Source organism: Myotis yumanensis, unplaced genomic scaffold (assembly GCF_028538775.1).
Source record: "Myotis yumanensis isolate MYYU_CA2020_CCGP unplaced genomic scaffold, mMyoYum1.0.hap1 SCAF_3, whole genome shotgun sequence".
NCBI lineage: Eukaryota > Metazoa > Chordata > Mammalia > Chiroptera > Vespertilionidae > Myotis > Myotis yumanensis.
This window is the reverse complement of record NW_027223754.1, coordinates 59787156-59906963: the sequence shown is the minus strand read 5'-3', so window position 1 is coordinate 59906963 and position 119808 is coordinate 59787156. Positions and strand designations below refer to the sequence as shown.

Genomic DNA, 119808 nt, shown 5'->3' with positions numbered 1-119808 from the left:
CAGGCTTCAGACATTCCTAAAATCGTTCAAACAAGCAGCAGCTGACCTCCGCATGCCCCATTCCTCTCAATAAGAGGCCCCAGGCCAGGCATTAGCAGTAGCCTGCTTGATTTCACAGCTGGGCCTCTCCTAGGCACTTCCAAGCCCAACACAAGTAGCAGCCATCTCTGTAACTCGTGGCAGGTGGTCCCAGACAGGGTACAGGCAGTGGCTTACTTTGCACCTCCAGTGGGAGGGGGGCCCTGCAGGGCACAGAGCCAGTGCACCCAGTGGACAGCTTCAGACCATGCCAGATTAAAATTCTGCAATCTATGAGTGATACACTCAAGGGGAAAACTTAGTGAGCACCAAAGCCCCACTGAAGTAAGTTTTCCTCCATAAGGGTGTCTTCTGCATAGCAGCTCTCCTACTGTAGTCACAGCTGGTCCTCACAGCCAATTGGCCTTGAAGGGAATTCCACCCAGTGATGCCAACAGCAATCAAGGCTCAACTACAACAGGACAGTGCACACAACCCATACAGGGATGCACCTAGAATGCCCAGCTCAGGTTACTGGAGAGGTTGAATCACTGGGCCCTACAGGACACCTAGTACACAAGGCCACTCTACCAATTCCAGGAGACACAGCAGCTCTACCTAATGCATAGAAACAAGCACCAGGAAGCAGCCAAAGATATTTAGAGACAAAGAAATATCACAAATGAAAGAGAAGAAATCTCCAGAAAAAGAACCAACTGAAATGGAAACAAACAAACTACTAGATACAGAGTTTTAAAAAAAAATGGTTATAACAATGCTCAAGGATCTTAATGAGAGCTTCCAGGGACTTAGTGAGAATTTCAAGGATCTTAGTGAGAATTTCAAGGGACTTAATGAGAATATCAAAGACATAAAAAAGGACCAGTCAGGAATGAAGGATACACAAACAGAAATGAAGAATAATTTACAGGGAATCAACAGTAGAGTACAGTATTCCAGGAATTAAATCATCAATCTGGAATATGAGGAAGCAAAGAAAACATCCAATCAGAAGAGCAAAAAAAAAAAAGAATAAAAAAATATGAAAAGAGTGGAAGGAGCCTCTGGGACAACTTTAAGGGTACCAACATTCACATCATGGGAGTACCAGAAGGAGAGAGAGGGAGAGAGAGAGAGAGAGAGAGAGAGAGAGAGAGAGAGAAAGAGAAATATTGAAAACCTGTTTGAAGAAATAATTACAGAAAACTTCCCATACCTGGTGAAAGACATAGACTTACAAGTCCAGGAAGCACAGAGTCCCAAATAATAGGAACCCAAAGAGGCCCACACCAGGACACATCACAATTAAAATGTCAAGGGTTAAAAGATAAGGAGATAATCTTAAAATCAGCAAGAGAAAAACAGTTAAGTTACCTACAAGGGAGTGCCAATACGACTGTCAGCTAATTTCTCAACAGAAACTTTACAGGCCAGAAGGGAGTGGCAAGAAATATTTAAAGTGATGAATAGCAAGGACCTACAAGCAAGATTAATCTACCCAGCAAAACTATCATTTAGAAAGAGTTTCAAAGACAAGAAAAAGCTAAAGGAGTTCATTACCACCAAACCAGTATTAAATGAAATGTTGAAGGGTATTCTTGAAAAATGAAGAAGAAGGAGGAGGAAGAGTAAGAGGAGGAGGAGGAGAAGATGAAGAAGAAGGAGAAATATGAACAATAAAATGGCAATATATACATATCAACAAGTGAATCTAAAAATCAAAATAAACGAACAAGGAATCTAATGAACAAAATAAACTCATGAATAAAATAGAACCAGAGGCATGGAAACATGGAACAGACAGAAAAATCTCAGAGGGAAGGGCAGGAAGAGATTAACCAAAGAACATATGCATATATGCATTATTTATGGACATAGACAATAGGGTGGCGAAGGCCTGGGACAGGGCTAGAACCAAGTGGAAGAAGGTAATGGGGTGGGGGAAAGGAGGACATCTGTAATACTCTCAACAATAAAGATGTAAATATAAATAAATAAATAAATAAATAAAGTGTCAGCATGAATTAGAAGTTATAACATCCCATCAAATCCTACTTTAAAAATTTGTATTGCATGATATACATAAGGGCGTGAGCTAGTGTGGTGGTATAAGACTACAAAGGTTTGTTGCAGGAGAAAATGGCGGAGGCTTAGACGGACGTGTTGGTGCTTTGTCCCGGACCAGATAGGGGAGAGCAGCTGAAACGGGTAACAATCAGCCCGATCAAGCTGGGGAGGTTCAGCTGAGAGACAGTCTGCAGCCAGGAAAGACAGAAAACTCCTAAAAAATGCGGATGGTTAGAGATTGAGGCTGAAACCTCCCTCTGGGCGCCAGCGCAGCGGCGAGACCGCGCCATCTCAGGCAGCGTTTACCTGCATCCAGAGATCGGCTACTAACCCGGAGGCAACGATTCGCAAACAGCGCGACTGCAAGAGCCAAGGGGAGACCTGCACCCCTCCACGGAAAGATTCAAGCAACAGCGGCCTCCTGATCACCACACGCTCTGCCTGGGGAACAGTTGCTACGTCTGAAGCCTCCCTCCACCAGCCAGAAGAGCCACCACAACTGTGAACAGCACCCATCAGAGGCCCTGCTATCAACAGAGGAGCCGCTGCTACCACAACCGCCCAAGGAGCAACCACAGACCGAGGAGCCACTGCCACCCAGGGAGCAGCCACTGCCACCCAGGGTCCAGCCACTGAACGATTCAACAACTAGTAATGTCAGTGAGATCAAACATGGGTAGACAAAGAAACCCCCAAAGGAAAGAAAAGAAGGACTCGCCAGAAAAGCAGCTAAGTGAGACAGAGATATGCAACATGACGGAAAAAGAATTCAGAATAAGGTTCCTAGAGTACATGCACCGGATGTTCAAGAAGCAAGAAGAAACAGATGAAAAACTCAACTACGTATGCAAGAAGCTAGAAGAAACAGATGAAAAAATCAACAACTTAAGTAAGTCCCAAGAAGAAATGAAGAGCGACATAGCTGCAATAAAAAACACCATTGAAAGTATCAACAGTAGACTGGGAGAAGCGGAGGACCGAATCAGTGAATTAGAAGACAAGGAAGCAAAACACACTCAAACTGTACTGCAAATGGAGAAAAAAAATAAAAGACAGGAGGAGAGCCTAAGGGAACTTTGGGACAACATGAAACGAAGCAACATACGAATAATAGGGGTGCCAGAACAACAGAAAGATGAACATGGATTAGAAAACCTATTCGAAGAAATAATATCAGAAAACTTCCCTGAGGTGGGGAAGAAAAAAGTCACACAAGCCCAGAGAGTCCCAAACAAGGTGAACCCGAAAAGACCCACACCAAGACACATCATAATTACCATGGCAAATGTTCAGGATAAAGAGAGAATCTTACAGGCTGCAAGAGAGAGGCGGAAAGTAACATACAAGAGATCTCCCATTAGATTATCAAATGATTTCTCAACAGAAACACATCAGGCCAGAAAAGAATGGACGGAAATCTACAAAGTGATGCAAAGCAAAGGACTGAATCCAAGAATACTCTATCCAGCAAGGCTATCATTCAAAATTGAAGGGGAAATAAGAAGCTTCACAGACAAAAAAGGGCTAAGGGAGTTTATCACCACCAAGCCAGCCATGCAAGAAATGCTCAAGGGACTGGTGTAAAAGAAGAAATATCAAGCTCAGAAAGAAAACAGCCACACACACACAAAAAAAAGAAATGGCTACAAACAAGTACCTTTCAATAATAACTTTAAATGTAAATGGACTAAATGCTCCAAATAAAAGACATCGAGTGGCTGAATGGATAAAAAAACATGACCCATACATCTGCTGTCTACAAGAGACCCACCTCATTGGAAAGGACTCACACAGACTGAAAGTGAAGGGATGGAAAAATATCTTTCACGCAAATGGAAAGGAAAAGAAAGCTGGGGTAGCAATACTTATATCTGACAAAATACATCTCAAAGTGAAGGCCATAACCAGAGATAAGGAAGGCCACTTCATAATACTAAAGGGATCAATACAACAAGAAGATATAACCCTGGTAAACATATATGCACCCAATGCAGGAGCACCCACATACATAAGAAAACTTCTGGAAGATATCAGGGGAGATATCGACAATAACACAATCATAGTAGGGGACTTTAATACACCACTGACATCACTGGATAAATCCGCTAGACAAACAATCAGCAAAGAAACAGCAATCCTAAATGACTCACTAGATCAGATGGACTTAATTGACATCTTCAGAACACTACACCCCACAGCTGCGGAATATACATTCCTCTCAGGTGCTCATGGGACATATTCAAAAATAGACCACATATTGGGTCACAAGCAAAGTCTCCACAAATTCAAGAAGATTGAGATCATAAAAAGCATCTTCTCAGACCACGATGGCATAATGTTAGAAATAAACTAAATAAAAACAACCCAAAATACTCAAACACTTGGAAGCTGAATAGCATGTTATTAAATATTGATTGGGTTACCGATGACATCAAAGAAGAAATTAAAAACATCCTGGACACTAATGACAATGAAAACACAACAATCCAAAACCTCTGGGACACAGTCCCAGGAAAGCAGTCCTGAGAGGGAAGTTTATAGCTCTACAGGCCTATCTCAAAAAACAAGAAAAAATGGTAGTTAATCATCTAACTCTACAACTCAAAGAATTAGAAAGAGAGCAACAAGAAAACCCCAGAGTGAGCAGAAGGAAGGAGATAATAAAGATTAGAGCAGAAATCAATGACATAGAGACCAAAAAAACAATACAGAAAATCAATGAAACCAAGAGCTGGTTCTTTGAAAGGATAAACAAGATTGACAAACCCCTCGCCAGGCTCACCAAGAAGCAAAGAGAAAGGTCCCAAATAAACCAAATCAGAAATGATAGAGGCGAAATAACAACAGACCCCACAGAAATACAAATGATTGTTAAACAATACTACGGGCAACTCTACTCCAACAAACTAGACAACCTGGAGGAAATGGACAAATTCCTAGAAAAATACAACATTCCAAAACTCAATCAGGAAGAATCTAAAAACCTCAATAGGCCAATAACTATGGAAGAAATTGAAGCAGTCATCAGAAAGCTTCCAGCAAACAAAAGCCCAGGGCCAGACGGCTTCACAGGGGAGTTCTACCAAACATTCAAGGAAGAACTAAAACCTACCCTCCTCAGACTACTACAAAAAATTCAAGAGGAAGGAACACTTCCAAGCTCATTCTATGAAGCCAGCATCACCCTAATACCAAAACCAGGTAAAGACATCACAATGAAAGAGAATTACAGGCCAATATCCCTCATGAACATAGATGCCAAAATCCTCAACAAAATCTTAGCAAATCGGATCCAGCAGTACATCAGAAGGATCATACACCATGACCAAGTAGGATTTATCCCAGAGATGCAAGGATGGTACAACATCCGTAAATCAATAAATGTGATACATCACATAAACAAATTGAAAGAAAAAAACCACATGGTCATATCAATTGATGCAGAAAAAGCATTCGACAAAATCCAACACCCATTTTTGATAAAAACTCTCAGAAAGGTGGGAATAGAAGGATCATACCTCAACATAATAAAAGCCATATATGACAAGCCCACAGCCAACATCATACTCAATGGTCAAAAACTAACACCATTTCCCCTAAGAACAGGAACAAGACAGGGATGCCCACTCTCACCACTCCTGTTCAACATAGTACTGGAAGTATTAGCCATTGCAATTAGGCAAGAAGAAGAAATAAAAGGCATCCAAATTGGAAAAGAGGAAGTAAAACTGTCCTTATTTGCAGATGACATGATATTATACATACAAAACCCTAGAGACTCCATCAAAAAGCTATTAGACTTAATACATGAATTTGGCAATGTAGCAGGATACAAAATTAACCCCAAGAAATCTGAGGCATTTCTATACACCAATAGTGAACTTTCAGAAAGAGAGATTAGAAAAACAATCCCATTTACCATCGCACCAAAAAAATTAAGGTACCTAGGAATAAACGTAACTAAAGAGGTTAAAGACCTCTACTCAGAAAACTACAGGACGTTGAAAAAAGAGATAGAGGAAGACATAAACAGATGGAAGAACATACCATGTTCTTGGATTGGTAGAATCAACATCATTAAAATGTCCATACTACCCAAAGCAATCTAGAAATTCAACGCACTTCCCATTAAAATACCAATGGCCTTCTTCAAAGATCTAGAACGAACTCTCCAAAAATTCATCTGGAATAAAAAAAGACCCCGAATAGCTGCAGCGATCCTGAGAAAGAACAAAGTAGGTGGGATCTCAATGCCAGATATCAAACTGTATTACAAAGCCACTGTTCTGAAAACTGCCTGGTACTGGCACAAGAACAGACATATAGACCAGTGGAATAGAATAGAGAGTCCAGAAATTAGCCCGAACCAATATGCTCAATTAATTTTTGACAAAGGAGGCATGAACATACAATGGAGCCAAGATAGTCTCTTCAATAAATGGTGTTGGGAAAATTGGACAGATATATGCAAGAAAATGAAACTAGACCACCAACTTACACCATACACAAGAATAAACTCAAAATGTATAAAGGACTTAAATGTACGACAGGAAACCATAAAAATTCTAGAAGAATACAAAGGCAACAAAATCTCAGACTTATGCCAAAACAACTTCTTCACTGATACAGCTCCTAGGGCAGTTGAAACTAAAGAGAAACTGAACAAATGGGACTACATCAAAATAAAAAGCTTCTGCACAGCAAAAGAAACCATCAACAAAACAACAAGAAAACCCACCTCTTGGGAAAACATATTTGCCAACGTCATATCTGATAAGGGCTTAATCTCCAAAATTTATAGGGAACTCATACAACTTAACAAAAAGAAGATAAACAATCCAATCAAAAAATGGGCAAAGGATCTAAATAGACACCTTTCAAAAGAGGACATTCAGAAAGCCAAGAGGCATATGAAAACATGCTCAAAGTCACTAATTATCCGAGAGATGCAAATCAAAACAACAATGAGGTACCATCTCACACCTGTCAGAATGGCCATCATCAACAAATCAACAAACGACAAGTGCTGGAGAGGATGTGGAGAAAAAGGAACACTTGTGCACTGCTGGTGGGAATGCAGACTGGTGCAGCCACTATGGAAGGCAGTATGGAGGTTCCTCAAAAAATTGGAAATGGAACTCCCATTTGACCCTGTGATCCCACTACTAGGAATATATCCCAAGAAACCAGAAACACCTATCAGAAAGGATATATGTAACCAGATGTTCATAGCATCACAATTCACCATAGCTAAGATCTGGAAACAGCCTAAGTGCCCATCAGTAGATGAATGGATTAGAAAGCTGTGGTACATCTACACGATGGAATACTATGCTGCTGTTAAAAAGAAGGAACTCCTACCATTTGCAACATCATGGATGGAACTGGAGAGCATTATGCTAAGTGAAACAAGCCTGTCAATGAAGGAAAAATACCACATGATCTCACTCATTCATGGATAATAAAGACCATTACAAACTTTTGAACAATAATAGATACAGAGGCAGAGCTGCCTCAAACTGATTGTCAAACTGCAGTGGGAAGGCCAGAGAGAGTTGGGAGGCAGGAGGGAGGGGAGTAAGAGATCAACCGAAGGACTTGTATGCATGCATATAAGCATAACTAATGGACATAAGACAGTGGGGGGTAAGGGAGGGTAGGGGTTTGTCAAGGGCGGGGGGGAAAAAAGGACACTTATGTAATACCCTTTGTAATACTTTAAGCGAAAAATAAAAAAAAATAAAAAAATAAAAAAAAAATAAAAAAAAAAGAAACCAGTCAGAGAAAAAAAAAAAAAGGTTTGTTGCAATTTCTAAGCTTGTGTCCTTCCTTCTCTCTCTCTCTCTCTCTCTCTCTCTCTCTCTCTCTCTTCCATTCTGTGAACCCCAACATTTACTTTTCTTCCCTGCTTAAAATTATTTAGATAAAGATATATTTCCTAAAGCTCAAAGCACAAATCTTTCTGGTCTTATATTTGCTGCTCCCTCATCCAGACAACCTCTCCATTCCCAAATTTCTTTGTTATCTCTATGGGGCTTCATAGGCTTTTTCTCCCTGATTATTCTTGTTCTCTATGGCCCCACAACTTGAATTTCCCGCACCCTTCATTAATTGAATACTTAACCCATTGTTCAAGACCCAACTCAAAAAGCATCTCTTTGAGTGAAGATATTTCTTATGTCCTCAGTCAGAGTTAGTGGTCCTCTCTTCTTTGCCCTTTTTAAATAAATTCCACAATTAAAGCTCTTCTCACATTCTTTATAATTAATTATTGGGTGATTTGCCTGTGTTCTTCACCACAAAGAAAGCAACTTGAGTGAAGGGATTATTTATTTTGTCTCATAGTTCCTCTAGCACAGCGGTTCTCAACTTGTAGGTCGCGACCCCTTTGGGGGTCGAATGACCCTTTCACAGGGGTCACCTAAGACCATCGGAAAACACATATATAATTACATATTGTTTTTGTGATTAATCACTATGCTTTAATTATGTTCAATTTGTAACAATGAAATTGGGAGTCACCACAACATGAGGAACTGTATTAAAGGGTCGAGACATTAGGAAGGTTGAAAACCACTGCTCTAGCAGCACAGTAGCTCACACTTTAATAGGTCCTTAATATTGACTGAATGAATGGAATTGAATAAATAGCAAATTAGAATTTAAAAAACTAAATATTAAAAGGGGGTTCTAAGGCCCAGAGGTGATATATCATATTATTTAATTAGCTGATTTCAGGAAAACATATAAATATATACACCAGTTCATTATAAAATAGGGTTTCCCCTATTGTTCCTCCTTCCCTGTGACCTTCCCTATCCCCAGGCAGCCTGGACACTGCATCCTCACTGCTTCAGGGAAAGGATGACACAGCAGAAAACAGATAACAAAGAGTCCATTCTTAGCTTTCAGGTTTCAAAAGCTAAGGACAAGGACCTGGCAAAGGCAAAAGATTTAGAATATACACTCTGAGTAAGTTTCTCTTACTTTAGCTACTAAAGAAAGTTTGCCCAACTTGGGAGATGGTGATAAAAAAAAAAGAGGGAATGAATAAAGGATAACTACTAGAAAACCAGATATGAGATAAAACACAAGTTATAAAATTCTGTACATTTGAATGAGGATATTAGTGTAGAGAAATTAAACACTTCCCCCACCATATACTCTTTTATCATTGAGTGTAATTTCACATTTATGTTCTTCAGAATTATGTGGACTTACACTGATATTATTGACGATTTTCTCTTGAACTTAATGAAAATCCCTACAACTGAAAGTAGTATTAATGGTGCAATAAAACTATTTCCAATGGGCTGTAGAACACTTTAAGATGAAACAATATTAAGTTGGTCACGGATGAATTATTCCAAGTTTTTCTTGCTGATTTTAAAATGCATCATTTAAGCTACTAAATGAAATCATAACGGTCACCATTTATTAAGTACTTACTTTGCACCAGGGATCATCATAACAATCATATGAGACAGGTACTACTATTATCCTCATTTTACAGATGAGAAAACTGAGACATACGAACATTAGGAGCCTTTTTTAGGGTCACACTTTGGAGGTGGGAAAGTTGTGTTGTTGTTTTTTGCTTTCAGGGATGATGCTATCCCCCTTAAGGACAGCGGAGATGGGAAAGTTTTGATTCAAAAAAGGGCCACTGCATATATAGTGTACACAAATAGGTACTATACTAAAAAGAATAGTTAAGAAGAAACTAGCTGAACTAGAGTAATAGTTACTAAGATAATAGAGATTTGATAAAACTTAACAATGATACCTTTAAAACATCTTTAGGCATTAAGAATTACTTTATTTGCTTATTAAGTAATGTATATTGAATATTTGCTGTGTTCCAGGCACTGTAAACAGACTTGCCATCCTCATAGAGCTTGTCCAGTGAGGGATGCAGACAAGTGAAAGCAACTACAATATTGTGTGGTATACAGAACTGGAAAGTGCATAACAGCAATCTAAAATATGTGACACTGAACCAGGACCATGTGACAGATGGGGGGAAAAAAAAAAACGTTAGTGGAGACTGAAAAAATAGCAAGAAAACGATTTTCCAGTAGGAGACTGGGAAAATGGTGAGGAAATCGCTATAGAAACTGAAAAAATAGTGACCCATGTTATGTTAGGGTGAAAGTATCACCTACAGAAACTTGAAAGATAGTCTACTGGGTAAAAAGGGCCACTCTACCCACTTACTTGCTGGACTTTTGGATTTGAGTGAGTGAGATTTCCAAGCAGAAAACTGAGAATCACTTTATTTACTTACTAAGTGACTAGAGGCCCGATGCAGGAAATTCCTGAAAGGGGCTCAGCCCTTGCGGCCCTGGCTGCCTTGTGGCCCCAGCTGCCTTGCTGCCCCCCCGCCCCCCCCCCCCCACCCACTGGTTTTTCAGGAAGGTCAGTCCACCCCAGTCTAATTAGCATATTGGCTCTGTATTATATAGGATATATATTGAATACCTGCTATGTCTCAGGTATTGCCATCTTCCGGGAGTTTTTCCAGCAGAAAGTTGCTGAAATATTAGGACCTTCAAGAAAGAAATGGATTTAGAAAAGAACTGGTCAATTTGTAAGCAGAACTTAGAGAAATTATAGAGGGGCATTTGTCAACCTGGAATGTAAATTATGTCTTTTTACAGCTTCTCAAGCAAATAAAGGAATCCAAAATTAAGACATGGCCTAAGGATAAAGGTCAAATCAAGTTATGGCTATAAAACAATTTTTTAAGACTTCTAAGGAATTAAATTGGTGGTTTCTCAGCTGAACAAAATTGGTTTACTGGAAGCTTAAAGATGTAGTCCCACAGAAACCTGATCCCAAAGTAGTAGTCAGTTTTTTTGTTTTGTTTTTTGTTTGTTTTAAAAGAAGCCTATCTTGAAAACATCTGTGGGTTGGCTTCTAGATCATGGATTGAATTTTAATCTAATTTATAGAAATCCCCAAAGTTCTTAAGGGAATAGTACTAACAAAAGTACTGCCAGCCTAGACCAACAGGGGCCATGACTATTCAGATTGGAAAGAGGTTTCTGGCCCCTAACTTTAGCCAGACAGGAACAGGCTGAGAAAGTTGCTCAAAGGACATACAGGAAGATGAATTGGAATTGGATATTTGGCATCTTAAGTATCTGTAGGATATAAAAGAAGAGAAATCAGAGGAGTTTACACATCTGGACTAGAGATAAAAATTTGAGTGTCATTAGCACGTGGGAAAATACAAAATGACAAATGCAAACTTTCAGCCATGGTTGAAATATAGGTAAAATCTGGTGACCTTCCACTTCACAGTGTTATTCAGTGAGAACCCTTAATAGAAGCAGAAAATTGTTGACATGAGTGCTTTTGAGGATGCAAAGCCCTGAACTACTTTTACATTGTCATACCAGTCAGGTTCCTGGGGGGAGGGAAGTAGAACAGAAATAAATTAAAATTAAGTCGTTAATGAAAGGAGTATTTTTTAATAGTTTCCTGATTTGTAGAGAGAGAGACATGTCGATGTGAGACTGAAACATAGATCGGCTGCCTCCTGCATGTCCCCCACCAGGGATCAAGCCTGAAACCTTTTGGTGCACAGGACGAAGCCCAACCAACTGAGCCACACCAGCTAGGTAGGGCAGAATTGATGGGACAACAGAATATCAAGGCATTGAGAGACTTGCAACAGTGGGAAATCATTATTACACCTAGGACTAAAAAGTCAAGAGTAAGAAGCAGTGTTAATGGAACCCAGGGGAGGCACTGTCCTACAGAACCTGTGGTTGGGGAGGGATACAGCAATTGCCAGAGATCTGGCACTGAGCAGGCAGGGAGCAGAGAAGAAATTCCTGGGCCTTGCTGTCCTTCTGTGTTACACCTCCTGCTGGTATACCTCCCATTGGATAAGCCAGAGTAGCACAGGTGATACAGTCCTCAGAGGACAATGTCTCAGGGCATAAGGCAAGAGAGACAAGGGCAGAAAACATATGTAGATGAGCAAATGGAAAATAACTAGCACAGGTGTTGGCATAAAGAAGATTTAATAATATTTATAAACCACATATCATAAATGCACAAAGAATATATAGCGTGTATATAGATGGGGTGAAGGCCATGTTCAATATATGTATAAAGTTTCTGTATTTTACCAATCACTGGACAACTGGCTAAGGATTTCACTTTTAATTATAAAAGGATTATCTTTGCCATCATCAAAATCTCCTTTGAAATGTAACATTACCTCAGGTTGCTAGATACTACAGAGTTTGTTTTCCATATTTATTATGATATGTATTTATATACTACATCAGTAATGCATGAAATTATATCTGTTAGGATGTTTGCGGCAAGATTTGACTCCACACATCTACCTTGTAATATGTACCCAGCATTGTGATGACTAAGAAACTAACTATAAACCTAGTAACTTTGTTCTGTCACTCCACTGGTATGTAATTGGCATGAAATAGATTGTCAGGATTCATTAACACATTTATTTTGGCATTCTCCTTATTTTAACAAGACAATCTTTGTGATTCCAACAACTTCATGTCTAAACACAATGTCCAGTATTTTTCTTTCATGATAAGGATGATAATTACAGTCTTAGGAGCTAATGACATCAACCATAGAGTGCCAGCAATGAGAAAGAAAGAGTGCCTAGGAAACCCTGAGGAACATAAATATGTAAGGGAAATATAGACTATAGTGTAGCTTGCAGAAAGACTGAGAAGGATGAACCTGAGACATAGGAAGATTGTGGTATCATGGAAATCTAGTGAAAAAAGAAGCGGTCCATATTTTAAAATACACAGTGAACTAGTGAGAGCCATAGGAGCAGAAGCTAGAGTGTTGTGGGTTGTAGAATGAATGAGACATAGAGAAATAAAAATACTAAGTATGGGCAATGTTTCAGAGAGGCTTGACTTTGAAGAAAAGAAAGATAGGCTAGTACAGTGGTCGGCAAACTCATTAGTCAACAGAGCCAAATATCAACAGTACAACGATTGAAATTTCTTTTGAGAGCCAAATTTTTTAAACTTAAACTATATAGGTAGGTACATTGTTATTAACTTAATTAGGATACTCCTAAGGCTTAGGAAGAGCCACACTCAAGGGGCCAAAGAGCCGCATGTGGCTCGAGAGCCGCAGTTTGCCGACCATGGGCTAGTAGATGAAGACGAGAGGAAGGTAGAAGGAGGGACTTTTTTTTCAGTTTGGTTTAATTTAGTTGTTTTTAAACTGAAAGCATTGATCATGGTTAAACACTATTGGAAAGAAACCTGTAGAGTGAGAGAAGTTGAATCTAAAAAAAAAAAGAGATATTCAATTAATGGAGCATGCCCTGACTGGTTTGGCTCAGTGGATAGAGCGTCGGCCTGCGGACTGAAGGGTCCCAGGTTCGATTCCGGTCAAGGGCACGTACCTTGGTTGCGGGTACATCCCCAGTGGGGAGTGTGCAAGAGGCAGCTGATCGATGTTTCTCTCTCATCGATGTTTCTAACTCTCTGTCTCTCTCCCTTCCTCTCTGTAAAAAATCAATAAAAGATATTTTTAAAAAAAATTAATGGAGCATGGTGTCTATTACAAAGTAAGTGCTCAATAAGTATTTATGAAGTAAATGAGTGGTTCCCTGAGAAGACAGAAGGTCAGTTAATCCAGAAACCAGGTAGAAGAATCATCTGTAGTCAGGAAGCAGGATATCTCTTCCATCAAAAAGGCAAAAAGGAGGAAATAAGTGTGGATGAAGGTCACTTGGTAGATATGGTGTCAAGAACTTGAGAGAGTCCCATCAGATGACTTCTGTTTTCTCTGTGAAATGGAAGATGAGATCATCTGGGGAAAAGGAAAAAGGGATAGTAGTTTGGTAGGACTGAGAAGAATAAAAAAGGTTTATGAAATAGTCTCTTGTTCTGAAAAAAACGCTTCAGAGAAAATCCCCTTTAAGCAGCTGCCAGCCTCTGCAATATGTGTGCTGGCCGGTGAAAGGAGTGATCTGTATACTTCCAGGACTGGGCCTCATACTGAATCAGATGAACTCATCATCACTTGGCACTCTTTCCTGTACCTTCCTCACTTGAAACTCTAGGCCATGATCTTCAATACTTGCTCTCTCCTTTGTTTTCTCAGCATTGTCCCGCCAGATTAGTCCCTTCCCACAGAACTTGAGTTATCTTCGGGCAGAGAAGCCAGGGCCGTGGAGTCTGTCCTTACGCCCCTGCTCCAGCCTCCCAAGGGCGGAAGTCCCTCCACTTTCTCAGATGACTGATAATGAACAGGCCTTCTCCATTTGAGATGAGATCCTGCTGAAAATCTAGGAATATTACTTGTTTATGGCCTCCACAAGGAAACCCCATCAGGATATAACACAGAAAACCTAACACCTCTCTGAGAGAGAAAATAGTCATAAGATGGGTGGTTTTGTTACACTATCAGGGGAACTGTTAAACATGTATAAAGATAAATATTACCACACATCACAAAAATTGAACAGAATGATAAACTACATGTTGATTTTAGTCATTATCTAACCAATGAACAGTATGTAAAGTATTTTTAAATTAAATTTATTGGGGTGACATTGGTTAATAAAATTATTTAAGTTACAAGTATATAATTTTATGGTACATCATCTGTATATTGCATTGTCAAATCTCCTTCTGTCACCATATATTTGACCTTCTTTACCCTTTACTACCTTGTCCCCACCCCTCCTTCCCTTTGGGAACCACCATTATGTTGTCTGTGTCCATGAGTTTTTGTTTCCTTGTCTTGTTTGTTCATTTGTTGCTTTCAGTTTTATATCCCACATATGAATGAAATTATATTGTTCTTGACTTTTTCTGTCTGATTTTGCTTAGCATGAGATTTTCAAGATTCATCCATGTTGTCCCAAATGGCAGTATTTCATCTTTTCTTATGGTTGATTAGTATTCCATTGTATATATGTACCACATCTTCGTTAACCAAGAGAAATAAATAAAAGGCATCCAAATTGGGAAGGAAGAAATAAAATTATCACTTTTGGCAGATGACATGATTCTTTATATAGAATACCCTAAAGACTGCACCAAAAACTATTAGAAACAATCAACAAATATAGTAAAGTTTCAGGATACAAAAATCAATGTACAAAAATCCACTGCACCTTATATACTAACAATGAAATTTCAGAAAAAGAAATGATAACAATTCCTCTTGAAATTGCAACAAAAAAGAATAAAATACCTAGGAATAATCAAAGGGTGTAAAGGACCTATACACAGAAAACTACAAAACATTATTAAAAGAAGCTGAAGAAGACACAAAGAAATATATAAAGTATTTTTTATAAACTCTAGGGAATTTTAAATTACTTCTCATCAAAATTCAGAGGATGCACACGAACTTATGAATAATATATATACCTTCATAGAAAACTTTGCCAAAGTAATTGATTACATAGCAGTGAGACTACTTAAGAGAAAATACTGAAAAGGGTAGCCTAGAAAATTTATTTTAAGCAAAGGGGTGAGTGGGGGATGGAAGAAACAAAAAATGGTGACTGAGGAGTTAAAAATACTTCAAGAAGCAGTGGGACAGCCTCTGATAATTACCAAAGTTTCTCATCACTTTGCTCTAATATGTATGGAATAAGTTATTTAGACCAGACAATATTTTTATAATTATGGCTATAACTATAGAGAAGAATTATTCATCTGTTTTGTATTATTAAATTCAATATGTACCTTTGATTTCAACCAAACTCCTATTTCAGTTAAGCATTGTGATATTTGTTTTAAAGTAATTCTCCCTGCCAAGACCGGTTTGGCTCAGTGGATAGAGCGTCGGCCTGCGGACCGGGGGGTCCCGGGTTCGATTCCGGTCAGGGGCATGTGCCTTGGTTGTGGGCACATCCCCAGTGGGAAGTGTGCAGGAGGCAGCTGGTCAATGTTTCTCTCTCATCGATGTTTCTAGCTCTCTGTCCCTCTCCCTTCCTCTCTGTAGAAAATCAATAAAATATATTTAAATAAATAAAGTAATTCTCCCTTGTTCAGTAATCGATTGCTTTCATTAAAATAAAAGGCAGTGAGAGGAAGATCTTTGAAAGAGGCAATTTTGCCTGGCTAATGTGGCTCGTGGTTGAGCATTGACCTATGAACCAGGAGGTCACAGTTCAATTCCTGATCAGGGCATATGCCTGGGTTGTGGGCTTGATCCCCAGTGTTTGCGTACAGGAGGCAACCAATCAATAATTCTCTTTCATCATTAATGTTTCTATATCTCTCTCCCTCTCTCTTCCTCTCTGAAATCAATAAAATATTTTTTAAAAGAAAGAATTGTAGCTGGATGTCATGCAAAATTATAGGAAAAAGAAGAATGGATATCAGAATAAAATCCCCAAAACCAAGATGAAAAACACTTCAGAAAGACATACCAACAAATCTAATATTTCAAAATAAGCTAACAGAAATTGAGAAGAGTATAGAAGCCATGAAATAATAACATAAATCAACTTAAAAAACAAACTAAAAAAATAGCAAAACCAGAGTCTGTGGTCATAAATCGAGGAAACAGCCAAGACATTTGCTGAGTGTCTCTCTGCCTCCTCTTCCTTCTGTCCCTTCAAACATCAGCTTGAGCCTATTATTCTCCCGGCTAACTTCACCTCGTCTAACCTTTAGCATTGTGGACATGCAGTGGTAGATTAAGCACATGATGGCTTTCATTGAACAAGAAGCCAATGAGAATGCAGAAGAAATAGAAGCAAAGGCAATGTGAAATGTTAGAAAGGTTATCTTGTGATAACAGAAAGACTGAACATTATAGAAAATTATGAAAAGAAATGTAGTTTATATAGCAGAAGGAAATTCAGATGTCCATCTTTTTTAAATTTATCTTTATTATTGAAAGTATTACGGGTGTTCCCCTTGTTTCCCCCATTGACCCCCTCCAGCCCCCTCCCAACCGCTCCCCAGGCCTTCACTGCACTATTGTCTGTGTCCATGGGTTATGCATGTATGCATATAAGTTCTTTGGTTAATATCTTCCTGCCACCCCCACCCCTTCCTTCCGAGATCCGTGTCTTGCATGCTCCCATGTCTCTGGATCTATTTTTTCCAGATGTCTATCTTGATTAACCAAGCAAGTTCGTAAGTCCTGTGAGAGAGAACTCGTGGACATGGACAACAGTGAGCCAGAAATGACCTTATCACATACCTAAGCAAATGAGACACTCAGCAAAGTGATTGAAGATACAACCAGGCACTGAATGCTGGAAGCATCGGTCCTCCAGGATTCGTACTAGTTGCTATTGCCCCTAATGACTAACTATTCTTGCAGGAATCAGGACCTCCTGGAAAAAGCCAAAGTGCAAAACTGATCCCTATAATCAAAATTAGCACCAAAAAGATGCTGATGTCTAAATTTGTCAGGAGGCCCACCTGTCTGAGTCAATAGCTGGCATGCTGAAATCCATAATGGAGAGCACAAAGGTACAAATGCTACAGTTTTTTTATTTTTTAATAAAACATGGTAAATTACCAGGATTAAAAAATTTTATTATGGAAATTTTCACACACAAAAATACAGTGGCATAATGAACCCAAATATACACACCACCCAACTCCAACAATTATTCATAAGTGGTTAATCTTTCACCTACACCCCCATCCACCAGCAAGCTCCCCAGCTGATTTGTACTCACCTTGTAGTTTGAACAACACTACCTCAAAATCTTCTCTCTCAAGCGCATAATCAGTTTCATTCATTCAATAATCTTGACTCTTGGTGTACACTTGGGACAAAGTAGGCACCAAGTATATGATTGATGAATAGTTAAATGTCTATACCAGAAAGCAAGGGTTTTTCCAAACAGTCCCCCTCCCCCAGTGGGCGGCATTTTTAGCAAGTGAAAAACTCTCTTTCCTCATTCCTCAAACTAAGTAAACTGTGTGTATGGTGGGAAGGGGTGGGCATGTGTTGGAAGGAGACAGTGAACAGAGTCTCCTTCTCTGAGATTCCCATTGGCCCTGCATTCCTTTGCAAACTCCTATGGGCTAGAAGGCTCATTTCTGTCTGAATTCCTCAAACCTGTTGCCTGAATCATCCTGGCTTAGAATCTGAAATCTCCCTGCATCCTGCAGTTGTGTTCTTGATAATAAGTCTTTGAATAGCACGTCTGAAATATTCCTTTGCCCTTCCCCTTAGTACAGAAACGTGAAACATAGTAAGGCATGTAAGTACTTTTCTTTAACAAATGTTCTTCATATGCTGAAATAATAACTAGCCAAAGATTAATAGCTACTTTCTCCTATAGCACTTGTAATTCAGAAGTGCATACATCAAGATCAAGTTAATCAAGCTATGCAATCCATCATCCTTAGTATGTCTGTGTGCTATAAAATGGTGGTTAAATCAACTGCTAGAATATCCCCCCTATCAAATATAGGCCTAGTAAAGTCAACACACCCTTTGAAGAATGACACGTGAAATAGTAAAATTCCATTTAAATGATGGCGCACATAAGTTTTTTATTCAAACTTTAAAACTTTTACTTATTTTTTAATGTGTTTTTATTGATTTTAGAGATGAAGGGAGAGGGAGAGAGAAACACTGACTGCTGCCCTCCCATACGCACCCTGGGAATCAAACCCACAACCTGGGTTTGTGCCCTGACCAGGAATCTAACCGGTGACCTTTCCATGCATAAGATGACACTCAGCAAACTGAGCCACACCAGCCAAGGCCAAACTTAAGCTTTTAATACTTAAATTCTAAAATACTTGATCAGTGAATTCGATCAGTGTAGTAGAATATATGGGCTAAATTTATACTAGCATCATTCATTCCATGAAAATTAATAAAATATGAACAGTAATATCAATAGCACAAAAGCAGGTATACTGTTTCTTTAGGCAACATATAAGAAGCTTATAGCAAGTTACCTCCAGAATTTTTAGTTAAGTTTAATTATTCCTGTGCTGAAAAGAGTTAACATAATAGTCCTGATTGCTTACACTTAAAAGGCCTGCTTGTATAGAAGGTTGGCCCCTGGCTGGCATATGGGAACTTGGATCCAGGTGGGTTCCCACCATTTACCGATATGCTTGGCTCTTTGTGTCTAAACTGTTTGTACACACAATATAATTTATGCGGACTCTCACATTCCTTTTAGGAGACTGAAATTCGGGTATGTTCCATGCAAAGGGTGCCTATATGATCAACACCCAATAAAAACCCTGGGTGTTGAGTCTCTGATGAGCCTCCCTGGTTGGCAGCATTTTCCACAATTTGTCACAACTTGTTGCTTGAGGAATTAAGCACATCCTGTGACTCCACTGGAAGAGGAATCAGAAGCTTGCATCTGGATTACTCCAGATTTTACCCCAGATGCCTTTTCTCTTTGCTGTTTCTGCTTTGCATCCTTTCATGGTAATAAATCATAGCCATGAGTATGACTACATGCTGAGAGTCTGGGAGTTATTCTAATGAATTACCAAAACTAAGGGTGGTCTTGAGCACTCCCAGCACAATCCCCAAATCTATTTTGAAAACGATCACTTAATTGGAGGGTTACAAATTTGCGCCCTGTAAGAAATGTTTTATAAATGCATTGCTAATGAAGATTTGGGGATTCCCTAAGCATTATAAGTTAAAAAAGAAATATAACAATTTATTGTAATTATAACTTATGATTTTGGTTACAGTGTTGTAACATAGCAATAGAACTCTTAAACCAGCACACAACTACCCTGCTGCAGACATTTTCAAGTCTCCTTTGCAGTGGTGGCCACATGAATAGGTTCTGGCTAATGGGATGTGAGCAGAATGAAGTGTGTAACACCCAGATCATAGGTTTATATGGAAAAATATGCCCTTGCCATTCCCTTTCTCTCTTCTGCTGACTGATATGTAGACTTCGTGATAGAAACTGGAGCAGCCATGTCCTTCACCAGACGGAATCCATAAAAAATCCAGAGCTCTCGATGACTTCCAAAGGAGAGCCACCACATCAACTCTCTTACTTCGCCCGCCTCACTAGGAAGATACACCCACTTTCATGCATCCGTGATCCCACATGTATTATTTTGCCCTGTTTGTCAGCTGGTTCAACTGTAAACTGAAGCCGTAATAACATTATCCAAGTCCATGTCATCTTTCTCACCAATCCTAAAACATGGACCAGATTTTGTGGTCTGACATATATGCAACAGAACTTTTCCTTTCAGACCTCGAAGTGCCCTCACCTCCCCCAGTTTTATTGAGCTATAACTGACATATAACATTGTATTAGTTCAAGGCACAGCATAATGATTTGATATATGTATACATAGTGAAATGGTTGTCACAATAAGTTAACACCCATCACCTTGCACTGTCATAAATTTTCTTGTGATGAGAACTTGTAAGATTTACTCTCTTAGCAATTTTCAAATATATAATACAATATTGTTCATTATAGTCACCATGCTGTACATAGACTCCTAAAATTTTAATAATCTCAAAACTTAAAATACAGAGCATATCTAGCATCCAGATCTTGCTTTCTGACACCATTGTCCAATAAAAAGAACCAGGGCTCCTGGGAGAAATGGCTGACTCTAGAACCAGGACAGAAAATATGCAAATGAGCTTGGAATATCTTGTAGTGTCAAGTGACGGAAAGTAGGGAAGTCCTCAATAAAAAAGGGGGGGGGGGCAATGTTAAGGGGCACAGGAGCCAAATAAAAGAGCTCCCAAAGGTCAAAATTGGAATGATTTGAGCAACAAGAGGATTCAATTATAATCCCGAGTATAAAATAAATATCCATGAGTTCATACTGATGTAATTAATAATTGTGGAAGAGAAATACCTCACATATGAATTACAATTAAAATATGTAGCTACTGCCCTGGCTGGTGTGGCTCCATTGGTTGAGCATCATTCCATGCACCAAGAGGTCGCAGGTTCGATTCTTGGTCAGGGCATATGCCCAAGTTGTGCGCTCGATCCCCAGTAGGGGGCATGCAGGAAGCAGCAGATCAATGGTTGTCTCTTATCAATGTTTCTCTCTCTCTCTCTCCCTTCCTCACTTCTTAAGTATGGACTGCAGATAGACACTTCCTTCCAAAGAGTAAAGTATGGGAAAAGGGAGGGAAAATGAACTCTATAGTGGAGAAATCTAACAAACACCATCTCAGCAAGGTAATCTAGGTCAACATCAAGTCATAAATCATATTGCTAGAATACACCCTTGATATGTGAAGAAAATGGAACTTTATGTCTGTGACTTCCTCCCAAATATCTACCACTCCAGTCCAAAAAAAAAACATCAAATCCTAATTGAGGCTCATCCTACAATATACCTGACTAGTACACCCAAAACTGTCAGGTCAGCAAAAGCAAGGAAAGTCTTAGGAATGGTCTGTCACATGACTACTAAATGTAACATGACGTCCTGGGTGGGATCCTGAAACAGAGAAGGATATTAGGGAATAACTAAAGAAACCTAATGCATTACTACTGGCTTATAACAAATGTACCTTGTAAGATGTAAGATGTTAAAACGGGAAACAGTGTGAGGTATGAAGGAACTCTATAGTATCTTCTCATTTTTTTCTATACATCTAAAACTTCTAAAAAATAGTTTATTTTTTAAAATCTAAATCACAAAATAATCTTTACAAATTATTATAAAAGGTCGTTCTGCTTAAGCACTTTAAAAAAACAAGCCACCAGTATGTTGGAAGTTTCAGTCCCTTTATTTTTTTTTTCTTTATTAAGGTATTACATATGTGTCCTTATCCCATTGCCCCCCCCCCCCGCCCCCTCCCCCCCCCCCCCCCACACACACACTCATGCCCTCACTCCCTTGATGTCTGTGTCCATTGGTTAGGCTTATATGCATACATACAAGTCCTTTGGTTGATCTCTCCCCCTTACCCCCACCCTCCCCTACATTCCCTCTGAGGTTTGATGGTCCCTTTAAATAAATATTACTGTTTTGCCTTCTTTCCACATAAATCTGATTCTTATGTTAACCTGTCTTGGTAGCAGAATATATTAAAATACTTGTGTTATGTTTAATATGCTCAGGGGCAATCTATTCCTTTTGTAAACAAAAAGCTCATTAATACATTTTCCAAGTTGAAAATTAGCTGTTTTCCAAAAGTTTACATTTAAATCAAGTGTTTGAAACTTGAAACACATTTTCCCACAGAAATGTTATTACAAACAGTGGTTAATTCCCAGGCCTGCCCGGTGACGCTCATTAAATTCATTATAAGCAAAAAGACATTTGCAATGAAAATAGTATAAAATTATATTATGAAAAAAAGCTTGTCTTTTAAATTCAAAAGATAAATTTAAAAGTACAGCTTAAATGTATTCAGATTAATTCCATCACCGGAAGTGTTTGAGCCAGGAGCTCACTTTGGGCCTCTGCATATAACCTTAAGTACTGTAAATGTGGAAAGGGAGGAGACTGGAAGGCACTGACTGGGATGGGTGGTAGATGGAGACCCTATGCACAGTCTGGGAAGGCAAGTATGTTGTTTTCACTCAGACTGGGTGGGCGGTGGGAGGGTTTCTCCTGTGATTTCTGGGTATACAATGAAACTGGTGCTCAACAGGATGGAAAAAGAAATAGAAAGGGGACATGGCTCCTCAGTCTTAGAATCAGTAATGTGCTACTACCCAGAGGGTGGGTAACAGGATACGTCTGGTGGCAGTTGGTAAGCCCGAATGAGCAGCTAGCTACCTCGTCAAGCTGGTGGGACCTCAGTCCCCAGGTGGGCAGCAGCAGACCTTGGACTTGAGCCTCGCACAGCAGTGTGCTACCTAGCAGAGGACAAAGAAAGAACGTAGGCTTACATAGGAGACCTGTGGGCCAGCTGACGGGAAGTGAAAAGGACATCCATTTCCAACGTGGGGGATCAGAAGAGGAAACAGGTAAGAGGTAGAAATGAAGTTTCTCAGAGGGGTGCCAACCAAAATGTTAGCCCCAGCTGAAGCCACCATTTCTAAAGCACAGCAAGGCCTACGCTTGATGTGTTTCAGGTATGTCTATCCCAGTTTGAGGAGGCACTTTATAAATCATTTTGTTTTATAAACACCACACATTTGTTAAAAGAAATAAGAAAACATTGTATCACTAAAAAAACTGTAAGGGCTTTTCAAAAGCAACTTAAAAACAAGTATCTTTTTTTAAAAAAAAATGTATTTCCAAGTATTTTTTTAAAACCATAGCACAGCCCTGGCCGGTGTGGCTCAGTTGGTTGGGCACCATCTCGTGCACCAAAAAGTTGCCTACTCGATTCCTAGTCAGGGCACATGCCCAGGTTGTGAACTTGATTCCTGGTAGGGGGCGTGCAGGAGGAAGCTGATCAATGTTCTGCTCTGCTCTCCTCTCTCTCTCTCTCTCAAAATCGATTTTAAACAAATCTTAAAACCATATTTTTTAAAATACATCATGGACTTAAAACAAGAAAAAATGTTTTAACAGTTCTTCCTTTCCTTCTCTAGATACCATCTCCACCAGTGCTTCTAACCCGATAGCCTTCCTTCCAGCCTCTCTAATTTTCCATTCAGTGTTCAAATGTATGGATGCATTTTTTAAAATATATTTTTATTTATTTCAGAGAAGAAGGGAGAGGGGGAGATAGATACATCAATGATGAGAGAGAATCATTGATCGGCTGCCTCCTGCACGCCCCACACTGGGGATCAAGCCCACAACCCAGGCAAGTGCCCTGACAGGGAATCGAACCATGACCTCATGGGTCATAGGTCGATGCTCAACCACTGATACATACCAGCTGGGCTGTATGGATGCATTTTTACAAAATTTTATATGCCACAGTAATATGTACAATATTGATAATATCCCAGAGGCAAATCTTAGCAGCTATATGACATTCCATAACATAGATATGCCAAATTTATTTAACCATTTCCTTACTGACAAGTATTCTTGGCTGCTTCCTTTATTTTACTTTTTGCACTGGAAATGCTACAATAAAAATCTTCATACATATATTTTGTGTCATCCAAAAAGCTCACCAGCTTACAATAAAAGTTTGTTTCTTGCTCACACTACTGTCCGCTGCAAGTCAGGGTGTTCTTGCAGTTTGCCTCCAGTGGTGCTTCAGGGATCCACCTTCTTTTTGCTGTTTTACAGGCCTTCGTACCAGCAGCCAGGATGGAAGAGGGCTTGGAGGATGACAAGGAAGGATTGGTGAGGAAGGCTGGATGTGCCTCCAGACACTTCTGCCCCAAATCCATTGGCTACAACCCAATCATGTGATTCCAAACTAACTGCAAGGGAGGCTGGGAAATGCAGTCTTCCTATAGGCCCAGATGTAATAGATGAGCATTTAGACAATTTTGCCAAATATCTTTATATTGGTGGATTTATTGCAAATGATATATTCCTGGACTGTGAAATTTCTATGTGAAGTATGTGTGTGTGTGCGTGTGTGTGTAATCACTTTGCAAAAAGACCACAAGTCCTAGTTCTGCCAGCAGAGTTGAAATACTCAGCACCATTCTTCTAAATCTACCCTTTATAGGCACTAAAAACCTGGAATTCAGTTGGCTAAATTTGTGTCAGCAGGGCCCTGGCTTAACTTCCACATAATGAGAGGCCCGCATTGACAGATAGCAGAATAGCATGTGATACAGTGACTTCCAGGTGATGAGCTGCATTGTGCTGATTGCTGGCAGTGGCCTTCCCTGAAATTCCTGCACTACCGGACTTGCTAAAGCCAGCCATCTCTCCTGTCTTGTTTCCTCAGTCTTTCTGACAGTTTAGTGAACGTCTAATTTCTTGTTAAATTATCTTCCTACTTGAAATATTTAAAGCACTAACTTATATATCAACCTAGTGTTTGTCTTTTGTCTTTGTATATGGCCCATATTTTTCTACAAATAAATGTTTAATTTTTATTTTCAAATACATTTGCTTCACATTATAGCTATGGCGTTTCTATCTTCCCAAGCCTCAGTTAACATAAATATTCTCTAAGACTTCTAATTTTTATCTTTTCTATTTAATTCATTAATCTGGAATTTATTTTTGCAAATATTGTAACTGCTGGTATCATTTATTAAATAATCATATTTTCCCACTTAGCTGAAATATCATCCTTGTCCAAATGTCTTGATCTATTTGTAGGCCACCTAGTCTATTCCAGTGATCTATTTGCCCATTCCTAAGCAATGCCATATGTGTTGATTGCTGTGGCTTCATATAAAATACTTTAACAATTGGTTTATCAATTTAACAAAGATCATGTAAAATGTTAACTTTCCTAACAGGTTAACTCAGTTGTAAACAGAACTCAGAATAAAACTTAACTATCTCTGGGCATGTATTTGAACTTTCTATAAAAATTAGTAACAGAAATAATTGAATGCTTGGCTAATCTAAGGAAACAATGGTCAATCCTAACCTGATAGCAAATGTTTGAGAGCAAACTCACTCTTCTCACTGATTGCTTTTACAGTAACTGAACATTGTGTTATTGAATTTATAAAGTAACTGGAGACCCAGCGCACGAAATCACGCAAGACCCAGACCCGGCGTGCTGTGGGACCCAGAGTCAAGTCCCTCCTGGTGACCAGTCTTTGGTCGTTGCAGTGTTATGATCACTGGGTTTTTATTATGTAGATGTCATACTTCTCAATGTATTCATTCAGTTGTTTATTTTTTATTGATATGTAATTCACATACCACTGAGTTCGCCCTTTAAAGTGTTCAATTTGTTGTCGTCACAACTAGCTAGTTAATATTAATAATAGGAAAAGGACAGGAGGCCAGACATTATAAGCATGGTCATCTGGGCAGCTCCACCTTCCCCAGGGAATCACAGGTCCATTCCCTGCAGATCACTGGGGGAAGGGACCGAAGAAAGGGGGACATGGGCACATGTGCAGTGAAGTCAGGGTGATGTAGGGATGAAGCTTGCCTGTCAGTCTAGCCCAGTGGTCGGCAAACTCATTAGTCAACAGAGCCAAATATCAACAGTACAACAATTGAAATTTTTTTTGAGAGCCTAATTTTTTAAACTTAAACTATATAGGTAGGTACATTGTTATTAACTTAATTAGGATACTCCTAAGGCTTAGGAAGAGCCACACTCAAGGGGACAAAGAGCCGCATGTGGCTTGCAAGCTGCAGTTTGCCGATCACGGGTCTAGCCTGAAAAAAAAAAAAAGATAATTTGGCTAGGAGGACGGAGCCATTGCAAGCACACAAAATCTTGGAAGGATAAAATCCTGAGAGTTCCCTCTCTCTTGTGCTCCTTATTCCCTGTCTCTTGCTCCATGACCTGCACTCGCCTGTGCACACGCCTATTTCCTCTCCGTAACCACAGGGCTCAGGGCAGTGCAGACCCCACACACAATGGAGTGCAGCTGGGAACACGAGCTAAGCTAGCCAGATGCTGGACTGGACTGGGTTTTCATATGGAGTAGAAACTCTGGGCAGTGGTCTTAACCCTGGCCCTGCTGAAGATATGACTGGGCCTTTTCCATGGTGGATGGGACCTTGGAGGAGAACCCCCTGAATTTTACATCATCAATAAAGTTTTCCATGAAACCCCATCCTCCTGAGGGGGCCTCAGGAAATTATTTTCCCCATGGCACCCCAAGAACTCCACTTCTGCTGATAACAAATTCAGTGGCTTTTAGTACATTCACATCTATAAGTGCAGTGATCACCTCTTACCTAATTCCTGTTTGTCTAATTTTTTTATTATTAAAAAAATGGAAAAACAAAAGTACAATTTTCTTTCAATAAAAAAGTCATCTGATCCTCATGCAGTTATATTGCAGAATGTGAAGTCCATGATTTTAGAACGATGGTAGCAATTTACCAACCAAGTAATCAGTTTTCACACAGTTTCAATAATTGCAGCAATTTCCTTGAACTGTCTGTAGAAATTCTGGAAAGGAGAAAAATAATGTTAATTTTGCTTTCAGAGGTAATAATATCTGACCACCAGAGGCTATATAACATTAAGATTATATTTGAATGTGATATTCTGAACTATTATTGAAGGTTACTCTGAGGAAAAAAAGAGGCATAATTTGGTACTATAAGAAAAATATTACAGAGTTGGATAACTAGCACATAACTAAACTTTTCAAAAAGTATACAAGAAAGTTCTTTTGAGATCACACCAGAAAGGTTTATTAACTAGCCAGCACTGTCTTAGACACTGAAGATTAAAATAACAAAAAATGACAGGTAGGTTCCCAGGCCTCAAATCACTTTACATCTAGTGAAAGACTGCATTTCAGGGTGATAGGGGCTGTTTTGTTTCAGATATGGATTCAATTGCAATATGAGAGACCCAACATTGACAATGGCTTAAATGGTAGAAGCTTATTTTTCTTTCATTTAAAAATTGAGCTAGTCTGATAGTTCTCCTGTAGAAGTCATCTTCTTTTTTCAAATTCAAATAAGAAAGGGATCAAACATATTCTCTCTTCCTTCTCTTCAACCTGCCAGGAAGTAGGGAGGCAAATTTAAAATTTAACCTCAGCAAAAATGATTTACACATTTGCCTTTTCCTTCTTTTTTAGTTTTAACTCTCTACTGGTACTTAAGAGTAAATTTTGTTTTAATTTACATGTAAATTGATTATGGAATGAGAAGGATGTGACTATTTCTTTCAAAATATATACCGACTAGAGGCCCGGTGCACGAAATTTGTGCCCTCTTGCAGTCCGAGACCCCTCAGGGGAGATCGGGCCTAAGCTGGCAGTTGGACATCCCTCTCGCAGTCTGGGGTTTTTGCAGTCCGGGACCCCTCACTCCTTACAGCCCGCATGCAGTGGAAGCGAGAGAGGCTCCTGCCACTGCTGCTGCACTTGTCAGGCGTGCACCTGGCTTCTGGCTGGGCAGCACTCCCCCTGTGGGAGCACACTGACCACCACGTGGTCAGTGTGCGTCATAGTGACCTGTCATTCCACCGTTGGGTTGATTTGCATATTAGGGTTTTATATAGGAAAACTTCAGTTGGCTGGGCCTAGTCTATGCACCGATAGACTGCCTGTTCAATTCCCAGTCAGGGTACATGCCTGGGTTGTGGGCCTGGATCCTGGTAGGAAGGTTTGTGCAGGAGGCAGCAGATTGATGTTTCACACTCATGTCAATGTTTCTCTCTCTCTTTCATTCCCTTTCCCTTCTCTCTGTAAAAGTCAAGGTCAAAATTTCAGCTACAAAAAAAGATATAAATTGAAAGCTCAAAGAATGTTGCCAAGGTTTCAGTCCTGTAATTTGACTAACGGGCTCTGTTTTCCTCATTAGATGTTAAGCCATGTAAAAACTAACTTTAAAAGAGTTGCCCCATTTGTGTGTGTTTTTCCTATGAGAAAAAAAAAAATTCTGCAGGTGGAATCAGAGCACATAAAGGCTACACAGAAAAATAAGAATTAGACCAAGATTCTGAATTATAAAAAAAAATGAAATCTATATTCTCTTTTGAAATTGAAGGGGTTCTTATATTCAGTTGAAGGCTACTCACAATATACTATATTTATTTCCTTTTTAATGAAGTCCTAATTCCTTTAAGATATTAATTAGCATTATTAATGCTGAATCTGTGACCATTCTTTTTCGTTCTAAAGCAGATATCAGTTTTAAAAGAAAGAAATCAAAAGAAGGAAAAAACCTTAAAATGTAATTTGTAAAATAGAGCTACCATATGATCCAGCAACCCCACTTCTGTTCCAAAGGAAATAAAATCACTATCTCAAAGACATATCTGCACTCCTATGTTCATTGCAGCTTTATTCACCATAACCAAGGTATATATAGAAGCAACCTAAGTGTGTGATGACAGATGAAGGGATAAAGAAAATGTGATATATAAAAATATATACAATATAAATATATTTATACATATGATACATACATATATATACATTCATTCACAACAGGATACTATTCACCCTTAGAAAGAAGGAAATCCTGCTATTCTGACAACATGAATGAACCTACAAGCCAGAAGACACAGAAAGACAAATATCGCCTGCTTTCATTTATATATGCAATCTAAAAAAGTGGAACTCATAGTAAGAGAGAGTAGACTGGCTACCAGGACTGGGGAGTGGGGAAAATGTGGAAATGTTTGTCAAATTACAAACTTTCAGTTATAAGATGAGTAAGTTTTGGAGACATAATGTACATCATGGTGACTACAGTTAATAATAATGTGTTATATGCTTGAAATTTGCCAGGAGAGCAGATCTTAAGTGTTCTCATCATACAGACACACATTAAGTGAGGTGACATAGTTTAATTAGCTTGATTGTGGTAATCATTTCACAATGTGCGTATAACCAAAACATCGCCTTGTACACCTTAGATACATACAATTTTTATTTGTCAATTATACCTTAATAAATCTGAGGGGAAAAAGTAAAAGAAAAACTCAAAAGTGGCTTATGAGAGGTTTTTCTTAGGAGTACTAACTGCTGTGAAGATTCTTATCTGTTCACTCAGCTTGAAATAAAAGAAACAAAAACAAAACCATAAGGCCAGTTAAAGTATTTAATGACAACACATTTCCCTGTATGTACATTTAAAAAAAATGTAATTTCTCATCTACCCTTTTTTTTCTTCCTTCCTTACAGAAAACAGGTAGAATGCTAATATGACTAACAGGACTCCAAATATAAACAATTCAGATACTCAAATCTCTAGCTAACAGAACTAATCATCAAGTATTAGTGTTCTGATCTGCTTTTTATAAACACTATTAGTCAGAAGATTCAAGGTTAACTCTATTAAAAATAAGACTCATTTAGCTCATCATTCTCAAATATTAGACTTAAAAAGAATAAAACAGTTAAAAGCAAAGTAAATATCCTGCCAGAGAAAATGAAAACTTTCTAAATATATTACAGAAGACTACTATGAAAGTGATCAAATGTTACAGTATACAAATTCAGCATACTATATTGAAAACAACTTATCAAATTCCCAGAGAAAACAAATTCAGATATTGTATACTAATAAATAGAAAGCACATCAAAACAATTGTAACTAAAAACAATTAATATCCCCCCTTAAGAAAGATTTTATACATAATGTTAAGCAGCAATGACAGAACAATGAGCTACAATTGACTGAATTAAATCACAAACCTGAAACTGTGGAATTGTCATTTCAAAAGACTTGGTCTTTACTTGGCCTGAATGATCTGCCACTTTTAGCATCACTGCAACATAAGGATACTTAAGGGATCTGCAACTGTCTGAGCTCACAGCCATACCCAGTTTCCACTGAAAATCTACAAGCTGTAATGAAACAGTACAAAACAATACATTGGTAATAATATTGCTCTGAATTCAGATATTTATTTAATTTTACTGCTCTCACATTCAACTTTTGTCAATCATAGTTAAAGAAAATACCTTTATCCAAATATTGCTGCAGGAACAACCACCAAATGAAAATGGAGAGGCAGTAAGGGATATAGACAGAGTTAGAAAACAATACTGTGCCCTAGTCGGTTTGGCTCAGTGGATAGAGCCTCTGCCTGCGGACTAAAGGGTCCCAGGTTCAATTCCTGCCAAGGGCATATGTCTGGATTGCGGGCTAGATTCCCCCAACCCCCGAGAAGTGGGCATGCAGGAGGCAGCCAATCAGTGATTCTCTCTCATCACTGATGTGTTTTTCTCTCTCCCTCTCTGAAATAAAAATAAAAAATTAAAAATACTATCATAATTACAAAAGGAAAAACAAAAAAATCTCCACCAGGTGTGTATTGAAAGTAGAAGGAAGATGTGGCAGTACTAGTTTTCCTTTAATTTTGCTTCTGCATTTAAGGGGCCTCCAAATGCTCTGGTGTCTCTTACCTCTTTTCTATTATGTATGCCTTCCCCCATTCCATAACCTAAAAGTCCTAAAATGGAGAATGAGTTATATACCCTTTTTCTATTTGACTGAGGCGCACATGGGAACCATTCCAGTTTCTTTCCTCAACATGGTCCTCGACCTGAAACCTTGCATTAGCATAAATACTGGGTGATAGGTGGTTTTAGATTTCATCACCATTGTTGATGGACACCTGCCAGGTGATGTGCTATGCAATTTAAATGTTTAAATGCCTTACTGAATCATCATAACATTACAGGCTATTATTTCCATTTTGCAGATGACACACAACTGAATTTTAGACAGCCTGGATAATGTGCACAAGGTCACATATTTCTAGAATCAGAACTTGGACCAAAGTCTGTTTGACTCCAAAGATTACATGCTTATTGACTACTGGCTGCCTCAGTACTTTTAAGCTAATTCCTGTCAATGATTGTTCAGTGTTGCTATGGCATAAAACAAGGCTAGATAAATGCAGCTCTTAATAATGACTCTAAAATATATGACCCTGGCTCAACCAGTGTGGCTCAGTGGTTCAGCATTGACCTATGAACCAGGAGGTCATGGTTCAATTCCCGGTCAGGGCACATGCCCGGGTTTCTGGCTCAATAATGATTCTCTCTCATCATTAATGTTTCTCTCTCTCTCCATCTCCTTTCCTCTCTGAAATCAATAAAAATATGTTAAAAAATAAAAATTAAAAGTAAATAAATAAAATATAAGGCCATGAGTGGATGAATTAGCAGGCACTCACAAAAAAAATACTTGTCTACTGACAGATACCTTTTGCTGCCAAATTAATGCTTACTGTGTAAAAGCTTTGCTTGTTAATAAATTTCTTTTTAAAAGGTGGGATTGGTATGAGGACCAAAATTTCCTTAACTGGTTTTGGACCAATCAGCTATAGCATTAAGGTCAGGTTGGTGCTCATAAAAGGTTAATGTATTTAATAAGTAAAAAGATTGTATAGGTACATTTTAAATAAAAGCATTCCACACAAAAATAGAAAAAGGATAGTAAATATATAACAAAAGAATTACCAATGAATAAACATATAAAAGGGAAACAGGGAAATGCAATTTTAAACCACAATGAAATACCACTCACTACACACCTACCAAAATGGTAAAATTTTAAGTCTGACAATTCTAAGTATTAGGAAAAAAGGTGTATCATACGCTGTTGATGGGATTCTAAATTGGGTCAATCTTTTGAAAAAATGGCTTTACCTAGGAAAGCTGAAATTATGCACGCCCTGTGATCCAGAGATTCAACTACGAATACAACCTAGAAAACTTGTGCATGTGTACACAGGATTATCAGAATGTTTTATTCATTGTAGCCCTAAATTATAAATAACTCAAATGTACATCAGTATTAGAATGGACAATGAAATGCAGCGATGAAAATTAATGAACTTCAGCTACACTTAACACCAAAAATGCTGAAACGAGTAATATTATGTGATGAATTCACTTAACTTGAGAAACAGGAAATATAATAGTTTAGGAATGCAAAACTAGATGGCAAAACTATGGAAGCGACAATATGATTATCACAAAAAGGCAGGAAGGAAGGAAGAGGTTTGATTGCCAAGGGGCATGTGGTTAGACTTCCAGGACTGGTAATGCTCCATTTCTTGAGTTTTGATTGTAGTTACACAGATACTCAAATTCAAATTACTCTTTTTTTTATAACTTTATGAGATGAAGGTTAACTAAATTTACTGTGGTGATCATTTCACAATATCTGTATGTGGAGTCATTACGTGGTGTACCTTAAACTTATATACAGTGCTCTATGTCAATTATATCTCAACAAAACTGGAAAAATTAAAATAATTCATTAACCTGTCTATATGTTTTGTATATATGTTATTTTGCACATATAGCAGAGTGGGATATAAGTCAGTGAGTTCCTGGTTGAAAAGAGAAAGTTATTGTAGGCCTGGGTGATCAAGAGAAAACGCTGTAGAAGGGATAACTTTAAACTCAGTTTGAAGAATGAAAAGAACTGAAATTGAGAGGAAAATGTGCCTTATTTATATATTCCATAAATACACGCCTACCAAAGAATAAGTGCCTAATAAATATTAAGCTGAACCAACCAGAGATAAAAAGAAAAATAAATCTGGTTAAGGAAGAACATATTTACCTGTCTTAAACTAGAAGGCTTTTATAAGGAAGTTTGGAAAATAAAGCCAAGAAAGGTGATCAAAAGGCCACTAATTCTTTACAAATTATATGAGTTTTCAGAGGTTTCCAAAATACTCTCACTCTATCTTATTATGGAAAACAATCTATCATATAAGTCATTTAAACTTTTCCTGTAGGCAATAGGGACTCACAGAAAATGATATAAATAGTGTATTGATTAAAAAATATTCATCTGGTGGCAGCAAAATACAATAATACAAGTATAAAGTTTTAAATGCCTGAACAAAGGTGGTGACAAGTAGGATTAAGCTGAACCTCTAAAGAATGAATCACTAGGTACTGATGATTATCTACACAGTTATGGGAGATATCAAAGAAAAACAACTATATAAATGTGAGCCCAGATGACCGGGAGAATTCTGATATCATGTATCAACCAGGACTTTATATATTTTAGGTACGAAGGTATTACCAAGAGGTGAGAAGGAACGTCTAAATAAACATGTTCAATAAGTGGCTAAAAATCCAAGAACACAATTCAAGGGGGTTCTTGATTAGAGACAGATATTTTTATCAGTTCAATGGTGATGTCCAAAAATACAACTGGATCCATTTTAAACTTATTCATCCTATACAACTCCTTGGTGTAAGAAGTTCCACTTTTTATTGTCCACAGTAAAATAGTAGAGTAAAACACTGCTTATGTGACTCTCAAAGCCTGAAATAAAACTCTGAATCATCTCAAGCAGAAAAGCAATTAAGGAACACAATGGTGGAATCCACTGACCATTACAATGGTGAAACTGGCAGGTGAGAAAATGAGGAGAGCTGCAATTCAGACACTTATTGTGCCAAGTTAGTATTCATGGGTTAAAGAAAGCTGGGGTTAGGTTTATGGGATGAGAATCTCCCAAATTCTAAACTGAACACTTAAATGAAAATTAAACGCAAACCTCCTAAAAAGTGTATTTAGCCTTAAATAAAAATTAAGTGCATGGGATATTTAAAAAAAAAAATCAAAACAGAGCACACTTATCACTATGGAGAATATTAAGAATGAAGTAATGTAGCCTTAAAATTCTTATAGAATGAAGAAAATAATTTACAAAGAAAAAAGTTAGTAGGGGAAAAAAACATCTTGAAATAAAATGAATACACAGAAGAAAAATAATCAGAAAGCAAATGTAGAGTAAAAGGTAAAATTGATGAAGATAAAATTGCTAAAGACCATTTCAGTTTAAATTTCATTTTTATGGGAACAGCAGCTGTGTCTGAAGCCTCCCCCCACCAGCCAGAGGAGCCACCACAACTGTGAACAGCAACCACCAGAGGAGCTGCTACCAACTGAGGAGCAGCTGCTACCACAACTGCCCAAGGAGCAACCGCAGCCCGAGGAGCCACTGCCACCCAAGGAGCAGCCACTGAAAGACTCAACATCTAGATATGGCAGTACGATCAAACATGGGTAGACAAAGAAACCCCCAAAGGAAAGAAAAGGAGGACTCACCAGAAAAGCAGCTAAGTGATACAGAGGCATGCAACACGACAGAAAAAGAATTCAGATTAAGGGTCCTACAGTGCATAAACCAGATGGAGGAAAAAATCAACAACTTATGCAAGAAGCAAGAAGAAACAGATGAAAAATCAATAAATTATGTAAGAACCAAGAAGAAATGAAGAGTGATATAGCTGCAATAAAAAACACCATTAAAAGTGTCAACAGTAGACTAGGAGAAGTGGAGGACCAAATTAGCGAATTAGAAGACAGGGAAACAAAACACACCCAAACTGAACAGCAATTGGAGAAAAAAATTAAAAGACAGGAGGAGAGCCTAAGGGAGCTATGGGACAACATGAAACAAAACAACATACGAATAATAGGGGTGCCACAACAACAGAATGAGGAACAAAGGTTAGAAAACCTATTTGAAGAAATAATATCAGAAAACTTCCCAGAGGTGGGGAAGAAAAAAAATCACACAAGCACAAAAAGTCCCAAACAAGGTGAACCCGAAAAGACCCACACCAAGACACATCATAATTACCATGGCAAATGTTCAGGACAAAGAGAGAATCTTAAAGGCTGCAAGAGAGAGACGGAAAGTTACATTCAAGGGATCTCCCATTAGATTATCAAATGATTTCTCAACAGAAACACATCAGGCCAGAAAAGAATGGACAGAAATTTACAAAGTGATGCAAAGCAAAGGACTGAATCCAAGAATACTCTATCCAGCAAGGCTATCATTCAAAATTGAAGGGGAAATAAGAAGCTTCACAGACAAAAAAAGGCTAAGGGAGTTTATCACCACCAAGCCAGCAATGCAAGAAATGCTAAAGGGACTGGTGTAAAAAGAAGAAATAAAAAGCTCAGAAAGAAAACAGCCACACAAAAAAAGAAATGGCTACAAACAAGTAACTTTCAATAATAACTTTAAACATAAACGGACTAAATGCTCCAACCAAAAGACATCGAGTGGCTGAATGGATTAAAAAACATGAACCATACATTTGCTGTCTACAAGAGACCCACCTCAGAAGAAGGGACTCACACAGACTGAAAGTGAAGGGATGAAAAAATATCTTTCAGGCAAATGGAAATGAAAAAAAAGCTGGGATAGCAATACTTATATCGGACAAAATAGACCTCAAAGTGAAGCCCATAACAAGAGATAAGGAAGGCCACTTCATAATGCTAAAGGGATCAATACAATTTCATTTTTATTTTTCAAAACATAACCCAGGAGAAAATTAGAAAAATAATCATTCACAACTCCATCCTGAAAACTATTTTCTTATTCCTGAGCCCCCATTTCAAGTCTTTATCTGTAATTTTTATAGCTAGAGTCACAAAATAGACATTTTTATGTTCTCTTCCTTTTAAATTGATGTTTTCAAATGGAAAGAATGTTAAGTGTTCTGCACACATTAGTCTCTCTCAAAAGTGCTAAGAGGAAATGACTGATTAAACAACTCATCCAAGGACACAAAACTAGCAGAGCTGGTATTCTAAACCAAATTTGCCTGATTCCATACTCCACACATTTTTTATTATACCTAGCTGCAACATGATTACTATTTGGAACTAAACTAAGTTCTAGTAGGTCAAGAAAGTAGATTGGGACAAGAATGTTTAGCATCTTCTACATGGTAGACCTGAGCTGTCCAACAGTAGCCATTAGCCAAATGTGGCTATTTAAATAAATTAAAAATAGAATAAAAAATTCAGTTCCTCAGTTGCACTAGCTATATATCAAGTGCTCAACTGTCACATGAGGCTAGTGCTACCACAACAGACAGTGCCAATATAGAACATTTCCATCATTGCAAAAAGTTCTATTGGACAGTATTGTGTTAGACTTGTATTAACATATATGTGGAAGCTGATTAAGGCATGAGTGATTAGCAATTTCTACTTGAGAATTCAAATTGGCTCTAGCTCAAGTAAACATCTGCTAAGTCACCAGCTTCCCTTATCTTGTTTAATGGCACCTTTCTCCATACTTTGCTTTATTTTCCTAATAGCACTTATCATCACCTGGAATTATCATGTTTATTTATTTATCAATTGTCTCCCAAAGGAAATACAACCTTCAAGAGAGCAGGAGCATTATCAACCTAGTTTGGTACTGAATCTACTGAATAATACCTGGTACAAAGTGAATGTTCTAATAAATATTTATTGAGTTAATATGTTTAGAACCTCTGTTAGTCTCCAAAGATAGCTTCTAAAGATTGGTATATGTACATGATGCTCCTCACATCAAGAAATGGAGCTTAGCCGGCTGGTGTGGCTCGGTGGTTGAGCCATCGACCCATGAACCAAGAGGTTATCAGTTCAATTATGGATCAGGCTCTATTCCCATTAGGGGGCATGCAGGAGACAGCCCATCAATGATTCTCTCTCATCATTGATCTTCCTATTTCTCTCTCCCTCTCCCTTCCTCTCTGAAATCAATAAAAACATGTTTGTTTGTTTTCTTAAAAAAAAAAAAAAAAAAGAGCTTATTTTCCCTCTGCAAGAACCCGAACTGTCCCAGCAGAATATGGCAACAGAGACTTTCTGGAATCCTCAAGCATGGGCCTTAGGAGAATTGGAAGTGTCTGTCTCCTTCTTCATGGAACGCTGGCTCTTGGGACTCTGCCTTTTGGAACCCAGCCACCATGATGTGGACAGCCATGTGAAGGAGAACCAAGTCACTCCCATTACCAGCTCTAGCTGAGCTCTCAGCCAAGGTCATCGCTGAGCCATGTGAGTGAGTCCTCTTGAGTCCAATTAGGCTCCTAGATGACTAAAGCTGTAGCTGAAACGATAGGGAGTAGAAACTACAACTCAGCTAAACCCAGTTAACCCACAGAGTCCTAAGAAATAATAGTTGTTTCAATTAACTAAGTTTGTGCAGCAATAGATAACTAAAATAGAGCAACTGGCAGAAAATAACTTTATCAATAAGCTTATTATGATCTATGATTTACCAAAAATGTATTCTCATAACTATATAATCTGAACTACATTAGTTTATAGAAATTTTAGCAAATACAAATAACCAAAAAATATAAGATGTAACCAGTTACCTCTTAGATGTTAATACACCCAGTAAAAATAATACAAAAAAAATAAAATCTTTCCCATTAAACACATTCACTACTAGTGCCCCAGCAACGCCAAACATATCATCTTTCCTTAAAAATGTTTTTTATCCTCATTTCATTTCTACTGATGGCCCCTACTTTCCTAGTGACTCACATTTGAACTGTAGTCAACTTTGATTTTTCTCTCCCCCTTACTCAAAACATGTATGAATTGCTAGGTACTCAAGATTTCATTTCAGTCAATGCCACTGACGTTTATTCCCGTCTTCCCAATCTCACTGTTACAAACCTACTTAAAGCCCATTTTTAAAATCTTGCCTTGAATTTCACTGAAGCCTCCGAATTAGTTTCTTCTCTATAGTCTTTCTCGGCTCCAATCCAGAGTACAGACTCCAAACACTGCTTATAGATTAACAAATTCTAATACAACTGGTCCAAACCTGTAAAGTCAGCTGCCCCAAGAGCTAGTTACCAACCATTTACCTAGCACTAAAGTCATGTCATGGAAATCCTGAAGAGCTTTCCCACTTGTACTCACACTGCATCCCTTCTTTAAATTAACTTTCAACCTTTACAGCTTTCCTCATGCTGTTCATGCCTCTTGGCATTCAGCTCTCAAACATCTTAAAATTCAAAACTCCTCTCATATGCTACCCATTCTGTGAAGTCTTTCCTGGTTTACTCAGCCTTCCTATGAATGTTCTGTGTCACTTCTTATACCCTACCACTTAGAACATGTTGCTGTGTATACCAGTCATCTGTGGGTGTGTTTCTCTCCCCCATTCACTGTACTATAAATGCCTTGAGGGCAGCTGGTACATCCAACACAATACATAGAACAAAAACAGTCACACATTTATGAAGCACCATATACACTGTACAAAATTCAAGTCATTATTTCTTATATATCGGAAGAGGGAAAATGGCTCTAGATATTGTGTCAATACAACATATTTCTTTTCATTTATACCATAAAACTGGCAAGAAAATAAATAAAATGTGGCAGCGATAGGAACAATCATTCATCTACAAAGAGTTCTAATTAGACATCTATGTAAGAGTCATGAATTACTTCAAAAATGATTCTTAATATCAGAATATGAAGTAACAGATACTCTTAGACCTCTAGTGCTGGGCAGTATAGCACCACGGTTTGCTAAAATTAATAAGCACAGATTCTGAAGTCAGACAGACAGGAGTTTTAATCTCAGACTTTGTAGACATGACTAAATTAAGGATCCTGAGGTGAAGTGTTTCCTGGATTAGCCATGTGGGCCCAATGTAATCACAAAGTCCTTATAACCAGGAGGCAGGAGAGTCAGAGAAGGTAACATAATGGTGATGGCAGCAGAAAGAGAAGCGACAACAGAAGCAGACGTTAGAATGACGAGCTTTGAAGATGGAGGCCGAACTCACAAGCAAAGGACTATGAGCAGCCTCCAGCTGGAAAGGCAAGAAAACAGCTCTCCCCAAGAGCCTCCAGAGGTCCATAGCCCTGCCAAAACCTTGTTAGCCCTACGACACTAATTTTAGATTCCTGACCTCCAGAACGTTAAGATAATAAATTTGTGTTGTTTTAAAAAACAGTACTCCCCTCCCAATAAAAAGGTTCAATTTTTAAAACCTTATAATCTAGTATGATTCCGTTTCAAGATATCTTACTCAAATAAAGATGATTCAGTGTAAGTGAATGAATAAAATGAGTTAAGAATCCAAGTACACTAATCCAGTAACTCTGAGCAAAGCCAGATAAGAGTGTTGATTACTGTCTCTCTGAGTTCTCCCTACCACCCAGGAATCCTCAAAAACAACAAACAGCAAGACCAATTGGAGACAAATGACACAGAGCAGTCAATGGTCATCTCTCAGCCCCTTGTATTCTCATTCTTTCTCATTTCATCTTTTATAGTATTTTGTATGGACCTGGGTGACTCCCGACCTAAAACAATATCGTTTTATTTCTCTTCTTCTGGGAAGTGTGTTATAAGTTATTTGTCTAAAAACAGTTTATTAGCTAAAATAGGACAAGAACTCTTGTAACAAAGAAACAGGATTAAGATATACCTAAGAATTCAAATTCTTATTCTTAGTATAAATATATAGGGTGTCCCCCAAAAAATGCATACACACACTTTGAATAATTATAAAGGCAGTGTTTATTAAAATACATTTCATTTTCAAAATTGAGCTATCAACCCTAGCCAGTATGGCTCAATAGATAGAGAAGCAGCCTGCAGACTAAAGGGTCCCCAGTTAGATTCTGGTCAAGGGCACGTACCTCAGCTACAGGCTCCAGCCCTGGCTCTGGTTAGGGGGTGTGTATGGGGGGGGGGGGGGGGGGTTAGGGGGGAAAGGGCAACCAATCCATGTATCTCTTTCACATCAATATTTCTCTCTCTGTGTCTCTCCCTCTCCCTTCCACTCTTTCTAAAAAATCAATGGAAAAATATCCCCGGGTGAGGATTAACAAAAGAACAAAACAAAAAAAATTGGAGCTATCAGCTCTTAAACTGTGTTTACATTTTGGGGGGACACCCTGTACACACATTGGAAGATTAAAGAGGTATACTCTCCATTCTTAAAATAACTGGTTTTTAAGACTAAGAAAATGTTTGCGGTTCTATCATTGTAAATTTTAGTAATTTATTCCCTCAATCATCGTCCTGAAATATTGTGGACCTAGCCCCGCGTGCTCAGTGGTTGAGCATGGACCCATGCACCAAGATGCTGCGGGTTGGATTACAGGTCAGGGCACATGCAGGTGTTGCGGCTCAATCCCCAGTAGAGGGAGTGCGGGAGGCAGCCGATGGAGAGCTCTGAGCTGGATGTTTCAAACTTATTGATGTTCCTCTCTCTCTTCCCCTCTCCCTTCCTCTCCCTACAAGGCAATAAAAACATTAAAAAGTACTGTGTAACTGATTTCGAATAAATGGAACCTAATCAAGAAGAATACTTGGTCTGAACTCTTTCGGCCGGGCTGGGTGGGGAGGTTAAAGGACGATGGCAGCAGGCAGTGACTACCATCTCAGGTGCAAAGAGGAAGGAGCAATGCGGAGCAACGCAGGGTGGGGGGACGAAGGTGACCCGGTAGCGGACACAGGCCTTGGACTGGGGGGAAGCTGGGGAAGGTTCACGGCGCATCGGCCCGGGTTCCCAAGGCCGAAGGCGGGCCAGCTGCGGCCCGCCCCTTACCCGCGGAGGCCAGCGAGGACCGGGCGGGGCTGCCACTCACTCACCTGGTTGGTGACCTGAAACGGAAGCAGAAAAAACAATTCAGGGAAGGACCTTTCTCGCACCAGAAGCCCGCCTCCCCGGCTGCCTCTAGCCCAGGGCTTACCTTGGCCTTAGCATCCAGGACCGGCTCTTTAGACCCCTCCATGGCAAGCGTCCGGGGCTCTGCACCACCGATTCAGGTGCACGCTCCCGGAGCTACCACCACTTCCGCTTCCTCTTCCCGGCCCGGGTGGCCTGGCGCACGCATCGGCGTGGGGGAGCAGCAAACAAACATTTTTGTGTAACTCACCCATATGATCAATGAAATACTAGTTTCAAGGAATATACTCAGAGAAAAATTAACTACTCTAGGAATATTGTTTCCAGTATGTAGGTTATACGCTTCTATGGAAGGACCTAGAACGTTAGGGCGCCGTCTCCCCCTACTAACGCTGTAGGTGTGGACTCTTCCTATGGGGGGGGCACCGCTCCCTCTGCGCAGGCGCAAAGGCGCAAGCTAGTGGCTTGGGCGAGAAATTGATCCCGATGAAATTGGAAAGCGGTTAGAAAGCCGCACCCCCTTCCCCACAGAAGTTCGTTTTGCGAGGGAGAAGTTGTGGGAACTATAGTTAATAATCAGCTTTCGTCACTCGGGTTTCCTTCCCAGGGCTCGCGGGGGCGGGGGGGGGGGGGGGGGGGGTGGGTGCTTTATCCCCGCTGCCATCCTGACCGCAGCAATAGCTCCCCGTCTGGGCGTCCCGCTTCCCTCCTACTCATCGCAAATCCACTCCATACCCAAAGAGATTTTTTTTCCCCGCCAACTTTTTATTTTGAAAAACTTGATTTTTTTTCCAGAAAAGTTGCAAATAGTTCAATACACGTACGTATATGCTCCATCTAGATTCACCCACTTAACATTTTACACATTTGCTTTAGCCCTAGTTTCATACATAGTAACGAGGACACATTCTCCTTAAGTCCTTGAGCATGTATCTCCCAAGAACAAGGGCAATCTCCCGAAAAATCACAGCTATCACACTCGGGAAATTTAAAACTGATGAAATATTATCTACCACATGGGCCAAATGCAAGTTTCCTCAGTTGTCTCAACAATATTCTGGAAAACTGTTCCGCACGGTACCCAGCAACGTAACGAAGGGCCACCGGGTGCATTTGGTTATGGTGTCTCCTTAGTCTCCTCTAATCTAGAACTGCTCTGGTCAAGTGGCAGGACTGCCTGGACTCCGGGGAGAAACCCTTTCAGGTTTGGGCGGAGCTCAGTTTTACGCAGCTGCCATTTCCTTGCTGGCTTTGGAGTGGGGGTGAAGGGGGGGGGTCTTCAGCTTCTAGAGGTCCCCTGCATTTCTTGTCTTGTGGCCCCTTTTCTCCATCTTCAAAGCTAGTAATGGCAGGTCAAGTCCTCTGCACACATGGAATCCCTCTGACCTCCCATTCTGCATCACCTTTCTTTCACCACATCGGTTGTGTGTGTGTGTGTGTGTGTGTGTGTGTGTGTGTGTGTGTGTGTGTTTTAATATCTTTTTATTGATTGCAGAGAAGGGAGAGGGAGAGATAGAAACAGCAATGATGAGAAAGAATCACTGATTGGCTGCCTCCTGCACACCCCCCCACTGGGGATCAAGCCCACAACCCAGGCATGTGCCCTTGACTGGAATCGAACCCGGGACCCTTCAGTCCGCAATCCGATGCTCTATCCACTGAGCCAAACCAGCTAGGGCACCACATTGTTTTTAAGGTCTCAAATGATGACATTGGGTTTACCCAGGTAATCCAGGATAACCTCATGCTCAACCAACTGAGCCACACCGCCCTGGGCAATCAGAAAATAGTTTTGAAGCCCAGCTGGTGTGACTCAGTGGTTGAGCATCCACCTATGAACCAGGAGGTCACTGTTGGATTCCAGTCGGGGTACATGCCCAGGTTGCAAGCTCTACCCCTAGTAGGGGGCGTGCAAGAGGCAGCCAATCAATGATTCTCATCGTTGATTGATGTTTCTAGCTATCTCTTCCTCTCCCTTTCCCTCTGATCAAGGGCACTTAACTGGGTTGCAGGTTTGATCCTGAGCCTTGGTGGGGGCCAGTGAGGTGACCAATTGATGTCTCTCTCCTCCTCCCCTTCTCTTTTTACCTCCCCCCTCCCTTCCACTCTATCTAAAATCAATGGGAAAATATTCTGGGGTGAGAATTAACAGTAGCAGTAGCAATCCTGCCCAGCTGCCTTTTGCATCATCATGATAATGCATTCCACTAAACACATTACCATACCCTACCCTACCATACCCTACCCTACCATACCCTACCCTACCATACCCTACCATACCCTGCCATACCATACCATACCCTACCCTACCATACCATACCATACCCTACCATACCCTACCCTACCCTACCATACCCTGCCATACCATACCATACCCTACCCTACCATACCATACCCTACCCTACCCTACCCTACCATACCCTACCCTACCATACCATACCATACCCTACCCTACCATACCCTATCATACCATACCATACCCTACCATACCATCTCCTACCATACCCTACCATAACCTACCCTAGCCTACCCTACCATACCATACCCTACCCTACCATACCCTACCATACCATCTCCTACCATACCATACCATACCATACCATACCATACCCTACCCTACCCTACCATACCCTACCCTACACTACCCTACCATACCATCTCCTACCATACCATACCATACCCTACCCTACCCTACCCTACCATACCATACCCTACCATACCCTACCCTAGCCTACCCTACCATACCATACCCTACCCTACCATACCCTACCATACCATACCATACCCTACCATATCATACCCTACCCTACCCTACCATACCCTACCATACCCTGCCATACCATACCATACCCTACCCTACCATACCATACCCTACCATACCCTACCCTACCCTACCATACCCTGCCATACCATCTCCTACCATACCATACCATACCATACCCTACCATACCCTACCCTACCCTACCATACCCTACCATACCATACCATACCATACCCTACCCTACCATACCCTATCATACCATACCATACCCTACCATACCATCTCCTACCATACCATACCATACCATACCCTACTATACCATACCATACCCTACCATACCATACCCTACCATACCATCTCCTACCATACCATACCATACCATACCATACCCTACCCTACCCTACCCTACCCTACCATACCATCTCCTACCATACCCTACCATACCCTACCCTAGCCTACCCTACCATACCATACCCTACCCTAGCCTACCCTACCATACCATACCCTACCATACCCTACCCTAGCCTACCCTACCATACCATACCCTACCCTACCATACCCTACCATACCATACCATACCCTACCCTACCATACCCTACCCTACCCTACCATACCCTACCATACCCTACCATACCATACCATACCATACCCTACCCTACCCTACCCTACCATACCATACCCTACCCTACCATACCCTACTATACCATACCATACCCTACCATACCATACCATACCCTACCCTACCATACCATACCCTACCATACCATACCATACCCTACCATACCATACCCTACCCTACCATACCCTACCATACCCTACCCTAGCCTACCCTACCATACCATACCCTACCATACCCTACCATACCATACCCTACCATACCATACCCTACCCTACCATACCCTACCATACCATACCATACCCTACCATACCATACCCTACCCTACCATACCCTACCATACCCTACCATACCATACCCTACCATACCCTACCCTAGCCTACCCTACCATACCATACCCTACCCTACCATACCCTACCATACCATACCCTACCCTACCATACCCTACCCTACCATACCATACCCTACCATACCATACCATACCCTACCCTACCATACCATACCCTACCATACCATACCATACCCTACCATACCATACCATACCCTACCATACCATACCCTATCATACCCTACCCTACCCTACCATACCCTACCCTACCCTACCCTACCATACCCTACCATACCATACCATGCCCTACCCTACCATACCATACCATACCCTACCCTACCCTATCATACCATACCATACCCTACCATACCATCTCCTACCATACCATACCATACCATACCATACCCTACCATACCATACCATACCCTACCCTACCATACCCTACCATACCATCTCCTACCATACCATACCATACCATACCCTACCCTACCCTACCATACCATACCATATCCTACCATACCCTACCATACTCTACCATACCATACCCTACCATACCCTACCATACCATACCATACCCTTCCATACCATACCCTACCATACCCTACCATACCCTACCATACCATACCATATCCTACCCTACCCTACCCTACCATTCCCTACCCTACCCTACCCTACCATACCATACCACACCATACCATCACTGGGGAGTAGTAGGCAGAATAATGTCCCCCCAAGATGTCAACTTCCAAATCCCCAGAATCTGTGAATATGTTAGGTTACGTGGCAAGAGAGGATTAAGGTTGGGATGGAATTAAGTTTGCTAATCAGTGGATCTTAAAATAAGATGTTCCTGAATTACCCAGGTAGCCCAATGTAATCACAAGGGTCCTTCAATGTGGAAGATATATGGGAACAGAGGAGTTAGAGTCAGAGAAACTTTCAGGGATATGATGTGAGGAAGATTCAGCCAGCGCTGCTGGCTTTGAAGATGGAAGGTGGCCAAGAGCCAACGAAGCAGGCGGCCTCTGGGAGCTGGAAAAAGAAAGAAAGTGGATTCTCCCATATAGCTTCCAGAAGGAACACAGCCCTACCCACACCTTGGTTTTAGTCCAGTGAAACCCATTTCAAACTTCTGATCCTCAGACTGAAAGGGAATAAATTTGGGACGTTTTCAGCTGCAGAGTTTGTGGTAATTTGTTCCAGCAGCAGTAGGAAACTATGACAGTGGAGGATCACGCGATGTGCTGGAAGCTTTAGCGTCCCACAGGCCTGAACTGAAATCTGTCTTCTACCACTGAGCTGTGTGACTTCAGTAAAGGTAGCCTTTCTGAACTTCAGCGTTCTAATCTGTAAAAATGAGGCTATTATTATTTGTCTCACAAAGTTTTTATTCAAGGTTAAATGAGATCACATATACAAAGCACATGGCAAAATTCCTGAACATAGTAAGTACTCTGTAAATATTAGCTCCTATTATTATCATCATGATATTCAATCCTCTAAAGAAACCTCTACCCTGGCTGGTGTTTCTCAGTGGTTAGAGCATTGGCCCTCACACCAAAAGGTCATGGGTTCAACCCCTGATCAAGGGCACTTAACTGGGTTGCAGGTTTGATCATGAGCCTTGGTGGGGGCCAGTGCAGGAGGTGGCCAATTGATGTCTCTCTCCTCCTCCCCTTCTCTTTTTACCTCCCCCCTCCCTTCCACTCTATCTAAAATCAATGGAAAAATATTCTGGGGTGAGAATTAACAAAAAATGAAATAAAATAAAGTAAAATGAAGCCTCTGGATCATACATTATCTCCATTTTAAACATGAGAAAAACTGAAGTTCAGGAATGTTAAGCAACATCACCTAGCAAACGAAAAACTTTGTTTTAATTTACAGTCTGCAATCTGATTTCAGAGAACTCCAGAGGGACTGAGCACTCCCAGTATACCTGCTAAAATCCTTCCCAGTTGCCTTTTGCTAATTGAATGTTCTATTTGTGCTTCAGGCTGTTCAAGAATGTGAATAATTGAGTGCATGTTGTGGGGGTGGTGGATAGTGGTGGTAATCAGTGGGCAGCATAAGCAAAAATGCAGAACTGGGAATAAAGCAGTCTTCGTGATCCTAAGATCACAGAGGTTTTAGAGCTTAAAGCAGAGTACACACAAATTCTTAGTCTCTGCGCCAAACCTGGCTTACCCACATATTTAAAAGAAAAGAAAAATTATATTGGAAACTGAATGAGGATGCATTCAGATTGGTCTCACATGTTCCAGTTTTGTCCCTGTCCCCACATTCTTATTTCACTCCACCTGGCCAATTAACACAGTTACCTGAAACCTTCATGACAGGACATAGTTTTCAACCTTTGGCTTAGGGCAGTGGTTCTCAACCTCGGCTGCACATTAGAATCACCTGGGAATCTTTTTAAAATCCTGATTCCTGGGCCTCATCCTCCAGAAATTCTATTTCTTTGTTTCTTTGTTATGGGATGGGGCCACAACATTAGTAACAAACAAACAGAATTTCCGGAGGATGAGGCCCAGAAATCAGGATTTTAAAAAGATTCCCAGGTGATTCTAATGTGCAGCCAACGTTGAGAACCACTGGCTTAGGGGGATCTTACAGAATCTCTCTTTTTTAAAATTAGGTCTAAGTAGGTTAAGTGCCTGATAGATTATGGTAGTCACTATTTCTGATCAAGTGGGGAGAATTATTAAGCCATCCTGTAGACAAATATATAAGTTCTGGATATGTTCCTAAGTACTGCAGGAAAGCTATTTGGAGATGGTGGTCAATGCAATGCAGGCTCAAGACAGATGACAGGCTACGTGCACATGCAGCAGGAAGACAGCTGGATATATTGCTATTAAGACCAATAATATGAGATAGCATGCCGTCACAGTGGTGCACCATGAAGGAGTTACAGGTATGTAGAGAAACTGGCCACCATAGCTCCAGGGAAAGCTGGGTGGAGCCTGAACCCGGAATATCCCCGGGGCTGGTTAGGAGGACTATGACAACTGTATTTGATGAAGTCAGGTGTTACATAAATATACTGCATTTCATCAATTGTTCAGTTGTACTTTTTCACATTTAATGTCTCATAAATCATATCGCACATTGCATCAGATGGCTTCTTACAATGACAGGGAGCCAGGTAGCAGTTGTGACTCAGTTGTTTTTGCATGTGTATGCATGAACTTGGTCAGAGCTGTTCAACACTTCTGTTGAGCTATGGGTATTGTTAGCTGTATAGTATGATGCTTAACTATCATTCAAAATGTCTTTTAAAAGATTGGGCTGTGATTTGGCATAATAAAAAGTTATCCACATATAGAAAGAGGCATGAAAAGAGAACAGTGGGTTGTAAACTTGTATCAGTAAGGCAAATGTAGATTATTGTAGGGATGACCAAAATTCCCGGTTTTCTTACAAAGCAACAAAATAATTTACAGTCCCAAAATAAGATGGATAGTCTTGAATAAATAATCAAAAGGGTTGCTTATTTCAGTTTAAAGTGAAGAGATTGCCAAATTCCTCAGAATATAAAAAACAAACTTATTAGGATGAAAGAGCAGGTTTTGAGGCACAAGTACTATTGTCAAGACATCAAATATCAAATGGTCCAGAACTTCCTGCTGCTTTTGAATAGAAGCTGTTGGATTTTCATCAGTTGCTGAGAAAATGAAACTATGAGTTTAGTCAAGTAGGAAATGGTGGAAAACCCTGATGTTCTTTGACAACCATCAAAATTAATATGTCAATGTTAAAATTGCATGGTTTATATGATATTTTTTTTTACCTGTATCATGTGGTGAAAAAGGCTGGGAAGTACTGGAATAGATAATAAATGCTACTGGCTTTTGAGAAAGAATTTTAGGATGGATGGAGACTGTGAAGTAATAGCCAATTACAACTTCAAAAAATGTTCAAACTCATTAGTAATCAATGAAAATAAAATTTCTTGACCTCCCATTAAGTTCTAAGATTTCTCTCTCATAGGCTCCTTTTCATGATCCTAACTCTTACCTCTTTTTATTTACCCCCTCACTCTCCCTCTCTTTCTTCCTTCCTTCTCCAACTCTCTTCACATTCTTCCATCATGCAGAGAGGTTTAGCAATGATCTGTTGTTGGGTGTCCTGCTAACTCTGGTGTCCTAAGGTCTCAATCTCCAATTAAGTGGCTCATCAATGGGATGTTTCTGAATAGACAATTCCTTCCTAAGAGGAATTCAGACACTGCTGTTGCAACTATACACTTTTCACTTTGTTAAAATTGCACTTTTAGCCGAAACCGGTTTGGCTCAATGGATAGAGCGTCGGCCTGCGGACTGAAAGGTCCCAGGTTCGATTCCGGTCAAGGGCATGTACCTGGGTTGCGGGCACATCCCCAGTGGGAGATGTGCAGGAGGCAGCTGATCGATGTTTCTCTCTCATTGATGTTTCTAACTCTCTATCTCTCTCCCTTCCTCTCTGTAAAAAATCAATAAAATATTTTTAAAAAGCATAGTGATTAATCACAAAAACAATATGTAAAAAAAAAAAATTGCACTTTTAAAGCTTATCTATATAGATAAAACCCTAAGCTACCAGTCGACTGTTTGGCTGGTCGCTATGACGTGCACTGATCACCAGGGGGCAGATGCTCAATGCTTTTTTAAATGTTTTTTTTATTGATTTTAGAGAAAAGGGAAGGGAGAGGGATAGAGATAGAAATAGCAATTGGCTGCCTCCTGCATGCCCCGCACTGGGGATCAAGCCCTCAACCTTGGCATGTGCCCTAGTGAGGAATGGAACCGGTGACCTCTTGGTTCATGGGTTGAGGCTCAACCAATGAGCCACACCAGTTGGGCAAAATGTTTCAACTCTTGACCCATAATAGAGGCAGATTTGTCCCTAGAATAATTTACAGTTTTTTCCCCTTCTTTTTAGCCTTCTCCAACCCCCAGCTTTCTGAGTTCCAGTCCCTGGTTTGTGAACATCATGGTGCGTTTCTTGTTTCTTTCCTGCTTAGAATAGAGTCCTAGATATGGCTGCAGAAAATCTAGGCTGAAATCACTCTACAACCTTGGGAAACAGCTTAACCTTTCCAAGCCATCCTTACCTTGTTTGTAATATGGCGACAACTGTATCTCCTCCCCTGCCCACTTTACAGACTGTGGTGGGGATCAAAGAAATATATATATGAGAGATGTCAAGATTTCCATTAAGTGTAAAACCTGAATCAAGTGTGAATATCTATTATTTTCATTGCTAAAATAACATCTCATTTAATTAAAATAATTAAACAGTTTGTTAATGAACTAAAGTTGCATTAACGTATACATTTTTTGAAGAATTTGGAGGTAAAACCACACATTTGTATTTGGTTAATAGGATTTGGGGGGGTTCCTTTCTGAGTCTCAGCTGAGGTGCTATTCCCCACGCAGGCTGGGGTGGAAGTTGGGGGTGGGGTAGTTCTATCAATTAGCTGGGTACTCCTTTTAATTTGATTATTCAAATTCCTGGCAGGTAGAGCAATTAGCTTTTGTTATGTAAAAATATAAATATTGAAATGTCCACAAATCCCCAATGTCATGCCACAAGCAAACATTTATTTAGCTTACATGAGTGGGGGGCTAGTGGTGGGTTGGCCAGTCTAGACTGGGCTCAGCTGTCTCTCTCTCTGTTCCTGGGACCAGATGGCTAGCCAACTAAGCACATTCTTCAAGGCTATGGTAGAGGTGCAAGACAGCAAGCAGACACACAAGCTAGTTACGGCTCAGATGTGGAACTGGCACACCATTATTTCTCTCCCGTTTTATTGACCAAAACAAGTCACGTGGTGGAACTCGGTGTCGAGGGGTGGGGAAATATACAGCGGAGTCTCATTATTTGTGGTATTTATGGTCTACAAAGCCACCATGTACACTGAATTAGTAAAGACTAAACCATTGCTCCCAAGGGAAATACAGGTTAGGTTTCTATGAGACTCTGGTCACATTTTCATCCACAGATCAATACACAACCTTGTTTATGTGTGTTTCTGTTTAGAGACACCTCATTTACTATATGTTTGGGTCATACATATACACAGTGAAATCACCAACAAAAATGCAAAAAATGTGCCAGGCCAGTGTGGCTCAATGGTTGAGTGTCGACCTATGCACCAGAAGGTCAAGGTTTGATTCTCAGTCAGGGCAAATGCCTGGATTGTGGGCTTGATCCCCAGTGGGGGGCGTGCAGGAGGTAGCTGATCAATGATTCTCTCTCATCATTGATGTTTCTATCTCTCTCCCCCTCTCCCTTCCTCTCTGAAATCAATACAAATATATATTTAAAAATGCAAAAAAAGTGACACTAAATAGATCGCAAAATGAACACTTGTTTCCAATATGAGACTTCAGCTGGGAACTCAAATTTTTTGCCTTTCCTCCACCAATGTCTGCAAATGACTGTGAAGGTGACAAGAGTATTGATTGGGGGGGGGGGGGATATTGAATTAACAAGTAAATGTTAGCAAGTAGGAAAATTCAAAAAGGAGGCTTCATGAATATTGAGGATGAACAGTACTTTCCCCTTAATGGAAAAAACTTAATAATATGGCAAAGGCTGTGGATAAAGGAAGGGTTAAAAATGGGGGCCAATAATGTAGAATCTTGGGCCCCATCTCAGACTTACCGAATCAAATTTGCATTTCTGACTCCCCAGATGTTTGTATGCACATTCAGATTTCAGAAGTACTGCCCTTGATAGGATTATAGGTACATCCATGGCAGAGGGGGACAGTTAAACCCTACAAAGATTAGGGGCCTACTACATTAATAAAGTTTTATAAAATCTATTTTTTTAATCCTCACCCAAGGACATGATTAGAGAGAGGAAGGTGGAGAGAAAGAGAGGGAAATTGAGGTGGGAGAGAAAAATGGGTTGGTTGCCTTCCCTACGTGCCCTGACCAGGGATCGAACCCACAACCCAGGTATGTGTCCTGACCAGGAATCAAACCGGCAAACTTTCAGTTGCACAGGGTGATGTTCCACCAACTGAGCCATTCTGGCCAGGCTAATAAAGTTTGTGGGGGTTTTTTAAATCCTCACTGGAGGATATTTTCCCATTAATATTTAGAGAGAGTGGAAGGAAGGGAGAGGAAAAGACAGAGAGAAATATCAATGTGAGAGAAACACATCGAGTCGTCTCGAGAAACACACGTCGAGTGCCTGGGCCAGGGAGGAGCCTGCAACCGACGTACGTGCTCTTGACCAGAATTGAACCCGGGACCCTTCGGTCCATAGGCCGATGCTCTATCCACTGAGCCAAACTGGCTAGGGCTAATAAAGTTTTTATGGGTCCAAAAGTCTGGAGATGCTGGGACAACCTTTCTAAGGTGAAGAAAGAGTTATTGTACATTACATTTTCTATTAATTGGGAAGAGGCAGAGCACTTGGTGGGACTTTTTGGCTTTTGGAGGCAGCATATGCCACACATGGGAATACAGCTGCAAGATTTTATTGGGAAACACAGACAGCTGCCAGTTTAAGTGGGTCCCTGAGGGCACTATAGCAAGTCCAAGCTTAAATGCAAGCTGCCTTGCTATTTGGCTCTATGTCTCAGCAGATCCAATGGTGCTTGAGATGTTCATGGGAGTTAAGGATGCCTTATGGAGTCTTAGGTAAGCCCTAATAGGAGAGTCATGGTGCAGAAACTCAGGATCTGGAGCAAGTCCATACCTCTGACAGCAAGTCATTTGTAAAATAGCCCCTGGTATGCCACTGAGAGCCTGACCATGAAATTCAAGTATGATGAAACTTCAGCTGCCCATCGTGTGCTGGATATTTCAGATTTACCAAACCACAGTTGGGTGGGGATAGCAGCAAGCTATCGGGCAGATAAGAAAAAAGAGGAGTCATGGATTGGAAATTCCTTAGAGGTCAAAGAACAGTGACCAGAAAAAACATGAGTGGAAGAGGTGGAAGTTTCCCAAGAAAGGCAAACTCAGCATAATAATCTTTTCCTCACTCTCTGTTTCTCTCCCTGGATGCCCTCTATTGGGTGCATAATAGTGATATGCACTCTACCCCAGGTCAAATCTCTGGAGTTACCATTGACAATTCCTGCTCATCAAAGGGACGCCCCCTTAAAACAGTATCTTTTTAACCTGTGCCTGCCTCTCGATCTCCATGGTTACTGCCTTAATTCAATCTCATCAGTTCACACGCAAGTTTTCTACATGACTGACTGTTTCTCCATACCAGATTATTCTGTTCACTCCCCAAATACTTATTGTGCATCTATTATGTATCAGGCACTGGGTTAGTCATAGGGGAAACAATGTGAAGAATTTAAAAATATGCTGCTGCAGGCCTCATGGAATTTACAGTCTGGTAGAAGAGAGATACACAAATCCTCCTTAAAATCCTTCCGTGATTCCCTGCTGTTTTCAAGATGAAGCCCAAATGTCTTCACTGGATTGGCCCTATCTATGTCTCCAGCATCACCTCTAATGACTGTCCCTGAATCTTGCAGGCTCTGCAGCCACAATGTATACTTTCCCTTCTTCAGGGCACCTCTTTTAAAGGGGTTCACTCCCGGTGTCCACCTTCTACAGGAAGCCTTCCAGACGCTCCCTTCCCCCTTCAGCTGCACTTCTCTGTAGTTCCAGCACACCTCACTAATGGCATCACACTTTATTGTTCCACCTCTTCCTCTCTATGGAGAGCTCAGCTTTGTGTAACCAGTATTTAGTACAGCGTCTGATTCATAAAGGGTTCTGTACTTGACCTTTTCCGTCCAACATGCCTCCCACTCTGCAGTAGCAAACAAGGTCAGCACATCACTTCTGCACCTTGACAAAGGAACTTCTGTGGCATACCTCCCTGGCATCCTCAAGCCTTGGGGCTTTCAGACCAGCAGCTGACCTGTCTCTACCCCTTAGACTACTAGGGTTTAGTGGTGCGCCCCCTAGCGCCACCGGCTGACGCTGCAGGGGTGGGTGGGGCGCCCGCCACCACGCGGTCCCAGACAGACGCAAGGCGCATGCGTAGCACGAGAGCGCTTGGCTCAAATAGGAAGAGTCCAAGCGTGAGGGGAGCGAGCTGTGGTAGATTCAGATACATTTTCCTTTTGCAGTAGGGAGGTGGCTCTTATTATTTTCCTCTACGACCATCCCTTAACTTAAAATGTAAGACTTTCCGTGCAGCTTTGCAGGGAGCGAGAAAGGAGCTAGAGTGTTGTCAAGCTCTTCTTCGCCCTTCAGCACCCCTCCCGGAGAGCGGAGCGTTGGACGGTCCCAGGTCACGGCACGCGGGGCGGAAGCGGCCGCAGCGGCGACCGCGAAGGCTGTCAGAGCTGGCGAGTGGCCGGGCGGAGCTGCCATGGAGCGACACCGCTGGCTGCCGCTGGAGGCCAACCCCGAGGTGAGCGCGGCCCTGATTCCGGCCCGGGGGTGCGGGCGGGGGCGAGGGGAGCCGGGCTGTCGCCGCCGATCCGGGGCAGTTTGTCGCTAAAGCGTGTTCTCTGTTTCGTTTCCAGGTCACCAATCAGGTGAGTGAGATGTCTTGTCGCTCGGGACCCTGGAGCCCTCCCTGGCCGTCTACACCTCCGCGCCCCCGAGGAGGGTCCCAATGGCGGGTGTGCCCGTTTCACGGCCGCCTCCCTCCCACCTGGATACACCCCCAGCTGGCTCCGCTCCTCCCGTGGTCCCACTCCCCCGTCGGCAAGTGTCCTGCCTCTCGGGGTTGGAGGGATGTTCATTCACCCCGTATGCCTAGTCCTCGTTCTCTCTCCGTTTTCCTCCTTTCCTGCTCGTGCCGATGCCATCCTTTTCCCACCTCAGGACCTTCTGGGTGACTCATTTGCCTGCACTCCCTGACTCCAAGCTGTGTAAACTCGCCCACCCGGTCCTGGTCATGTCATCCACCTCCCGCACCGTGAAGTCACCTTCCAACCATCCGGTGCCCCATCAGGTCACTGCTCTTCCCCGCCACGCCCCTTTCCTCGTCCAGTTTCTTAGAACTGGAATTCAGCTCCTTCTGTGCCGTAGGAAGCGCAGTTGGACGGTCCCAGGTCAATAGTTCCCACGCTCTTCTTGGCCACATAACAACCCTGGAAGTTCGCCTGGGTTTGGGGAGGAAGAGGGAACACCCCCCAGCAGCCACTCGATTGAAAGAAGCATCAGTGCTGCCGGGTGTGAACATTTGCTTTTCTCAGGTCCGTTTTGCCTTACGTTCTCGACAGGTCGTTTGCTTTTTATGGCCGTCTTCGTTTATTTTTACACGGAAATGTTCCTTCCCCATAACCTTCATTCTCATCACCAGAGAATAACGTTGGTCGCGTACTTAATTGGCCTTTGGTTTTCAACGCTTGCAGAAAATTCCTTATATAATGAAAGTAGATAGACATACTTGAATGTTGGCACCAGAAATCCTTTGTCTTTTTCAGGGTTATTATATGCTGTTGAAAGGACGGTTATTTCCCCAACTCTTATCTCTTTAGTCATCTAGAAAAAGCTTAAAACCCAGCATATAGCTTTTAGATTCTCCTAATGGTAGTGATTCCTATTTATGTTAATTTCCATTTGTATTACCCCCTTTGAGATTTGCTGTTCATTTTTTCCCCCCTAACACATTTTGACCACTTTATTAGCTGAGAGTAACCTTTAGGCAGAAGTCAGTATTTGCAACTTGTGACTTAATGCCATAGGAAAGAAGCGTATTTCTCTTAGACTTGATCCAAAACTTGTTGTACAGCTTTTGTGAAAAATCAGTTTACCATATATCTGGAGAGTGTAGGGTTCCATTGATTTATGTGTTTGTTCTTTCACCAATACCAAACTGTTTTGATTACTGTAGTTTTTTTTTTTTTTAATATATTTTATTGATTTTTTTACAGAGAGGAAGGGAGAGAGATAGAGAGTTAGAAACATCGATGAGAGAGAAACATCGATCAGCTGCCTCCTGCACATCTCCTACTGGAGATGTGCCTGCAACCCAGGTACATGTCCTTGACCGGAATTGAACCCGGGACCCTTCAGTCCGCAGGCTGACGCTCTACCCACTGAGCCAAACCGGTTTTGGCTACTGTAGTTTTATACTTTTCAAAATTGTTTAGGCTACTTTAGTTTGCGTTTCTATATAAGTTTTACCATCAGCTGGACAGTTTCCACAAAAAGTCCTATTGTGATTTTGATGGTGAATGTGTGCCCAAATCTATAACTACATTTTGGGGGAAATTAGCATTTTAACAATATTGAGTCTTGCAATTCATGAAGATGGTACATCTCATCATTTATTTGACTTGTTACAACAGTGGTTTGTAGTTTCAGCATGTAGTTATTGCACATATTTTGTTAGATTAATACCCAAATGATTAGTGATTTTTGGGTAAGTGATTAGTGATTTTGGGGTGCTATTGTAAGTTACACTGTTTTAAAGTTTTAATTTCTAATCGTCCATTACTATATGTAGAAGTCCTTTTTTTTTTAATGAAAAAAAAACTTTATTTCAGATAAAATTAATATTTCCAAAATTAAGGATAAAGCAAACATACTTCCTTGTGTCCATTATCTTAGGTAATTGTGATTTCCATGAATAGAGTTACTGAGTATCATTTGAATATTTGCCTGTGTGTTGGAAGCGTCTGTGGCCTTGATAGCAATTCCAGTTTTTCTGAATTCTTCTTTTTCCTTCAGGCATTCCATGTTGCATTCTTCATAAAAGGTAGGATCATTGTAGTAAGCCGTTGGACATTCTTTCAATGCAGAATTTTCTTTCCAGCATTTTACTACTAAGGATTCCAGATTCCTTGCACATACGGTAAATCTTGAACTTGTTCAGAACATCTCTCTTGGGCCTTTTATCATAAATTTAGGGATCAAAACATCGTTTTCGACATGTCTGAGATGCTGTTTTGTTGGATTGAGTGCCATCTCGGCAACAGAGCTCAAGATACTGGTTTTTATATTTTGACTTTTGTGTCCTACTGCCTTGCTAAAGTCACTTATTCTAGTAGCTTTGTTGTTTAGATGCTGTGTGATTTTCTGTATAGACAATTATATTCTCAATGAACAGACTGTTTTATTTCTACCTTTTCAATCTGTGTGCCTCTTATTTCTTATTGCACTGGTTAGGACCTTCAGTACAACATTGAAGGTTGGAGATAGAACATCCTTGCCTTGTTGCAGATGTTAGGAGGAAAATATTTGATCTGTCATCATGAAAGGTGTTAGTTGTAGGGTTTTGGTAGCTTTTAATCAAGTTAAGAAAGTTCCCTTCTTAGTTTGCTGAGAGTTTTTATTCATGTATCAATGTTGAATTTTCTCAAATGACTTTTCTGCGTCTCTTGAGATGATCATTTAAGGAAGAAATAATATCAATTCTACATAAACATAGAAGAAGAGGAACATTTTTCTTTTTTTTTAAATATATTTTATTGATTTTTTACAGAGAGGAAGGGAGAGAGATAGAGAGTTAGAAACATCGATGAGAGAGAAACATCGATCAGCTGCCTCTTGCACACCCCCTACTGGGGATGTGCCGGCAACCCAGGTACATGCCCTTGACCGGAATCGAACCAGGGACCTTTCATTCGCAGGTCGACGCTCTATCCACTGCCAAACCGGTTTCGGCTAGAGGGACATTTTTCAACTCATTTTATGACTAGCATTACCAGACAAACCATAACAGCAAAGACTGAAAGCCAATATCCCCCATGAACATAGATGTAAAAATCCTCAACAAAATATTAGCAGAGAATCCAACAGTATATAAGAGGATAATATATCCTGACCCAAATAGTTTATCCTGGTATTATAAAGCTGGTTCACCATTCAAGTCAGTCAATGTAATTACCTATATTAACAGACTGAAGAACAACTATTTTTAAATTATATTATTTCTTTTAATAAGATGTAAGCTTGTTTTACTGGAAATATATTCTGTGATTCAGCTATTATTGGACTTTGTTCCTAGGTAACCTTGTAAACTATAAAAAAAATTCACTTGTTCACATTAGTTAAATAGTGTTTTGGGAGCATCTTTTTAAAAAAAACTTATTTCAGAAAGAGGGAGAGAGAGAAACATCAATGATGAGAGAAAAATCACTGATCGACTGCCCCCTGCATGCCCCTTACTGGGGATTGAGCATGTGCCCTAACTGGGAATCGAGCCCTGACCTTGTGGTTCATGGCTCGACCCTCAATCCCTTGCTGTACTGGCCAGGTGATGGCATCTTTTTTGATACCAGGTACCTGAGCAGGAGGTAGTTATACTTTGATGATTAAAACATGCATAGTTTTCTGCTTTTCAGTCCAATGGGAAGAGACAGAAAAGTAAGTAAATAATTAGCAATAGTATAGGTGCAATGATAGGAATTAACAGGGTACTATGATGAAGACAAGCAGAGAAAGCATCACAGATTAGATGGTGACAAGGAGGCCATTCTGAGGTGTTATAAACAGGAGCGATGTTATTTGTATATGATTGTTTTCTATTCCTGGCATGCTTTGTTATGGTTCAGTTTGTTTTAAAATAATTTATAAAAGAAGTGATGCACTTTTAGTGGGAGAATGTGCAAGTATCTAGGCAGTGATTAGTTTTAGCCACAATTTTTGTGGTTGTTTCTTTATTCTCTTTGTATTAGTGATAAAATTGAGGATAGATAATGAATAGAAATTTAATTAACTAACTTAGAATTACTAGGATTAAGCCACAGGTAAACCCCAACAATAGTATCCATCTATACCTTTTCTAATTTTCTCAAGTTGATGGAATAGAAGGCCTTTCACTTATCTCAGTTTCACAGTGTTACCATTTGGGAGTTGCATGTGTTATTATTGTACTTTTAGTTTGAGCAAATACTGGTTTTGCTCTAATGATGCCTACTTTGTATAAGAATGATCAACAGGATAACATCCTGATCATTATTAACTATTACACATTAACTAGTAACCATGTGTCTCTAGGTATGTTAAGCAGTGATTTCTTTTGTTGGTTAATATGCGGTCAGTCCCTTCTAAGAATATTTTGTCATGCTACAGGTAGGACTTACCTAGAATGAATTAAGTAATAGAAAATTTATTTAAAAATTTTAAGCATCTTTTATTTACACACTAGAAGCCCAGTGCACGAAATTCATGCATGGGGGGGTGGTCCCTCAGCCCGGCCTGCACCCTTTCCAATCCGGGACCCCTTGGGGGGTGTCCAACTGCCTCTTACAATACGGGACTGCTGGCTCCTAACCGCTCGCCTGCCTGCCTGCCTGCCTGATCGCCCCTAACCACCTCTGCCTGCCTGATCACCCCTAACCACCTCTGCCTGCCTGCCTGGTCACCCTTAACTGCTCCCCTACTGGCCTGATCACCCCGAACTGCTCCCCTGCTGGCCTGATCACCCCTAACCATCTCTGCCTCACCCTGCACCCAGGACCCAGGATTCCCTCCTCTGGCTGGTCATAGGCACCCGGGACTCGGGCTTCCCTCCCTCTGGTCGGCTGCAGGCACCCAGGACCTGGGCCAGCTTTGCCCAGGCTGACCACAGCCGCTGAGGACCATGGGCAGGCAGCTTCACCCAGGCCACAGGCGCTGGTGCCCGGGACCATGAGGCATGCAGCTTGTCCCTCTCCTGGGCCACAGCCTGGCTAGTCCCCATTCCTCTCTCGTGAGCTCATTTGTGCCTGGCTGGTCCTCATTCCTCTCTCATGAGCTCATTTGTGCCTGGCTGGTCCCCATTCCTCTCTCCCCAGTGTTGAGTGTCTGAGCAATTCTGGCGTGAGGGTGTGATGACCATTTGAATATTAGCTCTTTATTATATAGGGTACATTTAAAGGGGTAATAGAAGCTTGTAGCAGATTTCAGGTAATTAAGCATAAGAATTATAACTTAAAAAAAACACATAAAACCTCCAGTCTGTGATGTAGGCAATCAAACATTTCTTCTTAAGAGCACACTAGATTTTCATTCTGATTTTGTCTTGTGATTTGAGTACAACACAGCCACACTATGTATATTTTAAATATTGTTGTGTTTTAGGACCAATAATTTTTGGTATGGAAATCCCCTAAAAATATCCCTAATGGTGATTTTCTTGAAGAGGTAATACATTTTCTAGCATAATGTATAATATCCAAAGGAAAATAAATTTAATATAACTAGTATATTTAGCTTAGATGCTTAGAGTTGGAAAAAGAATTAAAGATCATCTGCTGGACTTTTGCCAAAAACATACAAAGATTTTCTAGTTAGTAGATCGCGTCTTAGGGGAAAACCCTGTTACTCTATCCTCCTCTAGCTACTGTCTCATATCTGTTTCCTTTCTTTGTAAGAATTGTTCATAGGAGCTGTTGCTACTTTCTCATCATAATTTTCCTCCTGTGTTTACTTCTATCTGACTTTTTTCTGTCCTCACCATTTCATATTAAGTATTTGTGTAGAGTTTACTAATCATCACTTTGCCATCTATTTGTCATTTTCTGTCTCCAAATTTCTTGATCTCTCAGAAACATTTGATAGAGTAGGCCATTCCATCCTTTTTAAAAAAATATATTTTACTGATTTTTTACAGAGCAGAAGGGAGAGAGATAGCGAGTTAGAAACATCGATGAGAGAGAAACATCGATCAGCTGCCTCCTGCACACCCCCCACTGGGGATGTGCCCACAACCAAGGTACATGCCCTTGACCGGAATTGAACCTTGGGACCCTTGAGTCCGCAGGTCGACGCTCTATCCACTGAGCCAAACCGGTTAGGGCCATTCCATCCTTCTTGAAACATCATCTTTTCTTGGCTTCTGTGATAATTCTAGTTTTCCTCTTTTTTCTCTGACTGTTTCCTAAATTCACCTTTGCTAGATCATCTCCCTCCCAACTTCTAAGGAGTTCCTGAGAACTATGTCCTAGTTGCCAATCTTTTGTATGTGCATTCTCTCACTAGTGATGTTTTCTATTGTATAGCATTAATACTATCAATAGTCATATAGTTGATCATATTTCCTCTAAGCCTGGACTTCTCCACCAAATTGGAAACCTGTATATTCAACTACCTCTTTGATATCTCCATTTTGATGTCTTATAGATACCTCAGACTTAACATGGATGAAAAAGAAATCGGGATTTAACCTCCTCTCACCTGTCCTCCAAATGCATTTTTTCCCCAGGCTTCCAAGGGCACTGCCTTTTTATCTAATGCCCAAGTCAGTGTCATTGAGTCTTCTTCACAACTGCTAATTTGGAGAGGCTATATTGTATTGATTTGATATCTTGGGTTTTACCTGGGCTGTGAGACTATGAGCAGTTCCCTAACCTCTGTACCTTAGTTTCTTATAATCCCCCCTGATCTTGTAAAATTGTAAGAATTAAATAAATGACTACATGTAAAGTATGTAGAGCAATTTCTAGAACAAAGCATGCACTCTCTGAATGTTAGCTTTTTAAAATATTGTTCTTTCCCTAACCTCTCTCATCCGGTTGATCTACAAGCCTTGTAGACTTTTCTTTGAAATTCTATTCCAAATCTGGCCATTTTCTTCATTTCCATACTACAGCCCCAACTACCATCATCCTCACTTTAGACAACTGCAGGAGCCTCCTAACTAGTTTTTCTGCTTCTCCTTTCACCTCCCTAAAATCTAGTCTCCATATGTACCCAAAGTGTTTTTTTTTTTTTTTAATATATTTTATTGATTTTTTACAGAGAGGAAGGGAGAGAGATAGAGAGTTAGAAACATCGATGAGAGAGAAACATCGATCAGCAGCCTCCTGCACATCCCCTACTGGGGATGTGCCCGCAACCCAGGTACATGCCCTTGACCAGAATCGAACCTGGGACCTTTCAGTCCGCAGGCCACCACCGCTCTATCCACTGAGCCAAACCGGTTTCGGCCAAAGTGGTTTTTTAAAAATGCAAATGATATCTTTTGACTCCCTGCTTAAAACAGAACACAAAATGGTCTTCCGAACTTCTTACTGTGGTCTGATGAGGAAGTACTGTCTACTGTTGTTCCACACATGCTGAGCTGCCTTTGAGTGCCATACCCATTCCTGCTGCAGAGTCTTTGCACTCGATCACTTTTTGCTTGAATCATTCTGATCTGGGTTGTTTCATGGCTGTTTATTTCTTGTCATTTGTGGCTTAATTTGAAATCATATCCTCAGCCTTTTCTTCATTAGCAGTTAAAGTTCCTCCCCACCCCCCAAATCAGTACTGACATTGTGTCTTGTTTTATTTTCTTCAAAATACATACTGCCTTGTAAAATTATCTTGTTTATGTCTTTACTTGCTTATTGGGTGTATACTACTACTAGAATGTAAATTCTATCAGAGCAAAGACATGTCTGAAGTACCAAGAATGGTGCCTGCCTGCTAGCGTATTCTCTATATATAGTGAGTGGGAGAATGAATACATATACAGCTGCTCCAGAAAATCTTTCTCAAAATCATCTTTAATGTGGTCATGAATCTTTAATATTTTAATGAGCAGCATTCAATCTTATAAGGTGGTTTAATTTCTTATAATAATGAGTAGTGTGCCGCGCCAGCATAGCTAAGGGTTCGGTGAGCCTAAGGAGAGACCGTGAAGGATTAAAGAAAAGACAGACAAGAGAATACAGCTGGGGCTTGGCGATCTCCGGTGCCTGGATGAGCACACAGAAAGACCCAGCCTGCAAGCTGAGGCTTTATTTTATAGTCAGAGAAAAACAAGGAAGTGGTCAACATGTTTACAATGTTCTTGTGAGTTTCACCTTGTTTTGACAGCACTTGCTGCACCTCCCATGCCCATTAGCTACCTAGGAAGGAACTAGGGAGGGCTATAAGGTTTAGCATAATAAGCAAAGAGGGCTCTGCCCTCCAAGCTGGGACTTGTTTATGGCTCTGCCACAGGTCAGTCTGAGGCTTAACCCTATAGCTGCTTCCTACAGAGTAGTATATAATAAGAGCTAGAAGAATTATATTTATTTTTATTGAAACAAAACCTTTTTCTATAACTTCTTCCAGTTGCCCATCAGTCCTCCCACTGAAACCGTACAGAGTAAATCTAATTGCTCTTTCATGTTATTACTGAAAAATATCTGGGGCTAAGGATCATAATAATTTAAGGCTTTTTTTAATGTGCCTAGACTCTCCAGCTGTGATGTCTTCCAAAACCTTATCATTCTTGGTCATCTTCCTTTGAGCTTGCTTCTGTTTGTCATTGTCCTTTATAAAATAGGCCTCCCAGAGCTGATATTATAAGACTTCTTTTTTTTAAACATTTTCAATTATAGTTAATATTCAATATTATTTTATAATAGTTTCAAGTGTACTGCCTAGTGATTATATGTTTATATAATTTACAAAGTAATTACCTCCCCAGTTCTCTATAAGGTCTAGTATGCACTTGGCACAATACATAGTTATTACAATACTAGAGGCCCGGTGCACGACATTCATGCACTGGCAGGGGGGGTGACCCTCAGCCCAGCCTACGCCCTCTCACAGTCTGGGACACCTCAGGGGATGTCCGCCTGCCAGCTTAGGCCCGCTCCTTAATGCTGCCTCCTTAACGCTGCCTCACCAGCCGTGAGCCCGGCTTCTGGCTGAGCAGTGCTCCCTCTGTGGGAGTGCACTGACCACCAGGGGGCAGCTCCTGTGTTGAGCGTCTGCTCCCTGGTGGTCAGTGCATGTCATAGTGATTAGTCGTTTTGCTGTTTGGTCGATTTGCATATTAAGGTTTTATTATATAGGATTATTGACTATTTTCCTATGCTATACTTTACATCCCATGACTATTTTATAACTACCAATTTATACTTCTTAATCCCTTCACTTTTTTCACCCAGTTCCTCTCATCTGGCAACCACCAGTTTATGCTCTTTATCTATGAGTCTTTCTGTTTTGTTTGTTCATTTATTTTATTCTTTAGTTTCCACATAATCGTAAAATTATATGGTATTTGTCTTCCTCTGATTGACCTATTTCACTTAGCATAATATCCTCTAGGTCCATCCATGTTGCTGCAAATGGTAAGATTTCATTCTTTTTTATGGCCAAGTAATATTTATATTGTATATATACCCATATGTGTACAGTGTATATTGTATATGTACCACCTCTTCTTCATCCAGTTATCTATTAATGGGCACTTAGGTTGCTTTCAAATTTGGGCTATTGTAAATAATGTTGCAGTGAATATAGGACTTCATATATCTTTTCAAATTAGCATTTTGGTTTCTTTGATAAATAACCAGAAGTGAGATTGCTGGGTCATAAGGTAGTTCTATTTTTAATTTTTTGAGGAACATCCATACTGTTTTCCACTGTTGCTGCACCAGTTTACAATCCCACTGAAGTGTTCTTTTTTCTCCACATTTTCACCAACACTTGTTTGTTGATTTATTGATGATAGCCATTCTGACAGGTGTGAAATAATATCTCATTGAGGTTTCAATTTGCATTTCTCTGAAGATTAGTGAAGATTGAGGAACAATTAAGCATCTTTTCATATGTCTATTGGCAATCTCTATGTACTCTTTGTATAAATATCTATTCAGGTTCTCTACGCATTTTTTAATTGGATTGTTTATTTTCTAGTGGTCAGTTGTTTGTGTTCTTCATAAATTTTGAATATTAACCTCTTATCAGATGTAACATTGGTGAATATCTTCTTCCATTCAGTAGGTTGTTTTTTTGTTTTGTTGATGGTTTCCTTTGCTGTGCAAAACTTTTTAGTTTGGTGTAGTCCGATTTGTTTATTTTTTATTTTGAGGAGATATATCCAAAATAGTATTACTAAGAGCAATGTCAGAGAGTTTACTACCCATGTTTTTCTTCTAGGAGTTTTATGGTTTAGGGTCTTACATGTAAGTTTAATACATTTTTAGCTTATTCTTGTATATAGTGTAAGAAAGTTTTATTTTTTTATATATAGTATATATGGTTTTATTTTTTTTGCATGTATCTGTTCAGTTTCCCAACACCGTTTATTGAAGAGGTTATCTTTTTCCCATTGTATATTGCCTTCTTTATCATAGATTACTTGACTATATCAGCATGGGTTTATTTCTGAGCTCTCTATTCTGTCCCATTGATCTATGTACCTGTTTTTATGCCGGTACCATGCAGTTTTGATTGCTACAGTATTGTAGGATAGTTTGATATCAGATAGTGTGATACCTCCAACTTTGTTCTTTTTTTCTCAATATGGCTGTGACTATTTGGGGTCTTTTGTGATTCCATATAAATTTTAGGATTATTTATAATAGTTCTGTGAAAAATGTCATTTGATAAATGAATTCAGTAAAATAGCAGGATACAAAATTAAAATAATACATCTTTTTATAGCAGACTAGCATTGCGTTACTTTTGTTGACAATTGTGTAGTCAGTCCATATTGAGCCTTCAGAGAAATAAACTCCTTTCTTAATTCCCACATAAAATGTTTTCAGTATTTTGCCTATTCTGTACTTTAATTTCCTTTTTTTTTACTACATCTCTGTTAAAATTAATTTTGCTAGTTTCCAGGTTTTAAGAACCATCATTTTCTCATTTAACTATTAGTTATGCTCCTAGTTTTGTATCTAGCAATTACTACTACAGTGGGGCCTTGACTTACGAGTTTAATTCGTTCCGTGATGGAGCTCGTAACTCAGATTATTCGTATGTCAAATCAAAAAGTGAACGAGTGAGACACGTGATGCTGGGCTGATGTTGTGGTGTTCACAGTGACGTTCACTGCGCCAACTAGCGGCGGGGTATCTGAAGCTGGCTCGTAACCCGAATTTTAGCTCGCAACTCAAAGCAAAAAAATCAGCCGAGAGACAGCTCATATTTCGAAAAACTCGTTAGTCGGGACACTCGTAAGTCAAGGCCCCACTGTAGTATACTTTTAATAATAGTTAAATCAAGCAATTACTAAATAAGTATAATTTCTGGCATAACCCACAGCATTAATGAATTTGTAATAAGGAAGAATCTATTGCTGTCCAGGATCTTCAGTCTTTTTTTTTTTCCACTTTATTTATTTATTTATTCATTTATTTATTTATTTATTATTTTTTTAATCCTCACCCGAGGATATTTTTCCATTGATTTTCTTTTTTTTTTTTTAAATCTTTATTGTTCAGATTATTACATTTGTTCCTCTTTTTTCCCCCCATAACTCCCCTCCTTCCAGCTCCCACCCCACCCTCCACCCTCACTCCCCACCCACTGTGTTCATCCATAGGTGCATGATTTTTGTCCAGTCACTTCCCGCATCTCCCACACCCCTTTTCCCCCCAAGAATAGTTAGTCCATTCCCTTTCTATGTCCCTGATTCTATTATAATCACCAGTTCATTCTGTACATCAGGTTATTTATTCACTTGATTCTTAGATTCATTTGTTGATAGATGCATATTTGTTGTTCATAATTTGTATCTTTACCTTTTTCTTCTTCTTCCTCTTCTTAAAGGATACCTTTCAGCATTTCATATAATACTGGTTTGGCGGTGGTGAACTCCTTTAGCTTTTCCTTATCTGTGAAGCTCTTTATCTGACCTTCAATTCTGAATGATAGCTTTGCTGGATAAAGTAATCTTGGTTGTAGGTTCTTGGTATTCAGCACTTTGAATATTTCTTGCCATTCCCTTCTGGCCTGCAAAGTTTCTGTTGAGAAATCAGCTGACAGTCATATGGGTATTCCCTTGTAGGTAATTGAGCCTCTTTCTCTTGCTGCTTTTAAGATTTTCTCTTTGTCTTTTGCTCTTGGCATTTTAATGATGATGTGTCTTGGTGTGGTCCTCTTTGGATTCCTTTTGTTTGGGGTTCTCTGCGCTTCTTGGACCTGTAAGTCCATATCTTTCTCCAGGTGGGGGAAGTTTTCTGCCATTATTTCTTGAAATAGGTTTTCAATATCTTGCTGTCTCTCATCTTCTGGCACTCCAATAATTCTGATATTAGACCGCTTAAAGCTGTCCCAGAGGCTCCTTACACTATCTTCACACTTTCGGATTCTTTTTTCATTTTGCTTTTCCAATTGGGTGTTTTTTGTCGAATCTTTGGTTTGATTCTTGAGCTCCTCTGGTCTGCTATTGGGTGTAATATTCTTTATTTCAGTCCGTGTATGCTTACTTTCTAATTTCTTTATCGTAGCATCGAGGGTCTCATTAGTTTTCGTGAGGCTCTGCACAAATTTATGGCAAGCCCTCAAAATTGCGATTCTTAGCTCCATATCCTCCATTTCTGTCATGTTTTTTTGTCTCCGCATCTTTTATGCTTTCTTGGTGCACCCCCTTGTGGTCTCTGTGCGCAGTCTTGTTCTAGCCAAGCCTTAATTGTTGTAGTTAACACTAGAGGGATTTGACCACCAGGCCGACTGGCTGTAGGAATCAGCTGTGCGGATAACGTCTGTCTTCTGGGGAGGCGCTAATCCAGCCTTTGCCTGAGGCGATCGGCAAATGGCTGTGCGCAGGGCTTGGGCGGGGCGGGCTCAACAGGGCGGGGGGAGGGAGCCGCTATGGCCGCTCTCAGTCCGTCCCCAGGGGTTCTGCCTCTCTGTCCCAGCAACCGCTGCAAACCTCGGAGGGGCCGTAGCCAGACAGTCCCGCTTCTCCCGTTTGAGTCTGGGTCCCTAGAGACTTGCCCGGATCTGTAGCCCAGAGTCTGAGACTCACTCCTGATTGAAAACGACAACCGCGCCCTCAGCCGCCAGCCCGCTTTGCGCGCGCACCACCTCACCACCGCACCACCGTACCTTTAAATTTTCCACACTACGCCTCCTCTGAGCGTCGGAATGCTGTTGTTTTTGCTTCTAGTTGAAGAGTCTCTCCTCAGCCAGCCTTCCTGTGGTTCTGGTTGATGTCCGTTCCGACTTTTAGTTGTATTTTTGAAGTGGTTGTTTACGGCGGCAATCTCCGGTGTTTACCTATGCCGCCATCTTCGATCTCTCCAGGATCTTCAGTCTTAAAGACCAGAGAAAGTGGCTTTAGAACAAATTTGAAAGGAAAGTAAATTTAATTTTTCTATTAAAAATTACAAAATCAGATTTTTTTGTTATTTGACTGTCACCTAAAGATTGAGGGACAATTCATTGTAAATCAGGGCAGAGGCCAACAGTGTTTAGATAGAGAACTGCAATTTGTGTGCAGAGCTCTGGAGGGAAGAGAAGGTTATGGACCCTTTAAGAACTTGAAGACTTCGTTGTGGCTCAAGTTAGGAAAAAAGGTACAAAAAGAAACTTCAGTGAGAAATGTGGCTCGAGAAGTAAACAGGTGCCAGCACATCCGGAGTTCTGCATGTGGATTCTGGCAGTGAGACCTTGAAAAATCATGTAACCTCTCAAACTCAGTTTTCTTATTGGTGAAAGGATATAATAAAACCTCCCTTTCCCGTTGCAGTAAAGTTGAAGTGCATTAAAACTCCGCAAATGGTTTCTGATGCATCATAATCTTAAAAAATCATTATAAATAATTTAAATACCCTTTATCTGGTGGAAAGTTTATCATTGGGCCATTGAATAAAAAGCATAAGTTGACCAAGGATATTGTTATTTACTAATTTTTTTGACTGGCCAATATTTTAGAGGCATTGTGAAAATTTAGTGAGCTAATCAGTCAGAATATTTTGTTATTCTATTGCCCAGTATTTAGAAAAGCCAGAAGACTGGTCTTAGAAGTTATAAGAGTCTTTATTTGGCTTCATGCAAACAGTATGCTAATTGTATAGAGATAGCTTTGCAAATGCATATGATACTTTTCTCTGTGAGTAGACTAGAGAGATTTTTGGAGGGTATAGTTCTAAGACTTTTTTTGGGTTTTCTTCCAGCTTTGTGAATTTCAATAAAATACACATGTATCAGTTCTATTGATTTGTAACTTAGAAGCTGCATTTAGCTATTACAAATTACACTTTTTAAAAATGCTGGAAAATAAAAAGTTGAGTTCACACCATTCAAGCTAACTGCTGTTAATATTTTAGAGGATTTTCTTCTAATTTTTCTCTATTTGCATATAATCATCAAACCCACAGAAGGGTTTATTTTAAATGATAAAGGTACAATACCTTTAAGATTTAAAGTAAGAGGTAAAAGTTGAAGACTTACCTCCTCACTCTTTTTCCACTTCTCAGAGGTATTTACTATTAATACCTGCTTTTATTCATTTTTTTCATCTGATGACTTCCTGTTTGAGTCTTAGCCATAACAATGGGGGGAGGGTGGGGTCAGAGGATTCAACCAATATACAGTGGGGCCTTGACTTACGAGTGTCCCGACTAACGAGTTTTACGAGCCGTCTCTCGGCCGACTTTTTGCTTCGAGTTGCGAGCTAAAATTCGGGTTACGAGCCAGCTTCAGATACCCCACCGCTAGTTGGCGCAGCGAACGTCACAGTGAACGCCAAAACATCAGCCCAGCATCACGTGTCTCACTCGTTCACTTTAATGATTTGACATATGAATAATTTGAGTTACGAGCTCCATCACGGAATGAATTAAACTCGTAGGTCAAGGCCCCACTGTACTTAATAGATATTACTTTAGTTGAACTTTATATCAATCTCATTTGATTGGCAATATGAGTAACATGTTAAGGAAATCTATGACTTCATTGATAGTTTTTGTATTTAATTCATTTTTATATTTAATTTAATCAGCTGTTTAATCATTAATTGTGTCTGCAATTTGATACTACTCAGTGTCACTACAGCTGCTGCCTTTGGAGCTTGGTAATTTTTATACTTGTTAGCTTTGGCTGACATGGAGTAAGTTTACTGCTTACTTCACATTAATTTACCAGTTATGTCCAGACTGTTTTTTTCACTAAAATGTTTAACTGTTACTTTCACTTTGTAAGCACAGATGTGAAATTTCCTGCTACAGGTACCATCTTGTTTTATAACTTAATTACAATATGGTTTTTAGGGGTACATAACATTAACATATACATTTAAGTCCTCTTATCAGGGTTAGGACTGTCAGTCCTGTGCAGGTAATATTTGGAGTTGATTAAATGAATGCCTGATTTTAGATTAATAACCAAATGTATCTTTTCTACCTCTTTAATGTGACACAAATAAAAACAAAATATAGCCCTAGCCAGTTTGGCTAGTGGATAGAGTGTCAGCCTGTGGACTGAAGGGTCCCGGGTTTGATTCCCGGACAGGACACATGCCTGGAAGGCAGCCAGTGGATGATTCTCTATCCCTCTCCCTTCCTCTCTGAAATCAATAAAAAATATATATATTTAAATAAACACATATCTAAGACCTTATTTTTGACCAATATGTTATCATTAAGTAGAGTTTCTTCTACTGGCTGATTGTGCTGGGCCAGCACAGCCAAGAGTTCAGTGAGCCTGAGGAGTGGCGGTGAAGGATTAGAGAAGACAGACAAAGAGAATACAACTGGGGCTCAGTGGATTTCCGGTGCCTGGATGAGGACACAGAAAGACCCAGCCTGCTAGCCAGGCTTTATTTTATAGTGAGATCAAAACAAGGGTAGTGGTCAACATGTTTACAATGTTCTTGTGAGTTTCACCTTGTTTTGGCAGCACTTGTTTTGGTAGCACTTGCTGCACCTCCCACAGCCTATTAGCTACCTAGGAAGGAACTAGGGAGGGCTATAAGGTTAAGCTTAATTAAGCTAAGAGGGCTCTGCCCTCCAAGCTGGGACTTGTTTGTGGCCCTGTCACAGGTCAGTCTGAAGCTTAATCCTAGAGCTGCTCCCTACAGCTGATAAATGGATGGGAATACCTGTGTGTGAGATTAATAATGCTGTTTATGAAACATGGCTTACTTCCCATTAGTTTAGCACAGATTTTCAACTAGTAAGTTGTAAGAATTTTTAAAACATGCAATACCTGACTACTGAGTCAGGGACACTGACCTCTTTTCCCTTAGATTGTGAAATAAGAAAATGACAATAGCCAACACAACAGTGGCCTTCCTGTGTGAATGACCTGTCTTAAACCATAAATATATAGGTCATATAATAAAGTTGCATCGTATCAGTCATGTTGCATAATAATGTTGCATCTGATTGGTTACCAGAAATACTTATATCTAAATACAGACGCCTGATTTTTTAAAATATATTTTTATTGAATCAGAGATGAAGGGAGAAGGAGAGATAGAAATATCAAAAATGAGAGAGAATCATTGATCGGCTGCCTCCTGCATGTCCCCTACTAGGGATTGAGTCCGCAACCCAGGCTGTGCCCTGACCTGGAATTGAACTGTGACCTTCTGGTTCATAGGTCAATGCTCAACCATTGAGCCACACCGGTTGGGCAGACACCTGATTCTTTTAAAAGTCACTTTGAAGCAAAAAGGTTAGGTAATTACTATTGTTATTATTTTTTAAATCAAAATTATACCTATTTTTTGTTAGAATAGCAAAATATATTTTTGGTGTGCTGTAGAATTTTAGTAATTAGTTTATATGTGCTATGAGATGCAAAAGGTTGAAAATTGCTGATTTAGCAAGATCTGATCTGATGATCTAAGAACATGTGACCATTCTTTAGGGAGAAATACCTAAGGCACCTTTTTATTTTTTTAATATATTTTTATTGATTTAGAGAGGAAGGAAGAGGGAGAGAGAGATAGAAACATCAATGATGAGAGAGAACCATTGATCGGCTGCCTCTTGCACATCTTCTACTGGGGACCGAGCCCACAACCCAGACAGGAGCACTGTCCCAGAATGGAACCGTGACCTCCTGGTTCATAGGTCCAACGTTCAACCACTGAGACACGCTGACTGATGATGATGTTAGACCAGGGGTGGGCAAACTTTTTGACTGGAGGGCCACAATGGGTTCTTAAACTGGACTGGAGGACCAGAACAAAAGCATGAATGGAGTGTTTGTGTGAACTAATATAAATTCAAAGTAAACATCATTACATAAAAGGGTATGGTCTTTTTTTTTTTTTTTTTTCGTTTTATTCATTTCAAACGGGCCAGATCCGGCCCACTGGCCGTAGTTTGCCCACGGCTGTGTTAGACCAACAGATGCTATAATGTATTTTTGAGGTAAGGTATAATGATGAATTCTTAACATGATTTTTTTGTTTCCTATTCTCATTTTTTCTGTCATCTGAAACTTATTTTGTGATAGTACACTTTAAAAAATCATCTTTATTCAGTATAGACATTTAAGAATTTGTGAAATTGACATAATTCTCATTACATTTTACTTTTTTCTCTCTGCAGTAGATTAGGGCCTGGCATTTTATTTTCCTATGAAATCTTAATAAAAAAAACACTATTCTTGCTCTGGCCGGTGTTTCTCAGTGGTTAGAGCATTGGCCTGCACACCGAAGGGTCGTGGATCGATTCCCAGTGAAGGGCATGTGCCTGATTGCAGGTTGGATCCCCGGCCTGGTCTGGGCACCATGTGGGAGGCAACCAATCTATGTGTCTCTCTCACATCAATGTTTCTGACTCTCTCAACCTCTCCCCACCCCCTAAAAATCAATGAAAAAAATATACTTGGGTGAGGATTAACAACAAAAACAAAACAAACCACTATTCTTTTGTTATAGATGTTTTGCCAGATATAATAATTGGTACAGTTGACTGGGTTTCATTGTGTACTAGAGGTCAGGAAGCCAGTAGTGTACTCCTTATATCAAGCATTATCTGGTGTTTGCGCAAGTCCATTGGACTTTTTTGGCTTTATATAATCTTTACTTACTGATATGATTTATGATATCTACCTATTTATTTTTAAACTTCAGGCAAGTAGGATAAACTGTGTTGATCTTCTAAAATAATTATCTACTAGGACTTGTATGGGTTTGGTGAAATCCTGGCTTACTATATTCCATCCCAAAGTAACGGATTTTGAAAAACATTGTGCTTAGTATCATCCCCTATTTATGGGAAACCTATTCATTCTTATTGAATATCAGTAATATTTGTACCCTACATTCCCTTTTATGTATTAGACTAGAGGCCCGGTGCACAAATTCATGCACAGGTGGGGTCCCTTGGCCTGGCCGGTGATTGGGGCCTATTGGGGGCTGGCCAGCAAGGGGGAGGGACCACAGGAGGTTGGCCAGCCAGTCAGGGGCCGGCCGGCTGGGGTGAGGGGCCACAGGAGGTTGGCTGGCTGGGGGAGGAAGGGGCCTTGAGAGGTTGGCTGGCTGGCCCCCTCCAATCTGGGCTGATGTGGGGGGGGGGGGGGGGGGCGGCCAGCCAAGAGTAGGGGCCACAGGAGGTTGGCCGGGCAGGGGAAGGGGCTGTGGGAGTTTGGCCGGCCAGCCAGTGCCGGTTGGGGAGGAGCCGCAGGAGGTTGGCTGTGGGAGTGCACTGACCACCAGGGGCTGCTCTTGCATTGAGCATCTTTCCCCTGGTGGTCAGTGTGAGTCATAGCGACTGGTCGACCCGTTGTTCAGGTTGTTTGGTTGTAATGGTCGCTTAGGCTTTTATGTACTAGTATATAGATACACAGTATTTGCATGTTGATTATTTCCTTATTAACACTATATATACATATATATTTTTCCCCTCTTTTTTTACCAGTTTCTCAAACAATTAGGCCTGCATCCTAAATGGCAATTTGTCGATGTATATGGAATGGATCCTGAACTCCTTAGCATGGTACCAAGACCAGTATGTGCAGTATTACTTCTCTTCCCTATTACAGAAAAGGTAATTGTTAAGATATAAAGTTTTCAGTAAATGCAAAGTTCTCTTTTATTGTTCTATTAAATATTATGTTCTTCTTTAACAACAAATGACTCCCTTCTTGCATAAAAAGAAGAAATCTAGGGAGCAGGGATACCTTAAATATCTAGTTTTATTGAAGAGATGATATTTAGATTTTGATTTATAGACTGACAATAAAACCCTGAGTTAGTCTTTTAAACTTGTGTAATTTTCTTCTTTTAAAAAATTTAGTGAGCCAAAACCGGTTTGGCTCAGTGGATAGAGCGTCGGCCTGCGGACTGAAAGGTCCTGGGTTCGATTCTGGTCAAGGGCATGTGCCTGGGTTGCAGGCACATTCCCAGTAGGAGATGTGCAGGAGGCAGCTGATCGATGTTTCTCTCTCATCGATGTTTCTAACTCTCTATCTCTCTCCCTTCCTCTCTGTAAAAAATCAATAAAATATATTTAAAAAAAAAATTTAGTGAGATTGCCTCAACTATGGTTTGATGTGACATTTATTCACAATTTGATGTGTATACTTTAAGAATTTTTTATTGATTTTTGGACAGAGGAATGGAGAGGGAGAGAGAATCATTGATGTGTCAGAGCGGAACATCCATTGGCTGCCTCCTGCATGCCCCCTACCAGGGATTGAGCCCACAATCCAAGCAGATGCCCTGACCGGGAATCGAACCAGTAACCCTTTAGTGCACGGGCCATCAACCAGCCAACTGAGCCACACTGGCCAGGGCTTGATGTATATACTTTAGAAATGTTAAGTAATATGATGATCTTAAATCTGTCTTAGAAAATATATGAATAAAGAATATGTTCAAATGTTCAATGTATAAGATATGTAAATTTAAAAATATATGTAAAAAGAAATCTGCTTTTTTTTAAGGTGATAGGTATAACTAATGGCATGGGTTACATTATTTTCAGGATAAACTTGATTTGGGTGGAAACACTAAGATTAAACATAGTTTAATTGGCAGATTTAGGATGTGTTGGAATTATAGATAGCTATTACATTTCTATTTAAATTCCAGTCACTGTATTTCAGGCCTTCTAGAATGATGTCATATAGATATATGTATTATGGAGCCAGAACATTAAGTTCATTTTAATACAGCTTGTAAGTCCAAATCTTTCTGATTTTTATTTAAACTTAGAAACAATAGGATGAACTTGGTAGTTTTAAAAAATGAAGTAAATGTTTGGGAAGATATATGAGAAATGAGGTGTTGATGATTTGGCATAAAATGCTCAGATCATCTTATTTTTCAGTAATAGAAGGAGCTGTGTCTCACAGAAATTAAAAGTTAGGCTTTGCTCAGTCCTAGAAATTCCTGGATCATTTTCTTTATACCAAAACTAATTAACCTCAGTTCAAAATAAAATAAAAAATACTGCAATACTTCTCTTTTTTAGTTAGGAGTGCTGTAAAACAAATTAGTTAAAGAAGGGATATTTCTTCATATTAGCTGTTTGTACTATTCATAGAAATTTAGAATGAGAAATTTCTTGTGGTTATCCAGTATTAGACTGAACACCAACTTTTAGTGGTGAGGTTGTGATTATCATGGAATTTGAGGTAGAGTAGGACAAATACTTAAATTTATACTCTTCTACTCCAATGTTAACTTTCCCTTTCTTAGATTGCTAAAATAAGCAAGTAGATACCTACCTCAGGATCCCAATTATAAGGAACAGTAAAAAAAAAAAAAAAAAAAAGTCAGCTTCTTAAAGCTTAGGCTTTTTTAGTTGGTGTGATATAAATGTGAGTCTATATCTGAATTGGAAATTTTCCAAACCATTTATTTTTATGATCTACTTTTTTTTAAAGGGATAAGTAGGATTTGCTCTTTATTTAGTGGGTCATCAGTATTAAAGAGAGCTTGTTATCCTTATCAATAGGCCTTCTTCATATAAATGGATCATTAGTATAAAAAGCTTATTGTGTCTATTGCTAGAAAGAACATACACTTCTATAAGTTATTAATAGATACTGGTAAGTACTAGAATAATTGATAAATAAATAAAGTAGAAATAAAAAGTATTTCTACTTTTAGAAATACTTCCATAAGTAGCGAATATAGTGGTATCTGTTACTTTCTCATGTCTCTTACAATTTGGTAGGTTCCCCATTTCAGCTCATAAGTGACATTAAAGTTACCCAAGGATATCTAGTGGATGTTTTAAGAGATACAAAGTGTTTTGGTCTTCTGTGTTCTAATTTAGGAACTGATTATGTTGTTGCAAATGGCTTAAGCGTATTAATAGCAAAAGAACTGTCATGGGTACCTCATTACCCTTTAATAAATAAAGTGAATTATGGTTTTAAATGTGTACTTTATAGTTGAGTTTACCAGCCAAGGAATCATAGTTGGAAAGGCTATAAATTATTTCTTTCTGATATTTTGATTCTCTCTCTTCACCATGTGTTTTCACTTTGGTCTGCCATAATTACATTTTATTTTTTTCTAGACTTGCTCTGTATCATTTTATGATTTTTCTTCTAAGCATTAAATCTTGTGAAGTTATCAAATATTTTGCTTTGTTAGCAAGGAACAATAATATTAAACAGCAACAAGAAACTGAACTGTAGAACCATACAAACATAACAGGATAAGACCTTACTATATTGAACATTTCAGTTTTTATCAACTGAACTTATATGAATGAAATAATGGTTCAGAATTTATTATGAAAACATAACTACCAGTTTGTACTTCTTAATCTCTTCCCCTTTCTCACCGGGCCCCCTAACCCCTCTCCTCTCTGGCAACCATCAGTCTGTTCTCTGCATCTTTGAGTCTGTTTCTATTTTGTATGTTTATTTACTTTTTTCTTTAGATTCTATATATAAGTGAAATCATATGGTGTTTGTCTTGCTCTCACTGACTTATTTCACTTAGTATAATACCCTCTAGGACCATCCTTACTGTTGAAAATGGTAATAATTTCATTTTTTTATGGCCAAGTAGTATTCCATTGTATATATGTACCACAACATTTTATACAATTGTCTATTGACAGGCCCTTGGGTTGTTTCCATATCTTGGCTATTGTAAATAATACTGCAGTGATGGACACAGGTTAGAAATGAGTGAGGAGAATTAGTGTTTGGATTTCTTCGGATATATACCCAGAAGTGGAATCACTGGGTCATAAGGCAGTAACATTTTTAGTTTGTTGACAACCCTCTATATTGTTTTTCCTAGTAGCTACACCAGTCTGCATTCCCACCAACAATGCACAAGTGTTCCCTTTTCTCCATGTCCTCGCCAACACTTGTTGTTTGTTGATTTATTGATGGTAGCCATCTGACAGGTGTGAGGTGATAACTTAGTGTGGTTTTAATTTGCATTTCTTTGAAGATTAGTGACTTTGAACATCTTTTCATATGTCTCTTGGCCATCTGTATGTCCTCTTTGAAGAAGTGTCAGTTCAGTTCTTTGCTCATTTTTTAATTGGATTGTTGTTATTTGTTTGTTTTATGGTGAGTTGTATGAATTCTTTATAAATATTGGATATCAACTCCTTATGAATACATCACGGAATGAATTAAACTCGTAAGTCAAGGCCACACTGTATGTTCTTCCATTCATTAGGTTGTCTTCATGTTATTGATGGATTCCTTTGTATGCAAAAACTTTTTAGTTTGATGTAGACGGTACAAAAAAACAAAACAAAAACTGTACTTTTGAAACAGGCAGTTGACCAGATTTGGCCTGTTGGTTCTAGTTTGCTGACTCCTTACTCTATTGGAATTTGAAAACTATAGACAAAACAATAAAGTCATCTTTCTACTCTCCCCTTCTGCTTCTCCTCACTCATTTTTAACCTTTTGAAAATAATTTGTCAAAGCTGCGCAGCTAATAATGGCAAAGCAAGGATGTGAACTCTGGCAGTCATATGTAGAGCTCACACTTTTGACATTCATCATTATGCCATAGTGGTTTTACAACCAGTTATTAGAAATAATGGTGAATGTTTGTTCTGAATATTGTATGCTTATAAATATAGTGTGAATTTTGTTATGATAGGATGATTCAACTATATAGAAATATAAAAAGCAGAAAGTAAAAATCCTCTAGGAATTTCTTATCCCAGAGATAACCTCTGTTAAATTTTTTTATATCTTTTCAGATTTTTAATAGATATATAAAATAAATATTTAAAAAATATAAATAAGAACTTTATTAATGTATATTGACCTACAAGAACTCTATAATCATAGATAAATTTCTAAGTAAGAATATGTAAATCTACTTTATTCTTTTAAAAGTAGTATTTTAGTAAGATATCCCATACAGTTAGAATTTTTGAAGTTTTATGTTTAAGTCCTTTTTAGTATATTATTTTCATATTTTGACTATTGGCTTTTTCTTTAATAGTATGAAGTATTCAGAACAGAAGAGGAGGAAAAAATAAAATCTCAGGGACAAGATGTTAAATCGTCAGTATATTTCATGAAGCAAACAATCAGCAATGCCTGTGGAACAATTGGACTGATCCATGCTATTGCCAACAATAAAGACAAGATGCATTTTGGTAAATAACTTTTCACTACTGCTGTTTTCATCCCTTAAAGCAGTGGTTCTCAACCTTCCTAATGCCTCGACCCTTTAATACAGTTCCTCATGTTGTGGTGACCCCAAACCATAAAATTATTTTCGTTGCTACTTTATAACTGTAATTTTGCTACTGTTAGGAATCCTAATGTAAATATCTGATATGCAGAATGTATTTTCATTGTTACAAATTGAATATGATTAAAGCATAGTGATTAATCACAAAGCAATATGTAATTATATATGTGTTTTCTGATGGTCTCAGGCGACCCCTGTGAAAGGATCGTTCGACCCCCAAAGGGCTCGCTACCCACAGGTTGAGAACCGCTGCCTTAAAGTATAAGCTAACTTATTGAGCACTAGGTGGTGCTCTAATTCTTTCTTTCAAAGTACTACATAGACTATTTTCCTCCCTTCTTTCATTTATAATGGGGATTCCTATACTGTTAAAAGAACTAATAATCCTTCTCATTCTTTTATATTGTTGATAAACGGAGGTTTAAGAAACAAACAACTTAAGCCTTATCATTTAGGCCAATATTCTTACATGCCTAATTTACCAGTGACAGGGTTTTACCTGAAAAATAGGCAGCATGCTTCTAGTATTTTCATATACCAGTCTCTTTGAGATATCAAGCCTTTTTAATTTTATCTTCTTTAATATTCTCAGAATCTGGATCAACCTTGAAAAAATTCCTAGAGGAGTCTGTGTCAATGAGCCCTGAAGAACGAGCCAGATACCTGGAGAACTATGACGTCGGTACCTTCTATTTGTCTTGATTTTATATGTGGGCAAAGTTTTATGGGATTGTAGATTCAGTTTGGGGGTTTGTCTTGAAGCTGTCATTTTGAACAATTATGGATTTGGTTGCATCCATTAAAAAGGCGTTTTTTTATGTTTCAGGCAATAGTACTGAAATATCCATAAACTACTGCTTCATTTCTATATCCAGAGCTGAATGAGAGAGAAAAAGCAGTTTGTTTTACAAGTTTATAAATATCTTATGATAGACTATTTCTCACCATTCCCTCCCTCCAATAAATATATGCTCTGAATTTGGAGTAAGGCTGAAGACAATGGAAAAAACAAAGGTTTAAGGGTAGATGTTAGGTCATACTCTTCTTCTTTTATCAGCATAGTATTTTTGCATATGTGAAGACAGGCCACAAAGTCTAGTTTTAAGTGATTGTACCATTTCATAAAATTTTTTTAGAATGGTATTTCAATTTTATTATTTTTGAATTTGTTTTTCTTTTGAAGGCATTTTACCTTTTTTAAAATTTATTGTTCAGTTGTACTTGACATACGATATTATATTAGGCTTTCTACCTGTTGGTAACATTAAGTGAATTGTAAGTTCTTTGAAATTAGAAGCAGTGTGGTGTATATATACTCAGCTAGAACAGTGCTTTACGCAGAGTTTGTTCCCAGTAAATTTATTGATTTGATTATTTATTTTTACCATTGTAATATAATTTGACTATTTTAAATTGTTTTTTTTCTTTAAAAAACCTGCAGAGCTCATAAAACATCTTCATTTTACATAAAAATGAAATAACACAAAAGTCAATGGTATCTCACCAATGAGATGTGGCCACCATTGATATTTTTTATAGGGAGTATATATATATATATATATATATATATATATACACTTTTTAAAAATGAATATTTGATAACACTGTAATATTGTTTTATAACTTGCTTTTTTCACTTAACTTACCACAAACGTATTATATACCAGTAAGTATATATTTGACATCATCATTTAATGGCTGCATAGCTTTCCATTGTGTACTATTTTACTTAACCAATAAATTATTGTATTTTTTCCTCTTTTCACTGTTTAAAAAATACAACCAGGTATATCATTGTAGCTAAATCTTTGCAAATATCCATAAAGATATATACTTATATACAATTATATGTAAATACATAAACTTATAGAAGAGAATTTGCTGGATCAAACAGTGCATGTTTTTAAGGCTTTGATAATTATTGCTAAATTGCCATGCATTGAGATTGTACTTTCACCTGTAATTTACTACTTTGCCTATTTCTCTTCATCTTTGCTAATAGAGGGTATTATAAGAGCATTTTTTTTAAGTTCAGGAAACTAAACTCTCTAGCTTCTGATAAATGCATGCTTTTGCTCCACATTTCTAAACTGCTGCCTGAAGCTGCATGGTTAAGCATAACTACAGCCAGAGCTGCAGAGGAGCATGTAACCTGAAGAAACAGATGAGCTAAGCTTTTTCCATCTCTGTCGTGAGATGCTTACTTCATTCTAGTCTCAGTTGAACAAAGTGTTAAATGTCAGTCCTAACAATTAAGTTAGGATTCCCACTTGTACCTGGAAATTACAAATAATTCAATATTCAATATCCTAAGTCTTCAGAGATTTGTGGGTTGGAAAGTACAGCAATTCATTCTTAAATATTCTTAAATACTTCAAATTAAACTTTTCCTGAATTTACTTCAATTTGTTGTTTCATCAGTATTTAATATTGTTTTCATTTAAAAAGTAGGATATAGTCATTTTCCCCCCTATTAATACCTTGCATTCCTATTACAGGCTATTCGAGTTACTCATGAGACCAGTGCCCATGAAGGTCAGACTGAGGTATTTCACATTTTTCAAAACTCCTCTGCCATGTGTAAATTTAACCACAAGGTTATTATATAACATGTAGTTTTAAAAAATTCATTGGACTTCTTTTTTTCCTTTGAAGGAATTGGCTCTTATGTAAAAATTAGTCACGAAGTAGCACAGAAACACATTTTGACAGATTGTTAACAGGCACATTTATATCGGCCATCTCAGTTTGTGTGTTGTTTGCTTTGGGTAACTGATGGCCTGTGACTTCCCTATAACAGTGATTTTCAACCTTTTTCATCTCATGGCACATATAAAGTAATTACTAAAATTTGGTGCCACCCCAAAATAGATATTTTTGCCAATCTGACAAAAAAGATAGGTCTAATTTTGGTTCATTCATACCAGACAGCTATTGTGTTGGTTTGTGTCATTTTTTTATTTATAAGTCTAAGGGAGGAGAGATCAATAGTCCTGACTAAATAGGTATTGCATGTTTTAATAATTCTGTGATTTTGAAAATCACTGCCCTGTGAGATTCCTTTGACTTGAAAATATTTTGAGAAAAATACCTGCACTGTAGTACAGGTGGGTAACTTGTATAATTTTTAAGAGTCTTTATCACACCCAGCTTCTAGCAAAAAGCTGCATCATTCTCTTTGCTCAGTAAATCTGTTTGGGGCAATGTGATGATCTTCACCATCTTTATCCTATTAACTAGTTCTTCTAGGTTGCCTCTCCTCCTCTCACCCCCTTGTTTCATTCTAATGGTTTTTCTCATTCCCTCCTTCCATTTCTTCTTTCCTTCTCTCAACCTCACACTCCCACTCTTGGGGGAAGTTTGTGAAGAGGTATTTTAATCTAAGTGACTATAATTTAATTAAAGTCATTTGGTATATTTATAACACATTTAATACCAGAAGATTATAGATATTTTTCTTTTTCACCCCATGTGTGACTCTAAACCATACTTTTTAATGTACAAAGCTGACATTGCCTTTATGTCTTAACAATATTTTTTAAATACCTGATTTAAAAATGGTGAACTTAAATATTCCTACTACTAAAAATTTTTTAAGGAGACAACAATTTGATACTATAGTATAACACCAATTTTTCATAGATTAAACTGGATAACTGTGAATGTTTATAATAAAACCATTTAGGAATTTAACACTAATTCTTCCTGATTATATCATACCTTCTTGGTTGCTGTCAGGTTCTGCTTTCAGAAATGTGGACTTTTGTTTTTTTGACTGTTTACACACAGACACACATACATACAGACACACATGCACGCAAAGAATGTCTAAGTAGCTCCAGACTGGAAATTAATGAAATGCTCTGTTTTTTTTTTAATTGCTTTATGTGATCCTGGTATGCTTTGCTTTTTTAATTTTAATTTATAGTGTTAAACCCTAGCTGATTTTACTCAGTGGTTAGAGCATCAGCTCGTGGACTGAAGGGTCTCGGGTTCAATTCTGGTCAAGGGCACATACCTCAGTTGCAGGCTCGATCCTGTTAGGGCGCCTGTGGGTGGTAACCAGTGGATGTGTTTCTCTCACACTGATGTTTCTCTGTGACTCCCCCCACCCCTTCCACTCTCTCTAAAAATCAATGGGAAAAATTATCCTCTTATGAGGATTAACCAAAGAAAAAAAATTATAGGGTTAAAATTAGTAATGATGATGATCAGCATGAGATTTGTAAACTATGAAAACAGTTATTTGTAATAAAGGAACCAAATGCTTTAATACTTGTTTACTTTTTAAAAAATGTCTTTAGGATACTTCTCTTGCCACCTTTTAGTTGCTTTATCCAAATTACAGTTTTATTGCCTCATGTTAAATAATGTTCTCTTTTTCCGGATCTAAACTGAATGACCAATATTTTAGAATGCACATATTCTTGTGTGAGTTTATTGTCCTGTGTCTTATACATTTTCTTCCCTGTCTACCATACATTTCCCCACTAATACTAATGTAATTTAAATTTGTTTAACTTCTTGCCTGGAAAATCAGCTGCTTATGTAAATTTTCAGTCTTTAATGTTTTTTCTAATTCTCATTCATTTTTACACAATTGTGCTGGATTATCTTTCTCGAAATATAACCTGAATCATTTGGCTACTGAAATTTTCTAGGGATTCCCTAAATGATTCTCAAGGTGAGGTGGATGGAGAAGTTAGGATATTCTAGATGGCTTTTTCAAATTGTATTCCCACAAGAATTAATCTCTTCTGCGAGTTTCGCATCTCCCATTCTTGGTGTATGTTATAACCATAAAGTGTATTGGGGCAAAAAAAAAACAAAAAAAAAAACATTTGCTAACCATTACCCAAACATATCCTATCTAATAAAAGAGAAACATGGTAATTAGCCTTACCTCCCATACCCTTCCCATTGGCTAATCAGGGCGATATGCAAATTAACTGCCAGCCAAGATGGCGGCCGGCAGCCAGGCAGCTTGAAGCAAACATGAGGCTTGCTTGCTTCAGTGACGGAGGAAGCCAACGTTCCCCACCTGCCGCTGCCGGCCTCTGAGCTTGCAGTTTGAAACATTGTTACAAATATAGAAGCTAAACAAAACCCCAGAAACCTGCTTTCAGCCAGCCGGGATCTCAGAGCTGGAGTTGAAACAGTGTTTCGATTATAGAACCCAGACAAACCAGATACCTGCTTTCAGCAGCCGAGGCCTCAGAGCTGGAGCCAAGCCTCAGAGCTAAAGCTGGCCCAGAATAAAAAGAAAAAAAGGACAGGTTGGGAGCTTCAGTCACCCGCCAGCCTGAAAACAGCCCTCAGCCCCTCACCCAGACTGGCCAGGCACCCCAGTGGGGACCCCCACCCTGAAGAGGGTGTGACCAGCTGCAAACAGCCATCATCCCCTCACCCAGGCTGGCCAGGCACCCAGGTGGGACCCCCACCCTGAAGGGGGTGTGACCAGCTGCAAACAGCCATCAGCCCCTCACCCAGACTGGCCAGGCACCCAAGCGGGACCCCAACCCTGAAGGGGGTGTGACCACCTGCAAACAGCCATCATCCCCTCACCCAGGCTGGCCAGGCACCCAAGTGGGAACCCCACCCTGATCCAGGACACCCTTCAGGGCAAACCAGCCAGCTCCCACCTGTGCACCAGGCCTCTATCCTATATAGTAAAAGGGTAATATGCCCCCCAGCACTGGGATCAGCGGAGCCGCGAGGCCTCCCGGCACCGGGATTAGCGTGACAGGCGGCAGCGTCCAAACCCCCTGATCGCCCTGCAGCTCTGTGTGTGACAGGGGGCGGGGCCACAACCTCCCTATCCGCCCTGCTCTGTTCGTGACAGGGTAAGGCGCCCCAACCCCCTGATCAGCCCTGCTCTGTGCCTGATAGGGGGGAGCTCCCCAACCCCCTGATTGGCCCTGCTCTGTGCGTGACAGGGGGCAGTGCCCCCAACTCCCCTATCGGCCCTACTCTGTGAGTGACAGGGGGCAGCTCCTCAACCCCCTGATCGGCCCTGCTCTGTGCGTGACAGGGGGGAGCTCCCCAACCCCCTGATCGACCCTGCTCTGTGCGTGACAGGGGGTGGCGCCACAACCTCCCCATCGACCCTGCCTTGAGTGTGACAGGGGGCAGTGCCCCAACCCCCCAATTGGCCCTACCCTGAGCGTGACTGAGGGTGGCATCACAACCTCCCGATCCACCCTGCTCTGTGCATGACAGGGGGCGGTGCCCCAACTCCCCAATCAGCCCTGCTCTGAGCCCGACCAGGGGCTGCACCTAGGGATTGGGCCTGCCCTCTGCCACCCAGGAGCAGGCCTAAGCCAGCAGGTCGTTATCTCCCGAGGGGTCCCAGACTGCGAGAGGGCACAGGCCGGGTTGAGGGTCCCCCCTCCCCCCCGAGTGCACAAATTTTTGTGCACCGGGCCTCTAGTGTATTAATATTCAGCCTCTTTAGCCTCCTTGCCTATCTTTATACAAACTTTGCTTAACCCTTGTCCTTCCAGTTTTTTAAAAATATATTTTATTGATTTTTTACAGAGAGGAAGGGAGAGGAATAGAGTTAGAAACATCGATGAGAGAGAAACATCTATCAGCTGCCTCCTGCACGCCCCATACTGGGGATGTGCCCGCAACCAAGGTACATGCCCTTGACCGGAATCGAACCTGGGACCCTTTAGTCCGCAGGCCGACACTCCATCCACTGAGCCAATCCGGTTAGGGCCCTTCCAGTTTTTCAACAGTGTTTTCTTTTTAATTATTTCTCTCTAGCCATCACTCACTTTATTGTTGCTGTGTTTTACCTCTTGCAATTCCCTCTTCCTAAAAATACTCCTTCTTTCAATCTCTAGTCTTCCTAGGTCTACCTGCCCTTTAAGATTGGGCTTAAATACCACTTTCTTCATGAAGCAATCCATCCCTTCTACAGACTCTTTTATATGACTCCTACTATTTGCATTTTAACTATTTTCATTTATTTAAGATATATATTTATTTATTTTAATCCTCATCCGAGGATATTATTGATTTTAGAGAAAGGAATGGGGAGGGAGAGAAGACAGAGAGAAACATACATGTGAAAGAGAAACATTGATCAATTGCCTCCCGTATGCATCCCGACTAGGGATTGATCCTGCAACCTAGGTATGGGCCCTGACCGGGAATCAAACCCGCCACTCTTTGGTGTATGGGACAATGCTCCAACCAATTAAGTCACCCAGCCAGGGAAAGATGTATATTTTTTTTCACATTTTAGCAGCTCTGAAATTAGGATGTGTCTTATAGTTGACACCATAATTTATTTGGTGGAATTCCCTTATGTTATCATTTTATAACATAAATTATACATCTTATAACCAGTGGTGCCTTAGTTTTGATGAAATGTGGTGTCATATCACTCTTACTGTGGCTCTTGGGCCTCGGGTTGGTATCTGATTCATTTGGGCTTTCTCCAAAGTATCCAACACCATTCCTTGCACCTAGACACAACACATTTAGGAATTCACCAGAATTGGCTCAGAACTATCCTTAGTGGTGTAATAACTACCAAAAGAAAAAAAAAAGGCTAAATCTTGTTTTTTCGTAAGCCCCTTAGTAAAGAAAACATATTCATTAGCCTTTATTCCTTAATAGGGCACTATTTACATTTTTGGAAAGTTTCAGTTCTTTATTGTGTGGGGCTGTTTTGTGGGATATAGATTGTTAAATTCTAGTCACTGTACAGGGATGGGCAAAAGTAGGGTTACGGTTGTGAGTACGTGAAACACAGAATTTATTCTTGTATTGTGTATTTTTCCATATGAACAACTATGAATGTACTTTTGTCCACCCCTTTATTTTAGTGGTTCCAAGTCACTGAGAGAAGAAAAACCACATCATACATTTCCAAATCCAGACTTAACCAGCTTAAAACTCCTGCAGCAGGAACTATTTTGATAATCATCTCATTTCTGGTCCATCTAACACAGTGATGGCGAACCTATGACACGCGTGTCAGAGGTGACACCCAAACTCATTTTTTTGGTTGATTTTTCTTTGTTTAATGGCAATTATACATATAAAATAAATATCAAAAATATGTCTTTGTTTTACTATGGTTGCAAATATCAAAAAATTTCTGTATGTGACACGGCACCAGAGTTAAGTTAGGGTTTTTCAAAATGCTGGCACGCCGAGCTCAAAAGGTTTGCCATCACTGATCTAACATCTAGGTGCTTAAGTCTTTGAGTATTATCTCCATTGCTTTCTATATGCTAGCACACTGGTTTTGTCATTTTCCATAAATATCTAGGTTTTTCACATTTGTTTTTATTTACTTGGCTGCCATAACAGAACACTGAAGACTCGACTTTAACAACAAACATTTATTTTCTCCCAGGTCTGGAGGATAGAAGTCAATATTAAGGTGCCATCAGGGTTGGTTTCTGGTGAGGCCGCTCTTTCTGACTTATAGACAGGTGCCATCTCCACTGTGTGCACACCTGGCCTTTCTTTGTGCATGGGGAGAAAGAGAGAAAGGTCTCTCTTTTTTTATAAGGACATCAGTGCTGTCAGATTAGGGCCCATCCTTCTGCTTTCATTTAACTTTAATTACCTCCTTAAAAGCCCTCTCCAAATACAGTCACACTGGGGGTTAGGGCTTCAACATAGGAATTTTAGGGCAATATAATACAGTCCATAACACCATCTTTGTGCTTTCTTTTTTAAAAACAAACAAACAAAAGTTTTTATTGACTTTAGAGAGAGAGGAAGGGGGGGAGATAGAAACATGGATGAGAGAGACATTGATCAGCTGCCTCCTGCACGCCCCCTACTAGGGATCGAGCCCGCAACCCAGTTATGTGCCCTGACCAGGAATGAAACCGGTAACCTCTTGATTCATGGATCGACTCTCAACCATTGAGCCACGTTGAAATATAGATTATTATATTCTAGGCCCATCTTTGTTTTTTCTAATGACCAAGTTATCTTCTCTATATACCCTTCCTCTTTGCATAGTCAGCACCTTCTCATGCTTAAGTCTTATCTTAAAAGTAATTTTCAAAGAGTCTTTCTTTCATCATTGTTAGGTATGTCCACTATGAATTTATTTGTTGTTATAAAATCCTGTTTATTTTCTTTCTGGTGCTTTTTAATAATTTGATTCTTCTGTTCTTTGTTTATTCTTTTTATTTACTAGAATATGAGTCCCATGTGGGCATACACCTTTGTTTGTCATTCACCTGACAACCCAGGACAGTGCTTGGCATATATAGACACTTATGAGACATTACATAGTGTAAAAGTAAGGAGCATAGGATGTAGGTTTGTATACTGACTCCACTGCTGAGTAGCTTAGGCATGGTACTTTCATGCATAAAATGGAGATAATAGCATCTACTTATGAAATTGCTGTGAAGAGTAATGAGTTAATCACATAAAGTAATTAGAACAGTGCCTGGCATATAATGGGCCTTCAATAAAAATTAAGTCATACTTTTATTTTACTAGGCATTCAGAAAAATGGATATGAGTGGTAGAGGATGAAACCAAAAAGGATGAAGTCAAATCAAAGGGCAGCTAGAATTTTATAGACAGTAAGGAACTGCCAAAGATGGTGTGTTTAGTACTCAGTATATTGAGTTTAAGGGTCATCTGGGTAGAATTGGATATGGAGTCTAAAGCTCTGGGGAGATATCTAGTCTTTTGTATTTGGGTAATAGAACCTTGATAATTCTATAGAGGGAGAATAGTGGTGAACCACAATGAAATCCTGGGGCATGTGGGTGATAAAGGAGTGGACAGAGGAAGTGAAGCAATAATAACAGTGCAGTAGCAATGGCATTCATCACTGGCATCATTGATGCTCTCTTTCAGAACACATTCATGGGAATGGAATAGGCAGGAGCCTTATTGTATGTAGAGATTCGTAGACTAAATGAGGTATCAGTAATTTGAGCCACCAAAATACAGTAGTCTTTTAGGAGGATTAGCAGCGTGCTGCTATAGAGTAATTGTTTATTGTATATTTTTCCCTATTCCACCATGATTGTTCAGAAATTTGGACAGTAGCTCTCCACTGTCATTAACTTATACTGAAAGTTACTGCTTTTATGTTTCATTTAAGATGGGAAAGATAAAAACGATGGGATATGAGGAAATTAAAATGTAAGTATATTTTTGAATTATGAACAAAGATCAATGATAGAAAATGGAAGCAATCTTCAAGTCAAATATGAAGGCAAGGAAAGAAATCCAAAAGGATATTTTATTTGCCTTCAGACTTTACTTTTACTTCATTGATACTTATCTAAAAAGCAGTTTCTAAATTTTGAGATTTGTTTGTATTAATCTAGGAGCTAACCCAGCTATAAGTAGAAATCTCTTGATTTATTGTTTATTTGGCTTTAAAAAAAGGTAAATCTGCTCAGGAACCTCCATGTCAATTTGTAATGAAAAATAATAGAAACGGGCACAATTATTTTATTTCTGTTTTTAAATTAAAAACAGTATGCCAATATGGGAAAGGTAGCAAAAAAATACAACACACTTTTAGCACTTTATTTAGTTTGAATCTTTTCAAAATTCATTTTTAAAACAGTTGAGATCACAAAATTTTGTGGGTTTTTTTTTTCTTAACATTTTATCATGAGCATTTTCTTGTTTCATCAAAACCTCTTCATAAATAATTTTTCATGGCTGTATACTCTCATGTGAATGAACCATAATTTACTTTGTAATTCCCTTAACTTTTAGTTTATATATAGTTGATTTTTAGAGAGAGAGGAAGGGAGAGGGATAGAGAAATAGAAGCATCAATGAGTGAGAAACTTCATCAATGGCTGCCTCCTGCATGCTCCTACCCGTGACTGAGCCCACAACCTGGGCATGTGCTCTGACCAGGAATTGAATCGTGACCACTTGGTTCTTGGGTGGACACTCAACCATGAGCCACACCAGCGGGGCATAATTTCCTTAACTTTTGATGTTTAAATTGTTTTCATTTTCAAGTTAAAAATATAACTTCCTTGAATATCTTTATTTATACATGTACTCATTCTAAGATCTCTCTTTAAGGTAGTTTCTTGTAGGTAGAATTACCTTGAGTCAAAGAAATGAACATATTTAAGGTTCTTGTTAAATAATATGAAATTGTCTTTCATTTAATGAACCTGTTTGAGCACCTACTATGCCAGGTACTGTGTTAGGAGCTGTATGTACACCTGAATAAAACATAGTTTGTGTCTTCAGGGATCTCTTATTTCAGTGGAGGTAGCCTCAAAAATAGACCTTGCCAGTGTTTAATTCTATTTTTAGATTTTAAATTTTGGCTTGTTTGATAGAGGGAAATATTATGTTTGATTGCTAATGATCTTTCAAAGATCTTTGTAAAAGTTTATGAAATAAATTTAAATCATGAAATTGTAATTAATTTAATGAAATGTGTAGTCTATTTTGGTTAGTATTATCCTATAAGAGAAGGATTATTTGACTATTGGGTAAGCAATGGGTATATTCTGATTTCAAGTATGTGTTCATATACAGCATGGGACAAAAGTAGGTTTATAGCTGTGATTATGCAAAACACATTCTTATTAATTATTATATTATTTTTCATATGAACGACTGGAAACCTACTTTTGCTCCACCCTGTAGATGTATGCACAATTAAAGATAAGTCATGTGTTTGTGTTTGTGTGTATTTAGTTGGCTTTTTTTGCCCAGTCAATGCAAATTTTCAGAGGGGGTGGGCATAAGATCAAGTTTTATCTTCATTAGATGTGTAATATACCAGTAAGTATAGTTTGCATGGCTTCATTTTACTCTGAAGTATAAGTTTTAGTTATTTCAATTATGTTAGCGTTACAAGGAGTTAAGATGCTCACATTTTTTTTCCTGTTTTAGGGATTTATTTTCTTCTTTCTTTGATTTTGGAAGAAACTGTGAAGGTATTAAGAAGAAACTTAGTTCTTGTATAATGTGGAATTTAAGTTCCTGCTTATCTTGGGAGAATCAGATGGAAATAGTAAATTAACTCTGATGAAAGTATCATGCATTTTAAGCTATATAGTCCAGTTTTGTCAAGAAGTCTGAAATTGCAACTTTCTGGTTTTTCTTCTTTTTCCATATACTTTCCACACACCATTCCAACAAGACTTACTGGAAATCTTTTTTGGGCAACCTCATTCTTAAAATTGAGAAATGCTCTGGAACTCCTATTCTTGCACCTTTTGCCCCTGTCTCTCTTTTATCTTTTTTTATTGTTGTCATTGCTTCTGCATATCATTCCTTGAATATGTGTATGTTTAGAGTATGTGTGGAGTTGAGTGGGAGACTTCAGTTTGAAAGATGGAGTACAAATTAGGACTAGTTATAAGGGAAAATATTGAAATGATTCTTTTAATTCCTCTCTTTCAGAACACTGACATCTTTTTCCATGCATGTGATCAGTTCTTTATCTCATATCACTAAATAATGATGTGTAAATGGATTAAATTGGTTGTTGAAAAGTTAAGAATGTAGTTACTACTACTACATCCTGTTTACACTTTGTTTTTCTTCCTTAACAAATGTTTTGTCCTGAAATTGATCAAAAGGGTCTTTTTTCTTTTTTATTCTTTCTTCATCTTTTCCTTTTTTTTCTCTTCCAATATCTGATTTGAAAATGGAGATATTAAACTTAATATTTGAAAGTAGATTTCTTAGACTGAACTCATCAGTTTACTCTTACATATCTGACTAGATGTAACTCTTCCATCTAAAAATGTCTTCAGCGATAAAAATAGAGTCGAGGTTATAACTGAGGATGGTGGGTTTTTCTGTTTGTTTTGGTTTAAACCACAACTTTCCAAAGCAGAGATTATGTTAGGAATTAAGGTTTTTGTTTTTCTTTCATTTGTAGTAAAGGAGAATCTTACTTGGGGCTATTCTCAGATTTAAAAAGTAATAACATTTCTGTTTAATGTAACATTTCCAGATATAGGTCATTGTATTAACAGCGATTTCTTATGTGGAGAATTGTAAATTGAAGTGAGAAAACACAATTGTTAAACCATTAGGGAAAAATATCAAGAATGTCTCGAAACCTGTGGGCATCTTGATTTATTAACTGAGCAAAATGAAGAAATATGCCATTATACAAATTTTCCGTGGATTATGTAGTGATATTTTGTGTATTTTGATATCTAGCCCATGTTTTACTTTGACATCTTTGCCAACTGAATATGGATACTCTGTAGGAAAGTTTGCATCTTTTGCATGAATCTGGTTTTACTTTCCTGTTTTAAATTTGGATTTTAAATTTTGTGTAATGCAGTGTATTATACTTGAAATTTACTTGAAGTCTACAGAAATCCATTTAGAATTTAGAATTTTGATTTTAAACTAATAGTTTTATATATGTGTACATGTTCTCACATATCTACACACATCCATATCCTCACGTACGCTTACACATCATAATTTTACTTCTTTTCATAGCATCTGGCAGCCCTAGAGAAGTTCCTGATTTTTTCCTTTCCATCTATCATTTTTTAGATTCAGTGGTATTTCTAACATCTGAAAAGACATACCACTGAAAGTACATGGAAATAATTTAAATTTGTCACCATCAAGTTTATTATTTTATCAACAGGTCAGTAAAAGGAATCATGATTTCTAATGATCATCTAATAAGAAACTAAAATTCTTTTAAAGCATTGAATTTTATTATTTTCAGTATTTTATTTCCATTTCTACCCTGTAAATGAAAGAAGGTGTTGTGAAGAAAGTGCACATTGCTCTCTACGAGAGAGCCACAAATATTATTGGTACTTGAGCCAAAAAACTCTCATCATGAGATACTTGGCGTTGCTGAAAACATTGGGCATCATTTTGGGTTGCTACCGTGTAGGTCTTTACTACTCTTTAAGTAAATGTACGGGTGAATGCAATGGGAATTGAGATGTTTTTCAGTTTTTTCACATGGATTGTCATCATCTTAATTTTCACTGCTTTTGAAAGTCTGTCATCTTATAATGATGTTAATTAGCATTTACTGAATGCATCTTATGAGGTAAGCACTATACTAAGCCCTATAAGTACCCTGCTCTAATCATCTCAATTCCTTAAGATAGATATTATCCCAGTTTTTTAAAAAATATGTTTTTGTTGATTTCAGAGAGAGGAAGGGAGAGGGAGAGAGGGGGAGAGAGAGAGAGAGAGAGAGAGAGAGAGAGAGAGAGAGAGAGAGAGAGAAATATAGATGAGAAAGAATCATCTATTGACTGCCTCCTATACACCCCCTACTGGGGATTGAGCCTGCATCCCAGGCATGTGCCCTGATCTGGAATTGAACCGTGACCTCCTGGTTCATAGTTTGATGCTCAACCATTGTTCCACACCAGCCGGGCTAAACATAAAAGCTTACCCATAAACCAACTAGTCTTTTTGCTAGTCATGTTACGTATATTTTGGAAGACAGTAATTATTTTACGTATCTATCAGCTAATTGTCCCTATATATTGATGAAATTACATGGTTATAATGATTTTTTTTTTTTTTAGTAACAGGATTTTCCCCATTTAAATGAGCAAAAGTTTTGGGTATAAGCCTAAATCTACTAACTTTATTTTAGCATTTTAGAATAATTTAAACTTAAGCATTTAACCTATCAAACACTTGATTTTTTAAAATTTTCTTTATATTTAGTTTTTTAAAAATTGATTTTAGAGAAGAAGGGAGAGGAAGAGAGAGATAGAAACATCAATGATGAGAGAGAATCATTGATTGACTGCCTCCTGCCCGCCCCCTACTTGGAATCAAACCCGCAACCCAGGCATGTGCCCTTGGCCGAAATCGAACCTGGAACCCTTCAGTCCCCAGGCTCACGCTGTATCCATTGAGTCAAACCAGCTAGGGCAAACACTTGATTTCTTAAAAGAAATACTTGTAGGCCTCCTTTTTTTTAAAAAAAGGTTTGTATCTTTTTTTTTTTCTTTATTGATTAGGGTATTACATAGGGGTCCTTACTCCCCCCATTAGTCCCCCCACCCCCCCAATCATGCCCTCTGGTGTCTGTGTCCATTGGATAGGCTTATATGCATGCATATAAGTCCTTTGGTTGATCTCTCCCCCTTATTTCTTTTTAGCCTTTACTGCATTTCTAATTCTTCAGTTTTTATTAGATAGTTTAAAGAGCAATCTCTTTTTTTTTTTTTTTTTATACACACAGAGCATGTACATTAACTGAAGGAAAAGTAAGTTGGCTTTTTGCCAGGTGTACCGGTTAATAATGCGGATGTGTTATCAAAGAAAACACGATAATTTCAAGAGACACATTCAAAGTGCTTTATTCAAAGTAATGTCCATCGCTAGCTACACATTTCCCCCATCTCTCAGGTAATTTGTGGATACTGTCCCAATAGAACTTTTCTTGTTTTGCGGCAAACCATTCAGAGACCCAATTTTCCACTTCTGCGTATGTTTTGAAGTGCTGCTCAGAAAGTGTGTGTACCATCGATGGGAACAAGTGGTAATCTGAAGGAGCAAGGTCTGGTGAATACAGTGGGTGGGTTAATACTTCCCAGGCAAGATCTTTTAACGTGTCTTTAAAGTTTTGAAGTGTGTGATGGTGCGTCATCATGAAGCAAAATTACTTTGCCATGTCTTCTCGCCCATTCTGGTCGTTTCACGATCAAAGCGTGGTTTAAATTGATTATTTGTTGTCGGTAGCGATCAGTATTAACGGTTTCACCTGGTTTTAGAAGCTCATAATACACCATACCTTCCTGATCCCACCAAACACAGAGCATTGTCCTCTTTCCGAAGCGATTTGGCTTTGTAGTTGATGTTGATGGTTGACCTGGATCAACCCATGGTTTTGTGCATTTGGGATTCTCAAAATCACTTTTCATCACCAGTCATAATTTGATGCAAAAAAGACTCTTTCCTGACAGTGAAGCAATATTTTACTGGTGATTTTTCAGTTTCCCATTTGTCTTTTGTTCAGTTGATGTAGCACCCATTTTCCTTCCTTTAAAATCTTTCCCATTGCTTGTAAACGATCGGAAATTGTTTGCTGAGCAATGTTTAAACTTTCTGCAAGTTGTTTTTGAGTTTGACATGCATCTTCATCCAATAATGCTTGTAATTATTGGTCTTCAAACTTTTTTGGTTGACCTGGACATTCTTTGTCTTTCACATCGAAATCATCACTTTTAAAGCGTTTAAACCAGCGTTCACAAGTATCTTGAGATGGAGCATGTTCACCATAAGCTTCCCGAAGTATATAACTTTTTCTTCATAATAAAGTAATGAATTAAAACTTCCCGCAAATGCTCTTTTTTTGGCACAAAATTTGACATTTTTAAGCGTAAAAATATCTATGATGTTAACACCTTCAGCAAATTTGACATATGAAGTTTTGAAGCTTGCTGTCAATGCAACAAAATAGCATACATATCAAATCACATATATATCAACATATGTGTAACTCGATCTATTGGAAAAAGTCTGCATTATTAACTGGTACATCTGGTAGACAGACACACTCCCCCACCTTTTTATTAAAGGTTCAGTTCATTAATTTTTAGCCTTCATGGCATTTCTCATTTTTTTTTATTATTGAACAGGTTAAAGAGTTGTTGACTTATTTTTACACTAGAGGCCCAGTGCATGGATTCGTGCACTGGTGGGGTCCCTTGACATAGCCTGCAGGGATCAGGTTGAAACCGGCAGTCCAACACTGCCTGCTGCTCCTGCCTGCCACTCTTGCTCATCCCGGCTTCACTGCATCTCCCGCCGCCACTGCCGCTTAGTAGGGTCACTGCCTCTCTGCTGCGGTCTTTGGGCTGTGGCAGCCAGCTGTGAGTTCTGCGTCTGGTGCCGGTAGGTCAGCTGATTGGCACTCCCGCTGTGGGAATGCACTGACCACCAGGGGGCAGCTCCTGTGGTGAGTGTCTGCCCCCTGGTGGTCAGTGTGCCTCATAGCGACTGGTCATTTGGTCGCTTAGGCTTTTATATATATAGATGTACAAAGTGACATGCACATTAATGGTGAAGGAATAATAATTTGGCCTTTTAGGACCAAGGTGTTTTTTGTTTCTGAACTAAATATAAGTTTGAAAAATAGAAAGATTTGAATAGTGGTTGGGGTCTACAGATAGAAGTATTAATAGATTTGCCTCCAAATCAATTAAATTACTTGACTGCTAGTGGGTGGGTGGTTTTGTGTGTAATGAAAACACTGAAATTAGAGCCAGGAGCTATGGGTTTTGCCTCTGGCTTTGACAGTCACTAGTTCTATGGCTTTGGGCAGGTCATCTAAATCCTTGGGCTGCTTTTAAAATAGCCCAACTGCCCAGCTGGTGTGGCTCAGTGGTTGAGTGTCAACCCGTGAACCAGGAAGTCAGGTTTCGATTCCCAGTCAGAGCACATGCCCGGGTTGTGGGCTTGATCCCCAGTAGGGGTTGTGTAGGAGGCAGCCGATCAATGATTCTCTCACATCATTAATATTTCTCTCCCCTCCCTTCCTCTTTGAAATCAATAAAAATATGTACTAACTAGGCCTGGCCAGCGTTGCTCAGTGGTTAAGCGTCCACCTATGAACCAAGAGGTCCCTGGTTTGATTCCCAGTCAGGGTTTCAGGCTTGGTCCCCAGTAGGGGGCATGTGGGAAGCAGCCAATCAATTTCTCTCTCTCTCATCTATGTTTCTATCTCTATCCCTCTCCCTTCCTCCCTCTCTAAAATCAATAAAGACATATATATTTTTTAAAGTACTAAGTAGGATCATAGAATTTTCAGAGTTGAATGAGTCTCAAAGTATTCAGGGAAATCCCCTTCATTTTCCTAAAGAGACTAAGTCATGGTTAATGAAATCCATTATCACTAAGCAAGGACTTACTGCTTCTTCTCATTATGGTAATAAGTGCTTTTAATTTTTTCATGCTATTTTAAATTAATATTTTTTATTTCATGTACTGACTGGTGTTATTTATTGGAGTAACAGTTACAAAGTTTTCATTTGGATTAACATAAAAAGTTAGTTATCACAAGCATGTTCATTTAATGAATAACTGTTGAGCCAGATTTGTCTTTTATGGTACTTGGTGTATCAAAGGGTGACTCTCAAAATATCTAATTTTAAGAGGATTCCCCCCTCATTAGAATGTGGTCTAGTAACTTAGTATGAAAATCTTCCTCTTGGCCACTTAGGCTGTACACCACAGTGATTGAGAGCATTGGATTCTAGAACCAGATTTCCTGTGTTTGAATCCCAGCCCTGCCATGTACTGGTAATGTGCCCTGTACATGTTAATTAACTTCTATGTACTCTGATTCCTCATTTGTAAAATGGGAATAATTATAGTGCCTATGGGTTACTGGGAGATTAAATAAACTAATACATATAAAGTGCTTAAGAGAGTGTCTGGCACAAAATAAGTGATACATATTTTAACTAATACTATTGTTAGGCCATGATTGCTTCCATTTAACTTGTCAGCCGAAGGAAGAAGATACTATGTTACATATTTCGTGTATATTTCTTTTTTAAAAACAATTTGATATAATTCCATTTTAGTAAGTTTTTAAAAAATATGTTATTGATTTCAGAGAGGAAGGGTGAGGGATAGAGAGATAGAAACATCAATGATGAGAGAGAACCATTGATTGGCTGCCTCCTGCAAGTCCCACACTGGGGATCAGGCCTGCCACCTAGACATGTGCCCTGAATGGGAATCGAACTGTGACCTCTTAATTCATAGGTGGACGTTCAACCACTGAGCCATGCCAGCTGGGTGCTTTTTTTTTCCAGACAAGAGCTCTTGCTCATTTTATTCAGTGATTTCTATTCAGGAAATGTCAATATAATCTGCTTTAGGTAGAAACAACACAGACAAAAAAGAAATAAAATATCATTGTATGCCTGTTACTGAGTGTTCTCATATGTTGTTTTTAAAAAATACATTTAAAAAGTGCCATTTATGATGCTCTGCAGTATTTTACAGTATTAAATTATATGACTTAATTTCATATAATTAAAATTTTTAAATTCTCAGATTTTTTTAAAGCTGGAAGAAAAGTAGTAAATCATCAAGACTAAATGTTTCACTTTATAAACAAGGGAATTGAGGTTCCAAGAAGTGAAATGACTTACCCAAAGTCACCGAGACTAGAGCTGGCAACCTCTCAAGTCGATTATTCTTTCTTTCTTCCTTGATGCCTGCTGTTCCACTTTCAACTTGTACTGTCATTTATCAAGCTTTCTCTAAAATACTATCTATAACAGAACATCTAGCTGGATAAGATGTTGAGTGTTTTTTGTTTGTTTTTCAAAAGAAGGCTTTGATTAGTAATATTTCACTCCTTTAGGAAACACGTGTAATACTGTCCCTATTTATTTCAATTCAGTCAAATGTCCCTGGATGAATTCTTAGGTATATACTCAAGGGAGCAGGTTAAAACACACACACACACACACAAAAGAGGTATTATTTGCCTTGTCCAACTAAGAAAGGAAATTTCATGGCAGATTTTATTAATCAGAGTGATCAAACAGTTAAATTGCAGCCTATATTTTGTTCCTAGAGAATTTGAATAATCAATTCCACCAGTCTGCTATGCATATGAGGATATGTAAATATTTTAGATGTGCACTTACAGAACCTATGGCATATACCCTGATACCTTGGTTATATATTTCCACTTTACCTGCTTTTAATCAATATTCATTTATGGTCTTTTTCTAGATTATGGTTGATTAAAAGTGCTAGACCACATAAATACAAGTATGACCATACGTTGCTTTTAAAAATAAATGATTGCCAAGTAACGTGGTCTAAGTAAAATGTTCTCTTTTTTAATTATGTAGTCCTCCTCGCCATCCTCATCACAGCCTCATTGTAGCCACTGCAGAACGAAGGCCTCATCATTGTGTCACCATGCATCCCTGCCCTGGGTCAAACGTAACCATGTAGACCCTGCAAAGGCTACCAGTCCATCTCTCCGTCTTCGTCGCTGGCGACCCTTCTTGCGCCTACCATCTTTGGGTCTCCATTCTGTTGTAAGTGTAGCCAATCTTCCATCTCTTCTTCCAGTGACAAGGGCAGTCCATTTTTTCCCTTAAACTTCTTCAGTCTTCAAAATGCTTTTCTCTTGGTTCACTCAACCATTAGTTTTCTCTCCCAGTAAGATTGCAAGCATACCTCCATGCTTTGCAGTCTAGCTTGACTTTCACCAATGCCTTGGTGAAATCCATCTTTCCACTTCATATCCTACCAATGCAAGAATGCCTGCCTTTTGATGAGTGTTAATTAACATTCATGATAATGTTTACGTTCCTATCATTCATTAAAGTGAATATGTATTCTTTTACCCTTCATCTTTCTGATTTCATTTAGTTGACTCAGGTCAACAAATGCTGTGTACCTTCTGAGTTCTATACCATTTCTTACTTTTTTTTTCATGTTTCTAAACATGACTTTAGGCTCTTGTCATGCTCTGGGGTGCTTTACTTACTCTATCCTTAATCTAATACTTCATGGTGTAGGGTGTTTCATCTAAGCTATTTTTTCTTGAGGTGGCTCAGGTACTTGGTTTAATCTTGATCCAATCTTCCCTGCCTATTCAGTTTAAAGAACATCTTTCCAAGTAAGAGGCGAAGGTTTTTTCCTTGTGAATTGATGTAGGCTTCCCACAAATTTTAGGATTTCTCCTTCTTGAGTAGATAATATTAGCAAACTATTTAAAAGTGTGTATATATGTTCTTATAATCTTGCTAATTTTCTTAAATGTTGAGGTTGATGATGGAATTCTAATTATTTTCATAATTGAAATAAACTGCAGGTTTCAGCAACTACAGCTCTTGTCTTTCTGATGTTTTAGACTGTTAGTGGCAATAACTATGGATTGGTTGAGCCTACCTAGAGATGTTAAATCTGAGAGATTAGTATATGCCATACACTTATAAGAAACTTGACACTTCTATAAATCATCATGACTTTCGAAGCCAGAGGAAGTCTGATTACACATAATGTTTAATGCTTAAAGAAAAATTGGTGTCAAACATTCTTTCCTCCCTTTACTTACTCTTCTAGAGCTATATTCAAATTCTGAAGTGGAGTCCTGGCACTTTTCCTTAAACATCTGCTTCCTCCAAATAGCAGTATGGTCATCAAAAGAGCCTTTGATTTTTGCTGAGTATCAACAAAACTACGGTGTCTCTATGTTTCATTATCCTCATTGGGTCACAGTGTGTATTTGTCATTTTATTCATTTATCATATTTGTTGTTTCCCTACTGTGTCAATTTGTACAGTAGGAGATATAAGGTGAATTAAATGATCAGAGTAAAACCCTAATTGTAAAGTCTGTCGTAGGCACAATTGATTCTAAATATGAATAAATTCCTTTGTACTTAAAATTATTCTAAATATAAATGAGCATATCATAAAATTTGTTTTTTCCAGGTTTATGTGTTTTTATATAATTTGATCTTTGCTCAATATTAATTCCATTGCTTTATATCTTCATAAATATTTTCATAGCCTAGTGGTTAAGAACACAGAATGACACTGCCTGGATTTGTGATCTAGAACATGTTACTTAATGCCTCCATGCCTCAGTTTTCTTGAGAGTAAAATGGGTATAATTATATTACCCACCTTGCAGGGTTTAAATGATAATTAATTGGTCAGTACATATAAAGACTTAGAACAGTGCCTAATATATATTAAGTACCATACAATTACTAATTAAATTTCAACCGTACCTTTTTATAATTTGAAATATCTGTTTAGTATTTACTTTCTATCTAATTAATTTGTTATATTACTTTTTAATTATTTGAGATAAGTATTTTATTCTAAATTAGGGAACTTTATAAAAAATAATATATATAAATGTAGGCAAAAATGATCCAAATCTATAGCTTCTGTTTTTTGCCCTTTGTTTATTATATGTTGGTCATTTTTTTTAATGAAAAACTTATTGGAATTTGCTTTTTATTTATTCTTGTTTTGGGGTGGAATCATTTTTAAGCAATGAATAATTACAGGTTTTTAAGCAATGAATAATTGCACTTTTCAGATTACATGTAGACAAAAGGAAAAGGCTCATAGCAAGTACTGCCACACAATTTTGAGTCACTAGATTTAGTGATTTCTTACATTTTGTGATAATGTAGTATTAATATTATAATAATATAGAATGTTTAGTATCACTTAACAATTTACAAAGTAATACATTTCATTTAAACCTCAAAACAGATAACAAAATCAGTGTTTACAAGGATTGAGTATATATGTTCATATCTCTGACTCCAATTATACTACTTTTATCTCTAGCACAGTTGTATTTACTGGCAAAATACGAAAAATGGAAGCTATAAGATGCAATATGCTTAGAAGAAATGGTGTTAAAATATTTTAAAATTTTTGAAAACATAGATCAAAAGATTTAAAATACTTGATATCCTGTTGGAGAATCGTATCTTAAAATGAGAAAACCAGACCTTTTCCTAGTTGGATAAACAATTCTCTCTGGCATTTTTTATAGAATTGAATTTATCATTTGTAGAATTGCCTAGGTTTAGCCTTGAAAATTTGAATTCTCTTTTGGTCATTGGTATTAGATTGAGCAATCAGTAATACATTTGATTCTCTGACCAGGAAAGTAAGGGAACTCATGGTTACCATCTTTAATTATTTGAAGAAACATCATGCTCAGGAGCTATTAAACTTTTTAAAAGATGATGGAAAACACTGGGAAACATATTTTAGCTTCAGTACGAGGGTCAAAGATGGAATGGATTGCTTCAAAGTCTAGTGACAGTTCCCTGTTGTTGGAGGGTCTACCAGAAGTACGGGCTGTGGTAGGGAGGAGATTAACAATAATCTAGGTGACTTTGATTGCTACCAACTTCGGAATTCTTTAGTTCTATGTTGAAGTTAGGAAGAGCTAGTTTGCCACATCAATTTTTGTTGCTGTTCTCTCATTCATAAACTTGAAGAGAATAATTTCTGAAGAATAATGTGAGATTACATGAGTCACTCTATTTGTAAATGTTTTAAGAGCGTTCAGTAAATCCAAGATAATGTTTCTTCTGTATCTTTCAATTTCTGCATCTGAAAACTTCATATTACAACTACTTAAAATTATGTAATTACTAACGAGTTAAAAAAAATACACATTTTAGAGTTAAGCTACTATTGTGTTACAGGATGTTAGGTAATATGAGAAGTAATTTGACTTATGCCTTGTGAAAACTTTGTCTCTAAAATGTGTACTTGCATTTAACACTGATGGTACTTCATTTCACACCATTTAGATTTGATAAATAGCTAACACATATTTGTGTTAATTGTGTAGTTACTGTGTATTAAAGACAGTGTGAGTGAATCATGTATTGACTTTGCATAAGTTACTTGAATGTTTAACAAATGTAGCAGATGTTGCTCATGAAAATTGAATTTGGTAAGCCAAAATAGTTTTTATTTCAAAGCGTTTACTAAGAAAGCAAGAGAAAAATTATAGGCTACAGTTAGTTGTATTTTAATTTGCTCTTATCCTTATTTTCCCCCTTTAATCTTTTGGGATATTTTCCTGCGTCTATTAATTTAGAAACCTTTTGAATGTAGGATGAGTAAAGGTACTTTACTCTAAAACTCTTTATGTTCTATTTTTTTAAAAAGTAATATTATCAAGGGTCAAGTTATTAAGGGGAGAACTCACTTTCTTGAAGTCTTAAAACTTAAAGAGAGTTTTTAAAACTCTGTTTATGCTATTAAAATGTAAAAGATTTTCTTTTTCAAATTTCAAAAATTAGACAAATCACTTTATGCATTCATTTCATTCAGAAAGTGTACATTGCACATTTACTATATACCAGGCATTGTGTGAAATGCTGGGCTTTTGAAGGTGAACAAAGCTTTAGGGTATTTAGATTGTTGAGATTAAGAAAAATGTGCTTGTAGTTGACATTTTTCTTGTTGATGGGTGAGCACGTTGTTATAAACGTAAACATATTTACTCATTATCCACTATATCAAAGGTTAAGCCTTTAATTATTTTGGATAAATGTTCTCTGATGTGATTTGATACTTGTATGTGTTTACATGTACTTGCTTGATTTGTTTGACTATAAACATATGTAATATGTATGTTTCCTCCTATTGCAGGCACCAAATATAGATGAAAAAGTAGATCTTCATTTTATTGCATTAGTTCACGTAGATGGGCATCTCTATGAATTAGGTAAGAACTTTAAAAATTTACTCTGGGGAGAGAAATTGGAAATGAAAAAGTCTGTATTTATGATAAACAGGATTGCTGATATTTATTATTTACTTAAATTAATTGCCTTATAGCATTGAATTGGCATAATGAAAGTTTTTCATTTAAGACTTTTTGCTAGAAAATATCAAATTTTTCTTTGGTGTTCAAGCAACTTACAATTCAAGAATGTTTGCATACCACCTTTACATTTTAGCAAAGCAGTAAAGTAAAAGTCATTATAGGAAACTCCTGTAAATCACTCCCAGCACTGTTTACTAAATTATTGAGATAGATATCATCAACATCTGCATGAGCCATTTTGATTCTGAAACTAGTTTTAAGACATAGTGTAATATTCGTGTCTAGTTTTTATATTTGGTAATGAGTATTACTAGTTTTCAGGCCTTTGTGTTATCCCTTTGTATTACATCTGACTTTTTAAAAAAATGTGTTTTTATTGATTTCAGAGAGGCAGGGAGAGGGAGAGACAGAAACACCAATGATGAAAGAGAATCATTGATCGGCTGCCTTCTGCCCACCCCCAACCAGAGATTGAGCCCACAACCTGGGCATGTGCCCTGACTGCGAATCTAACCATGACCTCCTGGTTCACTGAGCCACACTGGCTTGGCTACATCTGACTTTTTAAAAGTCTTTACAGGAGTCTGTTTTCTGACAACAACTTTCTAAGGCATTTGTCAAACTACACATGATTAATTACTTAGTATTTTGGCACTTAGTTTTTAAAAAGTTTAACTATAGGTAGATTATTTCAGGGACTATTTGGAGGAAATCTTCATAATTTTAATTGTTTCATTTAGATAGAGAACTTCTTATGACTCTGTCATAATTGATCTATAGTACTTTAGTACTTATGAGTCCTTCTTGTTCTTCTCCATGAGACCTTCTTGTGTTAAAAAAAGAGGGGGGGTAAATAAAGAAAAAAAAGTGAAGTACTTTTCAATATTAACTTGCCACTTCTAATTTTCTTAACTTATTTAAAGACAGAGTTTTTAAAATTTTTGTTACAGATTGCATTCAACACTTTCTTGTACTAGTTTCAGGTGTACAGCATAGCTGATAGACATTCATGTAAGTTAAGGACAAAGAGTTTTGAAAGAACTCAGATTACAACTGCAAATGAGGTCCATAAAATTTAGATGGATTTTGTGTTTGAAATATGCTAACAAAATTGTATAATTTATTAAAAAGAAATTGTTCTATTAAAGGGGAAAAGGAAAGGAAATAACAGATTTATAAAAATTGATGGTGGCCTTCTATAGTCAAATGATTTCAGTAGGAATCAAACTAAAATGAAAAGAAATTGTTATGGGAGTATATAACAGACCTCAGAGCTTCACTAATTTATTCCATATATATTTGCTAAGTCAGTCTATAAAAATTATATAGAGATAAAGTATAATAGTGATTGGGGATTTCCGTTGTGTGACTGATTGCTGGAAACTTTATTTCCACTCTGAATAATAAAGAATAACTAGTAGAAATGGAAATAAAGAGAGTGCTGAGACTTTACCGGACACATTCTGTTGACTTCAAGGAAGTAGATTTAGAAAAGGCCAGAGAAATGATACATATTATCCATAAGCAGGGACTAAAAAGTAATGGTGACTTTCAGGATGAAACAGTAATAAAATAAACAATAACATTGAAAAGATACTTAGAAAAAATAAATCTGTGATCAATGGGAAGCAAAGAGTTGTCTAAAAAACTCAATTTGACTAGTTAGCTAGCAGTAGAAAGAAACATATATCAAAGGTAAACTACATATGAAGAATGTCCTATTTTGTAGCATGCCAAGATCAACACAAAAGTATTTTAAAATTGGTTTGAAGTAAGAATAGCAGAAAAGAAAGGCAGAACTACTGAGATCTTGTTCGTTTTAGGTGTTCTTTAGCAAGAATGATCAGTACGGCTGATGGAGAATTAGAGCCCTTTGGAGATAGCAATCTTTAAAGGAGTTTAAAGAACTTCAGTTCTAAAGAATAGTCATAATCTTTGATATATCAGAGCAGGGGGATACTTATAAGACAAATGTGGATGGGCAGTTGCAAGGGAAATTGACAGTAATCCTGATATAGATTCCTAATAAATTCAAAAGGAATCTTGAACAAGAGGAGAATTGAGTTATTGAATAAAAAATAGTAGATGAGTCCTAACCGGTTTGGCTCAGTGGATAGAGTGTCAGCCTGCGGACTGAAGGGTCCCGGGTTCGATTCCAGTCAAGGGCATGTACCTTGGTTGGGGCACATCCCCAGTGTGGGGTGTGCAAGGGGCAGCTGATCGATGTTTCTCTCTCATCGATGTTTCTAACTCTCTATCCCTCTCTCTGTAAAAAATCAATAAAATATATGGAAAAAAATTGTAGATGGCATGATACTATAAATAACCCCAAAGATTCCACCAAAAAACTATTAGAACTGATAAATTAATTTAGTAAAGTGCAGGATGCAAAGTTAATATTCAGAAAGCGATTGCATTTTTATACACCATTAATGAACTATCAGAAAGAGAAATTAAGAAAACAATTAACTTTACAATTGCTTCAAAAAGAACTCAATACCTAGGAATAAATAATAACCAAGGAAGAAAAAGGTCTGTACTTGGAAAATTATAAAACATTGAAGAAAGAAATTGAAGAAGATACAAATAAATGGAAGCATATATTGCACTCATATATAGAAAGAACTAACATTCTTAAAATTTCCATACTACCAAAAGCAATCTATAGACTCACTGCAATCCTTATCAAAATACCAATGGCATTTTTCAAGAACTGGCATGAAAACAGATGCATACATCAATATAACAGAATATAGAGTCCAGAAATAAACCCACACCTATGTCAATTTATGACAGAGGAGGCAAAAATATATAATGAGGTAAAGATAGTCTCTTCAATAAATGGTGTTAGGAAAACTGGACAGGTACATGCAAAAGAATGAAACTAGATCACTTTCTTAACACCATACACAAGAATAAACTCAAAATGGATTAAAGACTTAAATGTAAGATTCATAAAACTCCCAGAAGAAAAGATAGACAGTAAACTCTTTGACATTGCTCTTAGTAATATTATTTTAGGTATATTTCATCGGGCAAGGGAAACAAAACAAAAAACACAAATGGGACTACATCAAACTAAAAAGTTTTTGCACAGAAAAGGAAATGATCAACAAAATGAAAAGACAGCCTACCGAATGGAAGATATTCGCCACTGGTACATCCAATAAGGGGTTAATATCCAAAAGATATGAAGAACTCAACACAAAAACCCCCACAAACACTCCAATTAAAAAATGGGCAGAGGACCTGAACAGACACTTCTTCAAAGAGGACATACAGATGGTCAGTAGACATATGAAAAGATGCTCAAAATCACTAATCGTGAGAGAAATGCAAATTAAAACCACAATAAGTTATCACCTCACACCTATCAGAATAGCTATCAAGCCCTAGCCAGTTTGGCACAGTGGATAGAGTGTAAGCCTGTGGACTGAAGGGTCCCAGGTTCGATTCCCATTGGGGGCACATGCCCGGGTTGTGGGCTCGATCCCCAGTGGGGGGCGTGCAGGAGGCAGCCGATCAATGATTCTCTCTCATCATTGATGTTTCTATCTCTCTCTCCCTCTTCCTTCCTCTCTGAAATCAATAAAAATCTATTTTAAAAAATAAAATTAAAAATTTTTTAAAAGAATATCAATAAATCAACAAACAAGTGTTAGTGAGAATGTGGAGAAAAGGGAACTCTCATAAACTCTTGGTGGAATACTATAGAATACAGTATGGAGGTTTCTCAAAAAATTAAAAATAGAACTACAGTATGACCCCACAATTCCACTTCTGAGTATTTATCCTATTAAATCCAAAATACTAATATGAAAAGTATATGCTTCTTTATGTTCATTGCAGCATTATTTACAATAGCCAAGCTATTGAAGCAACCTCAGTGTCCATCAGCGGACGATTAGATAAAGAAGGTGTGGTACATATATACAATGAAATATTACTTGGCCATAAAAAAGAATGAAATCTTACCATTTGCACTAACATGGATTGACCTAGAGTGTATTATGCTAAGTTAAATAAGTCAGAAATACAAATACCATGTGATTTCACTTATATGTGGAATATAAAAAAAAAAACAATAAATGGAACAACAAATCAGAAACAGATTCGTACTTACAGAGAACAAATTGATAGTTGCCAGATGGGAAGGGCATTGGGGGCTGTGTGAAAAATGTGAATGGATTAAGAAGTACCATTGGCAGTTACAAAATAGTAACAGGAATATAAAGTACAGCATCTATATAATAAAAGCCTAAGCGACGGTTCTGGCAGAACAACCAGAACGACCAGTTGCTATGATGCACACTGACTACCAGGGGGCAGACGCTCAACGCCAGAGCTGCCCCCTGGTGGTCAGTGCACTCCCACAGGGGAAGTGCTGCTCAGCCAGAAGCCAAGCTCATGGCTGGTGAGCGCAGCAGCAGTGGCAGGAGCCTCTCCCAACTGTGTGGCAGTGCTAAGGAGCAGCGAGCCGGTGGGCGCTAAGGAGCAAGGGGTCCCAGATTGCGAGAAGGATGTCTGACTGCCGGCTTAGGCCCATGGGGAGCGGGCCTAAGCCGGCAGTCAGACATCCCCCAAGGGCTCCCGGACTGCGAAAGAGTGCGGGCTGGGCTGAGGGGAACCCCCCGAGTGCACGAATTTCGTGCACTGGGCCTCTAGTAAGAAATATAACCAATAATATTGTAATAACTGTGTATGGTGCCAGGTGGGTATTGGAAATATCAGCAGCAGTACTTTGTAAAGTATATGATTGTCTAACCACTGTACTATACTCCTGAAATTAATATAATATTGAATGTCAACTGTAATTGAAAAAACATTTTTTTTTTCAAAAAGATTAAAGGAATCAAAAAGAAAATGGTAATTAAGAGAACACATATGGTTTTTAAAAAAAAATAATTTTTAAGTAACCATATTTTTTTGTTTGGTTAATTTTTGCTTATATTTTTTCTTTAAATGTGGTATCTATTAGTCCAAGTCTATTACTACATATACAGTCGGGCCTTGACTTACGAGTTTAATTCGTTCCGTGATGGAGCTCGTAACTCAAATTACTCATATGTCAAATCAAAAAGTGAACGAGTGAGACACGTGATGCTGGGCTGATGTTGTGGCGTTCACTGTGACGTTCGCTGCACCAACTAGTGGTGGGGTATCTGAAGCTGGCTCGTAACCCGAATTTTAGCTCGCAACTCAAAGCAAAAAATCGGCCGAGAGAGGGCTCGTATCTCGAAAAACTCGTTAGTCAGGACACTCGTAAGTCAAAGCCCCACTGTACATATTGATTAAAAATTTTATTATATTTAGAAACCATAGTGTTATAGAAGGGATTGTGTTTTATGAGTTTTACTTGAAGTGCCACTTATAAGACATCTGAGGTGATAAATTTTGATGCACAGGATGGGGCAAAAGTAAATTTACAGTTGTAAGTATGCAAAACACAGAGTTCTTGTATTATTATTTATTAGTTATTGTAATATTTTCCATTCGAACATTTGTAAACCTACTTTGTGTAGAGTTATCAGTTACCTTTGGGTAGCATGAGTTTATATAATTCTAGACTTTTTCATAATATTGAAAAATTACTAGTTTATTCAAGTGACTATAGTTGCAGTTAGTTATTTTTGCTGGTCAGTAAAGTAATCCTAGTTTATTTAGATTATTATTCTATACTACTACCTTGAAGGTACACAATTAGTAGTAATATATAAAACTTGGGATGGCTCCCTTTTGTTAATGTAAACATGTCAGTCTTAGAAGCCTTCTGATTTAACTCTTAAAGTGAAGAAATAATTTTTTTTTTCATATCTCTGAGGGTAAAAACAGGTCCTAACTTAAAAAACTGACTTATTTTTCATATTCTTTTTAGGAAATTAAATCAAGCCAATATGTATTTATAATAAATTCTGTTTATGAAGATAATTTAGGCTTTCAAACATGGAAGCAAGGTTCTAATAACTTTACTGTAATTTAAGAACTTTTAATGTTAAAGAATATTCATAGGTAGTACATTTAAAATATTTGTTTTAGGACATATTATTTTAAATAATCATTTAACTTTTGCCTCACTCTGAGAGGAGGAAAGTGGAAGGTGAAAGTACATTATCTTGTACAGACAGCTAAACATTCAACTGTTTGTCTATTTTTTATAGATGGACGGAAACCATTTCCAATTAACCATGGTGAAACTAGTGATGAAACGTTATTAGAGGTAAGAGTAAAACTTGGCCCACTTTAAGTGTTATTAATGTTCTGGTTATCTTTGAAACATCTCTAAAACTCACTTTATAACATTTTATCTATATTTGGATACTTCCTTGTCCTTGCTCTCTTGAAAAAATCCAAAAAGAAAAATTTGAACTAGTGTTAACCTGTAGCAAATAAAGAAGTTTTCAGAGTTCTTTGTGTGAACAAGTATCAAATTTGAAAAAGGCAAGAATAGTTTTGCTCTGGCTGAATGGCTCATTTGGTTGGAGCAGCCGTGGGCAAACTACGGCCCGTTTGAAATGAATAAAACTAAAAAAAAAAAAAAAAGACCGTACCCTTTTATGTAATGATGTTTACTTTGAATTTATATTAGTTCACACAAACGCTCCATCCATGCTTTTGTTCCGGCCCTCCGGTCCAGTTTAAGAACCCATTGTGGCCCTCGAGTCAAAAAGTTTGCCCACCCCTGGGTTGGAGTGTCGTTACATACACCAAAAGGTTGCAGGTTTGATTCCCAGTCAGGGCACATACCTAGGTTGGGGGTTCTGTCCCCATTTGGGGACATATGGGAGGCAACCAATCGATGTTTCTCTCTCTCCCTTCCTCTCTCTAAAAATTAATAAAAACATATCCTTGGGAGAGGGTTTAAAAAAGAAGAAAAAGGCAAGAATAGTTTTGAAAGAGTTGCACATTGTATCCCATATTTCATTAGATTCATGATATCATCATTTGTATCTTGATCATGATTTTAGAGATTTTTAAATTTATAAACATTGTATGGCTTAGAATCAATGAAATGTAATTGTCAAGTTAAAAGTTTCTTAAAAGCATTTTAAGAAAGAATACTTACTGTATCTTATACTTTTGGACTAAGCTAACTAGGCCACGAAATGTTCGTTCTTCTGGTGTGCTTTTAGTTATTCTTCATTTGGAAAAACAAGTGTGCAGTATAACATTAGTATGAACTAGGAAAGTATGAAACACTTACGATTTGCAAGTAAAACACATGTTTATAAACTGAAAATTTGTATTTTTCCCCTATAGGATGCCATAGAAGTTTGCAAGAAGTTTATGGAACGTGACCCTGATGAATTGAGATTCAATGCAATTGCTCTTTCTGCAGCATAGTTTGTCAATAATGGAAACACCGAGTACTGTATTATTTGCAACAAAAATTCCGTTTCTGCTGCCATACACTGTCTCAAAAATTTTGATATTTTCATTAACTTGACTGATTAAACTTTATGTGAATTAAACTTTGACTTAATCTGTTTTATATACTTTGTCCTGAATTAAAGCTGCATTTCTTTTCTTCCCTTTCTTTCCTTTGAAGGATTTAGCTTAGTTGATGACTAGCAATAACCTTCTTATTCTCGTTAAAGTTTTATGGTAAGTTTTGTATTGGGACACAGACACAGTTTCCATCTGCATAGTGTGTATATACGGTGTCCCAAAAACATGTATGCACACTTTTAACAGCTGATAGCTCAATTGATGTTTCTTTCTTTTCAGCCAGACTAAGCTTTGAACAAAGAAAATTCATCCTAAATGCTATTGGAAGTTTGAAAATGCAGTTGAAGTCCAAACATTGTCTTTATAATTGTTCAGAGTGTATATATATTTTGTATACACCCTGTGTTCCCAAAAATGTATACATACTTTAACTACTAATAACTCACTTCAAATTCATTCCTTTTCAGGTTTAACTGATTGAAATATGGGTGAAGCTTTGAACAAAGAAAATTTACCCAGTAGACTTTTTTATGGGGATATATAAAAGGTAAAGTTTACTGTACAAAACTAGGAACAGTCAGCGAATGGAGAGGACACAAATACCGAATGAAATGATTCTTGATGTTTGTGATTTCACATTATCAACATTGCCTGGACCAGAACGGTCATCAGTTTGAAAACAGGCACTGACAAAAAAATTATTCATTTCTATAGATTCTTTTAAATTTTGAAAATAAACTGTAAATAAACACTGACTTTATAATCATTCAATGTGTGTATACACCTTTTGGGGACACCCTCTGTATATCATGTGATAACATTTATTTAGCAAACATTTGTTGAGCATCTAATTGCAATGATCAGGACAGCATTCTAGGTGCTGGAGTTACACCTGTGAGCACTGTTGACAAGTTCCATCATCATGGGGCTTATGTTTTTTGTGAGAAGAAACAAATAAAACACATTAATAAGATACATGCCAACAATAGATGCTATGCAGAAAATTAAAGTCAGATTTGTGTTAGACAGTCTGAGTGTCTACTTTAGATTTTGTGGTCAGGGAAGGTTTCTGTAAGGAGGTAACTTCGAAGTTGAGCTCTGAATAGCAAAAGTAGCCACTAATAGAAAGGTGGTGGGGAAGAAAAGAGGTAATAATTAATGCAGATCCCGAACTGTGTTGTAAGACTAGAAAGAAGATTCATATGATCAGAATACAGGAAGTAATGGAGAAAAAGGAGGGGATTAGTGATACAGAAATACAGGAAAAGGCATTGGATATATTACAGCTGCGATGTAAACCCTTGGAGGGTTTTAAGCAAGAGAGTGACCTGATTTGATGTATAATTTTAGGAGGTCACTGAATATTCTGTGGATAATATTTTGGGGTGGGGTAAGAATAGAGGTAGAGAGACTTGTGAGGAGCCCACTGCATTTGTCCAGTTGGAGATGATGGCCAAGTCGTGAAAGTACAGTAGTTCCCCTTATCTGGGGTTTTGCTTTCCACAGTTTCAATTAGCTATGGTCAAACACAGTCTGAAAATATTAAATGGAAAATTCCAGAAATAATCCATAACTTTTAAATTGTGCATTATTATGAGTAGCATGATGAAAACTCACACTGCCCTTCTCTGTCCTGCCTGGGCTGTGAATCATCCCTTTTTGTGCATCATATCCACGCTGTTTGCACTTGGCCTATTAGCCACTTAGCCTTCTCAGCAGTTCCACCATCATGGTATCTCAGTGCTTGTATTCAAAGGGCAAGAGAAGTGATGCTGGTAATTCAGATATGCCAAAGAGAACCCATAAAGTGCTTCCTATAGGTGAAAAGATGTGTATGTAGAGGAAAAACATATTTGCTGTCATCCACAGTTTCAGGTATCTGCTGGGGTCTTGGAACATATGCTCCATGGATGAGGGGGAAATGTTATAGTAGTAATTTAGCTAGAGGTCTACGAGTGGATTTGGGGCATGTTTTGAAGAAGGAAGGGTTTCAGTTGAGTCTGAAAGGATAGGTGGGAGGAAGTGGGAAGGTGGCAGGGTTATTTACAGAGCTGGGTCAAAAAAGGGTTGTGTGATGGCAATGTCCTTCCTATAGCATTTTGGGGGAGAGTATTGGTTACACAGGTGTATACATGTATGGAAACTCGATGAATTAATTGTTCATTTAAAATCTGTACTTCACTGTATATTCATTTTACCTTAAAAAAATTTTTAAAAAGCAGAACTGAATTGGGTTGGCTGGAATCAGTATAACTTTTAGGAGAAAGACTAAATTGGTCCAGAATGAAGCTCTTGATAAAATTGAGTGTAAATGTTTATATTGGATCCACTAAGTTATGTAGATTCCTGAGACAGTATCATGAGGTACGTGGTATTTTAGGAAAAGTAATAGGGCCGTGGCTTGCAGAATGGATTAGATCTTTGTTATTATTCTAAGTATGGTTGCATCAGTATTACCTGGAAACTTGTTAGAAATGAAGAATTCCAGCTCTAACCGGTTTGGTGCAGTGGATAGAGCGTCGGCCTGTGGACTGAAACGTCCCAGGTTCGATTCCGGTCAAGGGCATGTACTTTGGTTGCAGGCACATCCCCAGTAGGAGGTGTGCAGGAGGCAGCTGATCGATGTTTCTCTCTCATTGATGTTTCTAACTCTCTATCCCTCTCCTTTCCTCTCTGTAAAAAAATCAATAAAATATATCAAAAAAACAAAGAAATGAAGAATTCCAGACCCCACCTTAGACCTACTAAATCAGTAAGATCTTACTGCATTTTAGGTAAGATCCCTGAGTGAGTATACATATTAAGTTTGGGACTATACTGAGGAAGATTTACCAACTTTCTATGGTGAAGAGGGCTTGAATGAAGTGATAGCAGTAGGAATGGAGAAATAACCTGAAGTAATTCGATAAATTATGTAGCTGATGCTTTTGTCATGCCAATTAACAACCACCTATTATTATATTCTTTTGTTACATTGTTTGCATTTTGTATTCATATCTGTCTTGCATATTATCTTAAATATTTCTGAGCAGTTTTCTACCTGTTGCCCTGCAAGATTTCTCATACTATATGATTTCTTAATAGGGCCTTAATGGCATCTCACTAAGAATTTACATAGTTTCTCAGTATTTAGTATGAAAATACTGTCTTGGCCCACTATTAATGGATAAGAAAGGGTTGAGATTAAGTACCTTTTGAAAATATTGGGTTAAAGTTACTTTTTTAAAATGTAATTATATTAAGTGGGGATAATTGCAGAACTCAGTTTTTTAAAAAAAATTATTCTGTGTCTTATGAATATCATTTCTAAACATTTTATGGAACAACATTTAGAACTAGCATTCTTTTGCACACACTCTAGGATAACAGTCCTGCCGGGGTTCTTGTTCCAGCATCAAGAAGGGTTCAGCAATCTGGAGAAGGAGCTGTACATAACTTAAAGAGTCCAGAGACGAAATATAATTCTGAAAGGCATTGGGGGTCAGAGGAGCCTAGCTAAAGAAACTAAGATCTCCTTGTCTTAGGACCCCATGCTTTTTATTAACACAAATTGTCATGAGGTGAGGCAGAGATATACACTTCAAAGGGTAGGGTTTCATATACAGAGGCATTGTCAGAATAGGGGAATTAGCCTACGGCTATTCAAGTGTTTGGCCAGTAGGAGGCAATAACATGTAGATTAAGATGCCCTGAACTGTCTGGCAGCAAGCAAGCATCCCTTTTCAGGTTTGGGGAAATGCCTTTAGCCATTCCCAATAGGCGATAACATATGTGACTCAGCCCTTGTTGAGTCCCCAAATTCCATCAACCTTTTGATGAAACTCTCGCAATTATGACATGCTGGAATTGGCTTCTGGCACAGACCCTTGTGGAATATAAATCTTGAAAATTTTCTTTTGCTTCTCCCTTCTTAGGTTATATCTAGAATTTTAGTCCTTCTCCAACTCTATTTCTCTCAATACTTAGTTTAATCACTTTCTTAAAACTTAGCACTGATAGAAGAGATTAAATTTGTATGGAAACTTACAAAGAGACACTAAGAGTGATCAAGTTGTGGCTCATTTCTATATATTGCTGTTAATGACCATAATACATGCGGGGCAATGAAACTTAAATGGAAACTGAAACTTGAAATGATTTCACTTGGTGGACTTTTGGAAATTGACTAAACATCACCTTTCACCAGATGTAATGGTTTGCTTTATATTATTGAAACAGAGGAGCATTTATGAACTCCACAATATTTAACCCCTAATATTTTCCATGTTCATTTGTGATTAAAACCAAAGTTCAAACTAATATATCTTAAATGGAAACCATCATTCATGTATAAAAATTATTTAAATAAATCTGATTTATTTGTGTATAGTACTTATTAGGTAAACTTTATCATTGGGTTGTATATGACATATAACCTGCTTGTTTAATTTAAACAGTTTAAGAGAGATTTTCAGCCATTAATTGTCTTTCAAAATAAAGCATCTATAAGTTTAAGATTCTTGCCCTGCTGGTGTGGTTCAGTTGGTTGGAGCATCCTCAGGCCCATCAAAGGATTGTGGGTTCGATTCCCGGTTAGGGCACATACCAGGTTATGAGTTGGATCTCTGGTTGGGGCACGTGTGAAAGGCAACTGATCGATATTTCTCTCTCACATCTATGTTTCTCCTCCCTATTTCTCTAAAATCAACATTTTTAAAAAAAGATTCTTATACTGGTACTTGCAAGAAAATTGTAAAGGGGGATAGTTTTGTTGCCATTGTAATTAGTTATTAATATTAATAATAGGAAGCAAAAGGAGGCCAGACATTATAAGCATGGTCATCTGGTCATCTTCACTAGGAAGCTGCAATTTCACTCTCCCCAGGGAACCAAGGGTCCATTTCCTGCAAATCAATAGGGGAAGGGACTGGACAAAGGGGAAGATGGGTGCATACAAAGTAAAGTTGGACTGATGCAGGGAAAATGCGTGTCTGTCAGTCTAACCTGGGAGCAAAGGTCATTGGCTAGAGGGGTGGGGCCCATGAAAATTTGGGAATACATAATCCCTAGACAAAGGAATTCTCTCTCTCTCTTGTTCCTCTGGCTTTGCTCCTGCTTCCATGCTCTCATCTATGTACCCTTCATACTCATGTGGCCCTAGAGGATGTATGGCCCATGGCCATGTGGACCCCACATGCAATGACCGCATCTGGGAACATAAGCTAACCTAGCCAGATGCTGGACAGGACTGTGTTAGGACTATAGGGCAGATGATCCTTAGTCACCATTTGTAGCTTCGCACCACAGGAGAACAAAGACCAGAAATCAGACCATACAAAGAATTAAACTGTCCTAAAGACACCTGATTGCACACCTGCATTCCATCCACACCAAGCTCACCAACTCAGCCTCCCACCATTGACTGCATATAAGGTTGAAACTCCAGCTCCTGTCGTCAACCCAGTGTTCCCTTGGCTCTGTGCCGTTCAGCCCTTCCCTTTGGGCATCCTATCCCCATCCCCTTTTCCTTAAATTCAATTTTTCTTAAATCACTGTCTGAGATGGCTATATAGCTTGCCCATGCACCACCATGTTAAACCTTTCGTACCGTGCAAATATGGGATGGAAACTGGGCAATGGCTTTAATCCTAGCTCTGCTAAAGACGAAATGGGACTTTTTCCTTGGCAGGATAGAGAGACATGGGATCTTGGAAACTCAGAGATTTAATTCCATGTATATAAATATCACTCATTCTCTCATGCAAGTCTCAAAAAATTCCTTTTCTTGTTACATTGCAAGAAGCCCACGTCCACCACCAACAGGTGGGGACACAGAGAGTTTCATCACTTTTTAAAAAAATTTATTGATTTTATAAATCAAATAAGAGAGGAAGAGAGAGAGAGAAACATTAATTTGTTGTTCCACTTATTTACACATTTGATTGCTTCTTGTATGTGCTCTGACTGGAGATCAAGCCCACAACCTTGGTGTATCAGGACAACGCTCTAACCACCTGAGCTACCTGGCCAGGGCCTAAGCTTTTCTATTTATAGAAATGTATTTCTTTTAGAGAAAGCCTATACACACACACACACACACACACACACACACACACACACACACTACCTGGGAAATAACATGTGCATGTGTATATATGTGTATGTACTATTGTATATGTATGTGCACTCATGCTCACATACATTCATACTTTGAATAGGCAAATAACTTTAGTCCCAATTTTCTGTATATTATTTAAATCCCTGACTGAGGAGGTGAGGTTTTGGCTCTGGGTGATCCTTCTCCATCTGCTGTGTAGTGGCTGCTGGCCTCGCGGGGAACAGTGGCCATGGACAGCTGGGGCGCTTTGCTCTCCTTCCAGCCGGAGAGGGATGTGGTGGGTCCTCCAGGGTGAAATTCCGGATTTCCCCGGGTCTTCCGGTAGGAGCCGTGATCAACTGTGCTGACAACACAGGAGCCAAAAATCTGTATATTATTTCTGTGAAGGGGATCAAGGGACGACTGAACAGACTTCCTGCTGCCGGTGTGGGTGGCATGGTGATGACCACAGTCAAAAAAGGCAAACCAGAGCTCAGAAAGGAGGTACATCCAGTGGTAGTAATTCGACAACGAAAGTCATACCGGAGAAAAGATGGCGTGTTTCTTTATTTTGAAGATAATGCAGGGGTCATAGTAAGCAATAAAGAGGAAATGAGAGGTTCTGCCATCACAGGACCAGTTGCAAAGAAGTGTGCAGATTTGTGGCCCAGGATTGCATCCATTGGTGGCAGCATTGCATGATTCTCTGGTGTATTTGTAAAGGAAAAACCAATTAAAAATTGGTGATATGAAAAAATAAAATATAAATATTTCTCTCTTTTCCACGACCAGCACAGCTAGAGAGCGGACAGGAGTCCTGAGTAGGGACAACGGGGGATTGAGAAAATGAAAGAGACAGACACAAAGACAGTAGGGAAAGCTGGGACCAGGTGGGACAGCTGTCCCCTGATGGAGAGACAGGGACCCAGAGCCGATACAGCATGTTTATTTTATACAATAAGATACCAGGAAGTTTTACTAAAGTTTAAGATAAAGAAAATATGTGCATCCTTGTGGCTTCTTTGTAATAGTCACTTCTGGATGGGTCCGGATAATTGTGTTTGTTCCTGGTGCCTGGCTGGATTTAGATAATGAAATCCACCCCCTGGCACCTGAGCTAAAGGTCAGACTGACAACTCACCTGCCTCTGGCAAGGTATGTTTCCAGGGCATGGCTCTGCCAGGCGCCACTGGCTTCAGATGACAATCAGCTCAGGGGCCTTTCCCAGGTGCTCTCTACAATAAAAAATAAAAAATAAAAAAATCCCTGACTGAAGTTAAAGTAAAATCACTTTGAAAACTGTGTCATCATTTTAAATGGTTTTTAGAGCTAACTTAGAAGGCTTTGTACACACATATAGCTTAATAGTTAATTTTTTTAAATTTTAAAACTTTATGCTTCAAAAGACAATACATCAAGAAGATGAAAGATCCTCTGAATGAAATAAAACACTTGAAAATAATATATGTGATAAGGGTCAAGTATCTAGAACAGCGATTTTCAACCTTTTTCATCTCGTGGCACACATAAGCTAATTACTAAAATTATGCAGCACAATAGTTAATGTTTTTTGCTTATAAAAGCCTGCTGTAAAATCTTAAAACGAAGTCCCTTGTGCTCGCAACAAAATTACAGTACAACTAAAAACCAGGTGTAGCATATGCTGAATTTTTCAGATCGCAGAAATAGAGTTTTATCATTTACTTTGCTTCTTTTGATTTCAAATTTTTGACCTCTTAAGTGCATAAAATATTGTGGTGTTGAAGGTTCCATGTCATGAAGGGCATTTATTTTTTTGGTGTCAATGATATCAGTGGATCAGACAAGTACACCATGCCTTAGTTTACGGTTATGTTTTTACTTGTTTTGTTTTTCAATAAAAGTTACTCTAAATCTTTCTCTTGACTTCTTTGTTTAGAATGGTGATCCTGAACCTGTTTATTGCTTCCACCTAATTGATAGGGGAGAGTCCCAAGTTTGACATTTCCACACTCCACACCTAGATATTCTGTGGGAGGTTATGTAGACAATAACAGCTATATATATTATGAGCATTTTCTTATATTCTAATTGATAAGGTAGTTGGTAATCTTTGGTTTAGAGGCATTACATTTACATAACCTCTACTGAAAGCTATTTTGCAAAATGGATTATTTAAAATGCTTAGAAATATATAAAAAAACATTTTAATCTATAAGACAGGTATGTGTATAAATTGAATAACTTAAAATAAAAATCCATGTGATCAAGAACAAATGCCAAATAATATGGATGACACATTTGATTGTCTGTGTCCTTTATAAGTATGCTAGAGGCTCGGTGCATGAATTTGTGCACTGGTGGGGTTCCTCAGCCTGGCCGGCAATGGGGGCTGATAGGGGCCATCTCGCCCAGTCCCCATCAGGGCTAATTGGGGCCTGCCAGCCGGGGGGAGGAACCACAGGAGGTTGGCCAGCCGTGGGAGGTTGGCTGTGGGAGTGCACTGATCACCAAGGAACAGCTCCTGTGTTGAGCATCTGCCCCTTGATGGTCAGTGTGCGTCATAGTGGCCAGTCAACCGGTCATTCAGATGACTGTTCGTAATGGTTGCTTAGGCTTTTATATATATAGATAAACGAAATTGGTATTCAAGTTATGTTCAATATTGTATCCTTTAAGAGCTTAAAGGATAAGATCTCTGTGTCCTACACATGTTCTGGAGGATAAGATGAAAATAAATTGCTTGAGGCTTTATTTGTATCCTACACATGAAAGACAAAGTACATGCATGCAAAGGTTGTAAATTAGACTATTCTTAAAGAATGTTGTAAAACCTGTCTGATGGAAAGTTGCCTATTGAGAATTTAACTACCAGTGGTACACAATGACAAAAGACTACATTTGAATTTTCCTTTAGGGCTAAGTGTTAGTTACTTTTCTTTATTCTGCCCTGAATACTAAATAATTGAATCCAGAAGTTCCTCCTTTCCACCACCAGCATAGAAATATGCACATTTGATAACAGTGTAGAGTTAATGCTGATGTTACATTATTCATATTTTTTTTGCCATTGAGACCAAAGCATGATATTTCCTAGTCTGCTCATAATTTTAAAAATGCGTTCTTTTGATAAATTGAGGTGTTTTATAAGAAAACTTCAAATGGCCTAAATATTTCTTCAATTTAATATGATAAAAATAACTGCACTTATGGCCATATTCTGGTATCTATATATATAAAAGTCCAGCGACCGTTATGGCAGAATGACCAGAAAGACCAGTCCACCATTTGCTATGATGTGCACTGACCACCAGGGGGCAGACACTCAATGCAGGAGCTGCCCCCTGGTGGTCAGTGTGCTCCCACAGGGGAGCACTGCTCAACCAGAAGCCGGGCTCATGGCTGGTGATCCATGGCAGCACTACCAAGTGGCGGCAGAAGGCGCTGCCAGAATGAGCGTGAGCTGCATGGCGCCCAGCCCCAGTTTGGGCTCTTCCCTGGCTGCCTGCCACTTGGCACACTGCTACATCCCCTTGGGGGATATCCAACTGCCAGTTTAGGCCTGATCCCCACAATCAGGCCTAAACCGGTAGTCGGACATCCCCCAGAGGGGTCACAGATTGCCAGAGGGCGCAGGCCAGGCTGACGCTCAACACGGAGGAAGGGGAGGGGGATGCAGTGAGGCCTGGATGTGCACGCTATGGCCCAGGGATCCCAGGAACCACAAGCCCAGAGCTTGCTTTCCAATAAAAAGGAATTTAAAAAAGCGGCCGGATGCCGCCACCCTGGGAAGAGTGGCTCCAGGAGGGAAAAGCCGCCCCAGGCCCCGCCCAGCCCGGCTGGCACACTGTGAAGAACCACGCACTGACCATGGTAGCGCCCCCCACTTCACTGCCCCTTGGTCCTGAGGCTCATGGTGACTCCAAAGCCAGTCATGCCAACAGCTGTTCCCCATCCCTCTCCATGGCTGACGCAGTGCTGCCGGGCCACACCATGTCAGCTCTGGCTTCCAGCTTCCAGCTTCCTGCCCGCCCCTTTGTATATTATGTGTGCTTGGGGTCATGGCTTCGGCCTTTCCAGCCAATAGCACCACAGCACAGCCAGAGAGTGGCAGGAC

The 119808-nt window shown here is 38.8% G+C and overlaps 3 protein-coding genes across 7 annotated transcripts; 2 read left to right on the top strand and 1 right to left on the bottom strand.

The window, feature by feature from the left end:
* Window positions 1-26776: 26776 nt before the first annotated feature.
* Window positions 26777-40925, bottom strand: COMMD6 (COMM domain containing 6). 3 transcript variants are annotated; one of them, XM_070408943.1, is made up of 3 exons: window positions 40918-40925; window positions 30197-30349; window positions 26777-26985 (listed from the first exon to the last, which is right to left on the bottom strand). In XM_070408943.1, exons 2-3 carry the CDS (start codon window positions 30320-30322, stop codon window positions 26935-26937), a joined length of 177 nt encoding a protein of 58 aa, XP_070265044.1. In that variant the 5' UTR covers window positions 30323-30349; window positions 40918-40925; the 3' UTR covers window positions 26777-26934. The 3 variants fall into 3 exon arrangements, with proteins under 3 accessions (XP_070265044.1, XP_070265045.1, XP_070265043.1); XM_070408944.1 differs by lacking the exon at window positions 40918-40925 and adding an exon at window positions 40874-40895; XM_070408942.1 differs by lacking the exon at window positions 40918-40925 and adding an exon at window positions 37299-37387.
* Window positions 40926-56312: 15387 nt separating this feature from the next.
* On the top strand, window positions 56313-109659 carry UCHL3 (ubiquitin C-terminal hydrolase L3). Of its 3 annotated transcripts, XM_070408933.1 has the most exons (9): window positions 56313-56344; window positions 73101-73229; window positions 77627-77783; window positions 78474-78559; window positions 80380-80427; window positions 97708-97899; window positions 102013-102088; window positions 108349-108407; window positions 109448-109659. In XM_070408933.1, the coding sequence occupies exons 2-9, from the start codon at window positions 73155-73157 to the stop codon at window positions 109529-109531; spliced, it is 777 nt and encodes a 258-aa protein (XP_070265034.1). In that variant the 5' UTR covers window positions 56313-56344; window positions 73101-73154; the 3' UTR covers window positions 109532-109659. The 3 variants fall into 3 exon arrangements, 2 of the variants coding, with proteins under 2 accessions (XP_070265034.1, XP_070265035.1); XR_011470757.1 differs by lacking the exons at window positions 108349-108407; window positions 109448-109659 and adding an exon at window positions 98933-99087; XM_070408934.1 differs by lacking the exon at window positions 97708-97899 and having other exon boundaries at window positions 56322-56344.
* Window positions 109660-110859: 1200 nt separating this feature from the next.
* Window positions 110860-116414, top strand: LOC139006156 (large ribosomal subunit protein uL14-like). The gene is made up of 2 exons (XM_070408700.1): window positions 110860-110929; window positions 115933-116414. The coding sequence occupies exons 1-2, from the start codon at window positions 110860-110862 to the stop codon at window positions 116412-116414; spliced, it is 552 nt and encodes a 183-aa protein (XP_070264801.1).
* Window positions 116415-119808: the final 3394 nt, after the last annotated feature.

Coding starts and splice junctions, on each gene's coding strand:
- COMMD6 (XM_070408943.1), bottom strand. CDS start 30,322: ATGGCTGTGAGCTCAGACAGTTGCAGATCCCTTAAGTATCCTTATGTT. Junction 26,986..30,196: donor TGACAATTCCACAGTTTCAG/GTTTGTGATTTA, acceptor TCTCCTTTCCAG/AATTTCTACAGACAGTTCAA.
- UCHL3 (XM_070408933.1), top strand. CDS start 73,155: ATGGATCCTGAACTCCTTAGCATGGTACCAAGACCAGTATGTGCAGTA. Junction 77,784..78,473: donor TAAAGACAAGATGCATTTTG/GTAAATAACTTT, acceptor TAATATTCTCAG/AATCTGGATCAACCTTGAAA. Junction 102,089..108,348: donor TGGGCATCTCTATGAATTAG/GTAAGAACTTTA, acceptor TATTTTTTATAG/ATGGACGGAAACCATTTCCA.
- LOC139006156 (XM_070408700.1), top strand. CDS start 110,860: ATGGAGAAAAAGGAGGGGATTAGTGATACAGAAATACAGGAAAAGGCA. Junction 110,930..115,932: donor GGATATATTACAGCTGCGAT/GTAAACCCTTGG, acceptor TCTGCTGTGTAG/TGGCTGCTGGCCTCGCGGGG.